Consider the following 116,269-nt stretch of genomic DNA (forward strand, 5'->3'; position numbering starts at 1 on the left):
CAAATTGGATCAGCAAATTTGCTGATGATACAAAGATTGGAGTTGTAGTGGACTGTGAGGAAGGTTTTCAAAGCTTGCAGAGGGATTTGGACCAGTTGGAGGAATGGGCTGAAAAATGGCAGATGGAGTTTAATGCGGACAAGTGTGAGGTATTGCACTTCAGATGGTCAAACCAAATTAGAACATACAAGGTAAATGACAGAACACAGAGGAGGGCAGTAGAACAGAGGGATCTGGGAGTATGGATACATAATTCCCTAAAAGTGGCGTCACAAGTAGATAGGGTCGTAAAGAGAGCTTTTGGTACATTGGCCTTTATAAATCAAAGTACTGAGTATAAGAGTTGAAATGTAATGTTGAGGTTGTATTGGCGAGACCGAATTTGGAGTATTGTATGCAGTTTTGGTCACCTAATTACAGGAAGGATATGAATAAGGTTGAAAGAGTGCAGAGAAGGTTTACAAAGATGTTGCCGGGACTTGAGAAATTGAGTTACAGAGAAGGTTTGGATAGGTTAGGACTTTATTCCCTGGCATGTAGGAGAATGAGAAGTGATTTGATAGAGGTGTATAAAATTATGATGGGAATAGATAGAGGGAATACAAGCAGGCTTTTTCCACTGAGGCTAGGGGAGAAAAAAAAATGGGTTATGGGTTAAGGGTGAAGGGGGAAAGTTTACAGGGAACATTGGGGAAGGTGCCTCTTCACGCAGAGAGTGGTGGAACTGTGGAATGAGCTGCCAGATGAAGTGGTGAATGCGGGCTCACTTTTGACATTTAAGAAAAACCTGGACAGGTATATGGATGAGAGGGGTTTGGAGGGATATGGGCCAGGTGCTGGTCAGTGCGACTAGGCAGAAAAATGGTTTGGCACAGCCAGGAAGGGTCAAAGGGCCTGTTTCTGTGCTGTAATGTTCTACGGTTCTTTGGTTCTATCTGAGGTGAAAGAGGTGCCGTTGTGCCTTTTTTCACCACACAATTGATGTGTACAGACCACGTGAGGTCCTCAGTGATGTGAATGCCAAGGAACTTAAAGCTGTTCACTGTCTCAATCCCAGATCCATTGATATCAGTGGGGGTTAGCCTATCTCCATTCCTCTTGTCTTTGCGACATTGCATCCAGCTCCTTTGTTTTTGCGACATTGAGGGAGAATTTGTTTTCTTGACACCACTGTGTCAGGCTGATGACTTCTTCTGTGTAGGCTGCCTCGTTATTACTTGAGATTTGGCCAATAAATATAGTATCCTCAGCAAATTTAATTAGCAGATTGGAGCTGTGGGTGGCGACACAGTCATGCGCATACAGAGAGTAAAGGAGGGAGCTTAGGACACATCCCTGAGGGGCTCCTGTGTTGAGGAGCAGAGGGGCAGAGATGAGGGAGCATACTCTTACCACCTGCCGGCGATCTGACAGGAAGTCCAGGATCTAGCTGCACAAGGCAGGGTCATGGCCGAGGTCTCTGAGCTTCTTGTCAAGCCTGGAGGGAATGATGGTATTGAATGCTGAACTGTAGTCTAATAACATCATTCTCACATAAGCATCCCTCTTCTCCAGATGTTTAAGGAGGTGTGCAGAGCAGTGGCTATTGTGTCATCTGTTGATCGGTTGTGTCGGTAGGTGAATTGTAGGGGGTCCAGTGTGGGTGACAGCATTCGGCAGATGTAGTCCAGGACCAGCCTCTCAAAGCATTAGCTTATTACTGAGGTGAGTGCGACAGGACTCCAAACGTTCAGGCATGTTACCTTCGTCGTTTTAGGTACAGGAACAATGATGGATGATTTGAAGCAGGAGGGAACTCTACAGTGGGAGAGGATGAGATTAAAAATATCCGTAAATACACCTTCCAGTTGTGCCGCGCGCATCCTGAGTACCCGCCCTGGGATGCCGTCCGGTCCTTCAACCTTGCGACTGTCCACTCGTTGGAAACACCTGCGAACTTCAGCCTCAGAGATGACCAATGTGCAGGTCGCTTTGTCGGCTCTCCTCGGGGGCTCAGTGTTGGCGATATCGAACCGAGCGTAAAGAGACTTAGATCCTCTGGGAGACAGGCAGCGATGTTGGCAGCACCACTGCACCTAGCTCTGAAGTCTGCATTGATGTACAGACCTTGCCATAAGCTGTGTGTGTTGTTGGTGGAGAGTTGTGCCTGAATACGATCTCTGTATTGTCGTTTCGCTGCCTGGATAACTTTGCATAGATCAGAGCTGAATTTCTTGAGCTCCTGCTGATCACCGGCATTGTAAGCAGTCGGTCACACGGCAAGTGCTGTTCGCACGGAACTGTTGATAAAAATTTTGTGGTTAGGGAGTCCTGACCGACTTCTGAATGGAATCATCCTCCCTCTGTGACAATAACACACAACAGAGGGATGTTGTTATTACACAGCTGTGATAATAACAGCCGGGAACTCCCTTGGCAGGTAGAAAGGTTTACACAGAAGCACCAGGTACTCCAGATCCGGGGAACAAAGGATTTGAGGGAATGGACATTCCGGGGTTCCACCAAGCATTAATGATCATGGAACATACCCTAAATCCTGTTCTCTTCCCAAATAGGTTTGCGTGTGTGTGTCTGTGTGTGTGTGGGGTGGGGGAGGTGGGGGGGGAGGGTGGTGGCACTGGATGATGACACGATTGTTGGTGACTGTAGGGGCCAATTCTGGATCTGCAGACCCGGGAGCATTTGGGACAGAGGGACAGCTGGGATGCAGGCGCTTGGGTAGTTGGATCCTTCTTGCATCCCCTCTTCTTTTCAGCAGTCGGTCTTCTGGGTTCCTCAAAATCCTTGGCTTTTCCGTGGATCAGCGGCTGCCACTCATTGACCTCCATATTTGCCTGAGAGAGCCTCTGCTTAATTTGGTCCTTGTACCTTCTGCGCGGGGCACCACGATCTCTCTTGCCCTGAGAGAGTTCTCCGTATAGTACTGCTTTCGGTAACCTGGAGTTATCCATTCGAGACATGTGGCCTGTCAGACAGTGGATCTGGCTGAGCAGCAAAGCGGCTTCAGGGCCTGGAAGTTGAACATATAGAGCTATGCATGTCTGTGTGATTATATGAAATATTAAACTAAATAAGTAGTGCAGAAATAGAAATTTTAAAAGAGATTAGTGAAACAGTATCGATGGGTCCGATGTCCATTCAGAAACTGGAAGTCAGAGGAGAAGTTATTCCTGAATCGTTGAGTGTGCACCTTACTCCGATCCTGTACAGTAGTCCCCGTGAACCAGACGGTGATGCAGCCAGTTACAATGCTCTCCAAGTTACACCTGTAGAAATATTCGAGTGATGTTGGAAACTCCTGATGCAATATAGTCACTGTTGTGCCTTCTTTGTAGCTGCATCGATATATTGGGTCCAGGTTAGATATTGGGAGATACTGACAGCCAGGAATTTGGAATTGTTCACTCTTTCCACATCAGATACCTTTATGAGGACTGGTGTGTTGTGTTCTCTCATCTCGCCTTTTCTTAAATCCACAATTAGCTCTATTGACATATTTTTATAACGCAAGCAGGATTCAGCACTCCGTACAAGCATATGCAAATCCAATAAGGGGTACACATCACTGAACGAAAATGAAAGCTTAACCCATAAAAAATTAAGAAACTATCATAAAACGCTAACCAATGGAAGAGTCTGACTCCCCACGGAAGACAGCCACACGATCTGAGCCGACTAGATGTCGACAAGGAAGCGTCGAGCCCCTGGCTCAGAGTTGGAGAACTCTTCCCAGAAACAAAAGGGATCATTGTCGCAATACAGGACAAGGTTGTTAACACATGTAGTTATCAAAAATACAGAATAAGCGACCAATAGGTTCAAGACGATATATGCTGAAAATTACAAGAGAAACTAGAAACAATCCGATTTTACAAGATCCTGCAGTAGTTTAACTGAATCTCATTACTTGCACAACCATAATCAAGTGGTGGACAACATTCACAAAAACATTGCTTAAACTACAACTAATGAAAAACACCACAACTTACAGTAAGTACAAGCCTGCTCCACTTTTAGAGTCCTATCGGAGTCCTTCATATCATACTGCGTCCGATCATTATTTCAGATAGCATAATCCATGATATGCGTTCGGATGTAATTTTACAGAATAAACAAGCAAAAGCAACTTTTTAAATATATATAGCCATTTCAAACACACATAACTTACAGAAATGAATTAGTAAAACAATGCCAGAAATATGTTGAATTAAAAGGACAAAATGAATGACTATGGAACACGAACAGGGTATTCGTTATCCCAATCGTAATATCATTAACTGGTATCATCCTGAAGGCTTTACAGAATAGTATTAATAAATTAGGCCCTCACGGCAATACTTGTGTAAATCTTCGAAAACCTTCAATACTATACACCACGAAAATAGTCTGAATTCTCCTATCAATTGAGACATGAGTGTGCTTGGCTATGCCTGTACCTCAGGTTTTACCAGTTTAGGCTAAGATGATGATGATGATGATGATGATGATGATAATGATAATAATAATAATAATAATAATAATAATAATAATAATAATAATAATAATAATAATAATAATAACTTATTTATAAAGCACCTTTCATCCAGACGATGCCGTTCAAACCGCATCACAACGGGATAAAGTGCAAACTAGAAAATAAAAGACAAAATGTGTCAGTCCTAATATACAGCTAAGACTTCTGCACAGTACTGTAGTTTAAGGTGTTGAATTCTACAGTTTAGGATCATAGTCCCAAAAAAAACTCAACGCTGACCTCCCAATGATCCTTTGGCCTTCTACCTTATTGTCTGCCTGCACTGCATTTTCTCGGCAACTGAAACACTGTTTCCCTGAACTATTCTGTTCCGTTTTTCCTTGTACAACCTCATTGCACCGATGTGATGTAAGGATCTGTTCGGATCGCGTGCAGAAAAGTTTTCCATTTTACAGTGGTGTATGTGACAATAATAAACCAATTTACAGATTGATTGCCAATAATACAGTGTCCCTTGGTTGCTTAAGATTGTTATACCCGAGGGGTTGGCAATGCGGATGAGCTGCCACGACCAATGAAATGCTCTCAGTGGCGAGTAGCCTCTGTCCAGCTCCTGGCCTTCACATGCGGTTTAGCCACTAAGCCTGGTAAAGCGTTTCTTCTGACAGGAGAAGGGGCACAGGTGGGTTACTGATGCCTTACAGCCAGTCGCTTTGTTCATATGGGCTCATCAGCCGTGATTGGCAGCTCACCCAGGAGTAGGGAAACTCTGATCTCAAAACTCCACTGCCTTGCAACTGTACCCCTCATGGGAAAGAGATTGGGAGTAAACCCAGTGGGAAAATTCCTGACCTGGAGCCCCTAAGTCAGTGTTAAATGGTGTTCAACGCAGACTGGCATATCCTGTCAAGCTGTGTCAGTCTCTGCCGTTCCCTGGTGTTCATCAAATGCATGGAGAGAGGGAGCTTGCTACATCGGCAAAAGCTTCCTCTCCATATCGAAGTGTCCTGACTTGCAGGGGTAGGACATCCACGGTCGACTCTGACAGACGGAGGCCTCATAAGACAGCGCCCCACATCCCCACTGCAATGCTGATGAGTATCAGTTTCCAAGACTTCACCACCCTCGCCCACAGACACGATGTACATCACTGAGACAGACGCTTGCGGTTTCTTCCATTATCACAGATACCATCTTTCCACCAATCCTCCATCACTGCGATTGAAAACTACCCATTTTCATTCCTGTCATTCCGATGGGTTATCGATCCGCAACTTCACTGTGATTCTCCCCCAGATGCTGCCCGACTTGAGTATTTCCCGCATATTCTGCTCCTGTTTTGATGCAAGAGCAGTGGACACCTGTGACTCCCCAGTGTTCAGCTTTGCCAAAATGCAGTGTCCTGCTCTCCATAGTTCCACACCAGATCAACATTAACATCCTCTGTTAATGAGGTAAACAATGCTTTAAATATAGTGAAATGTTGTTGTAATGGGAGTGCAGTCAGGATTGCAATAGAATATTCAAGATTCGAAAACGTTATTGTCATTCTAACTGTACATCAGCTCTGCAGGGCCGAGTGAGACAGCGTTTCCCAGGAGCAATGTAATCATAACATAACAAACGCAACAATAAATAGTAAACACAACAATAAAAAGTAAAACACAACAGCCACATGTCAGTTAAAATCAAGTTACAAGTGTCCAGTGCAGTTAAAAGTGTCCAAAGTAGAGTCAGATCGAGCAGCTATTTAGCAGTCTGACTGTCTGTGGGAGGAAGCTGTTTAGTTATTTTGTGGTTTTAGTTTTGATGCTCCTGTAACGTTTGCCTGATGGCAGAAGAACAAACAGTTCATGGAGAGGGTGTGAGGGGTCTTTAATGATGTAGCGTGTCTTCTGGAGGCATTGACTCTGAAAGACGTCCTGGACAGAAGGTAGGGAGACCCCAATAACCTTCTCTGCTCCCCTAACAACCATCTGCAAGGCTTTGTTGTCGGCATCACTGCAGCTGGAGTACCAGGTTGTGATGCAAAAGGTCAGCACACTCTCAACCACTCCTCTGTAGAATGTAGTTAAGATGTTAGTGGGGAGTGATGCTTGTTTAAGCTTCCTCAGAAAGTGCAATCAGGGGAATGTTCACCTTCACAAATAACTAGAACCAGAAAATGAGGATTGGACATTTTCAGGGACATACGTTGCTGTCAATTCCGGTGTCTGTGAACAGAACTTTACTTTCTGTCCTAATATCCATGGAAGCATTGAATTTATTCACGTAATCTCAAACACTGAATGATGAAATGCAGTTATAAAGTTCTTTGTCAGATGAGCCATTTAACATTTTGAATATGCTCTCTCTTCCCATGGAAGATGTTCAACAGAAACACAAGGAGACTCTGCGGGCACAAACTGAAACACTGAGAGTGAACACGATCCTGATGAGGGAGAAGGTGAAGGTTTTCCAGCTGGTTGATCGATACGCTGAGCTCACGGTCATTTCTACTGTTCGAGATCGGAGACTGGTGGAACATGAGCTGCTGGCAAGAGGCAGAGTCCACGAGGAGTGTAGAGAGAAACATCTCCGCGGAGAGCTGGAAAAAATCCGGACTGATCAGTTGTTCCAGAGCAGCTTTTCCCGGAGTAAATCCAAATCTGGGAGTTCGGCAGCAGTGGCGGGAGCCCCAGGGATCGGGAAAACTACAATGGTACAAAAGATTGTTTATGACTGGGCCACGGGGATAATATACCAACAGTTCCAGTTTATCTTCAGTTTCAAATTTCGTGATTTAAACATTATTAACTGTCGAATAAACCTGAAGGAACTGATGCTGGATCAGTATCCTCACTTTGGGAATATCCTGAGAGAGGTCTGGAAGAACCCAGAGGGATTGCTGTTTATATTTGATGGTTTGGATGAATTCAATGACAAAATTGATTTTGCTGACAGTCGGAGAGACCCAGAAGCTCAGTCCACATGCAAAGATCCTGAATTCAAGTGCAAGGTGTCTGACATTGTGTACAGTTTAATTCTGGGCAAGCTGCTCCCAGGGTGTTCAGTGCTGGTGACCACCCGTCCCACTGCGTTACATTTATTGGAAAAGGCGAAGATCAGTGTCTGGGCTGAAATCCTGGGATTTGTTGATGAGGAACGGAAGAAATATTTCATCAGACATTTTGAAGATCAGACGGTTGCGGAAGCTGTTTTCAATTATGTGAAGGAGAACGAGATCCTGTACACCATGAGCTACAACCCCTCCTACTGCTGGATCCTCGCCCTGGCACTGGGCCCCTTTTTCACACAAAGAGTCAGAGACCCGCAGCGAGTTCCCAAGACCATCACCCAACTGTACTCCTACTATATTTACAACATCCTGAAAAACCACGTCCGTGAGATTGAGAACCCCCGTGATGTGTTACTCAGCGTTGGTCAGATGGCCTTCAGAGGAGTGTCCGAGAGGAAGATTGTGTTTACAGATGGAGATTTGATCAAGTACAATCTGCAGCCTTCCCAGTTTCTGTCCGGGTTCCTGATGGAGCTTTTGGAGAGAGAGGATTCTGCCCGGAGCGTGGTGTACACATTCCCACACCTCACCATCCAAGAGTTTGTAGCTGCAGTCGCACAATTCCTGAATCCACATCCCGGGGATATCCTGATATTCCTCACTGGAGCCCACAATACCACAGATGGGCGATTTGAGGTATTTCTCCGTTTTGTTGCTGGACTCTCCAACCCAATGACAGCTCGGGGCCTGGAGGAGTTTCTGGGTCCATTTCCTCATCAAACAACCTGCCGGGTGATTGACTGGGTGAAGGAGGCGGTTATACACCAGATAAATATCTCTGCTGGTGAAGATGATACAAGGAACCTCCTGAACACATTGCACTACCTGTTTGAGTCTCAGAATACTGGACTAGCTCAGGCCGCACTGGGATCTGTGGAAAAACTTTCATTCAGTGAAATGTCACTGTCCCCGATTGACTGCGCGGTCCTGTCTCATGCCATCGGACTCTGTGATACAATAAAACACCTTGATTTTTGGAACTGCCGCATTCAGTTTGAAGGAATCCAGCGGCTGGGATCCGGGCTACACAAGTGCCAGGAGTTGAGGTAACCAGATTTCTGTCTCACTCTGAAATGTGAAACTGTTCCATTGTGTTGTTTCAATGCTAAGGAAATTGGCTAAAATCGGAGTAAATAAGATTGGGAAAAATTGTGACAAATGACCAGTGGACCGGTCAGTAATTCCACAGGGACAGAAGGGTTCTGTGGGTTTTTTTTTCTGATGGGATTTGGAGTCTGCATCAGATCACGAACAACAGCCATTCGCTTAATTGTAGTAAATCACAGGATTGGCCGTGTTTCTCGCTCCCTGTGACACGTCCATTGACATTGTTCCTTCTCAATGTTAATGACACTCAGACCGACACAAATTGCAAGGGGGTGTGTAGGGACATCCCGCCATTTTCCCGTTGAGGGACAAAAGAGTGTGAGATGACTTTCCCAGTGAGAGGTTTAGAAATGCTGCTGTGAGATTGTCCTCCTCTGCCCTTCCCTGTGAGTGACTATCTCCATCACTCCAACTGTGTGACTTTTCTCAATCCTAGATACCCAGTCACTACGTGGGCATCTTTTCTCCCGATTGTGGACCTCAGTTTAGACCAACCTCTCCCGAGGATCTACGTCCGCATCAGCTGCTCTGGTGGGAGCATCTTTTCTTAACACTATACTCCTGTGGGATCTCTGTGCACACATCCATTCCCACTGTTGGACCTCTCTGCATGTCTCATTCCTCCTGTGCATTCATTTCTCCCTATACTTCTGTCGGATCTCACTTCCCCACCCCATTTCCGCCATGGGGGCTTCTCTTCCCACCCCCGTTCCCCTGTGGTATCTCTCTTCCACATCCCCATTCCTGCTGTGGGTTCTCTCTTCCCCGTCCTCCTGCCCCCTATGGGATCTCTCTTCCCCACCCCCTTTCCCCTGTGGGTGGTCTCTCTTCCTCCTCTCCCTTCCCTCTGTGGGGATCTCTCTTCCCCATCCCCTTCCTGTTGTCAGCTCTCTTCCCCGTCCTCCTCCCCTTGTGATATCTTTAATCTCCACCCCCATTACCCTCGTGGGAACTCTTCTCGAATCTCCTTCCTCCGGTGGGATCTCAATTCCCTCTCCCCATTCGTTCTTTTGGATCTGTCTTCCCCATCTGGCTCCTCCAGTGGAATCTTTATTCCCTAAGTCCTTCTTCCTGTGGGGATCACTTCCCCATTCCCCTTCCGCTGTCAGGTTCTCCCTTGCACATTCCCTTCCTCCTGTCGGGATCACTTCCCCATCCCCCTTCCTCTGTCAGGTTCTCCCTTGCTCATTCCCTTCCTCCTGTGGGGATCACTTCCCCATCCCCCTTCCTCTGTCAGGTTCTCCCTAGCTTATTCCCTTCCTCCTGTGGGGATCACTTCCCCATCCCCCTTCCTCTGTCAGGTTCTCCCTTGCTCATTCCCTTCCTCCTGTCGGGATCACTTCCCCATTCCCCTTGCTCTGTCGGGTTCTCCCTTGCTCATTCCCTTCGTCCTGCGGGGTTCTCTCTTGCCCATCCCCATCCCTCCAATAGGAATCTCTCTTCCGCATTCCGCTTTCTCTTCTGGAGTCTCTCTTCCCCATTTTCATTCCTGCTGTGTAGAATCACTGATCCCCACCTCCTTCATCCTGTGGGATCTCTCTTCCCCATCTCCCTTCATCCTCTCGGGATTACTCTTCCTCTTTCCCCATCACCCTATGGGGATCCCTGTTCCTCGTTCCCCTTCCTCCTGTGGGAACCATTTTTCCCAGCACTTTTCCTGTGGTGCGGGTCTCTGCGCGCATCTCCCATGGAGATTTTCCCACCCACAATTCTTCCTCTCAGAGGGACAATCTCTCACCCTTCAACCCTGGCCCTTCCGAGATCCTCATATCAGGAACACTATTCTAACTGTTGGGGAAGGAGACAGAATATGGGAAATTACAGAGTCACGTTGACAGTAAATTACTGGCATTCAGTAGTGAAATTTGACAGTAGTGGGAATCCCAATCAGTGATATACTGAAGCGTTTCATGTTTCCAGAAATATCCGAATGACAGATATTCCCTCATACCCACGGTTTCAATCTCTTTGTTCATTAGTTTTTCTCTTTGCGTTTAGACTTGGGGGTAATGACCTGGGAGATTCAGGAGTGAAACTGGTGTCTACGGCTCTGAGGAACCCGGAGTGTAAAATACAGAAACTGCGGTAAGTACCAGACTGTTGGAGATTGTGTTTACAGTTACTGGGTGTCAGAAATTGAACATCAAGCTGATCAGTAATTGTGTTACTGATAAACACTGGGGATTTCCGATGTCTCCTGTCTGTGTGTCCTTCACTCTCACTCTCTCTCAACCCCAGGCTGAACGATGTTGGCCTCACAGGTTCTGGTGCCGAGGATCTCGCCTCCACTCTCAGTGCAAACTGTACACTTACAGAGCTGCACCTAATAAACTGGGAGATTCAGGAGTGAACCTGATGGCTGAGGCTCTTGGAAACCCGGAGTGTAAAATACAGAAACTGTGGTAAGTACTAGACTGTGGGAGTTTGTGTTTACAGTCACTGCGAGTCTGACATTTGACATTGATATGATCAGTAATTGTGTTACAGATAAGCACTAGGGATTTGTATTGTGTCCTGTCTCTCTGTGTCCTTCACCCTCACTCTCTCTCATCTCCAGGCTGTGGAAAGTTGGTCTCACGGATTCTGGTGCCGAGGATCTTGTCTCGGCTCTCAGTACAAACCAATCACTGACGGAGCTGGACCTGAGATTAAACTCGCTCACGGACCGATCTGTCCCTGCTCTCCGTCGCCTAATACTGGCCGTCCCAAGTCTGGCTTATATTGAGTGAGTATTCTTGTTAATGCTCAGTGTGATAAAATATCAGTGGATCCGCGGGTTCACCAGTGATATTTGTTTGTCAGCGTTGTTGAAATATTAACCCCAGCCCGCTGTTACAGTCACTGTTGTATTATTTGTTTATTTCCCTGTATTCTTCCCTCTGTTTCAGGCTGTGGAGAAATCACTTCAGTGAGACTGGGGAGATGGAACTGAAGTCTCTGCAGGAACTCAAACCTGGACTGACAGTGAACTTGTGAACATCTGAATGTGTGAACAACCCCACCCAAGGGATGGGGACATTTTGGTCGATTCCTCACCATCCCCTTTAACGACAATGTTTCAGGTTTAATTCCCAATGGTTCTAACGGGTCACGTTTCCAACGAAGCACTCTCTGATGTTGGAGATGTTACCGCAGGCATGTAATTCCGCTTTGTGCCCAGCGGCGCCATTTCTGCTGGATGTCCCGGTCCGAGAGTTCATTTAAGTGAGGCCTTGGGGAAATACACAGATAGAAGAGGCGGGGCTCAGTCTGGGACACCAGTGTCTGGGATGGGATTATCCTGAGAGAGAACACTTTTGCTTACTATGCTGAGGACAATACATTTAGAAGTCTGGCCGACGTAATGATGTTAAATTGATAAATACCTTGGTAGCGACCCTAGAACTGCAGCGATCTCGGACACTGTCCTGAGATGTGATTTTATAATCATCGGTTTCCTGAAGCGGAGTGATGGTGAGAAACGGGACTGATTATTCAATCTGTTACTCGTTGTTACTGGTCAGTTAATTGTGTGTGACTCTTGAGTGAATCAGGAACAGCTTATTTATTTCCGCAAGTTAGCAGGTTACACGTTGTTTAATTTACATTTACATTTGTCATGTGTGTTGGCGCGTGGCCTAGTGGGCAAGGCATCAGACTAGTAACCTGAAGGTCACTGTTTCGAGCCTCAGCTGAGGCAGCGTGTTTGTGTCCTTGAGCAAGGCACTTAACACATTGCTCTGTGGCACCGGGGCCTAGTGCCCTTCCCTTGGACAACATCGGTGGCGTGGAGAGGGGACGGCTTGCAGCCAGGTCTCCCATCAAAAAACCCTGGAAAAGAAACCTTCCAAGGCGCAAATCCATGGTCTCATGAGACTAACGGATGACTATTATTATGATGAAATCAATAAACTGCTGTAACTTGATTTGTGTTGGACTTGATTTGAGTTTGCTCGGGAACCCCATCACCCACAGCGATCCAGAGCTTCTCGCAGAGGCACAGCTGAGGCGGAGGGAGGTTTGCTACCCAGGATCACGTAACCCCCATAGCACCCACGCTGATCCCGCGCTTTTCTCGCCCCTGCCCCCTCACACTTTCTTTGTTCCCGCCCCCACTCTTTCCTCGCTCTCGCTACCGCGCTTTGTTCCCCTCCACACCACGCTCCCAAACGCTGTCCACGTCTTAAACACAACACAGCCTAAACCCCGTCTTTTCTGCCATCCCTTTGCCTATCTGATAGTCCCTTAAATGTCTTGAATGTATCTGCCTCAATCACCAATCTCCGCAGTGCTTCCAGACACATGCATCTTTTTGTAGAAATAAAATATCCCCCGAAATCTTTTTCCACACCGTAACCTTGCCTATTTTAACATCTCTTAAAGGTTCCCAATGAATCTGCCTCTACCACCACCTCACACCAGCAGTCTGTGTAAAAAACAAAACCCTGCACCTCACATGTCCTTTGGAATTACCCCCATCTCACCTTTAAAATGAGTCCTCTGTTATTTGGCATTTCAACCGTGGGGAAAATACTGTCTGTCTGGTATATCAATGTCTCTCATAAATTGTATAAAATTCAGCAGATCTACACTTAGCCTTTCCCGCTCCAGAGAAAACAACCCCAGTTTGTCAAAACTCTCAGTATAGTGCATGCTCTCTAATCCAGGAGGCATCCTGGTTCGCGCCGGCTGTATCCTTCGCAAAGCCTCGATGTCTTTCCTCTGATTGGGCCACCAGAGTTAATTACAGACTAACTAGAGTTTTGTAAATTCTCCATGGTAGCATCTTTCCTGAAAATCAACCGGCCCTTATCTCATTAAGTAGCCTCATGTGCAGCACCTTGTCAAATACCCTCTGAAAAAACAAGTAAACCATATCCACTGACTCTCCTTTGTTGATGCTGATTGTTACATTCTCAAAAAATTGCAACAGATTTCTCATTACGGAACCTATGCAGACTTTGCCCTACTTTTTCATGTATCCGGACACCTCATACTCCAACAGTTTCCTAACCATGAAGTAAGACTAATTGGCCGACACTTTCCTATTTTTGCCTCCTTCCTTTCTCAAGGAGTGGCGTGACATGTGTAATTTCCAGTCCACAGGAACCATTTCAGATTCGAGTAGTTCACAAAGGACACCAGTGATGCCTCCGCGATCTCTTTAGCTACTCTTTCAGAAATCTGGTGTGTAGTAGAGACTGTGTTGACTGGCTGCATCACGGCTTGCTACGGAAACAGCAATGGAATTGAACCGAAAATCCTACAAGAAGTAATGGATTCGGCATAGTGGTTCATGGGTAAAATACGCCAAACTATTGAGTAGCCCTGAGAGAGTGGGGCTGACAGAAACAGGCCAGTTTATGGATATAACTCTGAGACAGTGAGAGTGAGAGACACAGGCCAGTGTGTGGATATGACCCTGAGAGAGTGGACAGAGAGCCCTCCCTCTCCCTTCCCCTATCCCACTTTCACTCTGCCTCCTCTTCTAGCTGGCTATCACCTCTCTCATGATTCTGCCTTCTTCTACTACCCATAGTGCTTTCCCCTTACATTCCTTCTTCACCTCTCCTGCCTAACCCCTTCCTGCTTCCCCTCCCCCACCTCTTGATCTTTCTTCTGATTGGCTTTTCACCTGGCACCTTCCACCCTCCCCCAATTTCTTTATAGGGCCCCTGCCCCCTCGTTCTTCAGTCTTGATGAATGGTCTCGGCCCGAAACGTTGACCGCTCATTTCAACGGATGCTGCCCAACCTGCTGAGTTCATCCAGCTTGTTTGTACGTGTTGAGTGTATAAATACGTCCCTGTGAGAGGAGGACTGAGAGACACTGATCAGTTTATTTATATACTCCTGAGAGAGTGAGTCTGAGAGATACTGGTCGCTGTATGTATATACCGCTGTTACAGTGGGAATGAGTGAGCAGAGGCTGAGGACGAGCTTGGTCCCAGTGAGGTAAGGCTGGGTAAAGACCTTTAATTAATCTAATTAGCTTAGAAGTAGGTAATGGAGGCAGCAGTTAGAGCAGTCGAGTGCTCCGTTTGCAGTATTTAGGAAGTCAGGGCGAGCACAGCCGTCCCTGATGACTACACATGTAAAAGGTGCATCCAGCTGCAGCTCCTGACAAACCGAGTTAGGGAAATGGGGCTGGACCTGGATGAACTTCTGATCATTTGCGAGGCAGAGACAGAAATAGTCAGCAGTTTCAGAGATATAGTCACCCCTAAAAGTCAGGAGGCAGGTAGATGGATGACTCAGGACAGGGAAGGGGAATAGACAGGAAGAGCAGATCACTCCTGTGGCCGTTCCCATCAAAAATAAGTATACCGTTTTGGATACTGTTGGTGGAGCCGACCTACCAGGGACAAGTTGTAGTGGCCGCGTTTCTGGCACCGAGACTAGACACTCAGCTCAGAAAGGAAGGAGGGAAAAGAGGAGAGCAGTAGTGATAGGGGATACGATAGTTAGGGGGACAGATAAGAGGTTCTGTGGGAGAGATCGATAATCTCGGATGGTCTGTTGCCTCCCTGGTGCCAGGGTCCACGATGTCTCGGATCGAGTTCTCAGTATTCTCAAGAGGGAGGGCGAGCAGCCGGATGTTGTCCATGTAGGGACCAATGACGTGGATAGGAAGAAGGAGGAGATCCTGCAAAGAGAGTTTAGGGAGTTAGGTACAAAGTTGAAGGACAGGACCTCCAGAGTTGCAATCTCAGGATTGTTCCCCGTGCCACGTGCTAGTGAGGCTAGAAGTAGGAAGATAATACAGCTAAACACTTGGCTAAGGAGATGGAGCAGCAGGGAGGGCTTAATGATTCTGGCCAATTGGGCTTCCTTCCAGGGAAGGTGGGACCTGTTCCGACGGGACGGTTTGCACCTGAACTGGAAGGGGTCTAACATCTTTGTAGGCAGGTTAGCTAGTGCTGCTCTGGCGGTGTTTAAACTAGATTTGCAGGGTGAGGGGAACCAGAGTGTTAGAACAGTTGGTGAGGTGGAGGAGGATAAAGGTTCTTGCGAGAACTGCTGGTATAGACAGAAATCAAAGGTTTGTATGTGATAAAAATGTTCTCAGGTGCCAAACTGGGGAAGAGGCGTCTGGCTTTCAAATAGAGAAAGATCTGAGACAGAGTGTGAAGGAGGATAGGTAGGTGATAGAGAAGGGACCGAAGGTTTGAGATGTATATTTTAACGCAAGGAGTGTTATGTATAAAGCGGATGAGCTCACAGCGTGGATCAGTACTTGGAGATATGATGTGGTGGCCATTACAGAGATCTGGATGGCTCAGGGACAGGAATAGTTACTTCAAGTTTTTACATGTTTCAGGAAGGACAGGGAGGGAGGCAAAAGAGGTGCGGGCGTGGTACTGTTGATCAGAGATAGTGTCACGGTTGCAGGAAAGGTAGAAGTCATGAAGGGATTGTGTACGGAGTCTCTGTGGGTGGCGATTAGGAACAGAAAGGGGTCAATAACTTTACTGGGTGTTTTTATCGGCCGCTCAATAGTAGCAGGTATATGGAGAAGTAGACAGGGAAACAGATCCTGGAAAGGTGTAATAATAACAGAGTTGTCGTGTTGGGAGATTTTAATTTCCCAAATATTGATTAGTATCTCCCTACAGCAAAGGGTATAGATGGGGTAGAGTTTATTAGGTGTGCTCAGGAAGTTTTCTTGACACAATATGTAGATAAGCCTACAAGAGGAGAGGCTGTACTTGATTTGGTATTGGGAAATAAACCTGGTCAACTGTCAGATCTCTCAGTGGGAGAGAATTTTGAAGATAGTGATCATAATTCTATCTCTTTTACCATAGCTTTGGAGAGAGATTGGAACAGACAAGTCAGAAAAGCGTTCAATTGGACTAAGGGGAATTGTGAAGCTATCAGTCAGGAAAATTGGAAGCTTAAATTGGAAACAGATGTTCTCATGGAAAAGTACGGAAGAAATGTGGCAAATGTTCAGGGAATATTTGTGTGAAGTTCTGCATAGGAACGTTCCAATGAGACAGGGATGTTATGGTAGGGTGCAGGAACCGTGGAGCACAAAGGCTGTAATAAACCTGGTCAAGATGAAAAGAAGAGTTTACGAAAGGTTCAGCGAGCTAATTAATGCTACAGATCTAGAAGATTATAAGGCTAACAGGAGGCAGCTTCAGAAGCAAATTAGGAGAGCCAGAAGGGGCCATGAGAAGGCCTTGGCGGACAGGATTAAGGAAAACCGCAAGGCATTCTACAAGAATGTGAACAGCAGGAGGATAAGACGTGAAAGAATAGGGCCTATCAAATGTGACAGTGGGAAAGTGTGTATGGAAACGGAGAAAACAGCAGAGGTACTTAATGAATACTTTACTTCAGTATTCACTGTGGAAAAGGCTCTTCGTGATAATAGTGAAGACTTGCAGCAGATTGAAAAGCTTGAGCATGTAGATATTAAGAAAAAGGATGTGCTGGAGCTTTTGGAAAACATCAAGTTGGATAAGTCGCCGGAACGGAGGAGATGGAAAGTACCCCAGGATACTGTAAGAGGCGAGAGAGGAGATTGCTAAGGCAATCACTAGGGACGGGAGAGGTTCCAGAGGATTGGAGAGTTGCGAATGTTGTTCCTTTATTCGAGAAAGGAAGTAGAGATAGACTTGGAAATTATAGACCAGTGAGTCTTATCTTAGTGGTTGGTAAGTTAATGGAGATGTTCCTGAGAGGCAGGATTTATGAACATTTGGAGAGGTATAATATGATTGGGAATAGTCAGCACGACTTTGTCAAAAGCAGTTCGTGCCTTACAAGCCTGATTGAATTATTTTGAGGACGTGACTAAACATATTGATGAAAGAAGAGCAGTAGAAGTAGTGTATTTGGATTTCAGCAAGGCATTTGATAGGTACCCCATGCAAGGCTTATTTAGAAAGTAAGGAGGCATGGGATCCAGGGTGACATTGCTTTGTGGATCAAGAACTGGCTTGTCCACGGAAGGCAAAGAGTGGTTGTAGACGGGTCATATTCTGCATGGAGGAAGGTTGCCAGTGGAGGGCCTCAAGGATTTATTCTGGGACTCCTACTCTTCGTGATTTTTATAAATGACCTGGATGAGGAGGTGGAGGGATGGGTTAGTAAGTTTGCTGATATCACTAAGCTTGGAGTTGTTGTGGATAGTGTGGACGGATGCCAGAGGTTATAGCGAGACATTGATAGGATGCAAAACTGGGCTGAGAAGTGGCAGATGGAATTAAATCCAGATAAATGTGAAGTGGTTCATTTTGGTAGGTCAAATATGATGGCAGAATATAGTATTAATGGTAAGACTTTTGACAGTGTGGAAGATCAGAGGGATCTTGGGGTCTGAGTCCGAGTCCATAAGAGTCTCAAAGCTGCACAGTTTGACTCAGTGGTTAAGAAGGCGTAAGGTTTATTAGCCTTAATCAATCGTGGTATTGAATTTAGGAGCCGACAGGTAATATTGCAGCCATATAGGACCCTGTACAGATCCCAATTGGAGTACTGCAAACACGAGGAAATCTGCATATGCTGGAAATTCAAGCAACACACACACGATGCTGGTAGAACGCAGCAGGCCACGTAGTACCTACAGGAAGAAGTACAGTGGAGGTTTTGGGCCGAGACCCTTCGTAAGGACAATCTGAAAGAAAGGAAAGTAAGATTTGAAAGTAGGTGGGGCAGGGGGAAATCCGAAATGCTAGAAGGCAGGAAGGGGAGGGTGAAGCTAAGAGCTGGAAAGGTGAGTGGGAAAAGAGATACAGAGCTGGAGAAGGGAAAGGATCATGAGTCAGGAGGCCTAGGAGGAAAGAAAGGGGGAGGGGAGCACCAGAGGGAGATGGAGAACAAACAAGGAGTGATTGTTAGGGAGGGCAGAGATAGAGGAAAAAAAGTGGCGGGAATAAATAAATAAATTTGGGATGGGGTAAGAAGGGGAGGAGGGGCATTAACCGAAGTTAGAGAAATGAATGTTCATGCCTTCAGGTCGGAGGCTACCCAGACGGAATATAAGATGTTATTCCTCCAACCTGAGTGTGGTTTCTTTTTGACAGTAGAGAAGCCATGGATAGACGTATCAGAATGGGAATGGGACGTGGAATTAAAATGTGTGGCCACTGGGAGATCCTGCTTTCTCTGGCCGATAGAGCGTAGGTGTTAAGCGAAACGGTCTCCCAGTCGCGTCGGGTCTCACCAATATATAAAAGGCCACACCGGGAGTACCAGAAGCATTATACCACACCAGCCGTCTCACAGGTGAAGTGTCGCCTCACCTGGAAGGACTGTCTGGGGCCCTGAATGGTGGTGAGGGAGGAAGTGTGAGGGAAGGTGTAGCACTTGTTCTGTTTACAACGATAAGTGCCAAGAGGGTGATCGGTGGGAAAGGATGGGGGGGGACGACGAATGGACAAGGGAGCTCCGTAGGGAGCGATCCCTGCAGAAAGCAGAAAGAGTGGGGCAGGAGGGAAAGATGTGCTTGTTAGTGGGATCCCGTTGGAAGTGTCGGAAGTTACGGAGAATTATATGTCGGACCCGGAGGCTGGTGGGGTGGTAGGTGATGACAAGGGGAACCATATCCCTAGTGGGGTGGCGAGAGGATGGTGTGAGAGCAGATATGCGTGAAATGGGAGAGATGCGATTGAGGGCAGAGTTGATGGTGGAGGAAGGGAAGACACTTTCTTTAAGAAAGGAAGAATTCTCCTTCGTCCTGGAATAAAAAGCCTCATCCTGAGAGCAGATGCGGCGGAGACGGAGGAATTGCGAGAAGGGGATAGCATTTTTGCAAGAGACAGGGTGGGAAGAATAATAGTCCAGGTAGCTCTGAGAGTCCGTAGTCTTATAGTAGATATCAGTAGATAAGCCGTCTCCAGAGATAGAGACAGAAAGATCAAAAAGGGAAGGGACGTGTCGGAAACGGAAAAGGTAAATTTGAGGGCAGGGAGAAAGTTGGAGGCAAAGTTAATGAAGTCAACGAGCTCAGCATGCGTGCAGGAGGCAGCGCCAATGCAGTTGTCGATGTAGCGAAGGAAAAGAGGGGGACGGATACCCGTATAGACTTGGAACATGGACTGTTCCACAAAGCCACCAAAAAGGCAGGCATAACTGGGACCCATGCGGGTGCCCATGGCTACACCCTTGGTTTGGAGGAAGTGGGAGGAGCCAAAAGTGAAATTATTGAGTGTAAGAACTAATTCCGCTAGACGGAGGAGAGTGGTGGTGGAGGGGAATTGGTTAGGTCTGGGATCCAAACAGAAGCGGAGAGCTTTGAGACCTTCCTGGTGGGGGATGGAGGTATAGAGGGACTGGACGTCCATGGTGAAAATAAGGCGGTGGGGGCCAGGGAACTTAAAATCATTAAAAAAAAATCAGATCGTGAGAAGTGTCACGAACATAGGTGAGGAAGGATTGAACAAAGGGGGATAAAACAGTGTCGAGGTATGCAGAAATTAGTTCGGTGGTGTAGGAGCAAGCTGAGACTATGGGTCTACCTGGACAGGCAGGTTTGTGGATCTTGGGTAGGAGGTAGAAACGGGAAGTGCGGGTTGTGGGAACTATAAGGTTGGTGGCAGTAGATGGGAGATCCCCAGAGCTGGTAAGGTTGGTAATGGTGTGGGAGACAGTGGCCTGGTGCTCCTTAGTGGGGTTATGACCGAGGGGTAAATAAGAGGAGGTATTAGCGAGTTGCCGCTGTGCCTCGACCGGGTAGAGGTCAGTACGCCAGACCGCAACAGCGCCCCCTTTGTCAGCGGGTTTTATAGTAAGATTGGGATTGGTGCGGAGGGAGTGGACAGCAGAGTGTTCGGAAGGAGTGAGGTTGGAATTGGAACAAGGTGTAGTCAAGTGGTGAAGTCGAGACGGTTGATGTTCCGTCGGCAGTTAGCAATAAAGAAATCCAGAGCAGGCAGAAGACCAGAGTGGGGTGTCTATGCAGAGGAGGGGGGTTGAAGACGGGTCATCGGTGGGGATGGGAGAGTCCTTGCCAAAGATGTATGCTCGGAGTCGGAAGAAGCGGAAGAAGAGTTCAGCGTCATGGCTTACGTGGAACTCGCTGAGGTGTGGGCGAAGGGGGACGAAGGTGAGGCCCTTACTGAGGACAGAGCGCTCTGCCTCAGAGAGTGGAAAGTCGGAGGGGATGGCAAAGACCCGGCACGGATGAGAGCCGGGATCAAAGGGGGGGGGGGGGATGGAGGCTAGTTGAGTAATTGGAGAGGGGAGGGTTGGGGTGAAAGGAAGATGGAGCCTTCGAGGTTCCAGCGGTTAACGGTGGGATCTGAGGGAGACGGGATTGTAGAGCTGGTGGTGGAAGGGCAGACGGGAGTCACAATCGAAGCATGTGTGGAGTCGCAGTTGGAGGCTGCTCCCACCCCCAACGATGACCCCCTTCTCCTGCTTAAATTTCCAGCATCTGCCGATTTCCTCGTGTTTCTGTTACCATTGCCCCTTTCCAGGATCTGTTTCCCTATCTGCTCCTCCATATACCTGTTACTATTGGGCGGCCTATAAAAACACCCAGTAAAGTTATTGACCCCTTGCTGTTCCTAACCTCCATCCACAGAGACTCCGCAGACAATCCCTCCATGGCGTCCACTTTTTCTGCAGCTGTAACACTAACTCTGATCATAAGTATCACACCTCCACCTCTTTTGCCTCCCTCCCTATCCTTTTTGAAATATCTAAAACCCGGCACTTGAAGTAACCATTCCTGTGCCTGAGCCAGCCAAGTCTCTGTAATGGCCACCACATCATATCTCCAAGTACCGATCCACACTCTCTCATCCGCTTTGTTCACAACACTCCTTGCATTAAAATAGGCACATCTCAAAGCGTCGGTCTGAGCGCGTCCCTTCTCTATCACCTGCCTATCCTTCCTCTCGCACTATCTACAATGCTTTCTCTATTTGTGAGCCAACCTCCTCTTCCCCTGTCTCTTCAGTTCCGTTCCCACCCCCAGCAATTCTAGTTTACACTCTCCCCAGTAGCCTTTGCAAACCTCCCCGCCAGGATATTGGTCCCCCTGGGATTCAAGTGCCGCCCATGCTTTTTTGTACAGGTCACACCTGCCCCAAAAGAGGTCCGAATGATCCAGAAATCTGAATCCCTGCCCCCTGCTTCAATGCCTCAACCACACATTTATCCTTCACCTCTTTCTATTCCTATTCTCAATGTCGCGTGGCACAAACAGTAATCCCGAGATTACTACCTTTGGTGTCCTTCTTCTCAATTTGCATCCAAACTCCCTATAGTCTTTTTTCAGGATATCTTCCCTTTTCCTACCTCTGTCATTGGTACCAATATGTACCACGACCTCTGGCTGTTCTCCCTCCCACTGCAGGATATCTTGGATGCGATCTGAATCATCCCGGACCCTGGCACCTGGGAGGCAAACTACCATCCGAGTTTCCTTCCTGCGTCCACAGAATCACCTGTCTGACCACTACTATAGAGTCTCCTATCACTACTGCCTGAGTATAGGCGACGTTTCGGGTCGAGACCCGTCTTCTGGACTGGAAGTAAGACATTAAAAGTCAGCGGTAGAAATGGTGGAGGAGAGGAAGAGGTAAATGGAATTAATCAGGTGAAATCAGGAGGGGGGAGTGGTGAAGCAAAGAGCTGGGAGGTCGGTTTGTTAAAGGACTGGAGAAGGGAGAATCTGATAGGATTCTGACAGAAGGCCTTGCAAGAAAGGGAAGGAGAAGAGGCACCGGAGGGAGGTGATGTGCAGGTTTGGAGATAAAGTGACAGAGCCTTCTCGAACTTTTGATAATTACACCCTTCTACCATTTTCCTTTACCAGCCCGACTCCCATTTCCTTCTCTCACCCTCCCATCATCTTCCTTTGATGTTCGCCCCCCCTTCCCATTCTTCAGTGAAACTGAGAAAAGAGGCATTTCCACGTCCAAAACTCTTTCTTATTGTCAATCTTGTAACATCCGTTCAAACGATTTCGCAATATCTGGCACGGCCGCAGATGTATAGTTTGACAGAGAAGCAGGGAACCCGGCGGGTAGGGGACAGTCAGACAGAAAGTCTAATTGGCAGGTAGATAGACAGATGGATGGCTAGATAGATGGATGGATCGACACCGAGACTGATAGGGAGATCGTTATGGTGTCCAAAAAGAACAATAATCTAAATCTCAGTAAACAGGAACCAGGCAAGCACAGTGGAAATAAACAAATAAAGATATTTGTTTTTTTGCCACGCTGTGCCATTTTCCAGCGCTGAGTTTGCCGGGCGGTGAAAGATAAATTAGAACATGGGGCTCTATTCTGTCTCTCTGTAGCGGGACATATCGGCCGCTCTTTAGATTTTTATCGTACCGGGGCGAGAAAGGGACATGGGCATCAGCATAGAAACAATGAGGGACAGTTCGGCCAGTGTAGGAAACGAATTAAATCACCGTTCATTCCCTATTGCTGTAAGGTGTCCAACTGGAAAAACAGATGTTGCTCCTTTCTTCTGTGTCCTACCTCCCGATGGCAGCGGAGAAAGCCCCAGTCAGAGAAAACAGGTCTGAATATCAGTGCCGTAAGCAGCACAGTGTGACGAAACAGGGAGCTCAAATCAACCACGTGACCGTGAGGATGTATCCCGTAGTCCGAGCAACTAAATACGGTTGCTGCTGTTTTATTCTCTTTCTATCTAATGTAGTGGAGGCATCTTTGTGAACACTGAAGGTGCAGTAGTCTTGGTCAACAATTATGCAACTAAATCGCTGGGTCGATCCCTTACATCAAACTGAAACGAGGAAAGTGAACACCTTACACTAACTTACGCTAAAACTGAACTTCCACTCAACCTTTGCCTTTGCCCTTCGCTATAGATGCATCTGATATGGAGAATAGGTTCCCACTACCGAAAACCTGTATGTCTCTAATAACGTTTGAACTTCTGAATGAAATAACTCCCACTCCTCCGCTTGAAGGAGGCTATAGGCAGATTATCCGCTGATAACCTGAAATGCCCACGTTCGGCAACTGACTGGTGAAACCCCTGGCCATAGGCTCCACTGAGATTACATACATTTCTTATGGGGAGCAGGAACAGCATGATACTCTAATCAGGCCAATGCTATATACAATTGCATCATGACCTTTCCCATCAGTAAAGGGAGGTATTCGGAACGTATTGAACACCACGTTATCAATCTGCTTGTATACCTTCACTGGTGCTTGAACTTCCATCTCCTTGTTTTCCTCTACATCAACTCTCTCGAGAACCCCGACACTCATTGCGAATATCTCAGCCCTACTCACCCATAAATGGCAATTAGCCCGTACCTTAATATTGATCCCTGTCTGCCCTTCATTGTCCATTTGACAAATTGATCAGTTTCATCCCAGAACTGACAACCTGCTACTGCGACGTCAGTCTAGACACAGTGAAATGCTCTTCTCTGCGTGCCATTCAGTTCAGACAATTGAATACATAAGTATATCAAGGTGCTGCGTCAGGAAAAAAATAATGTTGTGTTGTACTTATAGGGCGTGCAATTCAGATTGCGAAATAAATAAATCCGACTATCTACCTCAACGTCACAACGAAGATCCCCCATATTCATTGCTGCTGGTTTCCCCCAAAAAAGTCAATCCAAAGGGAAGTAGCCAATCAGATCGATAACCAACCAATCAATAAGCTCCAATTTTGTTCAAGCTGTGGACCAGCCCCCAATTTTGTTACGATTTCGTAACGTACCAGCAGCAAGAGATTATACACTGAGTTGGGTTTTAATGTTAAAACCACTATCTTAATTATTATCTACTTACAATATAGTAACTTAAACAAGATAAACAAAAGTTAACAGAGTTATATATATATATATATATATATATATATATATATATATATATATATATATACACACACACCTATATGTGTGTGTGTGTGTGTTTGGCTTCCAAACTATCAAGCTTAGGAACAGTTATTAAACTCTTAAAACGGCAAGTTCATAAGGTTCAGTAATCCACGGAATAAATGATGGTAGAGAGATTTATAATCCACATAGAAGTAGGTAGGGAAAGGCCGATACGAAGAATTACAGGTTCCACGCGGGTAAAACGAAATAACAGTCGCCAAAGATCCTGTCCTTCGAGTCGTTCCGAAATCCACTTAGAAATATCACCAGGTGACAGTCACAGGAATATCGTCTTCAAGTGGTTACCACAGAACACCCCGATTCCAGGTAAGGGCCAACAAAAGTGATACCACAGGATACTCCAGCAAATCCACACATATGGATGATACAAACTGACAGTCACACATCCGTTGTGCACTGCGTGCCGATGATCAACCCAACCTTTTACGCTCTTACGATTACAGCAACAAACTGGTTCAAACAGCTTTTCCGTTTCTCTCTCTCTCTCTCTCTCTCTCTCTCTCTCTCTCTCTCTCTCTCTCTCTCTCTCTCTCTCTCTCTCTCTCTCTCTCTCTCTCTCTCTCTCTCTCTCTCTCCCTCTCTCTCTCTCGCTCTCTCTCGCTCTCTCTCTCTCCTCCACTTCCTCCTCCTCCTCCTCCTCCTCCTTCCCCCCGCCACCCTATCTCCGTATGTTTTTAATTCTGCAGCAGGCGGTGATTGACGTGATAGACCCGCCTCACTCAGGCGCTTAAAGTAATACTCACAGTACAAGCCTGCGTCTCTCCTAACACCTGTGACAGCGCTCCGTGTAGATGTGCTCAACGGTGTGAACGGCATTACCCTGAGGGAATTAGCCGTATCTCCTAACCTTTTGTGTGATTTTACATTCAAAGTAATTTGGATTTTCATATCATAATGCTACCAATAAATCCGCTCTTCAGAAAACCTCTGAAGAAGTTTGTCGAAGTTTTAGATGCCGATTCTATGGAAGTAGAAGCGCTGTCACGATTTCTTCGTAATTGCACTCACGTGCTGGACCTGGGACACATCCTCTGAAATGGTAACAGCATGTGATGACCCTCTCCACCTGTGATCCTCCGATGAGGACTGGTTCAGGGATCCACGGGTTCATCTTCCTGAAGTCAATAATCAGCTTCATGGCCTCGCTGACATTGAGTGAGTTGTTGGCACTACTCCGACAGATTTTCAGTCTCCCTTCTCTATGCTGATTTGTGACCAGCTTTGATTCATCCAATGACAGTGGTGTCTTCAGCAAAATTAAATGTGACATTGGAGCTGTGCATAGCCTCAAAGACAGAAGCACAAAAAAATCAAGCAAAGGGAATAAGCATACAACCCTACGGTATACCCGTACTGATGGCTATTCTGGCGATTTGTTTGCGAATCTGAACTGACTGGGGTCTGCTACTGAAGAAATCGAGGATCCAATTGCAGAGTAAGGTTCTGACACCAGGTTCTTGCAACTTATTGATTATATTTGTTGGATGACATATTGAATGCTGAGCTGCACTGGATGAACAGCATCCTGATGTATGCGTCTTCGGTGTCCAGATGTTCCAGGGTTTGAACCTTGTTTGACAAGGGTTTGACAAGGTTCCGTACGGTATAATATTGAAGTAGTAAAATGGGTTCAACAGTGGCTAGATGGGAGATGCCAGAGAGTACAGATGTGTAACTGTTTGTCAGGTTGGAGGCCAGTGACTAATGGTGTGCCTTAGGAATCTGTATTGGGTCCAATGTTGTTTGTCATATACATTAATGATCTGGATGATGGGGTGGTATATTGGATTAGTAGGTATGCAGATGATACTACAGTACGTGGCATTGTGGATAATGAAGTAGGTTTTCAAAGCTACACAGCACAAAGAGTGAATTAGGCCAGTTAGAAGAGTGGGCTGAACGATGACAGATGGATTTTAACGCTGATAAGTGTGAGGTGCTACACTTTGGTAGGAATAATCTAAATAGGACATACATGGTCAATGGTAGGGCATTGAAGAATGCAGTAGAACAGAGTAATCTAGGAATAATGGTGCATAGTTCCCGGAAGGTGGTATTTCATGTGGATAGGGTGGTGAAGAAAGCTTTTGGTATGCCGGCCTTTACAGATCAGAGCATTGAGTATAGGAGTTGGGATGTAATGTTATAATTGTACAAGGCATTGATAAGGCCAAACTTGGAGTATTGTGTACAGTTCTGGTCACCGAATTATAGGAAAGATGTCAACAAAATAGAGAGAGTACAGAGAAGATTTACTAGAATGATACCTGGGTTTCAGCACCTAAGTTACAGGGAAAGGTTGAACAAGTTATTTCTTTATTCTTTTCAACGTAGAATGTTGAGGGGAGACTTGATAGAGGTATTTAAAATTGTGAGCTGGATAGATCGAGTTGACGTGGATAGGCTTTTTCCTTTGAGAGTAAGGGAGATTCAAACAAGAGGACATGATTTGAGAGTTAGGGGGCAAAAGTTTAAGGGTAGCACGAGGGAGAATTTCTTTACTCAGAGAGTGGTAGCTGCGTGGATTGTGCTTCCAGTAGAAGTGGTAGAGGCAGGTTTGATATTGTCATTTAAAGTTAAATTGGATAGGTATATGGACAGGAAAGGAATGGAGGGTTATGGGCTGAGTGCGGGCCAGTGGAACTTGGTGAGAGTAAGCGTTCGGCACGGACTAGAAGGGCCAATCTCTGTTTCAGTGCTGTAATTGTTATTTGGCTGAGTGAAGAGCCAATGAAATTGAGACTGCTGTGGACCTGCTGTGACGGTAGGTAAACTGGAGCGGATCTGAGTCGTGTCTCAGACAGGAGTTGATATGCTTCATCAACAAACTCTCAATGCATTTTGTCACAGTGGATGTAAATGCTACTGGACGATTGTCATTGAGGCAGGTGACCACGTTCTCCTCAGGCACCGCTATAATTAAAGCCTGTTTGAAGCAGGCAGGCAACTCAGAGCGCGTAAGCGAGAGGTTAAAAATATCGGTGAAAGCTGCAGACAGTTATCAGCACGGGTTATTTTTTTTCTCGTCCAGGTGCTCAGTCTGGGCCGGATGCTTTTGATCTGTTCACCTTCCTGAGCGATGCTGTCATGTCAGCCATGAGGCAGACATCATACCGTCTTCTAGGGTTTGGGAGTTCTTAACGTTTCCTCCATGACGGTCAAAGCGAGCTTAGAGGGCATTGGAATCATGTGGAAGCAATGCCTTGCTTTCACCTGTGTCTCTTGGCCTCACCTTGTAGGAAGTGATCGCATTCAAGGCCTGCCACAGCTGCCGAGCGTTTGTCAGTGATTCAGGTTTGACCCTCAGCAGATTGCGGATCTGATAGCTCAGCCAGGGAGTGTGATTGGGGAAGACTCGGTGGATGACTTGGTGGGGACACACTCATCTACGACTGTTTTTATAAAGTCCGTGACAACCACGGTGATGATCATTCAGATCCTCTGATAAATCCCTAAGCACGGCCAAGTTCATCGACTCAAAGCAATCGTACAGCCGCTCCCCTGCCTCCAGCGACCACCTTTTTGTTGTCTAGTCTCTGGATCCTTGTGTGTTGCTGCCTGAACGCAGGGAGGAGATGTACAGCCTAATAATCAGATTTCCCGAAATGCGTTCTCAGAACAGTAGCCTTCCTAACCGCACTGTCGCATTGTTCGTGTGTTTGTGACCCTTGGAGCTGCAGGTAACATTCTGAGGATATTTGGACAGAGATTCTGTCAAACAAGCCTGAATACAGGGAGGAGATACACAGGCAACAGATCTGATTTCCCCCGAAACACGGTCTAGAAACATGCGGCTTTCCGAATCCTACTAACGCAGTGTTCAGTTGTTTTGTGACCTTTGGAGCTGCAGGTAACATTCTGAAGATAGCTCCAAACAAGCCTGAGTGAAGTCACTGAAGATTTGAACGGAATCAAGCTAGACTGCTTCTTCTTTGCTAATGTCATCATTCAACTTCTCGAGTGCTGGTTTAACGTAGACATTTGGCGGCATGTTAACTGCAGACAGGATCACGAAGATGAACTCTCTTGGTAAGTCGAATGGTCGGCATTTAATCATCAGAAGTTCCATCTCGGAGGAACAAGAGAGTGACAAGACTGTTGTGCCATAGTCCCTCAAAAAGTTTATTCAGAAACACAGAACTTTACCTTTTGACTTATCAGAATCAGCGGTCCAGTCCATTCTGCGTATGGACAAACCTTCGGGTCTTATCGATGCTTTAGGAGTAGGCCATATCTCCGCAAAACACGGAACGTAGAAATTTCTGATTTCCCTCTGATACCGTAATCTCGCCCTCAATTTTTGTTCTCCAGGCTATGTACATTTGCTAATAAAATGTAAGGGTAGAAGGGGATTCTTTCCTCTACGGTTTAGCCCTCCTTCCTCCCACTCTTACGGCTATGATGACGTACATTCTACCGCTTAAAGGTGCTCTACCTGTATGCTTGAGAGTTAAGCCAGCCGATTCCTTCAGAGGATCGTGAAATTGTTGTTTCATTAACACGGTTCAAAAGTACCGTACACCTTAAAGTGAATATTCAAGCTGTATATTGTCCTGAGATTAGTTCAGAGAAGAGAATATTTAGAAGTTTTGTAAGCTGCCGGAACACGCCGTTGTGATCCACGAGCACCATCTCACACAAATGATGTTTTTCGAATTGATCACTAGGTGTTGGCTGAGAAGTTGAAGAAACGAAGCGAAGTGACGGACCTTTTCTTTCTCATTATTGGAGAAGATGAGTGTTTCCCATGTATGTAAACTTATCTGTGAAACATGTCTCGGATGATCTCATCAGTGAAGCTTTGCGAAACAGCTGGAATGTTGAAAAGTCCTAGTGATCAGTGGATATTATGAACTAGGTCTTCCATTCACCCATATCCCTCCCCGCCACCCACACCCCAGCCCCGGCGGCTGCTGATCAAGTTGCACACTGTCCATAGTATCATTTATGTGAACGCGAGAACCCGTGGTGTGTTTCGAATTTGTTCATATAAAGGGTTGAGTAGAAGTTCCTACTGGTGATTTTGTTGAAGCCACGTTAGTCACTGCAGGGACACAGATCCTGCACAGGCTGGAGATCTGGATGACCAATGGAACCGTGCTTTGGCGCTTCGGCGATGACGTCATTAATGGTTATTGGCTTGGGTCTCAGAAGGAGAGGGTGAGAACATTCTGCTGCGGCAAGGAGTGGTGCCCAGAAGGCGGTCGATTGCGCAGTCATGTATGAGGTTGACAGGGTGCTTACTTTCTTTTACTGAAGGCGGCAGCACATACAAAATGCTGCGGGAGCTCCGCAGATCCGGCAGCATCCATGGAAATGAACAAACATTTGGCGTTTCAGGTCGCGAAGGTTCATCAGGCTTGGGAAGAGGTGGGAAGAAGGCAGAATAAGAGGACTGGGGGAGGGAGGGGATGACAAGCTAGAAGGCGATAGTTGGTCAGGTGGACGGGGTTGGGGGACGAAATAAGTGGCTGGGAAATAATAAGTGGAAAAGCCAAAGGAGAAGATAGAATTTGTTAGGAGAAGGGTTTGAATACTAGGATAAAGGGTAGGAGCAGGGCCACGGGGTGGGGGGCGGGGAGGGGAGGTTAAGAGATCGGTGTGGAGAAGAGCTAAAAGACCAGAAGACCAGAAGAGGGAAGGGTAAAGGGAAAATTGGAAGTCAGGGAATTCGATGCCAATGTCTTCAGAATGGAGGCTACCTGGACTGAAAATGAGATGTAGCTCATCCAAACTGCAAGAGGCCTCATTACGGCAGAACAGGAGGCGATGGACCGACATGTCGAAGCGGGAATGAGGATAGAATTTGAAATGGTTGGCCACCAGGAATTCTACCTTCATTGATGGAGCTGAGATTCTCGACAAGATGATAACCGATTTAATTAAAGGTCTGTATGCGTTCGAGATCTACATAAGCCTAGATGCCACATTAGTTTAAGGTTCATTATTATCACAGGCACGTACAAACAGCATATTCTTTTTACTATTTCTATTACAAGATCCTTAACCGAGACAATTCTCAAAGTCAGCACAGCAGCCCAATGACAGTTTAGCATTGTTCTATGGTGATAAAGTCTGTGGAGTCTCGGAATGGAGAAGATCAACAATAACGATCATGAAACCGAGAGATGAGGCTGAGAGTGTTTCACAAGAACATTCACTGACTTCTCCAATCGTCATTTCTTCATCTGTGGGATTTGGTAATTTCGTGTCAAGCTATCCACAGCTCATCACAAATGGGATTCTACTTCATTTGCATCATGTTTATTTTTACCCCAGCTGCTGGAAGACAGGTCAGCCTTGTGTAGTATTGAATATTCAGTGTACTGGAGCGAGTATAAATGAATGATCGTGGATATTCATCAGCTCAGAGTTTCTTCAGCGAGATCGCGGGCGGCTGGAAGACAGCCGATTCTCACGCAGCATGCTCGAAATATTTTATCGTGTTAGAAAGATATACTTCATGATCATTTCCGTTATTGGATTCCCTGGTAAGAATTTTGGCGAACTATCATTTGCGGTTCTGTATGCGCGGTCTTTGGACTCATTCATTTACCGGCAGCGTTGTGATGCCGGTGTATCACTGAGTGCGGTGCAGACATTGTGACAAAACGCTGAGTTCGTGCAGCGGTAGATTATCGGAGTTTACTTGGACAGCGGTTTTGAGTTATCAATCGAAACCCGCTCTCAAAGTAAACTCCGATAATCCAGCGCGCTCGTAACCTGCTCGGTGTTATTGCGTATCAATGGCGCAACATGGTTTAAATTCAGATTTAACAGTATGGCGCCATGTTTTAAGAAATTGAAGGTAACGCGGGAAATAAATTGACGTTGTAGACATCATTTGTCTGTTCGATCCCGAAACCTCGGGAGTTTCGGAAATAAGCGTCTAAGCGCGTTTTACTGTGCCAGGTTTTGTTTCCGTGTCCTGTTCCGTGAAGTGAAGAGGGAGTTAAGATCCAGACCAGCGGGGTCCATTAGAGGTGAGACGGCGTAAGGCTTATGCGATACTCCGCTCCGGAACAATAGCATCGAACCATTTAGAATCCTGCTGCAGCAATTTGGATCAACTCCTGAAGAAGCAGATGTTTTGAAATACCTATATTATCTGCGGTGTTTTAAACACTAACGTGTAAAGTAGTTGAAAAGGTCAGCGAGCCAGGCAGAATATCGAAATGCGAAAATCGAGCTTTCTGATGGAGATCCTTGATGCAGGGTGAAGGAAACGCGGCTTGCATTGCAGCAGTTAAAAGAAGCGAACTAAGTGGGGACTCGTTGGGCGGCTGCACAACGGGGAGTCTAGAAGGAGACGAAGGTGGTGGAAATGAAGTTGCTCTGAGAAGATTGCCGAGGCTTTCAGGGAATACACGTCAGTTGAAAACCTGATGGTTTAAAATTTAGAATGATTTCCCCCAAAGCGCCCACGGGGACCAGTTGACAATGGCTCCTTCAGAAACTCTGCGCCCCTGTCAGTACTGTGTACCCAACGATTTCACCCAATATGCACTCATGAGAGTCGTTTGCGTTTCCCGCTTTACACCTTTTAAACTCCGGAAATGAGTTGTCTGTAAAGTTTCATTGTTCTCAGTTTCCTACTTATCTCTGTCTTGTGACTCAGGGAACGGAAAGACAGTAATTTATTCATTCTTTTTTTCTCTTCCCCCAGTGAATTTAACTGCGATTGTGATCCTGTCCCGGGGAAAGTGCGGCCTCTCTACCTGCACCACTCGCTACCTGGTGGCCATGGCAGCGGCGGATCTACTAATCATCATCTTTCGTGTTACATTGTGGCGGGTCAGTTATTATTACTTTCCTGGACATCACCCCCGTATGCAGCGCGATCTCTGCCTTGGGTGTGGCGTTCACAAACTGTTCTGTCTGATTCACCGTCACTTTTACTTTTGATCGGTTTGTCGCCATCTGTTGCCAGAAGTGGAAAGCAAAGTATTGCACCGGGAAAACTGCGGCTGTGGTTCTGACAACAACTGGCGTTCTGCTCTGTTTTATAAATGTGCCCTACTTCTTTATATATTATCCTGTGAAAGTGATTGACAATATACCCTGGGACTTTATTCCAAAGGCCGGCTACTATACGGATCCCGGGTGGGTAGGATTTTGCTGGTTTTCTACTGTTCTAACGCCATTACTCCTGTTCGTTTTAATACTCCTGCTCAACGCTCTGACAATCAGACACATTTTAGTGACTAGTCGCGTCCGTAAGGGGCTGAAGGGTCAGAGAAAAGCGGAGAACCGCAGTGACCCGGAGATGGAGAGCAGAAGGAGGTCTGTGATCTTACTTCTCACCGTCTCCGGAAGCTTCATCATCCTCTGTTCGGTGACAGTTGCCGAATTTCTTTATTACATATTTGCCGGATTGAATCAAAATAATTACAGCGATTCGGAAAACATATTTGAAGACACTGGAGAGATGTTGTTGATATTAAGTTGTTGCACAAACACGTTTATTTATGGAGTAACTCAATCCAAGTTCAGAGAGCAGTTCATCAGCGCAGCGAAATATCCGCTCATGGCAACTTTTAAATTCATCAATAAACAAAATATTTAAATTCTTTCCAGAGGCGGTGGTGGTGTTTTCCATCTTGACACGACAGAATCGGCGGCCATCGGAGAACGTGTCAGCGGGAGAATCCCGAATGCGGCACCACACAGCAACAGACCCCGTGGCACCCGAAGCCTGTGACCTCCGCCTCCTAACAATTCTTAAATGCATCCTAACATTAATCTTCATTTTTCCACATATTCCAGCTCTCCTCACCTCTGCACCGCTTTGGGTAATAAGTCCCTCACCTCAGTGTAAATACTCATTGTCAAATGACCTACAAAGCCGTTGCATCTCGGTGACGGAAACAACACAATCCAACTGGCGGAAATGCTGCCGTCACTATGGAGACCCGGCGGAATTCACTGAGCGGTCAGATCGGACCTGTTCTCGGATTACTCAGATTGAGCAGGCAGCGCCGGCACAGAGAGTTCACTGATTGCGTTCTACAACGGCACACCCTTCAATACCTTCTCAGCAGACAACATCGATATCCTGACTTCAACTGCCGAGGTTACTTGTGTTCAGTAAGAGGGAATGAACTTCGTGATGTGGCTACCAGTGCGGGGAATACCTCCCCAATGTCGACTAATCATCTGAAAAGTCGAATTACAAAGGTGATTGCATGACTTTATGAGGAGGGAGCCTTCCTTTCTCAATTCCCTGCGTGTTTCTAATCTGTATCGAAGCGGTTTAATGAACACAACGCGGCAGAGTCCGCCAATAGGCACTTTAGTGAGTCTTTAGGCGAAAACCCGAAGGTTAATTCAGACGGCATGGGGTAACCACAGGACTTAGGAGCAGAACTGGACCATTCGATCCATCGAGCTCTTCCGTCTATCCTTTCTAAGTGATCTGTTCCTCAACCCCAATCTGCTTCCTCCCATAAACACTTAGGGCCCTCGCCAATCAAAAAATTAAACCAATTTTCATCGCTGCACCCAATGACTTTGGGTCCACATTTTCTGTGGCAGTTAATCGGAGTTCTCTTGAAGTGAGTGCCCGCACTGGATTTGTCTTCGTTACAACGAATTATCCTGTAAGGTAGCCTTCAGGGAAGCTGGAACAACGGCTCATACGTTTCTATGCATCTTCTATTTCTGAATTTCCCCCCGTTAAAAACCTATCTACACATAAATCCTTGGTCCCAAAGTGCATGCCCCACAGCTCCATACACTGTATTCCACCTGTCACTGCTTTGCCCACTCTGTCAAACTGAAACCCTGCCGGCGACAATACTTGTCTCTGCAGGTAAATCCTAACCATCTGAATCCTATCTATTAGCTGACTCTGCGTTATTGAAAAGCTCCTCTGCCCGTCGGACCCAGGTTTATCTCTGCTTCCTGATATAACGAAATATTATCGATCTCCCAGTATTTTGATAGATTACATTTTGGAAAATTGGGCACAAAGATCACTACCAAGGGCACAACAATCTGTGCTCTTATTTATTGCATTATCCAGTGTTAAAGATGGCCACGATCTGAAGACATTCATGACTAACTCCAACACTTCATCCATTCTAGAGCTGATATGCCTCAGATAGCGCAGTCCCCTCCAAACTATGTCGGTCTCACGAGTCAATGTTGATGAGATGTATTCATTTAATACTTGTATGTGTTTTTTTTGTGGTTCTACATTAGATAGCCCTTCACACTAACGGTGTCTATTCCACACTCACACCCGACACCCAAGTATGAAGTTACCCATTAATCTCAAATATACAGTGTGCAAATCTACAGTTAAGTGCAGTGTAGCATGGGCATCCATTACCATTAATACACCGTACTGTTCAAAATATACGGGCACTTATATGGAGCCAGGGTGCCGGAGAGTTTTTCACAGTGCGGTACTTGTCAACACGGAGAGGTGAGCGGGATAGTAAATCTTCAATTCTAGTCTTTCCCTCTGCCTTTCCAGTTCTGATGGGTCTCGGCTAGAAGTCCCACCAATAGATGCTGTCTGACCTGCCGAGCTCCCCCACACATCATGTGCATCGCTCTAGATTTCCATCAGCTGCGGTACATCTTGTGTCTTTGTAAATCCGTCGGGATCTAAGGATGTTGCGTACGGGGAGGGTGGAGCTCCGCTGGAGGGGTAGCAGGTAGCAGGGAAGTAGTGCCGGGTGTGAGGGAGGAGTTGGTGCGGGTGCTGCCTCACCCAGCCATGGGATACCAGGCAAGGACATTTAATTACAAACTATTTATCGATCATTACGGAATGCCTGTCTGGCGCTTTACGTTCCGCCCCCTCTCGACCATGAATCCACTGTCCCTGCCCCCTTTCCACTCTCAGTCGACAATAGAGACACATATCAGACTCAGATTTATCATCAGTCACATATGTCATGAAATTGGTTTTGATGTTTGAACTTCCATTTCCTTGTCCGTCTTCTCATAAGTATTCTTGAGAACCCGGTCACTCTTTCTGAATGTCCTAACCCTACTCACCCGTGGAAGGTAATCACCACGTACCTCAATATTGACCCCTATCAGCCCTTTGCTGTCCATCTGAAAATCAGATCAATGTCATCCGATAACCAATGATCCATTGGCGTTTTATGCAAAAATATCTAGTCACGTGGCATGCTCCTCTTGTGTGCTGTTCATTTCAGAAGATTCAACAGATAAGTACATCAAGGAGACACATCAGGACAACAAAAACAGAATTTACAATTGTCAGTGTTGGATCAAATCTCATGAATGCGGGCGCTCTGTAAGTTTATTCATTTGCATTGACTGGAAGATCCTGTGTGCGGTGACTGAATGACTTTGCTTCATACTGGTGTGAACTTCGAGCGTTGTTGGTTTACCACGTGACGGACTGCATCAATTTGATGCACACACAAAATGCTGGAGGATCTCAGCAGGTCGGGCAGCATTTATCAAAATGAATAAACAGTTGACCTTTCAGGCCCCGACACAGCTTCAGCCAGCAAAACGAAGGGGAAAACGCCAGGACAAAAAGTTTCGGGGAGGGGGAAGAGGACAAGCTGGAATGCTCGACGTCTCAGTACGTCGGACAGAATCTATGGAAATGAATAAGCAGTTGAAGTTTACACATAAGAACATGTGAGCAGAAATAGGCCATTCATCCCATCGAGTCTGCTCCGCCATTCCATCATGGCTGATCCCGGATCCCGCTCAAACCCATACACCTGCCTTCTCCCCAAATCCTTTGATTTCATGACCAATCAGGAAAGGACCATCTTCCACCTTAAGCATACGCACGGAGTTGGCGCATGCCAACCGCAGTCCATGAAAAAACATTCAACAGCTTCACTTCTCTCTGCCTCAAACAAATCCTCCTTACCTCTGTTCTGAAAGGTCACTCCCCAATTCTGAGGCTGTGCCCTCTAGTTCTGGATTTCTCCACCAGAGAAAACATCCTCTCCATATCCACCCTATCTCGTCCTTTCAACCTAACTGTGTTCAGGCCATAGAGATGGGGCGTTAATTGGACTGAATAACGGTATTTCTCCACCAACCTGAGAATGGCCTTAGACTGGCAGAAGAGGAGTCTATGGAACGAAATGCCAGGGTTAAATGGGGATAAAAATTGAAATCTTTAGCCATGAATGTTTGGAAGTGAATAAACAGTTGATTGTTCGGCCCGCGACTCTTCAGCAGGGCTGGAAAGTAAGGTGGAAGATGCCAGAATAAGATCGTTGGGGAAGGAGGAGGAAGACATTTTTTGAGGATGTAACCAGGAAGTTGGACGGGGGAGATCCAGTGGATGTAATGTACCTCGATTTTCAGCAGGCATTTGATAAGGTCCCACATAGGAGATTGGTGGGTAAAATCAAAGCTCAGGGCATCGGGGGGAAGACATTGACATGGATGGAAAACTGGTTGGCAGATAGAAAGCAAAGGGTAGCGGTGAATGGGTGTTTCTCGGAATGGCAGGTGGTGACTTGTGGGGTGCCACAGGGCTCGGTATTGGGACCACAGCTGTTTACGATTTACGTCAACGATTTAGATGAAAGCATTGAGAATAACATCAGCAAATTTACTGATGATACTCAGCTGGGTGGCAGTGTGACATGTGATGAGTATGTTAGGAGAATTCAGGTTGACTTGGATAGGCTGGGTGAGTGGGCAGATACTTGGCAGATGATGTTTAATGTGAATAACTGTGAGGTTATCCACTTTGGGAGTAAGAACAGGAAGGCGATTATTATCTGAACGGTGTAGAGTTAGGTAAGGGAGAAATGCAAAGAGATCTAGGAGTCCTTGTTCATCAGTCACTGAAGGTGAATGAGCAAGTGCAGCAGGCAGTGAAGAAGGCTAATAGAATGTTGGCCTTTATTACAAAGGGAATTAAGTACAAGAACAAGGAAATCCTCTTGCATTTGTACAGAGCCCTGGTGAGACCACACCTGGAGTATTGTGTACAGTTTTGGTCTCCAGGGTTAAGGAAGGACATCCTGGCTGTAGAGGAAGTGCAGCGTAGATTCACGAGGTTAATTCCTGGGATGTCTGGACTGTCTTACGCAGAGAGGTTAGGGAGACTAGGCTTGTGCACGCTGGAATTAAGGAGATTGAGAGGGGATCTGATTGAAACATATAAGGTTATTAAGGGATTGTACAAGATAGAGGCAGGAAATATGTTCCAGATGCTGGGAGAGTCCAGTACCAGAGGGCATGGTTTGAGAATAAGGGGTAGGTCATTTAGGACAGAGTTAAGGAAAAACAACTTCTCCCAGAGAGTTGTGGGGGTCTGGAATGCACTGCCTCGGAAGGTAGTGGAGGCCAATTCTCTGGATGCTTTCAAGAAGGAGCTAGATAGGTATCTTATGGGATCAAGGGATATGGGGACAAGGCAGGAACCAGGCATTGATAGTAGATGATCAGCCATGATCTCAAAATGGCGGTGCAGGCAGGAAGGGCCGAATGGTCTACTTCTGCACCTATTGTCTATTGTCTATTGTCTATAAATCAGAAAGGTGATAGTTGAAGCCAGATGGTTGGGGAATGTAGACGACATGAGTGACTGGGAAGTTATCAGTGGAGAAGGCAAAGAGCTCGGGAAGGATGAATCAGACGTGAGAGGAGAGTAATCATGCGAGAAGGGGAAGGAGGAGGGGCATCGGGAGAAGTGGTAGGAAAATGAGGAGAAGCATAAGAGGCCAGAGTGGGGAATATCAGGAAAATGGAAAGTGGAGGGGAAAACACTGGAAAATAGAGATAACCATGTTCATGCCATACCATTTGTGGTTACCAAGGCGGAATACAAGGGGTTACTCCTTCCGCCTGTGAGTGGCCTCATCGTGGCACGAGGAGTTCATGTCTCACCGGGAATGGAGACAGGAATTGAGGTGGTTGGACACTGGGAATTCCGCTTCTGTTGATGGAGCTCAGGTACTCGTCGGAGCCTTAATGAACTTGAATAAGGGTCGCGGCCAGAAACGTCGACTGTTTAGTCATTTCAAAAGGTGCTGCCTAACCTGTTGAATACTTCCAGCATTTTGTGTGTGTTGCAAATAATTTGCTTAACGGTTTGAATGCGTTCCGTATCTGCGTAAGCCCGGATGCGATACTTGTTTAAGGCTCTTCACTGTATTACAGGAACGTACAAACAACATGTTCTTGTTTATATTTCTATTGCTGTGATCTATAACCGAGACAATTGGCAGGGTGAAACGGAGCAGCCCAATGGCAGTATCGCACCGGCCTGTGATGACAAATCTAGGAATGCACAACAACCTCTACTGACTTTTGGAATCGTCATTTCTTCGTCTCTAAGATTTTGCAATTTCCTCTCAAATTAACCATACCAGTTGACAATTGGGATTTTATCTCAATGACATCATGTTTATTTTTTACCCTGGCTGTTGGAAGACAAGTCAGCCTTGTGTAGTATTGAATATTCAGTGTGCTGGAGCGAGTATAAATGGGTGACAGTGGAGATACATCAGCTCAGAGTTTCTTCAGCAAGATGACAGGGAGCTGGAAGACAGGCTGAATCTCAGAGAACACAGCATGCTTGAAACATTTTACCGAGTGAGGAAGATATGGTATATGATCGTTGCCGTTATTGGTGTTCCGGGTAAGAACATGGGCGAACTAACATTTGCTGTTCTAAGTGCGCTGTATTTGGACTCGTTCGGTTACCGACAGCGTGGTGATGCCGGTGTATCAGAGAGTGCGGTGCAGACATTGTGACAAAATTCTTGTGTTGGTTTAGAAGTTCACTTGCAGATTAATCCGTGGCCTCGGCTGAAAAAATAATTCGGCAGTTGAAACAGATGTAGAGTGGAAGATGGGTGAGGTGGATTCATTTTCTGGATTCAAGTCACAAGTTCATCTTTTGATTTATGAAAAGGCAAAGCCATTGTAACAGTAAATGCCGGTAATACAACGTTCTCGGCACCTGTGCGAGCTACTTGGTGTCATTTAGAATAATGTTGCAGAAGTTTGGAGAAACCCCAAAAGAGGCAGATGCTTTGAAGTAGCTATACTGTCGTTCCTTTGGAAATTGGATGGTTTCAGCACTACCATCCAAAATACCCGACACATTTAGCGGGTCAGGGAAAATCTTTAAAAGCGAAAATTGAACTTTTCTGATCAAAGTGAAGGAACCGCGGCCAAACGCAGTTGCAGAAATTTTTAAACAGCGAACCAAGCGAGACAAACTGGAGCTGGGGAGGGGACGAGGACATGTGAACGTGGGAAATAAATTTGCTTTGAACTTTGTGAATGGACCGAAGGGAGGGAGTGGGGTTTCACTGTATGGGGAGATCCCAGAACATAAGTGACAGGAACCGGGCAGTCATCATCGCCGAGCAAGTTGCCGAGGTATCCAGGTTTACACATCAATCGAAAACCTGATGGTGGGAGATTTATATTGATTTCTCCAAACCGCCCTCGACGAGCAGTTACAATGCCTCCTTCCCGAACTCTGATTTCTTCCAGTACCGAGTACCATAACCTGTCACCCGGCGTGCACGGGTGTGAGGCATTTGCGACTCACGCTTTACATCTTTGAAACTTCCTCCAATGAGTTGTCGGCAAAGTTTGATTGTTTGCAATTTCCAGCTTATCTCTACCCTTAGACCCACGCAGCCGTGAGATAGCAATTCGCTCATTCTTTATTTTGCTGTTTCTCCAGTGAATTTAACGGCGACTGTGATCCTGTCCCGCGGAAAGTGCGGCCTCTCCACCTGCACCACTCGCTACCTGGTGGCCATGGCAACGTCGGATCTACTAACCATCATCTTTGATGTAACACTGTGGCAGATCAGTTATTATTACTTCCCCGGGACTTTCCTGGACATCACCCCCGTGTGCAGTGTGATCTCTGTCCTGGCAGAGGCAGCCACTGACTGTTCTGTCTGGTTCACCGTCATGTTTACATTTGATCGATTTGTCGCCATCAATTGCCAGAAGCGGAAAACAAAGTATTGCACCGGGAAAACTGCGGCTGTGGTTCTGACAACAACCGGCGTTCTGCTGTCTTTTAAAAATGTCCCCTTCTTCTTTATATATGGTCCTTTGAAAGTGATTAACAATATACCCTGGGACTGTAAACCGAAGCCCGGATACTATACGGATCATGGGTGGATGGGATATAGATGGCTTTCTACCGTTCTAACGCCATTACTCCCGTTCGTGTTAATAATGCTGTTCAACGCTCTGACAGTCAGACACATTTTAGTGAGTTGTCGCGTCCGTCAGGGGCTGAGAGGTCAGATTAACTCGGAGAACCGCAGTGACCCGGAGATGGAGAGCAGGAGGAGGTCTGTGATCTTACTTCTCACCATCTCCGGAAGCTTCATCATCCTGTGGTCGGTGGATGTTGCCGAATTCCTTTATTACACCATTGCTGGAGTGGATCCAAATAATTACAGTGATTCTGAATTAATATTTCAACAATCGGCATATATGTTGGTGATATTAAGCTGCTGCACAAACACGTTTATTTATGGGGTAACTCAGTCCAAGTTCAGAGAGCAGTTCCTCAGCGCAGCGAAATATCTGCTCACGTCAATTATTCAACTAATTAATAAACAAAATATCTAAGCTCTTCTCAGAGGCTGTTCCAGTGTTTTCCATCCTGACACTATGGAACTGGCGGTCATCAGAAAACATGCCCGCGGGGAGAATAAAACTGGTTAAATGCCCGAGGGAGACTAAACATAGGCACAGTCACCCGCAGCCCCGGACGTGGACTACCCACCAATGATTAACCTCACACACCCACTTATTTCTATTGCACCACATTCCCGCCCCTGTCACTGCCACACCCCGAGCGTATTTGGACATTGGTCTATCTCTGAAGGCGTCTTACATGAAATTATTCCTCATTTCCCTAGGTACAAAGAATTTCAATAAATTCAACAACTGAGAATCGGCCAAAGGTCAGTTTAGTAAGGCTTTGGGCGAAGGCCAGGTGGTAAATCCAAACAACACGGGGTAAGACCATGAAAACACTGGGTAGAGGAGCCGGATTGGGCCATTCGGTCCATCAGGCTCTGACAGGTGGTCGCGGTGTTTTCCATCTTGACACGTCAGAACTGGCGGTCATCGGAGAACGCGGCCGCGGGGAGAATAAACCTGGTTTAGAGACCGAGAGAGACACAACACAGGCACACACCTTTCGTCATCCGTAGCCCCCGACGGGCACACCCTACCAATGATGAAGCGAACACTGCCGCTTATCTTTATTTTATCATTTTTCCGCCCTTGTCAGCGCCTCACTCCTTTGGACAATGAGTCCCGCACTCTAGCGTGATTGGCCATTGGTCAGGTGACCTACAAAGCCGTTTCTTCTCGGTGACAGAAAGGAAACGGAGCATCTAGCGGAAATGCTGCGTTCACAAGGAGATCGGTAGAATTCACTCTGAGCGGCCCAGAGATCAGATCGAGCCCGGCCCGTACTCACAGTGAGTAGGCAGAGCCGCAGAGATTCAGCTCATTACATCCAACATCGGCACGTCCTTCTAAACGCTATAAACAGTCAGCGTCCACGTAAACTTAACATCAACTGATCTTAACGTAAACGTAACTTAACGTTAACTGTGAGTGTGCCTGTGCAGAGTGAGTTGGTATCAGCTTTGTGATGTCTCCTCCTGCACAGGGACAGTATCATCAAGGTCTAATTATCATCTGCAGAAACTCTATTTCTGAATTGTCTTGCATGAATAAATGAAGAAGGTGCCTTTATTCCGCATTTCCCTGCATAACGAAGAATTTCAATAAATTCAACAACGCAGAGCCGGCCAATAGGCACTTTCAAAGGCTTTGAGCGAAGGCCAGATGGTTAATTCAGACAATAAAACTACATGGGATAAGACCACAGGACATAGGAGCAGAACTGGGCCACTCGTTCCATCGAGCACTTCGCCTTTCTTTCTCGGGGGGTCCGTTCGACAACTCCAAACTCTTTCGTTTTCCCAGAAACCGTTAGCCCCCTCACCAATCGAGAACCTTTAAACCTTTTCCCTCACCACACCCTATGGGTTGGTCTCCACACCTTCTACGGCATCGAATTCGAGTCCTGTTCACATGATAGGCACATGGAGCTTAGAAAAATAGAGGGCTATGGGTAAGCCTAGTAATTTCTAAGGTAGGGACATGTGCGGCACAACATTGTTGGCCGAAGTGTCTGTATTGTGCTGTAGGTTTTATATGTTTCTATGTTTCTACGCGCAAGGGGCCCAATCTGTACACCACACACTATCAAACTGCGCATGCGCGCCTGCCACTTTGTCCCAATCGACCTGATGGATACGTTCACATCCTTTCCATCTCCACGATACACTCCCTTCCCTCTTCCGACGTGATCCTCACTCCCTCTCTCCACGGCGATCACCTTCCCTGCGGCCGAATCTCTGATTGCACGGTTGCCCTGGCTGCCGGCGGGAGGTGGAGGGTCCCGGGGCGGACGCAGCCAGAGGCATAGCCAACCTCCTGTACAGTCTGGAGACGCAGCCGGTGCTCTGAGAACCCTGGACCCGGGTCGGATGGAGCTCAAGGAGAGTCGGGGAGGCAGAGTTTCCACCCTTGGCAAGGATCTGTCCGGGGACACGATAGACTATACGCTGGATCTACCAGCATTCCCCACCGGAACCTATTTCTTCTTCAACAGCAAAACCAACCGAAGCCTAGACTCCATTCCAGGGGCCCAAAGCACCCAAGGCTCCTTGGTGGCCTGTCGGTCCTACCGCAGACTTCTATTCCAGAAGTTCGTCGATGAAGGGTGAGGTAGATTGCTGTATGTTTTTAATTTAGCTCGACAGATATCTGTAACGATTTGTAGAATAACACAAATCCAAGACTTGTAAAATATAATCAAAAACTGTGATTCACACTGTTCCAGCAGTCTCCCTTCGTAAGCAAGGAACACACGCTAATACCATAGCCCTATACCAAAGTAGTCCTGTGCCCGTCAACTCCTCAAAGTCCGTCCGTCCCCAAACTAATTTCTTTGACCCGCTATCTCCCCACAGCTCCACGTCAGTCCCCAGACTAATCCCACTGTCCTGCTAATTCCCACTGTCCGTTGTCAGTCCCCAAAATAGTGCAAATATAATGCTATTAGGCTCAGACCTCGGAACGTAAATCGGGAAGGGGTGTCCTGGGGGAAATGCACAACGGAAATGTGGAGGTATTTTCGGCAGAACTTTCATGGGGTTCTGGATAGGTTTGTCCCATTGAGGCGGGTAAAGGATGGTAGGGTGAAGGAACCCTGGCTGACAACAGATATTGAACATCTGGAAAAGAGGAAGAAAGAAGATGATTTAGAGTTTAGGACGCAAGGGTCAAAAAGGCTGTCGTGAGTTACAAGGTACCTTATCAAATACCTTCCTGAATTCTATATACACTACATCTTCTGCTCTACCTTCATCAAGGTGTTTAGTCACATCCTCAAAAAATTCAATCAGGCTCGTAAGGGACAACATGCCTTTGACAAAGCTAAGCTGACTTCCTAATCATATTATGCCTCTCCAAATGTTCATAAATCCTGCCTCTCAGGGTCTGTTTCATCAACTTACCAACCACTGAAGTAAGGCTCACTTGTCTATGATTTCCTGGGCTATCTCTACTCCATTTCATCAACAAAGGAACAACACCCGCAACCCTCCAATCCTCTGGAAACTCTTCCGTCTCCATTGATGATGCAAAGATCATCGCCAGAGTTTCAGCAATATCCTAATTATCCTCCCACAGTAGCGTGGGGTAGATCTCATCCGGTACCGAAGACTTATCCAACTTAATGCTTTCCAAAAGCTGCAGCACATGTTGTTTCTTAATATCTGCATGCTCAAGCTTTTCAGTCCACTGTAAGTCATCCCTATAATCGGCAAGATCTGTCCTGTGATCCCTTGCTTTTTTGTGATTTTTATAAATAATCTGTTTGAGGATGTGGAAGGCTGGAATCAGTAAGTTTGCAGATGATATGAAGGTTGGCAGAGTTGTGGATAGTGTATAGATTGTTGTAGGTTAAAACAGGACATTGACAGGATGCAGAACAGGGATGAGAAGTGGCAGATGGAGTTCAACCTGGAAAATTGAGGATTGAGTCACTTTTGAAGGTCGAATTTGAAGGTAGAATATAGGGTTAATGACAGGATTGTTAGCAGTGTGGTGGAACAGAGGGATGATAGGGTCCACACCTATAGATCCCTCAACCTTTCTTCACACGTTGATAGGGAGTTTAAGAATGCGGATTGGCTGTCGGCCTCAGTAGTCTGGGGCTTGAGCTGTGACTCTAAATATACCGGTCAGACCGCACTTGGAATATTGTATTCAGTTCTTAGCGCCTCGTTATAGGAAGGATGTGGAAACTATCGAGATGGTGCAGAGGAGATTTACCATGATGCTGCCTGGATTAGAGAGCATGTGCTGTGATGATAAATTGAGCGAGCGAGTGTGCTTCTTTTTGGAGAAAAGGCGGAAGAGAGCTGATTTGATATACACGACGATCAGAGGTATACAGTAGATTGAGTGGGCAGCTAGAGACTTTTGGAGACACGTCAAAAATGGTGGGCACGACCAGACATAATTATATAGTGAGTGGAGGAAAGTATGGGGGAGAGGATAAGCGTTATGGGAGGGTATTTAACTAGGGCAGGGCAAATTATGAAAGCATTACCACTAAGTTGAAAAGTCAGGTAGTTAAGTTGCGTCATTTAAAACTCTCGTTAGGCTACATCTGGAGTATTGCGTTCAACTCTGGTTTCCCCATTCTCGAAGGGGAATCGAGGAGTTGAAGAGGGTGCAAATGCGGTTTGCAGGATATTGCCCGAATTAGATAGCGCGTGGTGGGACAAACTTGGGTTGTTTTCTCTGAAGCCGTGGACTTTGAGGCGAAATCTGATTGAGGTTTATAAGATCATGTGAAGTACAGTTAGAGTAGGCAGACAGTATCTCTTTTGAGGGGTTGAAATATCTACTACCAGAGAGCATGCATTCAATGTGAGAGGGGTAGGTTCAAAGGAGAAAGGCAACCTCTGTTTAGTTTAGTTTGCCATCTGATTACTGATCTACTTGGCCACTTTCAGAGAGCTAAACACATTGTGGGCTGAAGATAGAGTCTATTCTATGTTCTATGTCTATGTTCTATGACATTGTTCAGTCTACAATGTTTCAATGTGATTTTCGGTTCATTGTGTTGTTTTACCATACCAAAAGTTCCAGAAGCTTTTTCAGCATTTTGGCCATCTTCTTAAACCCATTCCTCATTTCCGCAACGGATTCTCTCATCACTCCCTGGGACTGGGAGCCTTTCCCCATCACCAGGCTGACGAAGAGCGGGGAATCCTCTGTCGGGGTTCCCTTCCCTGTGAGTTCTGTGATTTCCTGTAGACAATGAATGTGTTGAGTGACAGACTGAGGAAAGAGAATGGAGAAGACAATATCTGCTCAGTGATGGGACGTCCCAGTGACATCGATCATATGAACAGTCACTGGGCAGCCTCTACACTCATTCTGTAAATTACTGGGTTTGGTATTTAGCAGCAAAGCACATGACTGTGGAAATTACATATGAAAATATTGTTCGGGTCACAGAGAAGAAAGCAAAGAAACAGGCCCTTCGGTCTAGTTCACGCCAAAATGTTATTTTCTGCTTTGTTCCAACTGCCTGCATCAAAGCCCTTCGTACACCTCCCATTCTGTACTCATCAGAACTTCACAAATGTTGTAAATCAAATCTGCATCTACCACATATGATGCCAGCTCGTTCCACACTCTCGCCAACCTCTGAGTGAAGAAGCTCACCCCTCAGGTTCCACTAAAATATATCACCTCTCACCCTTAACCTATAACCTGTCGGGGTTCAGAGCAAAGACTGCGTGGAGAGGGAATGCAGGTGGGGAAGGTGCGGGAGGAGGGACACAGCTGCAGCGGGTAAGGGGAGAGCAACTGCAAGATGGAAACAAGGAGGGCCTAGACTTACTATCTGAATAAAACTAATTGCTTGAACTTACTTGCTGCAAAGATGCTAATTATATCCTGTACATTCTCAAAGGAATTATTGATGTAGATGAAAAGCAGCAATGTGTAACCCTGGGGAACACCACTAGACACGGGCCTCGAGTCCAATACACAGATCCCACCATCACTCTCTGGTTCCTACCATCAAGCCAAATGTGCATCGAGTTAGCCAGCTCTCCTGGGTCCCATGTGATCTGACTTTCCACAGAAACTCTCCATGCTGAACCTTATCAAAGGCCTCGCTGATGCCCATATCGGCCACGATCCTGGGACAGAGGTGTCACCGATCAGAGGGCATAGATCTAAGCAGAGGATGAAGAGGTTTAGAGGGATCTGAGGAAGAGACTTTTCACCCAGAGCGTAGCTGAAATCTGGAACACACTGCCCGAGGTGGTGGTGGAGGCAGGTCCCTTCACAGCATTTAAGAAGAGAATGAGCATTGAAACTGCCGAGATACAGTTGGGTATGAACCGAGTGCTGATAAATGGGACCAGTGTAGACAGTGAGTGGATGGTCAGGACAATTGTTGCCGGCCAAATGCCTGTTTCCGTGCTGTGAGATCCACCACTCTGGACATGCCAAATTAACAATAGTGGCAAGCAAGGAATTGATTTCAAATCTCATACCCTTCTCCAACCTGAAATAAACCAGACGACACCCCTTTGTCACCTCTGTGAATAGCTGTTTCTGTCAACGTAAAATACAAATTGGTCACTTCTGCTAAACAACTGGCCATTGATGAAATTCCTGTGTCTTCTTCCACTGATATTCCTTCCTTACAGTAAAAATAACCGTCTCACTGTGACATATGGTGCATTCAGCTCATCGTCAGACCTGACAAACCATGTCTTCCCACAGTTGGTTCCACCTGTTGCTGTGTCCTCTTTCCTCCACCTCCAGGGAAGCTGTATCTCCACACAAACTCCTCACTTGAGATGACTGTCTGTACCCGTGACACAGGAAATCACATCACTGTCACTCTCCTGATACAGTGTCTGACCTGCTCACCTCCGGGTATCCTCCCAGCTCACTCTCCACCTCAACAAGCCTCCTTCCTCAGTCACAATCTGCGAAATCTTCAAAGAACAACTCAAACGATACATTAGACAGCCCGTGTACTCCTTCACTGCTGACCAGTAAAAACTCTCTCTCCTCAGCCCCTTCATTTTTCCCTTTCCCTTTGCAAACTCCAGATATGGCACTAGATCTGAATCTACTATAAGGGCATTTATATCTCACAGGAGGCTGTACAAGCTCCTGTCGTTCTCTAATGCAGACGTCACTGTCACCCCTTCCCCGTTCCCAATCCGCTCTCGCAGCCCATGACGGTGACAGATATCCCAGACTCTGGGGCTTTGTAACAAACACAGTATAAACAGCAAAATTAGACAATAATTATTATGAATGGAGCATTTTTGCTTTCTGAAGGGATTGGCGAGCTGTCTGATCCAATGGATCAGATCCTCCCTTATTTACAACTTAATTTGTCCCGTGTCCATCCTTCCCGGGTCACGGAACGTCCAACCATCCAACTTTCTCCCAATAACATCGCCACCACCACGCCTACGGCTCCACATCTCTCCCATCACTAACTCCACACCCGCACGTCCACCCATAAACTCTCCCCGCACACACAGACAGATCAACTTCACCCTAAACCTGCTCCCTGCTTTGAGAACCACAACTAACTGATCCCACAGACCGTGCTCGGACTCAAAGCTCCAACGGGGGCAACCGGCCCCCGATTTCCACAGACCAGATCAGGCCTGCCGCCCGAACAGGAGAAGAACCAGCAAGCACTGGGATCGGCATTGCGCCTGCAGCAGCCGAAGGTTCCCACAGCGCCCCTGCGCGTCGCCGGAGGTTACTACAGCGCCAGCAGCGGTCGGAGACCGACAACGCGGACGATTCAGCTGCCCGTCCGTTCACTGGGAGACGCCCGATATCCACATCAACACCATCCAATCGACTCTGGGCGAACTATGATGACTAACAAACATAATTCCTCTCAGCCCTCAGCTTTCTGAATGATTCTCTGTCTTTTAGAGGACAGAGTAACTATGGTCTACATTGTTAGAGTGTTTAGTTTCCCAGGAGACAAAGATTTCAGGGACGAGAGGTATTCTGTTGCCAAATACGCTATGTGTCTAGCCCGCTGACAATTCTCGTTTAAATTAGTGAAACCGCTGTTTACCAAAATACGAGATCGTAAAATGACGGAAGCCACCCCATGCCACGTCATCCCGAGAAAGACTCCCCACAAGATTTGGGGTTTTGTGACCAAACTCGAGACAAACCACATGCTGCCCACTCCACCAGTCACACGACAGCGATGAGCACGTGACATGGGACTTTACGTCACACAACACTGAATTCAATACTGAAACCGTGATTAATGTTGTTGTCCCACTGAAATCATAAGAAACGTCCAACCCCCAACCCCGTTTTTTAAAACATTTTTTCCATTTCCCTCCGAAGGAAGTTGTCTGCGTCTCCTGTGACCGGAGTCTGATGTACGGCTGACAGGGAGGAGGAGACGTTCGGCCCGTCGGCCTGATGCTGGCTCCCCGGAGAAGGAGAGATCACGGCAGAAGAAGGAGGGAGGGTTAGGGGGATTTTATTGACAGGATGAAGGTGGTGTGAGAGGGGGCGGACAGGATATTTCTCCCGGTGAACACAGGAGGGTCTCGTCTGTGGAAATGTCTGAGCCCACGGTGTTCGCGAGCAGAAAGATTCACCACACTGGGGTCAAACACCGGCAGACTGTCGACCTGCAGGAAAAGTCTAGATAGCAGTGATGTTGGAGGTCAAGGATGGAACGACCCGGGGTCTTGTTGAATGAAAGGTTGGTCTATAGGAACCGAGTGGCCTGTTGCCTGTTGTCTGTGTTTTTATAGAGAAGGTATGAACAGAGCCTTCTTGGGCCTGCAGAATGTCCCAGTGACTGTTGGAGCCCATTTGTTCCTAAACTGTGTTAACAATTTGTCTGAGGGACCAAGTACAACATTTCCCATTGTGTTATTCACACAATATGTGTATTTTTATATTGATCATGAGGTCATGCTTTCTACCCTCAAATCATGCTTTTTAACCTCTTTTGTAACTCCCTATACATTTACTCTGCTGATTCATCACCTAAATACGTTAAACTTGTTAACACATTTTTTTTTGCTATTAGGAATGATTTGCATACAGGCTATAATTATAGAAAACAACAAAATTCATTGTAATTCCTTTCCATAATGAAGTATCCCCAGAAATGGATGTTCAATATTTCCAGTTTTTTTGCTCTATTGAAAGATGAATACAAATAAATACTATGAATAGAGTAAGTAACAGTTGAAACTAGAAAGAAATATTTTTATTAAAGTGTGCAGATACCTTGAACAGGTAAAAACATTATGAAATCTGGAAAAGGATTTGCTTTTGGCAATGTTTCTAATACATGGATCTACTGTTAATCTGGATAGAACTTGCATTGTCTACTATGATCTGGATTAAGTATTTTAATCCTCTTTTTGTTGACGGCTGCTGACAGCACAAAGGTAAAAGGCCATACACTAGTTGGCAATGAGCTAGTATATCTATATTGATGGATTAATATTGCAGCATAATGTTTGCAAATTCAAACAGTGCAAATACCAAAGTTATTGTCTCTGTTCCCAGTACACAGTCTATCCATTTGATGTGTATTTATACATTGTTAATGACATAAATATCATATTTATATATTGTTAATGACATAATACTTGTATTTCTATATTGTTAATGACATAATACTTGTATTTCTATATTGTTACTGACAGACAATCGTATAATTTGTGTTCTGTTTGTTAGCTGAATGAACCTGCCTGTGATGCTGCCACAAGTCAGTGTTTCTCTGTACTTGTACCTTCCAGCACTTGTGCACTTGGCAATAAATTCAAAAGTACCAGAGAAAACTCAGTGAGATTTGAGTAGCGATGTTCAACTTGGCAGCTGGGTAGGTCAACTGTAAAGAGATAGTACACTGTTAATCAGTGTTCATTAGCAGAGGGATCTTGGATTCCAAGTTCACAGTTCCCTGAAAGGCAACTGATTGGGTGGGAAGGAACGCAACTGGAATGCTTGCCTTCATTAGTCAAGGCATTGAGTTGAAACGTCAGGAAGTTCTGTTGCAGCTTTATAAAACACAAATTCGGCCACAATTGGATTATTTCATGCATTTCTAGTCGCCTCATTCTAGGAAGGATGTCAAGGCTTAAGATAGGGTGCAGATGAAGTTGACCAGGATATTGCCTGGATACCGGGGCATGAGTTATAACGAGAGGTTGGACAAACTTGGGTTCTTTTCTCTGGAGCCCTGCAGGCCGGTGTGAGTCTTCCAGAAGGATTGTAGGATTACGAGAGTACAGAGACAATATCGTTTCCTAGATTTGAAATTTAATGTGAGATAGGGGTTATTTTAGAAGAGATGTGAGATGTGAGAGGCAAGTTCTTTTACACAGAGAGTGGTGGGTAGCTGAGATGTGCTGACGGGTATTCGCAGATGCAGATACATTAGTGGCCTTTAAGAGACATTTACATAGGCATATTGATGTGAGGAAAATGGAAGGATATGGACGCTGTGTAGGCAAAAAGGATTAGTTTAATTGGATGTGTGATTACCAACCTTCCGGAAAGCAACACACACACAGCGTGTTGGAGAAACCCAGCAGGTCAGGCGGCATCTCTGGGCAAAAGTCAACCGTTGACGTTTCAGGCCGAGGCCATTCTTCAGGACTGTAATGGAAGGAGAGAAGGCAGAATTTTAAAGAAAGGTGGGGGAGTGGAGGAAGTAGTACAAGGTCGCAGGCGATTGGTGAAGTAAAGATCTGTAAAGCCGATTGGTGAAAGAGATTAAGGGCTGAGGGAGGGCCAACCTTATATGAGAGGGTAAAAACCATGGATAAAAACGAGGGGGGAGGAGCACCAGAGGGAAGTTATGGACAGATAATGGGGAATGGTAAGGGAGTGGGTGGGCAGTTACCGGAAATTCGAGAAATCGATGTTTATGGCGACGGCTTGAAGGCTACCCAAAGGAATACAAGGTGTTGCTCCTCGAACCTGAGTGTGCCCTTATCACTACAGTAGAGGAGGCCAGGGACTGACATGTCGGAATTTTAACGGGAAGTGGAATTAAAGCGGGTGTCTACAGGGAGATCCCTCTTTTTCGGGTGAAGCATTCTCCAGTCTACATCGGGGTTCACTGATATACAGGAGGCCACACCGGGAACCCCGGATACAGTAGATGACCCCAAAAAGAGAAATACTGATATCTCCTTCCAGTGATCAAAATTTCCACCTCTCCCCTTTTCCCTATTCCACACTCTGGTCTATTACTTCTTCTCACCTCTTATTACTTCCCCCTGAGCCCCCGCCTCCGTCACTTTCTCTTATTGTCCATTCTCCTCTCCTATAAGATTCTTTCTTCTCCAGCAGCTTCCCACCTACCTGACTTCCCTTATCCCCTTCCAGAAAGCCTCTATGCGCTCCCACTACCTTTTAATTTAGGCATCTCCACTCTTCCGTCGCAGTCCTGAAGAAGGGGCTCGGTCTGAAATGTCGTCTGCCGACTCTTTTCTGCTGACGGTACCCGACCTACCGAGTTCCTCAAGAATTTTGAAAGTTTACATTCCATAGAGGAATAACAAAGAGGTGAGAGGGAATGCAATGAAGATTCACCAGACTGATCTCTGGAGTGGTCGGGTCATCATGCGAAGAAATATCAAGCGCGATAAGCCTTTAATTTAGAGGCCCGAGGACGAAGAAGAGAACACATTGAAATGCACAACATCAATAGCGGTTGAACCAATGAAAAATGGTGTGTATTGTTCGGAATTGAGATGAGGGGAAATGTCTCCACTCCGTGGGTGGTGAAAGTCTGTAAATCCCCACCACAGAAAGCAGTAAAGATTCATGATCATCCTCACAGAAAACAGATCTTGGCGGAATGTGTGGAGACTGAAGGGATCGAGGAAATGAGGATCGGGCAGAAACATGTGGCTGAGATGGGAGCGCAGCCGCCATCTTGTTGATCGTTCGATGGGCTGAATGGCCACCTCCTGCAGTTTCTCTCTTGGCGATGTTACATTTTTACTCTCCAGTGAGGCCGGGGGAATGCGAATAGAAGTTAGTGTTTCTAAACATAGAACTGATTTGAATAGAACCTGCACATTTCCGGTCTGGGTGTAAACTGTATGGCGGTCTGGTATGGGGGCCAAACCCATAAATCGTTGACCCAAGGGAGCAGAAAGCGGAAAGATATGGAGGAATAATTTTAAAAACTAGCTGGTGTAAATATGAAATAATGTGGAGAATGTGGCAGGTAGGTCATGCAGCGTGTGAGGGGCGAAGAGCAGAGTCACCAGTTTAGGAGGGAAACCTTCGGCCCGTCACTTCCTGCCGCTCAATTTTCCCATTTTAGCGCAGATCTGCAACATCTGCGGGTTTGTTTCTCGTGGTTGTGCATTTTAATCTTTCTTCCGTTCTGTCAAGGCAATGAGATCCAATCTGTCACGCCCTCTCATTGTGTGTGGGTATTTTTTGACTCATTTCACTGCTACGAGCATTTAATGTTTCCCGATGTACGACCGTATTTATGGGAGAATTAAGCCTTTCCATTGATCTGTGTGTCTCGAAAATGTGTACACTTCAGTTAAGCCTCTAGAGGATTCAAATCTGGAAACAAGTTTGTCTAATATTTCCACCAAATTAAAATGGGGAATATAATTATTATTGTTATTATGTTAACATTTTTGAACAATTCTATGCTCCATGGTCTATAATCTATGCTCTCCTGTCCAACCTCTTTGCTCTGCCTCCAAAAGCCCCTCCCCGGCTCTGAAGACGCGCGGCTCAAATTGCGCATGCTCATTCTTGGTTTACTTTCCGTTCTGTGTTGAAGCGGATCGTCGCGGGGAGACGGGGGAAGGATCGCTGTCTGCGAGGCAAATACATCAAGTTCCCATCGGTGAGTTCTTGAGGCCCTTCCGAGCGGGCATGTTTGAGTCCCGTTAACTCACCTAAATCGGCGGGTCGGTCCGGGTTGCTGGAGAGAAACTGCCGGGGTCGATCCGGGTTGTAGGTCCTTCACAGCGAACCGCCTGAGATGAGCCGCCGCTCAGTCCCTGTTGCTTTAGTCCGAGGAACGGGTAATGTGGTGATGCCGGGACTGCACTCATCCGTTGAGTTGTACCTGGGGAAATTCGGCCGGTTGTGTTTTTGCAGCCGGAGGTTAAACGGAGTAATCGCGCTTGCGGGACACTGCTCCATGTGTATGAGTAGTTTTATCTCACGTCAGTTCAGACATGGCAGATTTGTGACGTCCCCTCTTTTTGTGTGGGCAATTATTTTTTGTTTCTTGACTCCATTCCACTGTTACGACCCGCCGAAGCGCAGCGAATGTTTTTGGGTACATAACCCTATTAATGCGAGAATTAAGCCTTTTCCATTTGCCTGTTCCTCAAAAATTTGTACACTTTGGTGAAATCGCCCGCCCGAAGTTCCGGAGCTGTAACTCAGACTGTCTAATATTTCCACACAATTAAAATGGGGAATAGTTTATTATTGCCAAGTACCACCGTACAATGAAAATCTTGTCGTGCATACCATCCACACAGATCAATACGTCACAACAGCACGAGGGGCGAGAGAGAAGGAGTCAATTTCCGAAAACCTAGCACATTTATTTTTTCAACATAGTCCTCTCTTACATTTACACTTAGTCCAGCGGTTGTGGAGCATACGGATCTTGGACCTCCAGAAAGTATCCACAGCATGGGGTGATTGATGCGTTCGTGTCCTAAGGTAGAAGGAGATGAGTTATACAGCTCTCGTTACGTGCACATGCAGTTCAACTTTTGGAGTGATTATGCAGAAAGTTTGAAATTAATAAGTTATCTCCACCTACCTTAGGCCACGAACTCATCAATCACCCCTGGTATATTAGGTAAAGCATTAACAGAGTGTAATAAAGCTTTATGGTCGCAGAGACAGTGTACTGCAGGTAGACATATGATGCAATGTCACATGGAGTTACATTGTGAGGTCAGGAGTCCATCTTATCATGCTGAGGGTCTCGGCCCGAAACGTCGCTGTACTTCTCCCTATAGATGCTGCCTGGCCTTCTGCGTTCCACCAGCCTTTTGTGTGTGTTGCTTGAAGTTCCAACATCTGCAGATTTTCTCATGCTAAAGAATATTCAGTTTGCTTATAACAGCAGGATGGAAGCAATCCTTGAGCCCGGTGGGATGTTTTCGGTTTTGTTTTATCTTCGATCGGATGGGAGGTTGAGAATTGAGAATGTCTAGGGTTCTGGGACTCAACGATTATGTTTCCTGATTTGCTGAGGCAGCGGGAGGTATACAGACAGTCCATGGAGGGGAGGATGGTTTCTATGATGTGCTCAGCGGTGTCCACAGTTCTCTGCTATTCCCTGCAGTCAAAGGAAGAACAATAGCCGTAGGAAGCTGTGAAGTATCGGGATGGGATGCTTTCTATGGTGCGTTCAGGGGCAAAGGGTATATGCGAAATTTCTTATTGTTTGTTATAGCTTTGAAGTTTTAGGATCATATACATGTAGTAGTATGTACTATTAATTCAGTATCTGTGTAATGCTGTAGGACCATCAATGATTGTTCTCGATCCCTTCTCCCGCCTGGTTCTACCTGATCATTCCGTGCCATCTTGTTCAAACTCCTTCCAGCCTGCATCTCACCACGTCAAGGATACACATGTCAAACATCTTTCTTCTAACCTTTGTCTGATTCTGAAGTATTGTACAGCACTTCTACCTCACTGAGTTTTCAGGAACTGTGTTTTTTGTTCGGTTAATTGATGTTTAATTGAATACAGCACGAGGCAATGTAAAGGCAGCCATTAAGCCATTACATTTCAGTTTCACCGTTACAAAATGGCTGCAGTGCTAATTTTTTGTCACAATGAAACTCAGAACATATTATATTGAGTTTGTTATTTCCTTTCTTAATTGTTTGCGGTGAGCCACTTCCTCCGTTTCCAAGGTAACAGCCATTCGGAGCTGCAAGAAGTGTTGCACATTTTTATCGCTCTGTGGTAGAGAGAGTGTTAGCAGGAGCAACTGTAACGGAGTGATAGTTGGAGGAAAGGATGCTGTAAATATTGGCTGTATGGAATGTATTACACAAGAGTAGGAATGATCTGAAAACTAACAGACTGGCAGGGGTGGCATTACACAAATTTGTTGACCAGTTTTGGGCGCCCCCAACATTTTGCAGTCAAATAATATCTGCGCAGTAAAAGAGTGAGAGAGAGAGAGAGAGAGAGAGAGAGAGAGAGAGAGAGAGAGAGAGAGAGAGAGAGAGAGAGAGAGAGAGAGAGAGAGAGAGAGAGAGAGAGAGAGAGAGAGAGAGAGAGAGAGAGGTATGTACTTTTGCAGGAACTCTGAAGTAAGATGGCTGGAGGATCAATAGGTTCAGTTCTCCTTAGTTTGTGAATTGGAAATGCCAGGAACACCACAGCAAATTGTTGTTGGCAATGCGTCAGTGGGCAGTCTTTGTGTAGGTTATAATATTGGGCTGGAGTCTCTGAGAATATGGGTAGGGCAGTATATTGTTATTTCTACAGCTGGGATTGAAATTCCCACAGTGTGCAGTGATTCTGAAGATCGGGACGATTGGACTTTGGCTGTGGGGAAAATCATTGACCGGACCAGCCAGTGAGATGTTATGTTTGTCAAACAATTTGTAGATTTTCAAATACGTAAGTATTTTGACCGAACCCGATGACAGTAAGCGGAGGGTGATGATTGAAGATGGATTTAGCAAATAGAGGCCAGTGACGAGTGTGATGGGTGTGTCAGTAATGACAGTGGGAGGAAAGGATGCTGTGAGCATTAACTATATGGAACGTATTACACCAGGGTCAGAATGGACTGAGGACCCAAGAAATTGGTTGGGATGGGGTGGCAATTACAGTTTAGGGTGGGAATCAGTTACTATTTGTGCATTAAAATGAAGAGGGAGAAAATACTACAGTTGCAGGAAATTTAAAGTCAGGAGGAGAAAATACTGGAAACGCTCAGCAGATCGGCAGCATCTTGGACAATCTCAGTTCTGGAACTGGGTCTTCCACCATTTCTCCTTTCAGAGACGTAGTCTGATGTACTGAGTTCCCGGCACTTTCTACTTTATAATTTTACATTTTGTTCCTGCTACACTGCGGAAAACATGACAGCCAGCTCTGCTGGCAAGATCCCACACAGCAGGAAGGTTGTGATCAAATGTGCTCGGTTTTGCTGCTGGGGTCAGGCTGAAGTGTATCCGCATCCCTTATACAGACCGGGGAACCAGTCTGAGCACCGGCCCCGGCAGAGGGTCATTAGCTTCCAATTCCACCTTAGTCTGTGAATCGGAAATGGCAGGAACACCACGGCAAATTGCCGGCACCAAAGCGTCTTTGTATGAATGGTGATATTGGGCCGGTGACTCTGAGGATATGGAACTGGCAGTATACGGGCTTCAGTCCAGGTTAATAATTCGACAACTGGGATCGAAATTTTTACAGTCTGCAGTGAAGCTGAAATCCTGGGCGGTTGGGCATTGGTTATGGGGAAATCGCCATCTACACTGTCCAATAGGACATCACATCTGTCGAGTATTTTAGAGGTTATTTAAGAGTTAACTAGGGAGTTGGGTGAAGTTGGGCAGTGATGTTGTTCATCTGAACCTTGGTAAAGTCTGTATCAATATCCCGCATAGCAACTGATCTGGATGGTTCTGTCACGTGGGATTCACGGGGACCTGGCGAGGTGGATTCACACCGGGTTCGAGAACAAGAAGCAGAGGGAGATGATTGAAGATGGTTTTAGCGAATGGAAGCCTGTGGCGAGTGGGATGTGTGTGTCACTGTCGAGACCTCTATAATTAATTATTCATGCCATTGATTTGTATATGAATGTACAAGGCACAATCAGCAAGTTTGAATTGAATTAAACTGAATTGATTCTTACGTCCTCTTTACAATACGTCTCGGTCTAAAGGTGCAATGTGCAGTCAAAGTAATTTATAATAATTCAAGATAAATTAAACTGTCTACATAATATGGATTACCACAAATTAACGTGAGTTAATTCATCTGAAGTCCTGGTGGAAGAAGCTGTTCCGGAATCTGTTGGTCCTGGCTTTTATGCTACGGTACCGTTTCTCGGATGGTAGCAGCGGGAATAGATTGTGGCTGGGGTTACTCTGGTCCCCAATGATCCTTCGGACCTTTTTTACACACCTCTCCTTGTAAATGTCCTGAATCATGGGAAGTTCACAACTACAGATGCGCTGGGCTGTCCGCACCACACTCTGCAGAGACCTGTGATTAAGGGAGGTACATTTCCCATACCAGGCAGTGATGCAGCCAGTCAGGATGCTCTCAATTATGCCCCATAAAAAGTACTGAGGATTTGGAGGCCAATACCGAACTTGCTCAAACGTCTGAGGTGAAAGAGGTGTTGTTGTGCTTTTTCACCGCACAGCTGGTGCGTACAGACCACGTGAGATCCTCGGTGATGTGGATGCGGAGGAACTTGAAGCTGTTCACCCTCTCAGCCCCAGATCCATTGATGTCAATAGAGGTTAGCCTGTCTCCATTCCTCCTGTAATTCACAACCAGCTCCTTTGTTTTTGCGACATTGAGAGTAAGGTTGTTACTTTGCCATGAATGAGTCAGAGAGATGACCTCTTCCCTGTAGGCCAACTCGTTATTGCTTGATAGGAGGCCAATCTATGTAGTGTCGTCGACAAATTTAATTAGCAGGTTAGAGCTCTGGGTGACGACACAGTCATGGGTATACAGGGAGACTAATTTCGGGAGACTGGTTGATAAGGCAACGGGTGACACTGAATTTGAAAGACATTTCGGTCAGTTTTGGAGATGGGCTGAGGAATGGCAAATGGTTTTCAACTTGGGCAAGTGAGAGATTGTGCATGTTGGACAGTCAAACTGGGTGGAACTGGTATAGTGAATGGGAGAGCATCGGGTGCTGTGGAACAGAGCGACCTGCGTGTACAACAGCACAGTTCACTGAAAGTGGTTGTGCAGGTATTGAGGGTGAAAAATAAGGCTTTAATCATGCTGACCTTCATCAGTTAGGGAATTGAGTTCTCGATTATGGGCATTATATTGTAGTCATATAATTTTGTGGTGCGGATACACGAAGTGTTATGTACATTTGTGTTCTCCGTACTGTAGGAAAGATATTATCAGTCTGGAGAGTGTGCAGACGAGATTGCTGAAGATGCTGCCTGGACTAGAGTGCCGGCTCATGGGAAGAGGTTGGCCAAGCTGGATCTTAATTCCAGAGGAGAATGGAGCTGACACTGTAGGAGTTTATAAAATCAAGAGGGAGTACAGATAATGTGGTTGATCATTGTATTTTTCCCAGGGTTCAAGATTCAAGATTGTGTAATGTCATTCCAGTATAGGAGAACAAAATAATTGTTACTCTGTGTCCGAAGCAGGACAGAAAAAAAAAACAACAAAATGATAGGGACCACAATAATAAACAAAACACAGTACATGCATTATGATTGCTTAAAAACATTGATTCTATGTCCATAAAGTGACGTTAGGCACAGGAGAGAGTGGACATATGGAAACTGATATTGATTGTCTGCCCATTAAATTACTTTAGGCACAGGAGTGTCTAGAACTGTCAGGAAATTTTAAACCAGTAATGGGTGGGGTGTGGAGCGTGGGTTAGTGAGTAGACGTGTTGATCAGGCTTACTGCATGGGGTAAATAATTGTTTTAAACCTGATTGTCCTGGCGTAGGTGTTACAGATCCAGAATTCACTTAAGGTAGCACCAGAGTCAAGAGAGTTTCGGGCATATTGACCTTTATAACGCAGGCTATTAAGAAGAGGGGTTGGGATATTAATGCTAAAGTTGTAATTCACCGTGATTCCAAAACATGTAGGATTGCGTGCAGTTCTGATCAGCTACTTGGAGGACAGATATGGATAAGCGTGAAAGAGTGCAGGGAAAATTACCCGGACATTGCTGGTATTTCAGGAAATAATTATAGTGATGGGTTGAACAGGTTAGAACTTGATTGCCTGGAATAGAGGAGAATGAGGGGATATTCTAGCAGGCCTCCAATTTTACTATGCCATTGACCCCTACAATTAAAGGAAGAGTCCACAGACCCCAGGTTGGGACACCCTGCTAAAGATGTAGAAATCTATGATGGTATAAATAGGGTAAATGCAGCTAGGCATTTTCCCCTCAGCTTGGATAGGGTCATGGATTTAGGGCAAAACGTGACACATTTAATGGGTATCTGATGGGGAACTACTTCACTCAGAGGGTGGTGTGAAGGCGGAACCAGCTCCCAGCAGAAGTGAGAGATGCAGGTTCACTTTTAGCATTTGAGAGATGTTTGGGTAGGTAAATAGATGAGGGAGGTATAGAGGACTGTGGTCTGTGTGCAGGGGGATGGGACCACACCGAACATGGCACGGTCTGGATGGGCTAACAGTCCTGTGGCTGTGCTCTAACGGCTCTGTGAATCTAAATTGAAATTTCTACACATAATCGATATTTGTCGCATCCAACAATGTGTTTTTATTTTGGACCAGCGTCTGCACTGCTGAGATCTCTGTAGAGCTGAAACAACTATGAGATTTACTGAATATACCTCGAAAGGCTAATAACAACCGCTGGAATTTTAGTATCACCATTACAAAATGGCTGAATGTTCAGTTTATCTTTGTCACAATGAAGCCGAGAACGTGTCACACTGAGTTTGTTATTTCCCCGCTCGGTTATCTTTGCGAGCCACTTCCTCCGTCACCAGGGCAACAGCTCACCAGAGCTGCAGAGAGTGTTGAACATGTTTATCGCTCTCTGGTTGCTGACTCTCAGCGGAGAGAGAGTGGCCTCAGATACGAGGATACTTTGAGCATTTACTGTCCGGCATGGATTGACGAAGATTGTAGGGATTGAATTTATGCAATTCTGTTTTGGGTGTCAAACTTCTAGCAGTCAGTCAATCGTTTCTGCAGCGAAAGAACAAAAACAAATCTCCTGTACTGAGCTTCAGTGCTATCTTTTCAATTTTATGTTGAAAACATTTTGTTCCTTTTACACGACGGGTAAAGTGGCTGCTAATTGACCTAGGCTACACCACACTCAACAATAAATTAATGTACCGCTGTGTTCAATATAACTGTGGGGACAAGTTGAAATATATCAGCACCCTCTTTGTGACCCAAATGCCCATGTTTCCCGGCTGATCCCTGTCTAGACAAAGGATCATCAGGCTCCAGTTCTGTCACGGGTTGGTAGAGGAGTGTAAATTTTTGAGCTGGGATTAGCTGAGAAACTGCCACATATTGCCAGCAACAAAGAGCCCTGAGAGAGTTGTGCCTGAGATGCAATCTTAAGATGGGAGCTCCAGAAATATGGAACTGTCAGTGTTTGGGCTTCGGTCTACGTTGGTGCTTTTACAGATGCGGCTGGATGTTCCTCCTTCCGCAATGAAGCAGACGTCTCCGGGGGCTGTATATTGGTAGCGTGAATCTCTCAGTGTGAGATCCGGGAACACCCAGTGTGAGATGTGGAAAAGATGTGCGAGGCTCCCGGTGTAGGCTGTGCCCCTCTGACGTTGGATCCTGGGATATCTCACATGTTTTGACCCAGATAAAATGAACCGGGGATCAAGGTGTCCGGGTTTATGAGATGTTGAGCGAGTATTCCAGTTCTGTGCTCAGATGTTTGGTTCTGAAGTTCCTTGGAAGCAAAGCAGAGAATGAGTTCCCATTCCATCCCTCACAGAGAGAGGCTGTGATTAAATACGCTGTTGTGTGTTTGCACCAATAGAAATAGACTGGGGTTTCAGAATTCAATTCACATTTGGAAATTCCCCCTCACTGTCACCTGTCTATCTGCCAGTGGGAGTCAAAGAGAAACTCAAGATGCTGAAGATAGACCAGAATATGGAACAGTACATCACAGGAACAGGCCCTTCAGCCACAATGGTGTGCCAAACCAGCTGAAAAGTAAATCAACCCCCCCCCTCAAAAAACAACGAATGACTCCTTCCTACAAAATGTCCATTTGCGCTCAATCTTCCTCACACCCATGTGCCGACCTAAACGTCACTTAAAAGCCTCCAGTGTATTTGCTTCCACCGCCATAACAGACAGCAGATTCCAGGCATCCACACCTCTCTGAGTGAAACAAGTTACCCTCACATTTCCATTGCATTTACTCGCTCACACCTTCATTGCATGGCCTCTGGTATTAGACATTTCCAAACAGAGAGAAGATACTCCCTGTCTACTCTGCCAATATTTTTCATTCTCTTATGAACCTCTATCTGATCTTCCCTCAGTCCTCACCGCTCCATGGGGAACAACCCAAGATTTTCCACTAAAAAGCTGGGAGATGTTTGAATCCATTCTGACGAAAGGTCAGGAAACCGAATCGCGAACATTTTTCCTCTCCCCACAGCTGTTCCTTACCTGCAGAGCGTTTCTAGTGATTCCAGTTTCTCTTTATTGCATTCACCCTGGAAAATGTTAAATCTCCTGCGAATGGACCAGTGTACCAGCGCTCGTTTTGTGAGAGTTGATAGAAGAGTAAAGAAACCAAAGCTTTTCCAAATACATTATCCTGGTACTAATTGTCCCATTTTCCCCGGAAATGTATTCAGTACATTTGTTGTTAACAAGATTCACAAAATAAACTCACGAATGATAAGCTTTATTCATAAGGAACATTTGATGGCCATGGCGGTGTTCAGTGGAGTTCAGAGGGAAGGTGATTGGGGGTTGGTGGGGGTGAGGGGAGTTAGGGCGGGAGTGATTATTTACAAGAACTGAATAACGACAAGTCTCGGTGCAGTGGAAATGGAGAGGGTGACTTGATTAGACGGAGAGTCTGGGATCTGAGAGTGCTGGGATCTGAGAGTGGGATCTGAGAGTCTGGGATCTGAGAGATCTGAGATCTCAGAATAAGGAAGCTTCACTTTAAAACTGAGATGAGAGCAATTACTTTAGCCAGAGGGTGGTCGAGACTATCGTTGGGTATATTTATTTTCTGGATTGCTAAATAAGTTGAGTGTTACAGCAAGGAAGCAAGAATACGTTGTTGGAAAAAAAAACATCCTCCATGATTGATTATGGAACAAACTAGAAAGACCGAATCACCTAATTCTACTCCTATGTATCTTATACCATGACTGTGTGATGACTTCTTGGTATCCCATCACGAACGACAAAATATTCAGACGCTGGAAATCCAAGCAACATACACGAAATGCTGGAGGAACTCAACGGTCCAGCCTGCGTCTATGGAAGAGAGTAGAGTCGACATACAGATCTTCCCTGGTCTGATGAGTTCTTCCAGCATTTTGTGCCTGTTCTTTTGTATCCCATGTCAGGCTTGTAAAGTGTGAGGGACAGTTCCTGATTTCTTCACTCGGATCATTCTATATGCGTTCAAGATTTAAATTTCAGGTTAATGCTTTGTTCCCGTTTGTATTAGTAACATACTTCATTGTCTCTCTGGTTAAAGTTAGACCTGTGATGAGAGATTTATTGGCAGAAAAGCCCACATCTGGAAGCAAACCACAACTGAAGACGAGGGAACAGCAACAAGTGAACGAGCCCGAGGACTGAGAGCACCGAACGGAGTGAACCCGTCTCACTCGGAGATTCCATTGATTCAGTCAGGAGAAAGTTTGGTTTACTCTAAAGTAAAGTAAAGGAAAGTTGGTCCTTCAGACATTACATTTCTGTACCAAGATAAATAAGAAATAGCTGGAGTGAGACTGAATAAACCCAGAAGTGTCAGTTGCAATCATTCCAGATCTGCTGTCAGCATCCTATCTTTCTGAAGCCACGCACATTCCTCATATTGTCTGCTCACTTCAGACTTGTCACTTCTCATGTTTCCTTGCTTGCCTGTGTTAGGTCATAATAATCTCTAAACGCATTGAGAATTTCCTCCCTTTACAAGATGCCACGACCGCTTTCTGCTATAGTGATTGCAGAAATGTGGAATTACCATAAACAACAGCAACATAATGATTCCTCCAGCTATTGCAAGCTGCAATGATATATTTGCCCTCGATATAAGTATATCGTCGTGCCAGGGTCTGTTAAGAGCAAACCCTCCTGATGCTAAATGTCCCAGCACCACATTTCATTCAGTCCTAACTAGCAAATGCCAACTAATAATTTACATTGACATAGACTGGCGTCATCAAGTATTTTCTACCAATAAATTGTCTGTGATTAAGCAGAAATAGATTTTGCAATGTTCCTATTTGACCCAGTACCAAAGGCATGGGTTATACCTGTACTTGAGATGAAGGAATGTTCTTGCAGCCAGGATTGCTATAGCTGCTGGAATCGGTTTAAACTCAGTCGCTTCGGGATGGGAGCCAGTTTGTTCGTTCAGATGACAAAGGAGTTGATGTTAAGGTAGATGCAATGTTCACAGAGACTGTGGGATGTTTGGCTGTGGACAGGGCATCACGTCTTGAAAAGCAGCAACAACTTCTCCTCCCCGCCGACTCCCCCTCACACCCTCCTATTTTTTTTTTTTTGCCGGTGTTAATCGCGGGAGTTGCGAACTCTTTATACTCACTGATTAGTGAAAGTAGAGCTTTTGATTCCATTCAAAGCCCAGTTTGTTTATAAAGAGCGGGGTTGAAGTGTTATCGAGATGAACATGGGGGAATGCATAACGCAAGTTTAAGTCAGATCAGCAGCAGTTTCGGAGGGCCGAGTGGTCCACTTACGCTTTTGGTGTCTTGATTAGAAAAGTTCTCACAGTTTAATTAGTGTAAGCCAATATAACATTAGCAAATTAATTATATTGTGGAACTGACAGGAAACATTACATTGATTAAGTATATACATCGAGATTTGTGCGTTAATGTTGTACCCCTGCTGGTTGCGGATCGACCATGACTCACTCGGTGAGCTGGCCAGCGCGGTACGGGACCGAGGGACGCGCTCCCCGTTCCCTGTTACTGACTCTACAGTCTCCCCATCTACCGCGCGCACCAGGTCACCGCCCACGCGCGCCCTCTCGCGGAGCTTCATCGCCCTCGCGCTCCTGGGTTGACATTGAGACGATTTAAGCAACTGCACGTGCCCGGTATCTCTCATGAAGAGACGTGAGATTTACTTGTCTCTAATTGGTGACAGCAAATGCCAATTTAGCATACCAACCAACGGGGATATGGGTTTCGTCAATAAGGCGTTAGCTCCATAGACCCCACCAGGTGGGGCCCATGGGAGTGCCCATAGTAACACCCTTGGTCTGCAGAAAGTAGGAAGATTCAAAAAAGAAGTTATTAAGTGTGAGTTCCAGTTCCACCAACCGGAGGAGTGTGCTGGTGTTGCAGAACTGGTGAGGTCGATTCTCCAGAAAGTAGCGGAGGGCATGGTGAGGTGGAAGGCATGGGAGGTATCCCGGATGTAGTTGGGGAAGGACTGAACTATGGGTGACAAAATGGAGTCCAGGTAGGTAGACACAAGTTCGGTGGGGCAGGAGCAGTCCGAAACAATGGGTCTACTGGGACAGTCAGGCTTGTGGATCTTGGGGAGGAGGTGAAACCGAGCAGTGCGGGGTGTGGGAATTATGAGCTTTTTTGGCTGAGGATAGAAGGTCTCCGGAGTTGGTAAGGGCAGTGATGGTACGGAAGACAATGGTAATTCCTTCCCTCTCCCTTCACCCATCCCATTTTCATTCTGCCTCCACCACCAGCTGCTTATCACCGCTCTCATGATTCTGCCTTCTTCCACTACATGGTGCTTTCACCTTACATTCCTTCTTCACCTTTCCTGCCTATCCCCTCCCTGCTTCCCCTCCCAAACCTCTTGATCTTTCCTCTTCCTGGCTTTTCACCTGGCACCTTCCAGCCTTCTCCTTCCCACCCTCCCCCCAATTTCTTTATAGGGTTTCGTCCCCTTCCCTCTTCAGTGCTGATGAGCGGTCTCGGCCCGAAACCTTGACTGCTCGTTTCCACGGATGCTGCCCAACCTGCTGAGTTCCTCCAGCGTGTTGTACGTCCTCTTTGTTGGAAACTGCCTCTCTAAGATACCACAGGGGCATCGGCATTTCCCGAGTGTTATTATCTATCCATTGTAGCCTCTGTCATCTTCTGCTTCTTTTACCTTCTGTTTTACTGAACATGAGAGTCTTCTCCAAGGAATCCTGTCATCTCACGGGTGTCCAAAATTTTTCAGCTTTTCAAGTATTTCTTCAAGTATTAACTTGTTGGATCTGCTTGCTGTCCAACGAATTCTTAACACATTCCTCCAGCATCCAAGTTCAAAGGCGTCGATTATTTTGTCTTCAGCCTCACTCATAGTCCAGCTCTCACAGCCATACATCACATCTGGAAATACCATAGACTTGACTCTACGGTCCTTTGTAGACAATTCATGTCTCTGCGCTTCAGTATTTTATCTAAATTTCCCATTGCTGCCCTCCCCAGAAGTAAGCGCCGTTTAATTCTGTGGCTGCAGTTACTATGTATAGAAATCTTTGAACCGGGGAAGAGAAATTCCGTCACTGCTTCCACTTCCTTTCCATGTATTACCACGGAGTTAATAGGACTGGATGGTTTTCTTAATATTGAGCAAGAAGCCGGCTTTCCACTTTCTTCTTTCACTTTCATTAGAAGCTTCTTCAGATCCTCCTCACTCTCGGCCATTAGAATAGTATCACCTGCATATCTGAGCTTGTTCATATTTTCTGGTATTTTTGATTCCAACATGTTGAGTCCTCTAGACCAGCATTCCTCATGATGTGTTCAGCACATAGATTAAATAAGCTGGGTGACTGTATGCAGCCTTGTCGTAATCCTTTCCCAATCTTGAACTAGTTTGTTTTTCCATGGTCAGTTCTAACTGTTGCTTCTTGATCTTGTATTTGCCATAGTTTATTATGGTCCACACTGTTATATAAAAAAAACAAAAAAAAAATTAGAGTAGTCAATAAAACATAGATAAATACTTTTCTGGAATTTTCGCGATTTCTCCATTATCCAGCGTAGTTTTGCAATTTGGTTTCTGGTGCCTCTGCCTCTTCTAAAACCAGCTTGTACATCTGGCTGTTCGTGTTCCATATATTGCTGGAGACTTGCTTGCACGATCTTTATCATTACTTTTCTAGCATGTGAAAATTTCCGGTCATTTGAACAATCCTTTACATTTCCCTTCTTGGGTATTGGAATAAAAACAGATCTTAATCCAGCCTAAAGTTCATTGTTGTTTATTTTCCCCCCAGATCTGCTGGAAAATTGCATGCATCACTTTTACAGCATCACCTTCTAGAGTTTTAAACAATTCAACTGGAATCCTGTCTCATCCTGCAGCCTTATTATTGGCAATGTTTTCTATCGCCCATTCGACTTCACTTTCCAGAATGTCTGGCTCCAGATCGATGAGAGAGTGATTGCAGATGTCTTCGCTGTTGGATCTTTCTACAATTCTTATGTGTGTTCCTGCCAACTCTTTTTGATGTTGTCTGCTTCTGTAAGGTCCTTCCCTTCTTTGTCTTTTCCTATGCTCATTTTACATGAAATATTCCTTTGATTTCTCTCATCTTCTGCAACAGATTTCGTTTTTTTCCCCCCAATTCTGTTAGCTGTTTCAGCTTCAATGCATCTCTCCTTCTTGAACTTTGTATTCAGTTGGAGGTCTTTGTTCAAATCTCCGTTTGCTCTCTGGAATGTAGGAGAGTGAGCAGTGACCTTACAAAAGTGGTTGAAATTATGAAGGGCAGAGTAACTGTCTCACTCCTTTATTTGTGTAATTCAGGTCATTGCCAGCAGGTGGTGCTTTCTTCCACCCGGCCGGCAGACAAGAAGACGGCAATCAACCAACGTCAGTCAGAGTCAAAATGGACACAGGTATGCTCACTGGGCTGTTTCCCATTAAAAATCTGTTCTTATGCTACACGTGTAGTCAAATCATCAATAGTTCAGAACGATAAACTTGGGAGATAAAGGGGCAGAGAGAAAGTACCATCAAACGGGGTCATTGTTCCATTATCTATTCCAAGGGGAATAGTCGAATCACTCCGGTCACCATGTAAATCTTCACCTCAGTGAAAGGAGATGGAGCTCCTGAATAAGGTGGGTAGTCATTAGCAGTGTCCACAAGGATCACTGATACGTCATGCGTCGTGTGTGATGTAAATAAATTAATAATAAACTATGTCTTACTCAAATGATATACTGGGTGAACTGATTCGTTGATTACAGAGTTGACGGAGTTGAGCAAATTTGGGACTTCGTCAACGTGTTCAGCATCCAATTAGAAATATGAAGAGAGTCACCAAGTACAGTTAATTCAGGCAAATGTTAGAAGTTACACTTTGGACGTTCGCGAGCGATGTTCAGAGTGAATGCTGGGACCGTTAATAAGATTGATGTATGGATGTGTCTTGTGATGGATATGCATAGCTTCCTGAAAGTAGCAACACATTTGGTAGATTGCTAACGATGAGTTGAGGTATTTTTTGAAGTTGACCTGTAACTGGGTACGCGTTGGTTAAGAGATAATTTCAGAATTGTCCACACATCTGGTAACCAAATCACAAGAATGATGTGGTGATTCTGGTGAGAGTGCAGACAAGTTTCACCACAAATACCAGAGGGAATAGGTTTAAGGTTAGACGGTACAGTTTAAAGGGGATTTAGAGTGCATGTTTTCCACAGAGAGTAATAGGTGTCTGGAATGTCCTGCCAAAGGAGGGGATGGAAACAGACACTCAGTAGCATCTGAGAGGCGTTTGAACCCATGAATATGTCGGGAATGAAGGGATATTGACCATGTTGCTGAAGTTGGGATTGGTTTAAATTGGCATCGTGTCCGCATACGCATGGTACACTCTACTATTTTATGTTCTTTTTGACTACAGATCTGAACTCCACAATCTCCGCCTTCCTGTCAAATTGTGAAGATCACCACCTGTTCCGGTTGACGAGATTCTACATGGAGCGACTGGAGCAGGCGATTGAGGAGGGTGTGGAGGGAGTCAGTTTCATGTTAATGGGCGAGGATCACTTCACCGGGCCAGAGTATCACGTAAGTGGGCGAGACACAGGCTGAGTGTAGAACCAACGCAACGGAACCTCTGGGCAGTGAAAATCCAGCAATGCTTGTGCAGAACATCTGGAAAAGAGTTTTCATGAGCGGAAACTATATTTTCCGATTTTTAGATGACACTCATTTTTAGACAGGTTAGGATACAGACAATGATTGACAGGTGAATTTAGTAATATGACATTTGACGAACATTGCAAGTGGACAGAGACTTACTCTACATCACTCTGCCTGACATCACATCATCCTCCCAATATTCGACTTTAATGGACATTCACCAAACCGTGTTCTGATGACCCACGGGATTCCCACAAATCAAATATATAGTGACTTATTTCTCTGCTCATTCTCAGTCTACCTTCAAACCCATTTTCAACTGACTAGGCAACACTGACTATCGTCTCTCATTTGATCTACGGGCCTTTTTTTGAACAATATCACAACATGCCTCATGGTTCAGTTAACTTCTGTTCCTATGTGAATGTTCCAATTTGTGTTTGTACTTACTACAGCTTATACTGTTTACACTGGGGAGTGCAACATTATTATCATTAAAAATATTCCGAGCATCTACGGCTAACGCAGTATTACAGAGAAACAGTTTCCTATGGTCCTTGCGCTACTGGAGTGCATTCATCTTTTGCCACCCAGACTGAATTTCAGTGAAGAGCCACACACCATACTGAACACTACATTCTACGTGACGCAGCTGACAATTTCAGTCCAAACTTCGTTTTCAACATTACCACCAGTTGGCTTTGGTCTGTCACACATGCACAATAGTCCAGAATTTGCTGTCTGTTCCTCACCGCCTGTTCCCAGCTGTAGGCTGACACTGGAGCGCTCATGGAGTCCGGCAGTGAAGTGTGAACCTGCTGGGTTTCACCGACAATTACCCCAGGGAAAATCAACAGTGACCCTGCCATAGTTTGACCTACCCATAGTCATCAAACTCTACAGTACAGTAGCATGATCTTCGGACCATCCAGTCCACAGCGACATATTATCTGCTTAGTCCCATTGATCGGCACACTGGCTGGAGAAGTCCATAACTCTCCCATTGAATGAAATTATCCAACTTGATCTTAAATGTACAAGTCGAATGTATATCGACTAATTTCGATGGCAACGCGTGTTACGCTCTCAGCAACCTCTGAGTGAACAGGTTCCCCTCATATTGCCTTTCACCTGTCATCGTTACCCCATGACCTCTAATTCCAGTCCCACGCAACCTCAGCAGTAAATGCCTTTTCGCACTAACTTTCTCTATACCTTTTATAAACGGATACCTCTATCACATCTCCACTGGTCCTCCTACACTCTATGGAATAATGTCCTAGCCTATTTCCCTTTCTCTCAGTTCCTGAAGCCTTGTCAACAATCTGTATTTTTTTTCTGCACTCAGTCAATCATTTATATCCTTCCAAGAGACAGGTGCACACATTGCTTTAAATCAGTTTCTGCCACATCAATTTCGACATAATATTCCAACTTCAGTATTCAATATTTTGATTTATGAAGACCCATGTCCTCAAAGCTTTCCAACGCCATCTAAATTCGACAACATTTTAAATAAATTTCGGATGTCCATTCTCTGATACCTTAGTTTAACCGCACTGCTCAATGCCCTACCACTCAATGTCTTACTGTTATCATGGTTTGTTCTCATAAAGTACATCACCTCGCAAGGTTCTTCATTAAATTCTATCTTTGAAACTCCATTCCACCTTTTCTAAGCTGTTCCATGTCCCACTGTAAGCTCTGACACCCTTTCTCACTGTCACTACGCTGGTGTCATCCACAGATTTGCTGACCCAGTTTACCACATTGTCATACAGAGCATTGATATATATGACCGACAACACCAGACCCAGTACAGATCCCTGCCGCACACCACTAGTCATAGACCTCCAGTCAGAGAAGCAAACCTCTACTATCTCTTTTAGCTTCTCTCGCGAATCCAATATCTAAACTAACTTGCGGCCATGTCATGAATTCCAAGCAACTTGCTGAAGCCCGAGTAGACAACATCCACTGACTTGTTTTCATTATTTGCCCGGTAACTTCTTCAAGAAACTATAAGATTGGTTAGATGGGATTTAGCAGGCACAAATCAGTGTTGAATACCCGTAATTAATCGTTCTCCATCCAAATACTCATATCCCGTCCCTTAGAGTACCTGCCAATAACTTTACCATCATTGGTGTTGACTCACCAACCTGTAATTCCGTGCCTTAATTTTACAGACTTTCAAGCAGCAGAACAGCATTGCCTACCCTCCAATGCTTCCACTTCTGACATTTTAAATTCCTCTGCTGGAGCACTTGCAATCTCTGAAATAGCCTCAAACGAGGTACGGAGGAAAGCACTAGGGATTTATCAACCTTCATCTGCTTCAAGACAGTAAATATCTCCTCCTCTATAATCCGTGCATTGTCCATTATCTCACTAGTGTTTTCTCTCACTCTGAAGACTCTGTATGCCTCCTGACTAAATATAAATCCAAAAATAAATTTAAAATCTCCCCCGCCTTTTTCAGTTTCATGGATAAAGGCCCACTCTGAACTTCAAGAAATACAATTTTGTCCGCTGGTATTCTTTTGTTCTGAGTATATTTGATGAAGAGTTTGGGGTTCTCCTTTTCCTTGACCGTTAGAGCAAACTCATGCCATACTTTAGCCCTCCCGATTTCCTCCTTTAGTAACTTTTGCATTTCTTGTACTCCTCAAGTACCTCATTTGATCCTTCGAGCCTGTATTTGCGATGCGCTCAGGGCCTCAATATCTCTCAGAAACCAGGACTTGTCTTGCCTTTTATTCTGTCATGAATATTCGATCTGTATTTGTGGACATTCATGGTTTCAAACTTCAAAATTTCAGCCTTGGACGCCTCACACCTACCAATCACCTCGGTACCAGAAAACAACCTGACCCAATCCTCTTTCGTCAGATCCTTTCTGATACCATTAAAATTAGCCTTTCTCCAATTTATATTGTTAACCTGAGGACCAGATATTGTCCATAATGTTCTTTAAACTAATGTCATTTCCATCACCACACCCCTGCACACACCTCTACCACCTGACGTGTCTTGTACTCTGATACAATTCCAGTATTTGCTGTCTGTAGTCATGACTTCAATATATTGATTACGGAAACGTCCCTGGACATACTTGAGCTACACTATCCCATCCGGCCCTTTCAAGTATGGATACTCCAGTCGATACATCGACAATTAAAATTACCTACCATCAGAACATAGTGTTTCTTGTAACGGTCTGTGATCTCCCTACAAATTTGATACTCTAAGTCCCATTGACTACTGGGTGGTCCACAATGTCATCCAATTAACGTGTTCGTCCCTTTCGTATTGCTCAGTTTCACCCTCGTAGACTCAGTAGATGAGCTCTCCAGTCTGTCCTGTCTGAGCAATGCAGTGATATTTTTTCCTAATACCACCCCTTCTTCACCTCTATCGAATCGTGTCTAACGCTACAGAATCCTGGAATGCTGAACAACCAGTCCGGCGCATATTCCAAACAAATCATATGAATGGTTACAACGCTGTAGTTCAATGTGCTGATCCATGAGTGAAGCTCGTGTGCCTTTCCGACAATACTGCTTGCATTGGTATAATACGGATTTCGGAAAAAAATAGCTTCACGATGCTCATCTTTTAGCTACTCGACTTTCCCACACAACCGCTCCATTATCCACTCTGGTTCTTCATTCCCCTGCATCTTAAGTTTAACACATCTCCCCTCCCTATGCAGCGCTAACAATTCTTCACTTAAGGGTATCAGCGCCCTCCAATATGAGTGTAAAACCATCACGTCTGTCCAAGTCCCAACTTTCTTGGAAGAGATCCCAATTATCCCAAAAATCTGAAGCCCTTGGTCATGTGTCATATCATCAGCCACACGTTAAAATGCACTATCGTCCTATTTCCGACCTCACTAGCACGTGATACGGGTCGCAATCCTGAGAACACAATTATGGGGATCCTGCCTTTGCTTAGCATCTAACCCCATGAGCTCACTTTGCAGGACATCATCATACTTCCTGCACTTGCCATTGGTACCAATGTGAACCACGTCATCTGGCTACTCATCCTGTCCTTTTTAACTTTGCAGAGTCGATGCGAGATATCCCTGACCTTGGCAACACACCATCCAGCAATCTTGCTGTTGTCAGCAGAATTTCCAGCCTGTTTTCCTAACCACTGAAGTCCCTCTGTTAGTGAAGCTCACTCTTCCCACCCCTTCTGAGTCACAAAACCAAACTCAGTGCCAGAGGCATAATCGACATGGCTTTTCTCTTCTAGGTCATACCCCGAAACAGAGAGCTATACATCTGTTATAGAGGGGCTCCCTGCAGGGAGATATTCTGATTTTCCCCTGCTGACAGTTACCCAGTTACCTGTGTCCTACGCCTTGGGTATACAGCACTCCCTGTATAGCCCGTCAGTTAACCTCTCAGCCTGATGAGTGATCCCTGGTTCATCCAGTTCCTTAACACAGTCTATAATAAGCTGCAGTTGTATGCCCTTCTTGCAGTTGTCAAGGACACTGGAGGTCTCCTTGCCTTGCCACGCCCTGTAGGAAGAGCATTCCCCTAGCCTTCCTGGCATTCGCACTGCTCTAACCGTGAAAACGACTGGTAAAATCGTACCAAAAATCTGCCTGAAGCCTCACTGGACCTTCTCTGACAATAAGTCTCAACTCCCCATTCTATCTATGTCCTCTCCGCTTAAACGTTGCCAAGTGGATAATTACCCCGCAATCTGTGGCACAGAATGACCGGACTGACCACACTCGCTTCTTTTAAATTATTTCAACACGCACAGCACGCGGGAGGAACTCAGCAGGTCGGGCAGGATCCTTGCAAACGAACTGTCAATGTTTCAGGCCGACAACATTCGTCCGAAGAAATTTTATTTTTATTTTTTTCTCCTGCTATGAACACTTCAATGGTTCTTAGCGATCTGTGACGTTCAAAATGTGCTGGGTTAGTCCATGTTCAGGGTAGATTTGTACCCATCCCTCCGCTCCTCAATATATTCTCCATTGTGCATTACAGAGCGTGACTGAGCTCGCGGAGAAGGGAAACCGAGCGGGCGCTTCCAAACTCCTCCTGGATCTGGTGATGGAGAAGGGCTCCGGGGCCCGGAGGGTGATGTGGGAATCCTTTGTAAAACTACATCACCATTTACCCAAGCTGAGCAGAATATTGGATGAAATACGGAAACGTGGTACGGTGAACAATACATTGTGTGTTACAGATGTAAATGCTGATGAATTTACAGTATTACACAGAACAGACTTAATGCAGGTTAATCTGTTTGAACAGGTGACGGCCAGTTCGCCTACATGGACACCGAGCGGAGTTTATATGAATTGCCCGCGCATCTGAAAGGTAAGCGATGGAACAGAAATCTCAAAATATTCATTTCGTTACGACAGTCTGAATACCTGTGTTTAGAGGCAAGTTTCTACACTGGCAGAAACTGGGAGGCAGGTTTTTGTTGCTGTGGCTGACGACAGGAAACCAAAATGCATTTGTCACCACACCCGGTACATTTTGGGTCCCGGGCGGTGCATCCAGACGCCTCTATAGGTTTTATAAACTGTCACTGAATATCAGGAGATTTGACAAAACTAGAGCCAGACCTCTCCAACTGGAAAATCCAACTCCAGCAAAGGAAATCTCACACGTCTGGTCCAAAGTGGAGCCGATATTTGTTGTGATTCCTCCATAAGAACAGAAGACATTCGGGAACATTAGGTCATTCAGCCCACTGAGTCTGTTCCGCCATTCCATCATGGCTCATCCTGCATCCCACTCAACCTCATGCACTTGCCTTCTAACATATCCTTTGATGCCCTGACTGATCAGAAAACGACGACCTTCCGCCTTAGCCTCCACTACAGTTTGTAACATAGCATTTTAAGGAATCACTACTCGTTAAAAAAATCCCTCCTTACCTCTGTTCTAAAGTGTCTCTCCCTCACTTTTCATGCTGTGCCCCTTAGTTCTGTGTACTCTCACCATTGAAAATATCCTCTACTCATCCACCCGTTCTTGTCCTTTCATCTTGCGTTAGGGTTCAAGGACATCCCCGTGTGTTCTATTAAATTCCACTTTTGCCCAAAGTTGCCAAAATGTTCCTAATAATGTAACCCTTTCATTCCTGCAATCATCTTCGTGAACATGCTCTGGACCCTCTCCAGTGATAACACTTCCTTTCTGAAATATGGGACCCAAAACTGTTGACAACTCTTCAAGTGCGGTCTGACGAGTGTCTGAAAAGACTCAGCATTACTTGTTTTTGATTTTACATTCGATTCCCCTTGAAATAAATGCCAACATTGCATTTGCCTTCTTTACCACAGATTCGACCAGTAAATTAACCTTCTGGTAGTCTTGCACGAGGACTCCTAAGTACCTCTGTACCTCTGATGTTTAGACCTTCTTCCGATTTAGGTAATGTTCCGCTCTATTGTTCCTTTTACCACAAGGTCTTTCCATACATTTTCCAGTACTGTATTCCACCTTTGACATTTCTCCCTACTTTTCCAATTTGTCTGTGTCGTGCTGCAATCTTCCTCAACAACACCGAAACCTACACCTATCTTCATATCATCCGCAAAGCCATTTTTTAAATTACTGACAATCAATGTGAAAAGCATTGGTCCCAATACTGACCCTGAGGAAAACCACTAGTCACCGACAGCCAAGCAGAAATGGTCTATTTTATTCCCATTCGCTGCCTCCTGTCTGTCAGCAATTCCGTTCGTCTTGCCAGTATCTTTCCGGTAGCATCATAGGATTCTAACTTGTAAATAAGTATAATATGTGGCACCATATCAAATACCTTCTGAAAATCCACTTGACTGGCATCCACTGCCTATCCTTTGTCCACGCTGCTTGCTACTACCTCGAGGATCTTTAACAGGTTTGTCATGCAAGATTTCGCGTAACAGAGAGCATGGTGACTTTGACTTATTTTGTCATTTGTCTCCAAGAACCTGGACTCCTCAAACTGAATAATACACTTCAACAATTCCCAACCAATGTGATGTTGCTATCTGGCCTATAATTCCCTTTCTTTGTCCTTCCTCCCTTTTTAAAGAGTGGAGTCACATTTGCAATCCTCCACTCCTCTGAGACAATGGCAGAATCAAGCGATTCTTGAAAGATTCTTTACCAATGCATCCGTTAACTCTTCAGTAACCTCTTTCAGGACTCTGGGATGTAGTCCATCTGGCCCAGGTGACTTATCCACCTTAAGACTGTTCAGTATGCCGAGCACTTTTTCTTTTGTAATAGCAATGACACTCACACCTCCTGCCTGTCACTCACGAACCACTGCACACTGCAAGCGTGTTCCACAGTGAAGACATATGCAGAGTACCTATTAGGTTCATCTGCCATTTCCTTGTCTCACGTTACTACTTCAACATCATTTTTCAATGATCCCTTGTCAATTTTACTTCCTTTTACTCTATATAACTGAAAAACACGTTAGTTAACGTGCTGTTTATCATTAGCTTGTCTGGCCTCGTAATTAATCTTTTCTATTCTTATCGCTTTATCCGTTGCCTTTTGTTGTTTATTGAAAGGTTTCCTTTCATCCAACTTCCCGCTCATTTTTGCTACCTGATATGCCCTTTAGTTTTATGTTATGCGGTCCGAAACTTCCTTTGTCAGTCACGGTTGTCTACCCCTGCCATTTGAGAACTTCTTCCCATGTGGACCATATCTATCCTGCGCCTTGCGAACCATTCTCAAAATTTCCAGCCCTCTCAACTGTGCTGTAATCCCCGGTAGTATCCTTCCCTAATCCATCTGGGCAAGCTCCTCTCTCACGCCCCTGTAATTCATTCTGCAATACTGATAGATGCGACTTTTATACTCTGTTTCAAATTACAGCATGAATCAACATCAGGGAATTGCCTGAGTTCATGTACTATCTCCTCGCAGCAGAGGAGACAGTAGAAATGTGGTGGGGGTATATTGTCTGTGTCCATATTGAAACATAGGAAACATAGAAAACCTACAGCATAATACATCCTTTCGGCCCACATATCTATGTTGAACATGTCCCTACCTGAGAAAGTACCCAGGGTTACCCATAGCCCACTATTTTTCTGAACTCCATGTACCTGTCCAGGACTCTCTTAAAAGACCCTATCTTATTCACCTCCAGCACCGTCGCCGGCAGCCCATTCCACGCACTCACCACTCTCTGTGTAATAAATTTAGTCCTTACAACTCCTCTGTACCTACTTCCAAGAACTTTAAAACGGTGCCCTCTCATGCTAACCATTTCAGCCCTGCCAAAAATCCTCTGAATATCCACATGATTAATGCCTGTCATCACCTTATACACTATCATGTCACCTCTCATCCTCTGTTACTCCAAGAAGAAAAAGCCGAGTTCACATAATCTATTCTCATAAGCCATGGTCCACAATCCAGGCAGCATCCTTGTAGATCTCCTCTGCACGCGTTCTATGGTTTCAACATCGTTCCTGTAGTAAGGCTACCAGAACTGAGTATTCCAAATTAAGTCTGACCAGGGTCCTACATATCTGCAACATTTCCTTTCGGCTTCTAAACTCAATCCCACGACTCATGAAGGTCAATGCACTGTATGCTATCTTAAACACAGAGTCAACATATGCAGCAGCTTTGACAGTCTTATGGAGTCAGTCCACAAAACCAGCCGGACTTTGACTTATTTTGTCATTTGTCTCCAGGTACCTCGAAACCTCCACGTTAGTAAGAGACTCCACAACCATCAGGTTTGGCTAACAGGCCTATAATTTCCCTCTTTTGCCTCCCGCCCTTCTTAAAGAGTGAAATGATATTTGCACGCCACTCCGGTCCCTCCGGGACCATGTCAGACTTAAGTGGTTATTTACGATCATCTGTTATCTCTCCGGCAACCTCTCTCAGGTCTCTGGGATATAGTCCACCTTGCCCTGATGACTTATCCATCTTAAGACCTTTTCGTATGCCAAGCACTTTTTTCTTTTTTAATAGTAATGGGTCTCACTCCTACTGACTGTCACTTAAGCACCACTGCACACTGCTTGCGCCTTTCACAGTGAAAACATATGTAAACACCCTTTATCTGCAGTTTCTTTATTCCCAATTACTGTACTATCTCAACAACATCATTTTCCAGTGGTCCAGTATCAACTCTCAACTTCCTTTTACTTTTTATATTACTGAAAAAGTGCTTATTATCCTGCTTTATATTATTGGCTTGATTGCCCTTATATATTCATCTTATCCCTTTTTAAAGCTTTTTATTAGTTGCCTTATGTTGGATTTTGAAACGTTTAATTTTATCCAACCTTCCACTCACCTTTGCTACCATGTATGCCATTTCCTTGGCTTTTATGCTCTGCCGCTTAAAAACTTCTTCCTCTGTGGGCTACATCTATGCTGCGCCTTGTGAACTATTCCCAGGACGTTCGGCAATCTATATTCTGCCGTTACTCCCATTAGCATCCTCTATAATCCACCTGGTAAAGCTCTTCTCTCATGTCTCTGCAATTCGCTTTATTCCATTGCGATACTGACACATGTAGGTTATGCTTATCCCTCTAAAATTGCGGTTTGAATTCCATCATTTTTGTTCACTGCCTCCTAAAGTTCCTTTGCATTAAGCTCTCTGTTAATATCTGGGTTATTACACAACAACAAATCTAAGATAGCCTTTCCCTGAGTAGTCTCAAGCACAAGCTGCTCTGCAAAGCTATCTCATAGGCATTCAATAAATTCCCTCTCTTGCGAGTCAACATGCTTGATTTTCCTATTTCCCTTGGTATATTGAAGTCGCCCATTGCAATTGTGTCTTTCCTATTACATGCCTTTTCCAGCTCTCTTTTCAATCTCAACCCCTCCTCTTGGCTACTATTGTGTGGACTATATATGATTCTGATTATGTATTTCTCACCCTTTTATCTTCGTATCTCCACTCACAAAGATTAAACTTTCTCTGACTCCATATCACGTCTTTCTAAAGATGAAACTCCATCACGAGCCAACAGAGCCTCACTGCCGCCTAAGTCGTCCTGCTTGTCCTTTCGATACAAAGCATGTCCTTTAATATTGTGGTGCCATCAATGGCCTTCATTCAGCCACGACTCAGTGACGCCCACAACATCACACTGACCAATTGCACCAAGAGTTCGGCCACCTTGTTCCGCATTTAAATACAACACCTTCAGTTCTGCATCTGTGCCCTTATGAATTTTGCCTCTGTGGTGCAATTCAATACTTCGTTATGTTTGCATTTCAACCCAATCATGAGCTTCTCCTTCCTTACATTCATGTTACACCTATCATCTACTTGTAAGCCTGTTATCTCATCCTCAGATCTATCATCCTGGTTCCCTTCCCCCTGCCAAATTAAAACACTCCCAGCAGCTCCAGTAAATCTTCCCGCAGGAATATTGGTACCACTCCGATTCGTGCAACCCGTCCATGTTGTACAGGGCACGCCTATCCTAGAGGTTGTCCTAGTTCTCCAAAAACTAGAATCCCTGACCCGCGCAGCAATTCCATTCCTATGTCGACTGTCGTGTGGAACAGACAGAAATACTGTGATTACTATGTTTGAATTCCAGCTTCTCAGCTTCCTTCCTATCTCCCTATGTTCTGTTTTCCAGACCCCGTCCCTTTTTACTTCCTATGTCATCAGTTCAATAAGTGTCACGACTTCTGGCTGTGTAACCTCCCATCTCAGCATATTGTGGACGTATCGAGGAACATTTCGGACCGGGGAGGAAAAGAACCACCAATGTTTCTTTTTTTCTGTCCACAGAAACGCCTATCTGTCCTCCAGACTATAGAGTCCACTATTGCTATTGCGATCCTTTTCAGTTTCCTGCTCTTGCGGGCAACATCAGAGGATTGCCTGAATTCATATACAAGTTTCCTGCAGCAGAGGAGACTGCAGACGTGTGGTGGTTGTGTAATTCTGAGTTCATCTACCAGCTCCTCGGAGCAGAGGAGACTGTAGTGAGTGCTGGGTGCTTATTGCCTGCATTCATGTCCCAGTCCCTCAGAGAATAAGAGACAGTAGAGTAGTGTAGGCTGTGTTATACCATGACTGGCACAGCCTGGAAAAGGAAACTCTGTGGCTCAGTACTAACAGCTTAAACTGAAAGGACTATCAAGAAGATCAGGTCAGTTATGAGAGAAGTAAAATGACGTAAATTGCCCATTGACCCCCCCCCCCCCCCGTGTTACCGTCTGCACTGTTGCAGAATTCAACCAAAGCTGAGCAGTGAAAGCAGTGAAACCACCCGCTCCACACAACACTCTCCCCTCCAGAATCATGTGTGCACTTTGTGCTCGCTGGAACACCGGGGAATCTGCAAACTACCAACAGAGGGGAGAGTGGAGCCTTTAACAGCGGATCTGAATCAGATCAGAAATGTTTCTGGGCCAACGTTCAATTTCAGACACTCTGTTTCTGATCTCCTAATTTCGCCCAAACAATGTCTTCAACAAGTTTCTTCATTGTGGGCTGGAATACGTGAGTGTTTGTTGTTCATCAGATCAGTCAGTGACAACCTATTTCTTTCCGTCCTCAGATGTTCGACAGAAACACATGGAGACTCTGCGGGCAGAGACTGAAAAACTGAGAGTGAACACGATCCTGATGAGGGAAAAGGTGAAGGTTTTCCAGCTGGATGATCGATACGCTGAACTCACGGTCATTTCTACTGTTCGAGATCGGAGACTGGTGGAACATGAGCTGCTAGCAAGAGGCAGAGACCAGGAGGAGTGGAGACAGAAACATCTCCGCGGAGAGCTGGAAAAAATCCGCATTGATCACCTGTTTCAGAGCAGTTACTCAAATAGTTTTTGGGAAACAATGAAAAGATTTTTTGTCCGATCAACTTCGGGACGTTCGGCAGCAGTGGCTGGAGTCCCGGGGATCGGGAAAACAACAATGGTACAAAAGATTGTTTATGACTGGGCCTCGGGGAAAATATACCAACAGTTCCAATTTGTCTTCAGTTTCAAGTTCCGAGATTTAAACTCCATGAACTGTAGAATAAACCTCAGGGAACTGATTCTGGATCAATATCCTTACTTTGGGAATATCCTGAGAGAGGTCTGGAACAACCCAGAGGGATTGCTGTTTATATTCGATGGTTTGGATGAATTCAAACACAGAATCAATTTTGCAGACAGTCGGAGGGATACAGAACCCAAACACCAGTGCCCAGATCCGGAGTGGTGGTGTGAAGTGTCTGACATTGTGTACAGTTTAATCCAGGGCAAGCTGCTCCCAGGGTGTTCAGTGCTGGTGACCACCCGCCCCACTGCGTTACATTTATTGGAAAAGGCTCGGATCAGTGTCTTTGCTGAAATCCTGGGATTTGTTGGTAAGGAACGGAAAGAATATTTCATCAGACATTTTGAAGATGAGACGGTGGCGGCAGCAGTTTTCAAACACGTGGAGGAGAACGACATCCTGTACACCATGAGCTACAACCCCTCCTACTGCTGGATCCTCGCTCTGGCACTGGGCCCCTTCTTCACACAAAGAGTCAGGGACCCACAGCGAGTTCCCAAGACCATCACCCAACTATACTCCTACTATATTTACAACATCCTGAAAAACCACGGCCGTGAGATTGAGAACCCCCGTGATGTGTTACTCAGGGTTGGTCAGATGGCCTTCAGAGGAGTGTCCGAGAGGAAGATTGTGTTTACAGATGGAGATTTGATCAAGTACAATCTGCAGCCTTCCCAGTTCCTGTCCGGGTTCCTGATGGAGCTTTTGGAGAGAGAGGATTCGGCCCGGAGCGTGGTGTACACATTCCCACACCTCACCATCCAAGAGTTTGTAGCTGCAGTCGCACAATTCCTGAATCCACATCCCGGGGATATCCTGATATTCCTCACTGAAGCCCACAACACGACAGATGGGCAATTTGAGGTATTTCTCCGTTTTGTTGCTGGTCTCTCCTCCCCAATGACAGCTCGGGGCCTGGAGGAGTTTCTGGGTCCATTTTCTCATGAAACAACCTGCCGGGTGATTGACTGGGTGAAGGAAGAGGTTAAACGCCAGATTGGTAACACAGAGAATGAAGCTGGTAAAAGGAGCCTCCTGAACACATTGCACTACCTGTTTGAGTCTCAGAATCGTGGACTGGCTCAGGACGCACTGGGATCTGTGGAAACACTTTCATTCCGCGGAATGACACTGACCCCGATTGACTGCGCGGTCCTGTCACATGCCATCGGACTCTGTGAAACAGTAAAACAGCTCAAATTGGAGTACTGCCACATTCAGTGTGAAGGAATCCGACGTCTGGGACCCGGGCTGCACAGGTGCCAGGATTTGAGGTAATTTGTTTTTAACTCTCACACTGTTCTGTTGTTTTGTTTCAGTGTAAAGGAATTTGTGTAAAACTCTAGTAACTCAGACTGTGAAGAATTGTGATTGGTCGATAATCATGTGATTGCTTGTAAAGGAATGTTGGAGACATTCATCAGATCAGTGAACAACGGCCATTGGTTTAATGGTAGTAAATCACAGGAATGGCCGTGTTTCTCGCTGCCTGTGACACGTCCATTGACAATGTTCCTTCTCACTGTTACCGACACCCAGACCGACACTGACTCCAGCAGGTGGGTCAGAAATTCACACCCCCTTCCCGGTGAGGGACAAGAGACCGTCAGCAGCCGGTCCCAGTGAGAAGGAAAGAAATACCATTGTGAATGTCCTCCCCTGCCCTTCCCCGTGTGTGACTATCACCATCAGTCCACCTGTGTGACTGTGCTCACTATCAGATACCCAGACCTCATCTCTTTTCTCCGGATTGTGGTCCTCAAGTTAGACCCACCCGTCCGCGCGATCTATTTCTGCCTCATTGTCTTGTCGATTCGTGTTTCCCTCATAATGGATCTCTGTATCACATCTACCTTCCTCCTGATTGGATCTCTTCCCCATCCCCCTCCCTCCTTTGAGGATCTTTTCCGCAATTTCCCCTGGATATTTTCCAAAACACATCTCTTCCTTACTGTGGAACTTTCTCCCTTTCTGCTCTGGCCCCGTCGACCCTCTCAAGGCACGAACACTTTTCTAACCATCGTGGAGAGAGACAGAATTTGGGGACTTTACAGTGTAACACCGACGGACTAAATCACTGAGGTTCGGTGAATACCCCGGAGCTGGTTAGTGAGAGTCATTGACAGTGATGGGAACTCCGATCAGTGATTTACTGAAGGGTTTAATGTTTCCTGAAATACCCAAGTGAGAGAAATTCCCTCAGACCCGCGGTTTGAATCACTTTGTTCATCAATTTGTCTGTTTGTGCTTAGACTTGGGGATAATAAACTGGAAGATTCAGGAGTGAAACTGGTGTCTGCTGCTTTGAGGAACCCGGAGTGTAAAATACAGAAACTGGGGTAAGTACCAGACTGTGGGAGATTGTGTTTACAGTCACTGGGTGTCTGACACTGAACATTAATGTGATCAGTAATTGTTTTAATAATAAAACACTGGGGATTTGTACCATCTCCTATCTCTCTGTATCCTTCACCCTCACTCTCTCTTATCTCCAGGCTGGACTACGTCGGTCTCACAGATTCTGGTGCCGAAGATCTCGCCTCCGCTCTCAGTAGAAACACATCACTGACGGAGCTGAACCTGAGCGGTAATGAACTGGCAGATTCAGGAGTGAAACTGGTGTCTGCGGCTCTGAGAGACGCGAAGTGTAAAATACAGGAACTGTGGTAAGTACAAGACTGTGGGAGATTGTGTTTACAGTCACAGGGTGTCTGACACTGAACATTAATGTGATTAGTAATTGTGTTACTGATAAACACTGGGGATTTAAACTGTCTCCTGTCTCTCTGTGTCCTTCACCCTCACTCTCTCTCTCTCATCTGCAGGATGCACAGTGTCGGTCTCACGGATTCTGGTGCAGAGGATCTCGCCTCCGCTCTCAGTACAAACCCATCACTGACGGAGCTGAGCTTGGCATCAAACTCGCTCACAGACCGATCTGTCCCCGCTCTCCGCCGCATCATACTGACCCTCCCGAGTCTGGAGCGGATCGTGTGAGTGTTTGTGTTCATGTTAATATCAGCGGATCCGCGGGTTTTCTGTTGATTTTTTTGTGGGTGTTCTTGTAACATAACCTCAGTCCCCTGTAATGACACTATTGTGTAATCCATTTATTGAAACTTTAATCCTCCATCTGTTTCAGCCTGAGTGGGAATCAGTTCAGTGAGACATGGAAGAAGGAAGTGGAGTCTCTGAAGGAACTTCGACCCGGACTGAGAGTGGATCTGTGAACATCTGCATGTGACGACATCACAGCCCGCGGGATAGGGATATTTTGACCGAATTTCTGCCCTCCCATTAATAGGCGCCCTCCCCTTTAATTTCCAACCGTCCCAACGGACGCTGGCTCCAGCCAAGCCCTCTGTGACGTCAGAGATGGCTCCACAGTGACGCAATACCGCTTCACGTCCCGCGATTCTGCTTCCGGTTTAAGTCCGGGTAAAGAGCTCCGACAAGTGCGACCTCGGGAATTACACAGACAGGAAGACCCCGTGGGTGGGGCCGAGTTCCCCGGATGGGATTATCCCAGGAGAGGATGCTTTTTTTTAAGGATTGGGCGGAGGACGATGCATTCGGCAGTCTGGCCGATGTAATGATGTTAAATTAACAGACACCTAGGCATTGACTCTCGATGTGCAGCGATCTCAGGCACGGCACTGAGATTTTATAATCAATGGGTGAGAAACGGGACAGTTTCTTCAGCCTGCCACTTGTTGTCGCCGATCAGTTAATTGTGTGTGACTGTGAGTGAATCGGGAAAGTGTATTTATTCCTGCACGTCAGCAGCGCTCACAATGTTTAATTTACATCTGAGCTGAGCCGAACATGTCCTTACCTAAGAAATTACCTAGGGTTACCCATTCCCCTCCAATTTTCTGATCTCCATGTACGTGTACAAGAGTCTCTTAAAAGACTCTATCGTATCCGCCTCCACTGTTACCAGCAGCCCATTTCACGCACTCACCACTTTGAGTAAAAAAATTACCCCTGACATCTTCTCTGTACCTACTTCCAAAAGTACTGTGTGGAGTCACTGCCTGTTTAGGGTATCTCCCCACGAACGCTGATGAAATAGATAAAGAAGTTATTGATTTTATGGGTCCTTACTCACACCACATCCGTCAAATGGAGTTCTGGAAAGATTTGCCTAAGATCAGTCCAGGGGATGTAGTCCAGGAGGGAGATTCACTCTGTGTCTGCCCCCGGGAATGTTTATGAGATAGTGTGGAGGGAGCTTCACTCTGTGTCTGACCCCGGGAGTGTGTGATGGAACATTGTGGAGGGAGATACACTCTGTGTCGGTCCCCAGGAGTCTGTATGGGATGGTTTGGAGGGAGGTTCACTCTGTGACAGACCTACTGGAATGTGTGATGTGACGGTGTGGAGGGATATTCGCCCTGTATCTGACTCCAGGAGGGTCGGTACGGTGTTGGGACGGTACTGAAGTAGATTCGCTCTGTGTCTGACACGGGCAGTGTGTGATGGGAGAGTGTGGAGGGAGCTTCACTCTGCGTCTGACCCGGGGAGTGTGTAATGGGACGGTTTTAAGGGAGATTCACTCTGAGACTGACACCAGGAGTGTGTATGGGACGGTGTGGAGGGAGATTCACTCTGAGACTGACACCAGGAGTGTGTATGGGACGGTGTGGAGGGAGATTCACTCTGAGACTGACACCAGGAGTGTGTATGGGACGGTGTGGAGGGAACCTCACTCTGAGACTGACCCGGGGAGTGTGTGATGGGACGGTGTGGAGGGAGATTCACTCTGTGTCTGACCCCGGGAGTGTGTATGAGACGGTGTGGAGGGAGATTCACTTTGAGACTGACACCAGGAGTGTGTATGGGACGGTGTGGAGGGAGATTCACTCTGAGACTGACACCAGGAGTGTGTATGGGACGGTGTGGAGGGAGATTCACTCTGAGACTGACACCAGGAGTGTATATGGGACGGTGTGGAGAGAGATTCACTCTGAGACTGACACCAGGAGTGTGTATGAGACGGTGTGGAGGGAGATTAAAGCCTTTCATCCTCAACGAAGCCCTACTTCCCGCACGATCACACTTGGGGCAAATAAGGTCAGAAATAACTGCCATCAGGCACGATTTTAAGAGACGCACCCTCTGTCCCGTAATCTCTTTCCGGCGGCAGATATTCATGCATCTGGAGAGGGAGGACGAAGTTGAGACCGGTTTACTGTCCGGCACGAGGGGGTAGATTATCAGGTGTATTGGAGCTCTGAGCACCCACGGTGCCATGCGTGCGGGGAGGTGGGGCACTTTCGGAGGGACTGTCCTAGCACCCGAAAACCCAGGGAGTCCACTTCGGGAACTAGTGCCCCAGCTACCTCTGCCCCTGATCCCATTCCTGCTCCTACACCTGTGCCGGCCCCTGCTCCTGCCCCTGACCCTGTCTCTACCCCCGCCCCTATTCCTATGTCTGTTTCAGTCCCTGCTCATGCCCCTATGGTTCAGGCGGGAGATCTTGAGGTTACGTGCAAGGATGTTGAGGCGAGGGACGGGGTGGAGCCTGTGCGGGGAAGGAAAGTGAGGAAGAAATCCAAACTCATTAAGATGTCAGCCCCCGAGAAAGCAGAGCTCACGCCCATTTGCCCAGAAGTGGAGCGGGAGGCTCGTGGAAGTGCACAGTTGGACGGAGGGATGGAAGCGAAGAGTACCACTCCATCAGTAAATCCTGCACCTGTGTGCTCCTCCGGCTTGAAGAGGAGAAGGGAATGCTACCCCAAGAGGGCAGGGAATGTAGATGCGGGGGAGTCCCAGAAAGGGGTGGAAATCCGGGTGGAAGTTGTGTCTAATCCTGAATCCCCAGATGTAGCCACCAGTCCTGTGGCAGGTGGTGTGGTTGTGCAGGAAGCTACTGCTGGGCCTGTTTGCACAACTAAAACAGACCTGGAGCCCTCCACCCAGGACTTAGCAGTAAGCGACTCCCTGGAGGCAAGTGTATTAAACAGTATAAGCGGAGAGGAGACCAAGCTCTCTCACTGTCAGCATCAGGCTGCCGGTGAATCCCTTGGACCAGAGCTGCTGGGGTCCCCTTCATACCTGTCTCCTGGGGAGGGTGATATACCTTGCTTGCCGACCCCATCAACTAAAGGCCTGCAGGGAGTCCCTGGGATTTTCCCTCCATCGGCGTAACTGTGGATAAGACTGATGCGATGGTGGAGCGGGAAGGATGAGGGAGGTACCCGCTGCGCAGTGTGGGTTACAAGTGCAGCCGCATATTAGAACACACGAGGAGGAAGATGGGGGATCTATCTGCAGTGAGGGGTTGGAGGGAGTCTCGTTTGATATCGAGACAATGAACATGCTCACCCCTCCTGAAAAAATCCCCTTTGGTACCTGTGTAGGAGATCACAGAGTTCATTCACTCCTCTGTGGTTGCAAAGCATCGGCTTAAACTAGCCTCTCTTCGCTGGCCTAGCATGTTGAGGCTGGTGAAGTCCCTGCGAGACATCCTCGGAGGGAGGGGGAAGGGGAAGAGGAATGTTGTGTCGGGGAATGACAGACGGCAGCTGAAATCCTTCCTGGATGACCTGGTGAGGGACATCAGGGTGGAAAGCAGCCTCGCTCCTTCGGGAGATGCTGGGTCACAGGTTAGCGATGGTAGCAGTCGGGCCCGGAAAGCAAAGAATGTTCTTGGTTTTCTTCGGGATGGTGAGGTTGAGGGCGCCACCGCTCTCAGTGGGAAGGGTATTGGTGCTGAGGCCTAGTGTGCTCCCGACATGAAGCTTACCATAGCTAGTCTTAATATAAGTTGTAGCACGATGGGAGATACGCGGTGAGTTTCCTGCAGGAAACCCATACCACCCCAGGAACGAGTCCGCTTTGCTCCTGGAGTGGTAGGGTGGTGTCTACATGAGTCACCTTTGCTCCAGCTCTAGCGGGGTGGCGATCCTGTTTGTCCCAACCTTCCAGCCAGAAATGGTAGGAGCCCAAGATGTTGTGCCCGGCCGTCTGCTCCACCTGGCTGTGCGCCTGGATGGAGTATTGCTGCATTTTACCAATGTGTATGCCCGCGGCGCGGGGTGATGCAGACGCGCCTATTCTGTCAGCTGTCCACCTTGCTGAGTTACATCGATTCTGGGGACTGCGTCATCCTCGGGGAGACTTCAACTGTACCCTCGAGGTGGAGGACCGCTCGGGCCTCCAACGCGACCCAGCATCGGCGAAAAGGTTAAAGGAGCTAGTCGGCTCCTTTGATTTGGTGGACAGCTGGCGGAATCTTCAACCCGACTCTAGCGCCTTCTCCAGAAGATCTAGAGAGGGGGGTTGCCGGATAGACCGCCTGTATATCTCTCGGGCTTGTATCTCCCGCGTGTCGGTGTCCTCCATGCGGCCGGTGTCGTACTCGGCTCATCACCTTGTGTGGATGGAATTTACTCCTCTGCACCCTAGGGTGGGATCCGGGTATTGGCACTTTAACAACCGGCTGCTGGAAAACAGCCGATTCCGGGATTCTTTCCGAGCGTTCTGGGCCACCTGGAGTGAGGGACGGAGAGCGTTCTGCTCCCTACGGCTGTGGTGGCATGTGGGCAAAGCCCACATCCGGTTTTTTTGTCGGGAGTACACTAGGGGGTCGACAAAGAGGCGGGGCTCTGAGATTGAGCGGTTTGAGAGAGCGTTGCTTGACCTAGAGCCCCGTCTTGGTCCGACCGGTGGAGACAAACAGCTGTGGCAGGAATACCAGGAGAAGAAGGACGCACTCAGGCATCTGCAGCTTCAGCAGTCCCGAGGTGCATATGTGAGGTCGCGGATCCAAATGCTGCAAGATTTGGACCGCGGCTCACCCTTCTTCTACTCGTTGGAGAAGTGGCGGGGTGTTCAAAAGCAACTGGTGGAGCTACTGGCTGCTGATGGCTCCTCCATCACGGATCCCGACGAAATTATCAAAGAAGTCCGCACTTTCTATCGGTCCTTATTCTCACCAGATCCGTCAAATGCGGGGGCGTGCAGTGAGGTCTGGGAAGATTTAGCAAAGGTCAGCCGAGAAGACGCAGCGCGTCTGGACGCTCCCCTAACTCGGGAGGAGCTGTCTACTGCCCTTCGGCAACTCCGGAGGGTTAACTGCCCTGGCTTAGATGGTCTGAGTGTGGATTACACTGGGGGTTTATTACAGCCTTGTTCTAGAGGAGAGCCGAGCCCCCGGGGAAATACCTTTCTCATGGCGGAGAGCTGTTGTGGTCCTAGTGCCCAAGAAGGGAGAACTCCGCCTGCTAATGAACTGCGCCCGGTGTCCCTATTGTGCGCGTACTACAAGATGTTCCCCGGGCAATGACCAACCGTCCTGGTACAGTACAAGGACAGGTGATCCATCCTGACCAATTCTACAAGGTCCCGGGCCGCTCCATCCAGGACAATGTCCACCTGGTACGGGACCTGATCCACCTGCAACAGGAGACTGGGTCCCGGGCAGCGTTTCTTTCTCTTGACCAGGAGAAAGCGTTTGACCGGGTAGACCACAGTTCCTGGTGGGCACTCTGCAGGCTTTTGGGCTCGGACCACACTTTGTGGCCCGAGTTCGGCTCCTATACTCTGCCGCGGAGTGCCTTGTTAAGATCAATGGATCACTGGCAGCGCCCAATCCCTTCAGGAGAGGAGTACGTCAGGGGTGCCCCATGTCCGGTCAATTGTACACGATCTGTGTCGAGCCATTCCTAAGCCTCCTACGGCGAAGGCTGACAGGTCTGGTTCTGCGTGAACCGGACATGGAGGCCGTCCTCTCGGCCTACGCCGATGATGTACTCCTCATGATGACAGTCCCAATGACCTGCACAGGATGCGCGAGTGCCAAGAAGTTTTCTCGGCAGCATCCTCCGCTAGGATCAACTGGGCGAAATGTTCCGGACTCTTAGTGGGTCAGTGGTAGGTGGACTCCTTGCCGGAGGAGATGAGAGCTTATGAGTGGAGCACTAGACGTCTCCTCTATCTGGATCTCTACCTGAGTCCATCTGGGGAGACCTGGCTGGCGAACTGGCAGGACCTGGAGACGAAAGTCATGGCCCGCCTGGGGCGCTGGTCAGGCCTTCTCAGGGTGCTTTCCTATCGAGGCAGGGTGGTGGTCATAAACCAGCTGGTGGCCTCCATGTTGTGGTATCGGATGGTCACCTTGGCCCCCCCTGCCCCGTTTGTTGCGAGAATGCAGAGGAAGTTAGTGGACTTCTTCTGGCGCAACAGGAAACACTAGGTCTCTGCAGCGGTCTTGAGTCTCCCAGTGTTAGAGGGCGGACAGTCGCTGGTGTGCGTTCGAACGCGACCGTCGGCTCTCCGCCTCAGGACTCTGCAGAGATTCCTGGACGCAGAGCACCCTCCCAGGTGGCACTTGTTGGCGACTTTCTTCATCCGGAGGGGCTGCTGTCTTCACGAAGACATGCGGCTACCACCGGCGGGCGTCAGCCGTACTGCTTTGCGGAGTCTGACCGGCTTCTATCAGGACCTACTGAGAGTCTGGAACATGGTCGCCTCAGGCCGGAAATCCCCTCCTCTGGCGGAGGGCGGGGTCCTGGCCGATTCTTGTCCTACCCCAGTGGATGTCGGTGCGGCTCGGGTGTGTGGATTGACTCAGGCCGAGTTGCTTGTCGGGCCCAGGCCTCGCAAACCTCTCCGGGAGCCGTGTCCACACAACTTGAGCCATCTCTCATCGATACCCACAGTCCCTTTCAGGGATGCAAGTAGGAGGTAATTGTATCGGCTGCTGCTCCACACCCTCCAATCCCTTGCCCTTGTCCACCGTCCCGACACGCCATGGCGGTCGATATTTCCACCCGGAGGTGAGGAGGGTCCCCACTGGAAGTCCCTTTACGAGGGGGTTCTTCCTCTGCACCTTGCGGATCTGGGCTGGAGGCTGCTGCATAGAGCGGTGCCTTGTAATAAATTCTTTAATTTGTAGACGGATCTCCAAGCCGCATGCCACTTCTGCGGGCTGGAGGAGACCGGGTACCACATGTACATGGAGTGTGCGAGGCTGCAGCCTCTTTTTGCGTATTTGCGTGGGCTGCTTCTCGCCTTCTGGCTGCATTTTAGCCCCACCCTATTTATATATGGTCATCCAGTAAGGAGGGGGCATGAAGGGATGAGGATATCCTTGTTAACTTGCTCCTGGGGCGGGCGAAAACAGCCATTGATGGGTCTTGGAAACGGGTGGCGGGAGGATCTCCCCGGGCAGACTGTCTGGCAATGTTTAGAGGGTATGTTCGTGCCCGGGTAAATATCGAAAAGGAACATACGCAGTCCACGGCGACCTTAGAGGCGTAAATCATTGATAGAGATGCAAACATTTTGTTGTAATGTGTATTGTTTATTTTTAGTGAAGTAATTGTGTTAGTCACTGTTTTGTATATTATAACACAGAATTTGTAACAAAGGTGAAGAGAGTCGGGGGGAGGACGCAGCCTTCCTTTACACCGTCGCCTATTGTGAAGGGATCTGAGAGATCGTTGTTGTGTGTGACCTGGCTACGCTAATTTCGTGCAGTTGGATGACCATGCTGGGGAACTTTGGGGGGCATCCCAGTCGTTCCATGATTTGCCACAGAACTTCCCTGCTCACAGTGTCGAACGCCTTGGTCAGGTCTTCACCATCTTCTTCAGCATTGTGCTCGAAAGGGTCACGGAAGACCGTGATGACGAGGACGGTGTCTACATCCGGTACCGCCCCGATGGCAGCCTGTTCAACCTGAGGCGACCGCAGTCCCACACCAAGACATTGGAGCAACTCATCCGAGAGCTCCTCTTCGCCGCCGATGCTGCCCTTGTTGCCCACACAGAGACAGCCCTGCAGCGTATAACATCCGGCTTCGCAGAGGCTGCCGAGCCCTTCGGACTGGAAGCCAGCTTGAAGAAGACAGAAGTCCTCCATCCGCCCGCACCTCAGGAAGATTACCACCCTCCCCGCATCACCATCGGCGAGGCAGAGCTGAAGACAGTCCACCAGTTCGGCTACCTGGGGTGCACCGTCTCGTCAGATGCCGAGACCGACAAAGAGATTGACAACAGACTGGCAAAGGCCAACAGCGCTTTCGGCAGGCTGTGAGAAAGAGTCTGGAACAACAAGCATCTGAAGAAAGGCACAAAGATCAGCGTGTACAGAGCCGTTGGACTCACCACCCTCCTGTATGGTTCCGAGTCCTGGGTCACCTACCGTCACCTCCCACGACTCCTTGAGCGTTTCCACCAGCGCTGCCTCCGCACCATCCTCGACATCCACTGGAGTGACTCAGTCACCAACATCGAAGTCCTCGAACAGGCGGAGGTCACCAGCATCGAGTCTGTTCAAGACGCAGCTGCGCTGGGCAGGGCACGTCTCCAGGATGGAGGATCATCGCCTGCCCAAGACTGTGCTGTGTGGCGAACTCTCCACTGGCCACCGTGACAGGGGGCACCGAAGAAGAGGTACAAGGACTCTCTGAAGAAATCCCTTGGTGCCTATCACATTGACCATCGCCAGTGGTCTACTCTAGCCTCCGATGGCGAGGCCTGGCGACACGCCATTCACCAGTCTGTCTCCTCCACTGGGAACGCACGCAGAGCCGGCCTTGAGGATGAAAGGAGAAGGAGGAACGACAGTGACACAGCAGCACCAAACCCGGAACAGAATTTCCCTTGCAGCCGCTGTGGCCGGGCCTGCCTGTCCCGTGTTGGCCTCGTCAGCCACCAGCGAGCCTGCAGAAGACGGGGGCAGCCCCCTTCCTAAATCTGCGTTCGCGAAGCCAAGCCATGATGATGACATTAAAATAACGAAGAACACGGGCACTACCAAAACTAATTAACACAGATCAATTTAAAATAGTCCAGTCCCCGGCAAATATACCATTCCCCTCGCCTTGCCTACTGTCCCGGAACAACTCCATAATATCAATGGACGTTTAGGACTGTGTGACCCCGTAGGAAAGAGAGATTCGAGAGACCGAGCGTCAGTGTCATGAATCCATTTATTAACATTATTAATACAAACGTCTGGGATTGTTGTTGGGATCATAAGTGATGTCACTGGACGGTGAGCTGGCCGGACCCCACCTGCTGATAATCCCCTTTTAAGTGTAGATCTCAGGAAGAGCAGGGATGTAGTTAATCTGAAGATGCAGCGTGACCCGGAAGGACATTCTGCGGCTCTCTCTCAATACTCAGATCCGCAGCAACAAGATCATTTTATCATTAACATCAACCGAACAGATACTGAAAAATAGTTTGTACGTTTACACCTGCCCCTGCGACGTATGGAACCAAAGAGTGCGATCGTTAACATGCGCAGAAGAGTGAAGTTTAGTGGGAAGTGTTCACGTATTGTTGAAGGACGCGGGAGAAGATTCACAATGATATAATTGGAACTTGGAGTTTGACGTCAGTGGGAAGTATGGATAGTCTGGAACTATTTTGTTGTTCTGGGGTAGAGGCTGAAGGGTGAATATATAAAGATTTATATAAACAGCATTGCGCAGATAGTCAGCACTTCTCCAACCGGGTGGATTCTAGAACGAGTGGCTATATTTTTATGCGAGAAGGGAAGTTTTGAAGGGATTCTGAGTAACACAATTTTCATTGCGGTGGGCACATGGAACGAGATGACAGTAAAAGTAGTTGAGGCAGACATAATTGGAATGTCTCTTTGGCATTCGGACAAGATCATGTTATGAAAGCTTGGAAGGATTGTTGTTTAAACACAGGCAGATGGGAGCAACTCAGGAAGGCGCCCTCTTCCGCACATCAATCCTTCGTGACAATGAGCTGTTGTTATGTACCTCTAGGGTTCATATTTTCTGTGGACAATCACTTTAAAATGTCGGGAGAATGAGACTGGCTTTTGGACACCGTTTGGGGGGGGTTGAGAGAGAGAGGGAGAGAGATGAGAGAGGAGAGAGAGAGAGAGAGAGAGAGAGAGAGAGGAGAGAGAGAGAGGAGAGAGAGAGAGAAGAGAGAGAGAGAGACTGCTGGAAAGATGATGTTATGATCTCTCTTCAAGTTGTTTACCTTTCCACAAGGACACTTGCCTGCTTGTGAAACTCTTACAGAGAGAGGAGGACGGAGCAGGTTGTTGGACAGCTGGTGTCCAACATTTTGAGGATAAATACCAGGTCCGCTGATACACAGACAGGCACACGGATCCGGACACTGAACGAGATTTGATGCCCCCACAGGAAGGTGTGATTTTGCAGGATCGATTCGGGGAAGTCGATCAGTGGCTCCAGTCAGTGAAAAGGTGCGATCGGTGGGGAATTATTTGTGTGTCCACCCTCCCCTTTTTGATAATTCCACCACTGAAGAATGGTCGTACGTGTTATGGTCACAGCCGGTGACTTCAACAGGATTTCGGAGGACAACGGGGATTTCAGAAGACAACGGGAAGATCGATGGCATCAGCTCACACCCTCCCCCCCCCTCTCTCTCTCTCTCTCTCTCTCTCTCTCTCTCTCTCTCTCTCTCGTCTCTCCTCTCTCTCTCTCTCTCTCTCTCTCTCTCTCTCTCTCCCCTCTCTCTCTCTCTCCTCTCCCTCTCTCTCTCTCTCTCTCCTCTCTCTCTCTCTCTCTCTCTCTCTCTCTCTCTCTCTCTCTCTCTCTCTCCTCTCTCTCTCTCTCTCTCTCTCTCTCTCTCTCTCTCTTCTCTCTCTCTCCCCTCCCCCTCCCCTCCCCCCGTCCTTCTATTCAAAGACTCTCGCCAACGTCTCTCTGCATTCCCCAGTCTCTTTTTTCCCCCACCCGTCTCTCCAATTCTCTCTATCCGGTCTCTCCGTAACACCGACCTCTCCCTCTACCTACCTCAACCACTCGCCCTCCCTCCAGACTATCCCTCCGTCCATCTGTTTCTCATCCAGACCACTCTCTCGGCCCCCGGTCTCTGCAAAAGTCCCACTCCACGTTTCTCTCTCTCCGACCATCACCCTCCTCGTTTTCTATCGACACCAAACTCCCGAGTCCGATCTCCCTCCCCATCTAACAACTTTCCCCAAACCCCTAATCGCTTTCCACTCCAGATCCCTAGACTTCCTAGACCTCTCTACCCTCATCTTTCTCTTGCTACCTCATCAGTCTGTGTCCCCGTCTCTCTCACCCCAATCCCTCTCTCCCGTCTATCTGGCCGGCGTCCATTCCTTTCCCGGGTAATATCTTTTCTCTTCATTGACTGTTCATGGGGAATCACGGAGTGAAGATGGCGTCTGAACCTACGTGTTTTATAGTTGAAATATAAAATTTACTTGCTCGTAAATGCAGATTCTCAGTGCCTCACTGTTCATTATTATAAGCGATGATTTTGTAACAGTAGCGTCCATCATTAAAGTTGCCCACCAACAGGAAACGCCCTCTACACAGAGTTACCATCGAGATGGAGATTATTGTACTGCTACCGTAAAGTTAACAAATTTGACGACGTATACCTGTGATATTAAATCTGGTTCTAATTCTGATTCAGTTGCAGAGGTGATGTGTCATTCTGAATTAGTTGAAAGCCTGTCAGAACCTCGTGAGACGAAGGGTTGTACTGTGCTGTAATATTCTATGTTCTGTGCTCTATCGAGTGTACCGCATCTCACTATTTAAGTCCAGTCGATTAATTATCCTTTAATAGTTAATTGTTAATTAACTACCCTCAATACGCCTGATAATATTGCAGGATAATTTAACAACAATAGGACATAAATGGCAATGCCGGCCACAGGATGATAATGATAGTTTTGCTCAGAATGGACTTGTCAACTATTATGCAGTCAGGAATTGTCTTCGCTGTTAAGAATACACTGGTCCTGGGCTATGAAGTGAAGTATCCGAACAAAGAGGAACATCAGCGATAGTCAGGAATGGCCAGCGCCTAGTACGTCATGTCTAACGAAACTTACAAAGCTTTACGAGGTAGTTACCAGGAGTTGTGTTGACGGTAAGACAGCGGATGCCGTCTACAGGGACTTCAGCAAGGAATTTCGCAAGGTTCCTTATGGGAGGATGCTCGGGATGGTTCAGTCACTTGGCTTTCACGGTGAGGTAGTAAGATGGATTAGCCATTGGCTGTGTTGGGGAAGCTGGAGTGTAGGAACGGACGGTTGTCTCGCTGATTGGAGGCCAGTGCCAAGAGGAGTGCCGCAGGGATCTTTGCTGTGTCCGTTGATATTTGTAATCTATATAAACGATCTCGATAAAAATGTCGTTAACTGGATCAGCAATTTTGCCGATGACGCCAACACTCTGGGTGCAGTCGACAGCGAGGAAGAGTACCGGAGCAGGAGGCGGGATGTGGACCAGCTGGAGAGATGGGCTGAACAATGGCAGATCGGATTTAGCCCAGACAAGTGTTAGATGTTGCACTTTGGGAGGACCAGCCAGTGTTGGTCTGACACAATGAGGAATAGGGCACTGAGGAGTACGATAGAACAAATGAATCTGGGAATGCAGGTCCAGAATTCAATGAAAGTTGTGTCGCAGTTACACAGGGTCGTAAAAAAGGAAGCTTTTTCCACATTTGACTTCATAGACCAAAATACTGAGTACAAGAGTGAGGATGTTATGTTGATGCTGTTTAGGACTTTACTGGGGCCTAATTTGGAATATTGTGTGCAATTGGGCTCAACTACCTGTAGGAAAGATGTAAATAAGTTTGAAAGAATACAGAAAAATATTACACGACCATTGCCGGGACTAAATGTTTTGAATTAAAAGGAAAGATTACTTCTGTCAGCACTTTATTCTCGAGCGGGTAGAAGACTGAGGGGAGATTTGATAGAGGTATACAACATTATGAGGCGTATAGAGGCGTAAATGCAAGCAGGCTTTCTCCACTGATGTTGGGTGCGAATACAACTGGAGAACATGGGTGAAGGGTGAAATGTGAAATGTTTAAGAGAAACAAGAGGGGAAACTTCTTCACCCAGACGGTCGTCGGAGCGTAGACACTGTTGCCAAAGCAAATAGTAATTGAGATTCCGATGTGAACGTTCAAGAGATGATTGGGGAAGTATACGGATGAGAGGGATATGGATGGCCACGGTCCGGGTGAGGTCGAAGGGAGTAGGCAGTTTAAATAATTCCTCACTGACCTGACGGGCTGAAGACCCTGTTTCTGTGCAGTGGTTCCCTATGTCTGTCTGACTGTATATCTGGGTTAGAACTTCAGCGTCTCGCAGGACCGACAAATCTAGAAATTCGTTGATACTGTTCGATCCCTCTGTCCTTGCACACACTGAAGAACGGAGATTGAGATAGTGGATGGTTACAGCATGAGAAGATGCTGAGATCATCTCGCAGATGTGAGATGATGAAGGGAGTATGACACTGCACGTAAGGCAGTAAAGACAGTAGCTCCGGGTTGGAGGTAGGTGTGACAGTGGTCCCAGCACAGTGAACGAATCTGTTCCTTCAGCGGTGGTAATGAGGATCATTAATCCCAATACTATACTACAAAGGGTCAATTATTCCGAATCCTATCCTTGGTCAGAAATTGGAGGTCAGAAATCCTGGAAGTCGTTGGAGGCTTGGATTGTGGGGACGTCATGCTTTAATTGTGTTGAATAGTATCTCGTGGACGAAATGTTACCTTCTGCGTTTCTTTGTCTTGGAGTCGAAAGGGTTTAAAAAGTGTTCTATGTTTCCAATTACAGATGTTTGTTAACCATTAAACAAATAAGTGTACGTCATTTTCTGACATATTTTGAAAATATAAATGCATTGCAGGTTTTATATTTATTTATTTATTTATTAAATTTTAGAAAATTACAAAGAATAAATGTGTTGATAAAAAGTGAGAAAAGTGAGAAAAATAATATTAACCCTCCCCCTCCCCTTAAATCTCCCCCCTTAACCCTTATCTAAAGAAAGAAAAAAAAGAGAAAGATTGCCTGGATATCGGAGGATCCCCACATGCTCCATGGAGTTCAAAATAATTTTAATATTTATTTTTACTTTCCCCAATTACTTTATAATTTTATTTTCATATGACCTATGTATTTAATCCTATCTTTTGTAAGTATGGGAGCCAAATTTTCAAAAATATATCATATTCATTTCTTAGATTGTATGTAATTTTTTCAAGTGGAATACAACTATATATTTCATTATGCCAATGATCCATAGTTAAATATAAATCAGATTTCCAAGTAACTGCAATAACTTTTTTGGCTACTGCCAATGCAATTTTTGTAATTTTTTTCTGATACTTATTCAATTTAAGTTTCGGTATTGTCCCTTCCATGTCTCCTAATAAAAATAATACTGGACTATGTGGGAGTTGTACTCCAGTAATTTGTTCCAATAAGAGTCTTAGATTTATCCAAAATGGTTGAATTTTAAAACAAGACCAAGTAGAATGTAAAAAAGTACCAATTTCTTGATTATATAAACAAAATTATTCGCCATTATTAAAAAAAATAAAAGAGGATCTTGATAAATGGATGATGTTACCAATAACATTAATAGGTAGAGTTAATGCTGTAAAAATGAATATATTTCCTAGATTGCAATATTTATTTCAAACTTTACCAATACAATTACCTCAGAAGTTTTTTCAAGAACTGAACAAATATGTAAGGAAATTTCTTTGGAAAGGAAAGATGTCAAGAATGCATTGCAGTTTTGAAATATAGCACGAGATTTGGACATAATGAGCTCAATTGAAAGAGAATGAGAAAGATTGCGGCCATGAATGGCTTTATGTAAGTTACGTGTTTCTTTTGTTTGTGTTGGTGGGATGATTGAATTAATCTTCTTTTTTCTCTATACACCTGACAAAAAATGGTGTTACCTTGCTGGAAGTGATTTCCAGGAACTGATGCGAAATTCGGAGGCTGCATATCTTTCCGAAATTCTATGAAGTACTGGTGTATGTGAGCCTCTGCTCTCCACATCTCACTCTCCTAAGCTGTTTTTTTCTAAATACACGCTGAGGCCTTTTGCTTTGGAAGCTGTTTGTTCTGTATTCTGCAATTGCCTGCGATGGTGTTGAAGGAAGACAAGTGTGAGACCGAGTGATAGCTTTGCTGGTTGTGTTTTAGTTAGTGTCGTTTTGTATATTTCATTTATTATTAAGTTCAGAGGGAGACACGGATTTCACACCGGCCATACGGATTCAGCGTTAAATGGATCGAGGTTTGAGCGTGTTTACACCCGATACGATGAAACCATGTTTCAGAGGTATTGGGATAAATTGGTGCGTACTTGGATTGTCATTCTGAAAGTCCGGTTATTTTAATGAGCACCAGAAGCTGCTCTGAACACCTTTAAATGCTGGTTTTAAGATGTAGGCCTCCATTGGGGGAAAAAAATATTCGGAGGTCATTGTAGGATAAGCCCTGTAATATGTAATTGACAGGTCAGTTTAGATAACGTGGCGATGTAGTCAATAGCTCAGCGATTTGCTTGAGTCATCAGCCTAATTCCATAAATTATCCAGCTGCTGTTGTGTGGTCAGATTAAATCGATTATTTCCCTCAGCCCTATTTCTCGGAACACGGTAACTACAGTGTCCAAAAGTTGTAAAGTGTCCCGAAATTTCCACACTCCTAGCGGCACGCGGCTGCCCGCTGTCTTCCAGCCAGTATTCACTCTATCAACTACACCATTTGCCTTCCGTTCGGAAGCCAATTCTGAATCAACGCAGGATTACCTAGATCCCATGCCCCCTGACTCTCGGAATGAATACACCTAAATCGACTATTCAGATTCTTTTGTTTATTTTATGTTCAGTTTTACAAATAATTCAATCTGGCTCATATAGCACAGCATACCTCTCAAAGAGCCATGTTGTCTCTCCGTAGCCAGACTACGTTTCTCAAAGCACACATAAATTCCATCTTCAATTATCCTCTACAATATTTTACCCACGACTGCTGAAAGACTCACTGGTCTATACTTCCAACGAAGATCCCTATTATCTTGCTTCAACAAATGAATAACATTTGCTACCTTTTAATCTTCTAGTTCTACTGCCGTGGCAAGGAAAACACAACTATCCTGTCCAGAAGCTCAGCAATGTCTTCGTTTCCCTTCCCAAATCACCTGGGCTATATCCCTTCCGGCGCCGTGGAATCATCTGTCATAATGCTTTCCAAGTTTCCAGCTCATTCTCTTTATCAGCGTCGGCATGTTCGAGCAAATCTGCCTTTTGACGCTGTGTTCATATTGATCAATGTATTCAGTGAGGAGCTTCACCGCCTCCTTGGACTCCAGACACAAGTTTTCCTCTTTTACCTCTGATCTGCCCACACTCTCTCCAGTCTCCTCCTGTTCTTCACAGTGCAACTCGTCAAGGATTTCTCAACTCCCCTTATAACTTTTCAAACCCCATTGTCAAATTCTCCCCTGTCTGCTTTGTGACCTCCATATCCCTACCAGATTCGTTCGCCCTAAACCTTAAGTACCTTTCTTTCTTCCTCTTGACGAGTTGTTCCAAACTTCTCGTCACCCAGGATTATTTTATGCCCTGCGTCAATGAGACAAGCCCTTACTGAACCCCATGTCAGTGTTCCCTAAACAATTTCCACATATCTGTCGTGCATTTCCCTGAGTGCCTCATCTTCCAATGTTCGTTCCCAAATTTCTGACAGGTAGCACCATAATTCTCAGACTTCCAATTAAACACATTCTATGTTCCCTGGTCCTATCCATGTGCGAGGTAAACAGAGGGCAGTTCTGCCCTACTGCTCTGAAATAATGACCCACCGAGAGATCTGTCACCTGTAATATTAGATCCGGTATGGACTGTTCGCTAGTCCGCCTGCCTTCATATAGTGACATGAATCCTTCCTGGGCACAACTGAAAAATTATGTCATACAGAGACCTTTTACTCTGGGGAGGTGCCAAACAATATAGTGGAAGTTTCTGCTACCCGTGCCAATAACATTGCCGATGTCCAATATCCGCTTCCCGATTGGTTTTTCACCGTTCCCGTTGCACTAATTTGGTTGGTTTGGTGGGCGACTGTATAGAATACTCCAAATGGGGTGATCATGCTTCTGTGTTCGTCTCACAGTCTAATAACAAATGAAGGCTCCACGTTGCCCTCCCTTTCTGCAGCTGTGATACCATCCCTGGTTTCCCATCGCACTCCCTTTACATTCTGTTACCCGACCCTGTCCATTTTTCAACATCGAAAACCCAGAAAATCCTGAAGCCATCCCTGTCCTTGTGACAGTCGAGTGTGTGTGATAGTTTGGAACAAACTTCAACCAAAGTGACAATCACGCCAGCAGCATTGAGCGTTTGTATTTCTACCTACCTGAACTGTATGAAGTCAGCAATCTTCCGCCAAACCTGTAGTTTCCGGATGAAAGGGCATATGAATGTTTTAATTCATGACATATTTGCCAAACCTGTTCATTGTAAAACGGCTTTATTTGAAAACTCCGCTGAATTGCCGTTAGACACGGGCGTTATCTACACAGATGGCCGTTTAATGTAAACACATACATCATTCCATTGCTCAGCTCTTCTCTGAATTTCCTCTGTGTCAGTGTATAGATGCAAGTATTGGTGCACACGCTGAGAAGCTGCAGCATGTACCCAAATTGTTGTAGGATGTATAGCGGGGAACTCAAATATCTGTCCTCGTAAAAATAGTTTTCCTTCTGCCATTTCACGGTATGGGCGACAGAGGGCATCCAAAATAATATGAAATTAGCTGATATAGAAAACAACAAAATTATCGACTTCCTGCGTTTTTCCACTTCGGCATCTTTCTGATTGTCGCTGCTGTGCCGAAGCTTTCTCCGGACTCTATTTGCCACAACGATATGCCTTATGGTTAACCCGTTAAACACTAGGATTAATCCGATTGGTAGCAATGGGGTTAAAATACTGAGTAGTAATTGGTATCCTCTCCACACGGGTGAAGTAGCGTATTCATATGTGGCGGTGCACCGCCACGGCGTGTTGTCAATGATGACGTAAGGTTCAATGGCAAAGTAAAACGGGGCACATTTCCCACAGGTCACTATAACCACGATCACGATAACCACCGTTGCTGTTCTCTCGGTGCAGTACCGACCCCGCAGATTTTGGCAACATATTGCGATGAAGCGATCGAAGGTAAAACCGACCGTAAACCAAACAGAACAGTCCGTCGTCATAGCCACAAATACAAGTGTCAGAGCGCATACAGGAGTGATGAGCAGGGATCTGGAATAAATGTAGATATTGTTGGTCTGTTCCACTAAAGCGACAACGATAACCACCATCAGATCCGCTGTTGCCATTCCAACCAGGTAACGGGTGATGCATTTGGACAGTCCGCATTTCCCCCGAGAAAGGATCAGAATGGCCACTAAGTTAACTGCAAGAAATTTGGAAACAAAATAGAAAAATGGTCAGCTCCCTGAATGCCCCCATTCTTCCGATGCTATGCAGGGTATGGTCTGTTTGGAAGTGGAAAGCGGGAATCCACTGTGTGCGGTCTCAGTCGCTGCACTCCGACTGGAGGACAATGACGGATGTGAGTGTCAGTGGGTTGGCGACCTTCCCACAGTTTAGAGCGAGGCATCCGAGTTCCACGACTCACGGACCGGTGAGCAGTCGATCGCTCCTGTAAACAACACCATTTCCATCATTAGAGGTGAAATAGCTGAGGGGATTGTTTGTAGCGGTGACAAAGTGGAGTCAAGGAGATATAAAGCACGAGTTCTCATTTACTAACACAGAAGAACAGACCTACGTGTCGAAAATAGACTGGACCGTCATTTAAATAAGCTGCTACGTTGTTATACGTTCGAAGTGTCTGCACTGATAGAGTCTCGGACCTGGAAAAGCAGAGACCAGAATCACTTCAGAAAGCCTAGCGAGGTGAAATTATGAAACAGTGACAATGTCGACACCAACTTAATTGACAAAAGAAGAAAACACTGCGATCGAGATATGGAAAATGGAAATAAAACGATTAGATGCCTGAATCCTCCATTCCGGAAACACGTTTCAGCCGATGGTAGCATCTGTGCTCAGTAACAGTGCGGATACCGCAGCAGAGTAACGACGGCACCATACATAAAGTAACCAGCTCCGGCATCTTACCGGGGACACCAACCGCTACAAGTGTGGGAAAGAAAATTGCTGCGATGTAGTAAATCGCCGCATATCCCATATTCCGTCAGAAGCAGCGTTCAGTTGTACAGAACGTTTCAGCTGCTCAGATGGACTGGGGATCAGTTTAGCAGACTTTTATTGAGGAGAGAGCAATTCCACTGAGGCAATTAGCGTGGCTATCACGTCAGGGACATTAGTGATAACCAACTGCACAAACATTTATGTTAAACTATTTTTACTCACTGTTCCCGTGTCATGAATTTGACTCCTCAAGGGATTTTGCAATCCATTTACATTGAAACAAAAGACGATGAGCTTTTTTTTCCATGTTATCGTCCATGGTACCTGGCTTCAGCTATTTAAATAGCATAAATTTATATCATTCTTGCTTTAAAACAGCCATTCATTCTGAAGTCGATTTATTTTGTAACATTTGACGAAACACATTCGCTTCTGAAATTGAGGGAAGGAGTTTGTTCTGGCGGATGAAATGGAGATTACTTCTTTATTAAGGAGAAACATTCGTTCATTCTTTTCTTTTGTTCGTTGCAGTCGTTCCGGGCGTTGTGAGTGATGGAATAATCAATGACAGCTAACATGTGTTACAATAACACTGCACATATTCCTCCAAACACTTTTAAAAGTTCCACAGCTATATTCCAGAGACCTGTGATCAAAAAGGGAGCGTGACCTCGGGAGATTAGGGAGGGTTGTGGACGTTTTGAAGAACAATGTTTTTCAGCGCACACATGGGCTGTTTGGCAGGAACTTGACCTCTGCCAGTGAATGACGACCTCCCAGACCCGTGGCGTGAGATGCCGTTGGTTTAACTTTAAAGATTTTCTCTTTTATTTTGTATTTTATTTTTTTATTGAAGTTCATCATCAAATAAATATTTGCATAAGATGTATTTCAGACATTGTACAGATATATCATATAATCATATATATCACAAATCTCCACAACGTATTTATCTGAGGTACACACTTATTGAAAGGAGTGGGGAAAAAACAAGCAAAAGGAAAGAACTATGTACAAGTAGGGAGAGATTTTTTTTTACATCAGATTTATTGATTTGTGAGAATAAAATCAGGCATATGTGGCATTATGTAGTTAATCCATTTGTCACAGTATGAATCAAATTGTTCCAAATTGGATAAAATTCTCTTACGTTTGATTGGATTTAATAGCCCATTGACATTAAAAGAAATGAATTTTACCTTGTCCTTAGCCATCTGTATTTATCTGTCAATGTATCATTGAAATTAGAATGAAACTTAATCGATCTACTGCCTGAACAATAAGAACCAAGAAACGCAAATAATAACAAAAATGTCAACGAACGTGTGATACCAAGGCTGAGGTATCTAGTAGATGACCCTGCGTTGAGCTAGAGGAAATGTCTAGCTGTGGGTGATAACCCCTTCCTACTTGTGAGTTGAGGGCCCCCATTACAGTATTCATACAAGTCAGTGAATAAATCCATTACACAGAAAAGATTTTCCTGTGTACTCCTTCTATAGATATAGCTATAACACGCACAAACACACACACACACACACACACACACACACACACACACACACACACACACACACTCACACACACACACACACACACACACACACACACACACACACACTCACTCACTCACACACACACACACACACACACACACACACACACACACACATATATTATATACATATATACATATTCTCATTTTGGTGGGGAAAAAGGAGTAAGTGAGCGAATAATGAATAACAACAGAGTAATATAAAATCCATATTTTAATAAGTATTTCTCGAGATAGGTATATCACCGTGTACTTTTGCTTCCGTTTAGCTTCTCAACATTTTTAAAGTTAGCCAGACCTTATGGCGCTTCTGAAGGGGGTGAGGACTGTCTTTGGGAAACTCCCGGTCTCTTTCTGATATATTTTTCTCGGCCACCTCCCGTCTCCTGCCTTCTCGATGCTCGCACTATTTCCCAAGTGGAGCGGGATAATTCCTCAGTCAGGCTTTCTCTCGTTTTGGTCAACCTGACGGGCAACCCTCTGCCTTCACGTCTGTAGTCGCCTCTTCCACTATCTGGTATAACCGGGTCCTGTTGTCATAAAACACTCGAAGTTTAGCAGGGTACGGAGTTTGAAGTCTAATCTTATTTTGCTTTTGTACTCGTTTTACTTCAGAGTATTCTTTGCGTTTCTACAGGACCGCGGGGGGGGGGGGGGGGGTGGTAATCTTGGTCGAAATATATTCATTTATCGTCGAAAAGCACTCTCTTCTTACCCCAGGCCCTTTGTAGAATCTCCGCCTTGGTGCTGTACCGAAGGAATTTAATTATTATTGGGCATGGCTTTCTATCCCGGGTAGGTTTCGGGACGAGCGCGCGTTGGACTCTTTCGACTTCCAGCTCCATAGCCGGGGGAAGATCCAACGCGTCCCGCTGTAACTTTCCGACAACCTCTGCCATAGACGAGCCCCCCGCTCCTTTGGGAACGTTGTAGATTCTGATATTTTTCCGCCGTGATCTTCCCTCCAGATCAAACAGTTTACCCTCTTGGCGATGTATGATTTTTATTGTCTTGCTCAGTATCCGTTCCACGTTTTGAACGCGATCTACTACCTTCTCAAATCAGGTCTCTGCCGCCGCTATTTTTTATTTGACGCTGGCGAGCTCTGCCTTAATATCACGGAACTGCTGTTTTATATCTTTCTGGACCTCCATTATTTCTTTCAGGATTTCAAAGACATTCGCCGCTTCGACTGAGCGAGGCTCAGCGTCCGCCTCGCTCAAACGCGATCGGGTCGGAGAGCCGCTCGCTGCACTCCTCTGGGATGCAAGTTCCGCAGTGTCGCTTTTTTATTACCATTCCTTTTCCCAATTCTTGCCCCTCTTTTCTGTTCAAATATTTTTCGAAAAACATTATATTTGATGAGTTAACGGGGCTTGATATGCGTTTTCCGGAGGAGCTAGTAACTTAAGCTGCCATTCTCGACGATGACGTCACAAGAACCACACAACTTTAAAGATATTCTCAAACCTGCAGTCGTTCTACCAATATTTCTTCATCCGTTCTCTGTTTGAACGAATATAGGTAGTAAAATCTATGAACAGTTTGCTGGTTCCCAGGCGACATGTATTATTTGCAATTAAACTGCCTTTTTTTCTCTCCTGATTTACTGCCTTTCGAGCGTCACTATGAGTATGTGCAGAACAGCGGAAGTGTTCAAGATCACCTGTCAATCACACTTGCTCCTGCTCCTGCAGTTCACCGCTCCGTGCCGATTGTGATACTCGTACCGATGAGCGGGCCTCGGCTTATTGGAGAAAGTCTCATCACTCTGTTTCCATTGTGGAACTCGTACTAACGTGCGGCCCTCGGTTGACTCCCGGAAGTATCACCTCTGCCTTCAAATCCACTCTCCCAAAGTGTATCACTTCGTAACATTCCCTGTTAAACTCCATCTGTAACTTCTCAGCGTTTCTCCGCGTCCTGTCGCTGTCCCGTTGTAACCTGTGACAAACTTTCACACTATCCATTTCACACCAACCACCACATCATTGCAAATACAATAAACCACTTTTCCACTTCATTGTTCAAAACATTTCAAAGCACAAAATCCTTGGGTATCAGAACAGATCTCTGTAGGACACTATTGCACCGGCATCCAGAGAGAAAACGCTCCATCCACAACTATCCTCTGTCTCCTCTGGGAATCAGTTCTGAATCCACCAGCCAACTCTCCCTGGATACCAATCTATCTAACGTTCTGAAAGGTCCTACCATGGTTAACGGTACTGAATGTTATTTTAAAGTCCATTTCTACCATGCCTTGGAGTTCTCCTTAAACTACAGGAACTGTTCTGGTTGAGGTGAATGCTTACCCTCGACCCCGCCGGTACAGGGCACGGAACGGATGAGAGGCTGCTCTGTACACAGTCCCGGGAAGGTCCCTCTACGTTAGTTCCCTTTGCGCATGGGACAGAAGCATGCGGCAAGCCTAAAATGTTAGGCTGGAGGTTGGGGGCATTTTGAGTCCCAGGAGGAGACTAGGCACTCCAGGGTCTTCGTTTCGAAGAGCAGGTAAAAGAGAGAGGAGTGGGGAGCCGGATGCGCCGATGTAAGGGCTACAACGGCCCGAGCTAGCTTCTCGATCAGGGAGGGGAAGATGCCTCTCGGACACGCCTCCAGCCTGCACTGAGCTCCAGCTGCGGCTCCAATCAGCTGACGGGAGGGAAGGCCGGCTGTGTTCACGGACTGCATGGATCACTCAGGGGCCGTCCAGCCCGAGAACTGCAAGGGGCGCCGCACAGGGCAGGTAGGGCTATCTCTGCGGAGTGTAGGAGATAGAGAGGGTGAGGGCCAGGTCGGAGAGACAGGGAGTCACGGAGGTGGAGATTGTGGAGTCAGGAAGGGAGGGTGAAGCTGGCGAAGACGGATTGGGAAGGGAGATCGCGATACGTGTTGGAATGTGTTGATTCAAGGTGGCGGGGAGGGAGGGGTCAGCCCAATGGAAATGTGTGCGTGTTTCACAGGGACTGCACAATGGTGGGAGTGCAATCCCATAATGTCCTGCGGTTCAGAAAGCCCTCTAAATCCATAGCGAACAGAAGCCTTTTCATTGACTCACAAAGCCCCACACTTCCTCATCCCAATTTCTCTCTGACAGCCCCTAGGGACGCTGTCTCTTTCCCCGACTCTTGGTCTGCCGTCTCTCTCTCTCTAAATCGTAGTTTCGCCCCCCACCCTACCAGGCTTGCTCATAATCTCATAATCCAAGCAAACTACATGTGCAATCTCTTCTGCATTCACTCCAATAGAAACTACATGTTCAATCTCCTCTGCATTCACTCCAGTACAATCTACATGTTCAATCTCCTCTGCATTCACTCCAGTACAAACTGCATGTTCAATCTCCTCTCCATTCACTCCAGTACAAACTGCATGTCCAATCTCCTCTGCATTCACTCCAGTACAAACTACATGTTCAATCTCCTCTGCATTCACTCCAGTACAAACTGCATGTTCAATCTCCTCTGCATTCACTCCAGTACAAACTACATGTTCAATCTCCTCTGCATTCACTCCAGTACAAACTGCATGTTCAATCTCCTCTGCATTCACTCCAGTGCAAACTACATGTTCAATCTCCTCTGCATTCACTCCAGTACAAACTGCATGTCCAATCTCCTCTGCATTCACTCCAGTACAAACTACATGTTCAATCTCCTCTGCATTCACTCCAGTACAAACTGCATGTTCAATCTCCTCTGCATTCACTCCAGTGCAAACTACATGTTCAATCTCCTCTGCATTCACTCCAGAACAAACTACATGTTTAATCTCCTCTCCATTCATTCCAGCACAAGCTACATGTTCAATCTGCTCTGCATTCAATCCAGTGCAAACGCATGTCTATTAATATTTTTTCTTTTGTTTTGTCAGCTAAAACTCATTTTTCAATTGCTGGGAACTTTCCTAATATTCTAGTGATGTTTATTATGGTAGTTTTCTGGAGATTCACATAAATATACCTGTGTAGGTACAATTATTGTTGTGCAGTGACTTTGGGATGAAACCACCAGTAGATATTACAATTGGGACAAAGTATACCCTGTTCATATACCATAGTCTTTCAATTTTCTACTTCAAGTCAGCATATTTCTATTGTTTTACACGTACTGATTTCTGTATATCTTGTGCATTTGGAATGAAACACACATACCTGCAGATTTATTTCTTATTTGGGTTGGTTGATTATTAAGTAAATTGTTTTTGCTGCTTTATCCTGTGATATTATATCTGGATGTGTATCATGTATTGCTCTATCTCTAGGTCATAATAAAATTGTCGGACTCTTACCCTAAAACTCCCTCAGGATTCTATTTGTAGTACTGGATCGTCACTTTCATGAGTTTGCAATTTAAAGCATGATTTTGCCGAATGATGCTTACCAACAGATTGTGCCAGTGTAAGTAATCAGCTTGAATTAAGCTGTTTCAGGATCTTGTAATGTGTTGGATCATTTCTGGTTTCTCTTACTTTCTGCCTTCATCGTCTCGAATTTGTTGTGTCTTTTGTTGTGTATTTTCGATAATTTCATGTTACCCACCTGGTCCTATATTGCCACAGAAGGAATGGAACTCCCCCATCACCGTGTCTGAATGTGAGCAGCTCCCCGAGCATCTTCCTCCCTCCCCTCTCCACAACGCAATCTACTGCTTTGTCCCTCCCTTTTTCCTCACTCTCACCATTCTCTCACCACTTATCAATCGCTCAGCACATCCTCCTCTCCCCCAGCCTCTTTCCTCCATCCTCACATTCTCCTTTCCACTGTCTTACTCCTCTCGCCCCAATATCCTTAACTCTCACTTTTCTTCTATATATAGCGGCGTGCAAAAGTTTGGACACCCCTAGTCAAAATTTCTTTTACTGTGAATAGCTGTGGTGAACTACACATACCTGTCTGGACAGGCCACCCCCCCCCCCCCCCCCTTGCTGACTGATCCTGTGGCTCCTTCCACAGACCCTTGTATAAAGACGATTGGAGGCACTGCTCCTCCCTCAGTCTCCGGGATGTGGGTGTTGATATCTTGCTGCTCTGCTGCTGATAGTGTTCTATCTTTCAGCTAATTAAAGCCCATATCTTGGCTCACGTCTCCGAGAGTTATTGATGGCGCATCAATATCTAAGCGAGTAAAAGATGACCTGATTTCCAAAAGGCATAAAGTTAAAGATTACACATTTCTTTTATACTTTAAGAAAGATTACATTTTATTTTCATCTTTTACAGTTTCAAAATGACAAAAAATTAAAAGAGCCCGAAGCAAAAGTTTGGTTATCCTGCATGGCAGTACTTAGTAATACCCCCTTTGGCAAGTATCACAGCTTGTAGACGCTTTCTGCAGACGCTAATAGTCTTTCAGTTCTCGGTTGATGGAATTTCGCCCATTCCTCCTTGCAAAAGGCTTCTAGTTCTGTCAGAGTTTTGGGCCGCGTTGCTCTTTTGAAGTCTAGCCACAGATGTTCGATGATGTTTAGGTCGGTGGACTGTCAGGTCCATGGGAAAACCTTCAGCTTGCGCCTCTTGAGGTAGTCCATTGTGGATTTTGAGGTGTGTTTAGGATCATTATCCTGTTGTAGAAACCATCCTCTTTTCATATTCAGTTTTTTTACAGACGGTGTGATTTGCTTCCAGAATTTTCATCTATTTAGTTGAATTCATTCTTCCCTCCACCAGTGAAATGTTTCCCGTGCCACCTGCCAGCAACACAACCCTAAAGCATGATCGATCCATCGCCGTGTTCATGAAATTCTGCACCCTTTTTTCTCCAAATATACCTTTGCTCAATGAGGCCAAAAAAATCCACTTTAACGTAATCAGTCCACGGGACTTGTTTCCAAAATGCTTCAGGCTTGTTTAGATGTTCCTTTGCAAACTCCTGACGCTGAATTTTGTGGTGAGGACGCAGGAAAAGTTTTCTTCTGACGATTCTTCCATCAAGGTCATATTTGTACAGTTCTCTCTGCACAGTAGAACAGTGCACCACCACTCCAGAGTCTGTTAAATACAGGAGGGGGCAGAACACTCTCCCACTTCCAGTCCGCCGCAATCGTAGCTGGTGGGGTTTCGCTCCCCTGAGAGTGAGGTGCTGCTGCTCGCTTGCGAGGGGTTTCGAGTCGATAGGGTCTTCAGACCGAAGGGGCTGTGGAATGGTGGGTGAAAGCTGGAGACTTAACTCGCCTCCGTGGGTCCGATCCATTGGGGAGCGGCGACCCGGTAGGTGGCAGCTCCGTAGTCCTGGCACTGGTGGGTTTGTTCGTGCTCCTAGGCTCGGGGATTCCATGGTCCTGAGGTCAAAGGAAGGGTGGGTTGAGAAAGCGGAAATACTGGGTTAGGCCGTTAGGGGGAGCACTTCGATGTTTTTAAATTACTGCAGTTCCGTACAATTTTACTATAAATAATAAAAAGAAGTCTTTCGAAAATATATTAAAACGAATATTTCATCGTGCTTCACTCTGAAATGAATTCAAATGAATTAACTTGATTTCTTATAACCTTCACATACATGAGGAGTAAAAATCTTCACGTCCCGTCTCTATCTAAATGTGCAATCATAGTAATTTATAATAATTTATAGTAAATAGAACAGTCAATGTAGTATAGAGTACAAACAAATCAACATGAGTTAATCAGTGTGATGTCCTGGTGGAAAAAGCTGTCCCGGAGCCTGTTGGTCCTGGGTTTTATGCTGTGGTACCACTTACCGGATGGTAGCAGCTGGAATAGATGGTGGTTGGGGTGACTAGGATCCCCAATGAACCTTCTGGCCTTTTTTACACACCTGTCCTTGTAAATGTCCTGAATCATGGGAAATTCACATCTACAGATGTGCTGGGCTGTCTGCACCACTCTCTGTAGAGTACTACGATTAAGGGAGGTACAGTTCCCATACCAGGCAGTGATGCCGCCAGTCATGATGCTCTCAATTGTGTCCCTGCAGAAAATTTTTAGGATTTCTGGGCCATACCAATCTTCCTCCACCGTCTGAGGTGAAAGAGGCGCTGTTTTGCCTTTTTTTCACTTCAAAGCTGGCCTGTACAGGCCACGTGAGGTCCTTGGTGATGTGGATGCCAGGAACCTAAAGCTGTTTACCCTGTCAACCGCAAATACATTGATGTTAATAGGGGTTAGCCCATCTCCATTCCTCCTGAAATCCACAACCATCTCCTTCGTTTTTGCAACATTGAAGGAGAGGTTGTTTACTTGACACCAAAGAGATAACTTCTTCCATGTAGGCCACTTCGTTATTTTTTGATACTAGGGCAATAAATGTAGTGTCGTCGGCAAAGTTAATTAACAGGTTGGAGCTGTGGGTGGCGATACAGTCATGGGTATACAGGGAGAAAAGGAAGCAACTCAGTACATGGCCCTGAGTGGATCCTGTGTTGAAAGTCAGAGGGGTGGAGCTGAGGGAGCCCACTCTTACAACCTGCTGGCGATCTGAGAGGCAGGTTCAAGGACGAGATCTCTGAGCTTCCTGTCGAGCCTGGGGGGAATTATGGTGTTGAATACTGAACTGTAGTCCAAAAACAGCATTCTCACATAAGCATTCACTTTCTCTAGATGTGTAAGTACGGTGTGTAGAGCAGTGGCTACTGCGCCGTCTGTGGATCGGTTGCGTCAGTAGGCAAATTATAAGGGGTTCAGCACCCCCCTTTCGTGAAAGGGTTACATACACTAATGAGACAGGCCCGTCTCAGTCACCAAGTAATCTCAATGCCCCGCAGTGTCCCCACAGCCTCGTGTCATTCCCCATACCCATCCCATTGCCCAACTCTCTGCCCACTGCACCGTGTCAGGGTCCAAATTAATCACTGTACCCGCTCCCGTCCCCCAGCGCTGTGTCAGTTCCCGATGTAATTAACTGTGTAAGTGGAATTATGATGATATTAAGCTGGAACATCGAAGCATAAATCGGGAACGGATCAGACATAACTGTAGATTTACAAAGTAGCCGGGGACAAATTAAAGAATGGAATTAGGATCACTAGAAACGTCTACAGAAGGTTCACAGTAACTTTAAGGAAAACACCAAGCCATCCAAGATGAATGTGAAAAAAAAGATGACTGGAATCAGTGTAGGACCGGTCGGGGGTAGAAGATGAAACAAGCCCCTGAGGTCGGGGGAAGAAGGGTAGGTCCTGAATGAAGACTTCAGTTCAGTATTCACCAGTCACAGGGACATTTGTGAGGAGAGCGTTAAACGGGTCGATGTGCGACAACATATCGAGGTTAAGAGAGAGGATGTACTGAAACTTATGAAAACAAATACATAGGGTAGATAAGTCCTCTTGTGTGGTCGGGAGAATCCCTGGGTGACTGCCGGAAGCGGTAAGCCCTGCTTCAGTGAGGGGCAAATTAATGGAGAACGTTCTTAGAAACAGGATTTAGGAGAATTTGAAGAAGCAATGCCTGATTTGGGAGAATCAGTAAGGCTTTGTGAGGGGCAGATCATGTTTCACGAGCCTGCTTCAATTCTGTGAGGATGTGACGGTCATCCTTCGGTTAACCAGGTAAGACCTTTCAGAACGTCAGAAGGCTTGGTATCCTGGAAAAGTTGGCTTGTGGATTCAGGACTGACGCCCAAGAAGGCAGAAGATAGTTGTGGATGGAGCGTTTTCTCCCTGGATGTTGGTGACAGGTGTCCTGCAGAGAACTGTTCTGAGTCCTCCGGATTTTTGTGCTTTAAAAATGATGTGAATAAGGAAGTGGAAGAGCGGTTTATTGTATTTGCAATGATGTGGAGGTTGGTGGAATTATGGACGGTATAGAAGGTTGTCACAGATTACAACAGGACAGTGACAGGACGCAGAGCAGCGCTGAGAAGTTACAGATGGAGTTCAACCCGGAACATACGGAGTGATTCACGTTGGAAGGATGAAATTGAAAGCAGAGGTGATACTTTCTCCAGTCAACCGAGGGCCGCACATTAGTACGTGTTTCAGAATGGAAACAGAGTGGTGAGACATTCTCCAATAAGCCGAGGGCCGTTCATCGGTACGAGAACCACAATCGGCACGGAGCGGTGCACTGCAGGAGCAGGAAGAAGTGTGATTGACAGGTGAGCTTGAACAACTTCCGCTGTTCTGCACATACTCACAGTGAAGTTCAAAAGGCAATATACCTGACAGGAAATCAGGAGGAAAAAAGACAACTTCGTGGCAAATAACAGAACAGCCCGGGAACCTACGGATTGTTCACATATTTCACTTGCTACTTCTGTTCAAAGACCGAATGGATGGAAAAATAGGGGTAGAATTGTGGTAGTTTTGAGAATACCTTTAACGTTAAACAAACTGTATTGCACGTTATGGGTATCAGGTGGTCAGGTCATTCACTGACAGAGGCCAAGATTGTGCCAATCGGCCATTGTGTGCGCTGGAAAACATTGTTCTTCAAACGGTCTGCAGCCCTTGCTAATCTGACGAGGACACATTCCCATTTTGACCAAAGGTCTCTGGAATATGGCTGTGGATCTTTTAATGTGTTTGCAGGAATATGTACACTATAGTTTACTGTAACACATGTCAGCTGTCACTGATTTCCATCACTGAAAGCGCCCAGATTGACTGGAACAAACGAAATAAAAACATGTTTCCGCAATGGAGGGTTCAGGCATCTGATTGCTTTATTCTCATTTTCCGTAATTCGATCGAAATTATTTTGACAACTTTTCATAATTTCACCTCGCTAGAGTTTCTGAGGTGATGCTGGTTTCCGCTTTTCTCGGTCCGAGTCTCTATCAGTGCAGACACTTCGACCTTATAACAATGTGGCAGCTTATTTAAATGACGGTTCAGTCTATTTTGGACACGTAGGTCTGTTCTGCTGTAAGTTAATAAATGAGAAATCGTGCATTGTATCTCCTTGACTCCATTTTGTAAGACATTTGATACGGTTAACCATGGTAGGACTGTTCATAACGTCAGAAGTCAGGGAGAGTTGGCTGGTGTATTCAGGACAGACGCCCACAGAAGGCAGACTGTAGTTGTGGGTGGAACGTTTTCTCCCAGGATGTTGGTGACCAGTGGTGTCCTGCACTGATCAGTTTGAGACCCACTGCTTTCGTGTTTTTATGAATGATTTGGATGAGGAGGTGTAAGGGTCGATTATTTTATTTGCAGTGATGTGGAGTTTGGTGGAATTATGGATAGTATAGAAGGTTGTCGCAGATTACAACAGGACAGTGTCAGGACGCAGAGCAGCGCTGAGAAGTTACAGATGGAGTTCAACCCGGAAAGGTACGAAATGATTCTCTTTTGGAGAATGGATTTGAAGGCAGAGATGATACTTTCTAGAGTAAACCGAGGGCCGCACATCAGTACGAGTTCCACAATGGAAACAGAGTGGTGATACTTTCTCCAATAAGCCGATGGCCACGCATCTGTACCAGTACCAGCAGGAGCAGAAGGAAGAGTGACTGATAGGTGAGCTTGAACACATCCGCTGTTCTGCACCTACTGATAGTGACCATTGCCTTATGAAAACAGGTTGAGTGATCTCGGCCTTTCCTCCTTGGAGCGACGGAGGTTGAGAGACAATAGACAATAGACATAGACAGTAGATGCAGGAGTAGGCCATTCGGCCCTTCTAGCCATCACCGCCATTCACTGTGATCATGGTTGATCATACACAATCTGTACCCCGTTCCTCCACTCTCCCCATATCCCTTAACCCCGCTATCTATAAGAGCTGTATCTAACTCTCTCTTGAATGCATCCAGAGACTTGGCCTCCACTGCCTTCTGGGGCAGAGCATTCCACATATCCACCACACTCTGGGTGAAAAAGTCTTTCCGCATCTCTGTTCTAAATGGCCTACCCCTTATTCTTAAACTGTGGCCTCTAGTTCTGGACTCACCCATCAGCGGGAACATGGTTCCTGACTCCAGTGTGTCCAATCCCTTAATAATCTTATATGTCTCAATCAGATCACCTCTCATCCTTCTAAATTCCAGTGTATACGAGCCCAGTCGCTCCAATCTTTCAACATATGACAGTCCCGCCATTCCGGGAATTAACCTACGCTGCACTCCCTCAATAGCAAGAATGTCCTTCCTCAAATTTGGAGACCAAAACTGCACACAACACTCCAGGTGGGGTCTCACCATGGCCCTGTACAGCTGCAGAAGGACCTCTTTACTCCTATACTCAATTGCTCTTGTTATAAAAGCCAGCATGCCATTAGCTTTCTTCACTGCCTGCTGTACCTGCATGCTTGCTTTCATTGACTGATGTACAAGAACACCTAGATCTCGTTGTACTTCCGCTTTTCCTAACGACTCCATTTAGATAGTAATCTGCCTTCCTGTTCTTGCCACCAAAGTGGATAACATCACATTTATCCACATTAATCTGCATCTGCCATACATTTGTCCACTCGCCCAACCTGTCCAAGTCACCCTGCATTCTCATAACATCCTCCTGACATTTCACACTGCCACCCAGCTTTGCGTCATCAGCAAATTTGTTAATGTTACTTTTAATCTCTTCAACTAAATCATTAATGTATATTGTAAACAGCTGCGGTCCCAGCGCAGAACCTTGCGGTACCCCACTAGTCACAGCCTGCCATTCCGAAAGGGACCTGTTAATCACTACTCTTTGTTTCCTGTCAGACAGCCAATTTTCAATCCATGTCAGTACTCTGCCCCCAGTACCATGTCCCCTAACTTTGCCCACTAATCTCCTATGTGGGACTTTATCAAAAGCTTTCTGTAAGTCCAGGTACACTACATCCACTGGCTCTCCCTTGTCCATTTTCATAGTTACATCCTCAAAAAACTCCAGAAGATTAGTCAAGCATGATTTTCCCTTCATAAATCCATGCTGACTCGGACTGATCATTCTACGGCTATCCAAATGTGTCGTAATTTCCTCTTTTATAATTGACTCCAGCATCTTTCCCACCACTGACGTCAGGCTAACCGGTCTATAACTCCCTCTTTTCTCTCTCCCCCCCCCCCTTTCTTGAAAAGTGGGACAACATTA

General features: G+C 46.1%; 1 protein-coding gene across 1 annotated transcript; it reads left to right on the forward strand.

The window, feature by feature from the left end:
* The first annotated feature begins 10,883 nt into the window (after positions 1 to 10,883).
* Positions 10,884 to 84,703, forward strand: LOC140721708 (NACHT, LRR and PYD domains-containing protein 3-like). The gene is made up of 15 exons (XM_073036494.1): positions 10,884 to 11,041; positions 11,197 to 11,364; positions 30,843 to 30,967; positions 33,054 to 33,268; positions 48,176 to 48,394; positions 53,401 to 53,466; positions 58,716 to 58,798; positions 67,310 to 67,401; positions 73,948 to 74,013; positions 77,361 to 77,382; positions 80,644 to 81,981; positions 82,960 to 83,046; positions 83,203 to 83,373; positions 83,533 to 83,700; positions 83,850 to 84,703. The coding sequence occupies exons 1-15, from the start codon at positions 10,995 to 10,997 to the stop codon at positions 83,935 to 83,937; spliced, it is 2,955 nt and encodes a 984-aa protein (XP_072892595.1). The 5' UTR covers positions 10,884 to 10,994; the 3' UTR covers positions 83,938 to 84,703.
* The last annotated feature ends 31,566 nt before the right edge of the window (positions 84,704 to 116,269 follow it).

This window comes from Hemitrygon akajei, unplaced genomic scaffold (genome assembly GCF_048418815.1).
Source record: "Hemitrygon akajei unplaced genomic scaffold, sHemAka1.3 Scf000060, whole genome shotgun sequence".
NCBI classification, from domain to species: Eukaryota; Metazoa; Chordata; class Chondrichthyes; order Myliobatiformes; family Dasyatidae; genus Hemitrygon; species Hemitrygon akajei.

What these genes read in the sequence shown, in the direction of transcription:
- LOC140721708 (XM_073036494.1), top strand. Translation starts at nt 10,995, where the DNA reads ATGGCTGAGGCTCTTGGAAACCCGGAGTGTAAAATACAGAAACTGTG. An exon ending in CGCGGACGATTCAGCTGCCC is followed by an intron (nt 48,395 to 53,400) that starts GTCCGTTCACTG and finishes TCTGTGTTGAAG; the next exon opens with CGGATCGTCGCGGGGAGACG. An exon ending in CACAGGTGCCAGGATTTGAG is followed by an intron (nt 81,982 to 82,959) that starts GTAATTTGTTTT and finishes GTTTGTGCTTAG; the next exon opens with ACTTGGGGATAATAAACTGG.